The 144179-nt window shown below is 37.3% G+C and overlaps 6 protein-coding genes across 17 annotated transcripts in view; 1 reads left to right on the top strand and 5 right to left on the bottom strand.

The window, feature by feature from the left end:
- Positions 1-779, bottom strand: part of tpst1 (tyrosylprotein sulfotransferase 1) — a 72960-nt gene extending 72181 nt beyond the window's left edge. For both annotated transcript variants that reach the window (XM_051129233.1, XM_051129234.1), the window contains exon 1: positions 372-779. The gene's annotated coding sequence lies outside the window, so the exon portion shown is untranslated. The remainder of the gene's footprint in view (positions 1-371) is intronic.
- A 28009-nt stretch (positions 780-28788) lies between these two features.
- Positions 28789-49980, bottom strand: aldh3a1 (aldehyde dehydrogenase 3 family, member A1). Of its 2 annotated transcripts, XM_051129501.1 has the most exons (11): positions 49776-49980; positions 40381-40546; positions 40029-40260; positions 37747-37832; positions 37459-37667; positions 36949-37066; positions 36724-36865; positions 36466-36632; positions 36277-36376; positions 33905-34164; positions 28789-29761 (listed from the first exon to the last, which is right to left on the bottom strand). In XM_051129501.1, exons 2-10 carry the CDS (start codon positions 40534-40536, stop codon positions 33905-33907), a joined length of 1470 nt encoding a protein of 489 aa, XP_050985458.1. In that variant the 5' UTR covers positions 40537-40546; positions 49776-49980; the 3' UTR covers positions 28789-29761. The 2 variants fall into 2 exon arrangements, with proteins under 2 accessions (XP_050985458.1, XP_050985459.1); XM_051129502.1 differs by lacking the exons at positions 40381-40546; positions 49776-49980 and adding an exon at positions 37943-38103 and having other exon boundaries at positions 40029-40092.
- A 43-nt stretch (positions 49981-50023) lies between these two features.
- On the bottom strand, positions 50024-58390 carry aldh3a2a (aldehyde dehydrogenase 3 family, member A2a). Its single transcript, XM_051129500.1, has 12 exons — positions 58293-58390; positions 57690-57912; positions 57053-57241; positions 56744-56975; positions 56421-56503; positions 55644-55852; positions 53702-53819; positions 53481-53622; positions 53239-53405; positions 53074-53173; positions 52751-52989; positions 50024-50403 (listed from the first exon to the last, which is right to left on the bottom strand). The coding sequence occupies exons 3-12, from the start codon at positions 57212-57214 to the stop codon at positions 50386-50388; spliced, it is 1470 nt and encodes a 489-aa protein (XP_050985457.1). The 5' UTR covers positions 57215-57241; positions 57690-57912; positions 58293-58390; the 3' UTR covers positions 50024-50385.
- A 12001-nt stretch (positions 58391-70391) lies between these two features.
- Positions 70392-113934, top strand: ulk2 (unc-51 like autophagy activating kinase 2). 3 transcript variants are annotated; one of them, XM_051128512.1, is made up of 27 exons: positions 70392-71398; positions 75276-75368; positions 76406-76447; positions 86858-86890; positions 88145-88181; positions 92359-92532; positions 94035-94108; positions 94221-94322; positions 94422-94480; positions 94691-94773; positions 94857-94907; positions 94987-95075; positions 95235-95403; positions 98070-98130; positions 101576-101725; positions 103422-103567; positions 103684-103767; positions 105734-106005; positions 106085-106281; positions 107915-108024; positions 108198-108332; positions 108510-108718; positions 108795-108973; positions 109062-109180; positions 110670-110827; positions 110915-111050; positions 112085-113934. In XM_051128512.1, the coding sequence occupies exons 1-27, from the start codon at positions 71309-71311 to the stop codon at positions 112147-112149; spliced, it is 3117 nt and encodes a 1038-aa protein (XP_050984469.1). In that variant the 5' UTR covers positions 70392-71308; the 3' UTR covers positions 112150-113934. The 3 variants fall into 3 exon arrangements, with proteins under 3 accessions (XP_050984469.1, XP_050984468.1, XP_050984470.1); XM_051128511.1 differs by having other exon boundaries at positions 108507-108718; XM_051128513.1 differs by lacking the exon at positions 108198-108332 and having other exon boundaries at positions 108507-108718.
- Positions 113935-117033: 3099 nt separating this feature from the next.
- LOC127176749 (GTPase IMAP family member 8) lies at positions 117034-117993 on the bottom strand. The gene is made up of 2 exons (XM_051128528.1): positions 117829-117993; positions 117034-117706 (listed from the first exon to the last, which is right to left on the bottom strand). Exons 1-2 carry the CDS (start codon positions 117854-117856, stop codon positions 117144-117146), a joined length of 591 nt encoding a protein of 196 aa, XP_050984485.1. The 5' UTR covers positions 117857-117993; the 3' UTR covers positions 117034-117143.
- A 4600-nt stretch (positions 117994-122593) lies between these two features.
- The window catches only part of usp2a (ubiquitin specific peptidase 2a), a 34260-nt gene continuing 12674 nt past the window's right edge, over positions 122594-144179 (bottom strand). For 5 of the 8 annotated variants that reach the window (XM_051128521.1, XM_051128519.1, XM_051128522.1 and 2 more), the window contains exons 4-14: positions 133277-133327; positions 131404-131527; positions 131183-131294; positions 130807-130917; positions 130659-130723; positions 129684-129787; positions 129509-129589; positions 129341-129419; positions 129028-129135; positions 126473-126593; positions 122594-123676 (exon numbers count right to left, since the gene is read on the bottom strand). In XM_051128521.1, the coding sequence (XP_050984478.1) occupies positions 123601-123676; positions 126473-126593; positions 129028-129135; positions 129341-129419; positions 129509-129589; positions 129684-129787; positions 130659-130723; positions 130807-130917; positions 131183-131294; positions 131404-131527; positions 133277-133327 (1032 nt within the window). In that variant the 3' untranslated portion in view covers positions 122594-123600. Of the gene's footprint in view, positions 123677-126472; positions 126594-129027; positions 129136-129340; positions 129420-129508; positions 129590-129683; positions 129788-130658; positions 130724-130806; positions 130918-131182; positions 131295-131403; positions 131528-133276; positions 133328-138469; positions 138961-144179 lie in introns of those variants that run through there. The other 3 variants (XM_051128524.1, XM_051128525.1, XM_051128523.1) reach the window with 3 other exon arrangements.

The raw sequence follows: 144179 nt of genomic DNA, 5'->3' as shown, positions 1-144179 counted from the left end.
TATGGCTTAAAATCAAACAATTATAAAGGTGCTGACTAACCATATATTTTTCTTCTTATCTAACTTGACATGTACCCGTCAGGGTTTGACAGACAAAGCAGATTGGTGTCAGTGACAGCTCGGCTGTAGTCCTGTACAGTTCAATTCAAATGTTGGCATGTGCCAAGTCCGCATCATTTTTTCCCCAGTCAAAACACACGAGCCGTAAGACCAGTTTTTAAAGAGCCAAAAACTTAAGGTGGACTAGAATAGGGTTGTTTTGGTTCTCGGTGAAAGAATGTAGACTGAGATGCGGTTATAACGGATGGTAATGCAAATACATTGTAACGCTGCAACACTTTTAGATTAACGTTATGTGTGAAGAAACGCACCTGGTTTGGTAGATCCGTCACGACAGACGATGAGTGGGTTACACAAGAACTCTTTGTAGTCGAACACTAACGCACGGACGTGCCATTCGCTCAAGCCGTTCCATTCACCGCTTTAAAATGCGACACTCTGAACGTCTCGACGCTGTGCTCGCCACAACTGTATCACATACAAGCGCGTCACCTCCACTAGGTTGCCAGATGCCCGTTAAATCACCACAACTTCACATAGAGGTTTTTACTAGCCGTCTCAAACAAGCCCCTCCTGATTTTGGTGGATTGTGAAGCTGCGCAATCGCATTAGACGGTTACTTTAAATATGTTATTGTAAATATACGTAACTGAGCGGAAATCTTCTGTGATCGATTCACAAACAACAGTCTTTCGTGAGGAGCTTTTATCTAGCACAGGCAACACGATTACTGGTTAACTGTCTGAAGAAGAATTTTAATAGCAACACTCTGGTTGGTCCAGACGCTATTTGACGTGTTTGTTTCGACCTATGCTATTGGCTAAAAGGCGCAGTTAGCTTTAACCCCGCCCACTGAGGTTGTGTTTTGCAAGGGAGCACCGTGGTTCTACGGGGTTCTTAAAGGCAAAGCGCATCATACTGTTGGCTGAGAAACTACTTTTTTTACGTTTTCTGAAACAGATATCTCTGATGTGAACATAGGAGAATATTAAAAAGTAGTTATATTAAAAAGGGTGTAGTTTAAAAAAAAAACTTTTTATTTTAGAATTAGAATCATTGAGCTTTCAGTATTTTTACATTTTTTCCACATGGACAAATATATATATTTAAAGTGAATGTTAGAGATTTGACTCGTTTTATCTGAGTAATTTATGTTCATTGTTAACAGTGATCTTCCTAAGCAAATTGCATCAACTGTGATCTGATGTCTTAAAAGTAAGTCAGCTTTAAAAGTCATCATTATTTAAATTCAGTTACATTAGTTCTGAATGCAAAAAATAAGACTGATTACCCTTTGGCTAACCGCTAGTTGGTCAAACTAGTTCTTAAGACACTGTCTTAACATAGAGGCTAAGTTTATGCAACTGGCCCCTGATGTTTCTGAGCAAGTTTCCAAGTTCCAAGGATGTCCAGCTTCCAGTGACATTCTGTTTCTTGTAGAAATTTGGAAAATTCCGACATCCCGAGTTGGAACGCATGCAGTGTTACTGGCAAAATAAGCCTCGTGCAGAATAAGTTGAATTTGACAGCCATTACTGCACTAATAGACCATAACATGAAAACAGAGCACTCAGCTGCTCAAGAGCCAAGATATTTTGAAGCCCTAAAAGCTCCCATCACTAGTTTCTCAGCCCCTATTTCTTACTAATGCTGTGGTCAAATGCACTGGAGCTGTGGAGCTGACATTTTTCAAATAACAGATTTATTCAGCACACCTTTGCGCAACTAGTCTTGAATACAGAATTTTTGAGGGCATGTAGTAAAATAGCTACAACATTATTATATTATATTATAATATTATATTATATTATATTATATTATATTATATTATATTATATTATATGACCCTGAACTACAAAACCATAAGTGTCAGTTTTTCTGAAATTGAGATTTATACATAAAATACTGAAAATTATACTGAAAAAAGCTTAATAAATAAGCTTTCCATTAATGTATGATCTGATAGGATATGGCAATATTTGGCTGAGATAAAACTATTTGAAAATCTGGAATATGAGGGTGCAAAAGAAAATCAAAATATTGAGAAAATCACCTTTAAAGTTGTCCAGTTCTTAGCAATGCATATTACTTATCAAAAATTAGGTTTTTATATATTTATGGTAGAAAATGTGCAAAATATCTTCATGGACCTTGATCTTTTCTTGATATCCTAATGATTTTTGACATAAATAAATAAAGATAATTTTGGATATTGCTACAAATATACCCATACTTGATTTTGTGATCGAGGGTCACGTATTATAGCACAGAGAGCACTTCAGAAATCAGTGCAACTGAGCCTTTTTTTCTTTTCTTTAAATACTGATCATACGTTATGGTCAGATCTCTTTAAATGGAGATTTAATTATGATTTGTCCATATGTTCACTTCAGTAGGAAGCTCTTAATAGTTCAGTAGTTCATGCAGAATTATTCTCACCATACATTTCAATGAGCTGACAATCAAACAAAAGTCACATTCCCTCTGGGGGGCTGTTTTTCCTGGCCCGTAGCTCCGGCTATTCAAATATCATCTGTGAAATATGACAAAAATATGACCGACTATGTAATGACTAACAAGCAGGTGGGTCAGACATGGCATCCTTAACAATATGTCCCCGGAGAGTGAAATGGATGGTGCTGAGAAAGCACACTAAAGTGTGGGAACAGATGGGTCCTGAGAGAATGGCAGGAAATCACAGCCTGTGTGGTGCAACATGGTGTGTCGCCGTATGGGCCTGTTCAAATCGGCAGTGGGACAGTAACCCCCAAGTGTGCACTTTTCCTATATGCGCTCTGTGCAATTTGCTTTATGTGGCTGCTTGAATATACACATACTGCATGTACATATATAGTAATGACTGACTTCAGAAAGACCTTTCAGAACGTTTTCATAACTTTAAGTCCATGTAATGCAGCATTAAATATGTTTGAATTTGTCACACCACAGAAAAACCTTTATTAACCACCCAGCCAAATTTGAATGATTTAAAACAAACAAACAAACAAAAAAACACGGCAAGTAAATAAAATAAGTTATCAAAATCAGTAACCTCTGCTCTGAAATGCTGGGGGTGTGTCCACTGTGTCTGAAACCACGCCCACTCTCGGGAAAGCTGCCGCCTCTTTCAGCTGTTAAAGGAGAAGTCCACTTCCAGACAAAGATTCACATATAATGTACTCACACCGTTGTCATCCAAGATGCTCGTGTCTTTCCTTCTTCAGTTGTAAAGAAATTATGCTTTTTGAGGAAAACATTTCAGCATTTTTTTATATATAATGGACTGATATGTTGCCCCGATTTTGAACTTCCAAAATGCAGTTTAAATGCGGCTTCAAACAATCCCACATGCGGCTGTAAATGATCCCAGCCGAGAAAGAAGGGTCTTATCGAGTGTTTGGGATTAAAAAGTATTTAAATTGTATTTTTTAATGAAAATAACCAATCGTTTCACTAGATAAGACCCTTCTTCCTAATCTGTGATTGTTTACAAACCCAATTGGGATCGTTTGAGGCTGCATTTAAACTGCATTTTGGAAGTTCAAAATCGGGGCACCATAGCAGTCCATTATATGGAGAAAAATGCTGAAATGCTTTCCTGAAATGGAAAAAGATCACGTGGGTGTTTAAATCTCGATCTCGGTTTTTTAAGGATTAATCATGCAGCTCTACTGTAAACACTGCAAAATGTGAGAAGATCTCGACTGGTCTCGAGATCTTCTCACATCACTACTAGCTAGCAAACATTAGGCTGTAGCTAACTAAACTAAAGGTAATGACAGTAACTCGCGATTGAACGGCGAACTGATGCTAATATACTCTATAGAGTGTTTTCAGATGTGTCATCATATTGGCAGCACTGAACGTAAACAATGCTACTGAATCGAATGAAACTTGCATATTTTGCTGATTATTGCTGCTGAAAATGGTCACTTATTGTCATGTTTTGGGTTGTACTAATCGGTCGGACCAGGAAAACCATTAAAACAGAGTGCAAAAGACTGTCTGAGGAACAAAAGGCATTTGTGGTTGGCCAAACTGAATCAGGATTTCCAGGGCAAGAATCTTGACAACATTCATGTCTGTTCTCATAATTTCTGGTCAGGTAGGTGAAATATTAGGCTAATATCTTAATTATTACTGCTCACACATATCTCTAACACCTGTTAACTTCAGTTTGTCAAAATATTGCCCCTTTCCTGCTCACTAAGTCGTCCCTATATGATTTAGCAGCTTTCACATGTTTATTTTCCTGTGGCGTAGACAGCATAAATTAGCAGAACAACAATTTCAGTAGTACATTAACCGTGCAATCCATGCTGTTGTTTACGTCCAAGTATCTCCAATATGGCTGTGCATCCGGGTAACTGCCCAAACTGTGACAAAAGTGCAAACCCTCTATTTGGAGTAGACATCACAGTTACACCATCTGCAGCTGCGTATGCATTGTGGTGGCACTTAATTAAAACCAGACAGGCTCCGCCCACAAACAAAAAAACATCATCACTGCTTGCAAACGGCAAACTGGTCTATTGTAGTGTTAGGGCGGGGGCCATGCTCAGTGACTCCAGTGTGTCATCGAAACATGATTTCAGTCGCACCCAAAAATCCTGAACCCAAAAACTGGTGAAAAATATTGGTTTAACTGTCTAACTCCACAATTCAGTAGTGCAAAGTTCACAGTCAATACATTCTTAACATTTATCATGTGTTTAGAAACAATTCTATGACACAGACTTTAATGGGAACGTCAGCAAAATATTTTTAGAACATATTTTTGTTAGCTTCACTTCCACAACCTCAAAATATCCCTTAAAAAGTTTTTGAGTTCTATTTAAATTTTCCGACTTTTCCGACCATAAAATCTAAATTACCATGCTAACTGTTGTCAGAGAAACAAAAACACTGACTGCGGCTTAAGAAGATGAATCATATCACCGCACAGCTCTTTTGTCAAGGTATGATCTTACGAGCAGTGGTTGGAATCCACAGTGCCATGGAGATCCTCAGTCACTCCAGTGAACATGTTTAAAAACACAAGCGCACAACCTCATTCTTAATTAAAACCATTCAGTTGTTTATTGAGGTCTCCAAAGAAGGTTTGATGTAATAATGAAGTTGGTTGGCTTTCATTTACCAAGAACCATTGACAGAGATGGATCATGTGTCTGCAGACAGTTTGCTTCAGGTTAGCGTCGATAGTTTATTGGAAACACATGTTTTAAGAAACCACAAAATTCAAAGTATTTGGAACTATATAGGACACCATGTAAAAATTTTGAATGCAAAAGACTTTATTTGTGTGTCTGCGACAAAAGATGTATGTCTGGATGAATGTGTATGCGTGAGCTCTCTGTCCCCGTCCTCCTCTCCTGCAATCAAATTCTTAATCAGTCACACACTGTCTGGCCTGATTAGGTAAAAGCCTTCAAGCTCTGCCAAAACCAGAAGGCTGGGGGACAAAGGGGAGGGTGATGAAGTACTTGGCCCAGAAAACTCAAGGGTACCCACAAAAACAAAACAAAAATCAATTGTTTGATTCAACTACATTCTCACTTTGTACAAACACACGGCCAAATGCACTGGACACCTAAATGTCATACCAGTTGTGCTGGTTAGGTTGTGCATTTAATTGCAAATCCATGAGCATTAATAGAGAGTTAGTCATCCAAATGCTGCAATAACTGCTTCCACTCTTCTGTGAAGGCTTTCCAGTAGACGCTGGGTCACAAATAAATTTGCTCCCATTAAGACACAAGAGTATCACTGAGGTCAGGCTCTGATGATAGGCGATGGGGTCTGGCCGACAGTCGGCATTTCAATTAATCCCAGAAGTGTGTTACGCGGTTCGGGTTGGTGTTTTGTGAAGGCTACTTAAGTTCTTCCATGCTAGATTCAACAAACCAGGGTCTTCAACTGGTCCTGTGCTATTTATATTTTGAATGAAAATATTTGTTTATCAAAAATATTACGTTTGCTTCAACCAAAGATGGTTTGAAGATGGCTATACTAAATTTTCATTATCCCTGCCAATTTAAAATGTATGTAGCTGAATTAAAATGTAATGTATACGTATATGAAAATATACATTAAAGGATTAGTTCACTTCCAGAATTAAAATTTCTTGATAATTCACTCACTCCCATGCCTTCCAAGATGTTCATGTCTTTCTTTCTTCAGTCAAAATGAAATTAAGGTTTTTTTAAGGGAAACATTCCAGGATTTTTCTCCATATAGTGGACTTAAATGGGAATCGACACCTTTTTACTCCCAACTCGTCACATACTGATGCTTGGTCAGGACCACTTGGTGTCACTTTTTGACACACAGGGTATCCTTTAGCATAATTTTTCGACATGCAGGGTCCTCCATTGCTTTACATAAAAAAAAAAACGTTGGCGTCAATATGCTGACACGAAAGGCATTAGGAATTTTATCGTCATGATTAAATTATATACTGGATAATAATTTTGCCATTATTGTATATATGTTGGGGTGTGTTTTTTTCAATGTAAACAGTCCAATTTTTTTTTTTTACATTACTATTTACACATTTGTGAGCATGTAACCCAACCCCTGCCCCTAAACCTAACAATTTGTCAATATAAAACACAGGATATAACAGCCAGATACAACTATAGTCACAATTTATTAATTACTTTTAATTACACAAAGTATTAATATCCCAAATCTTCTGAGGCAATACAATTGAGTCCAGGGTTGCCAGGTTTTCACAACAAAACCTGCCCAATTGCTACACAAAACTATCCCAAAAGTAGCCCAATTGCATTTTGAGGGGGACTAAATATTACATTATTAGGGTCACTTCAACCTGCGGACATGAAGTCATCGGATGCAAAGTTCACTTTAACATGTTGTTTGAACATTAATGTGTGTTGGCAGTGTATGTACAAATCTACCCTATAATGATAAAAATCCAAGCAGTGGTTTTTAATTAATCTGTAAAAATAATATCCACTTTTTCAAATAGAGCCGTTCTCAGATGCCTGACGGTGTGCGTCACACCGACAGAGGCCGCTCCCACAATAGTTGATTGACATGAGCGTTTTACCTCAGATCAGCTGTAACAGTCCGACCTCCATTGTTTCGATGCCGAAGCAGAGATGTAAGTTAGACAAGAATATCTCTGATTGAGCGATTGAGGTGTTGTGTTGCTGGATGTAATAATGAACATAGTGGTCGTCATTTACTCCCGACATCTGAGCCACTGAAGATGCAGTGAATTACATTTGTTTGTGAAAGGAATGCGCCTCCCAATCTACATAAATGTGTCTATGTTTGCGCAAATCATTTGTGATCCAGCTTCACCTATACAGCAAAAGTGAGTATAAGGTTTTTTTTATGAATTTCCTAATAATGTGCTAGTTAGCATGTTTCGTGGCTAAACACGGGTAAATGTGGGTAAATGCGGCTAAAGTAAACAGGCTCGTCACTCCACAGAGAGAAGAAAGGGGCGGGACGAGCAGAGCTCATTTACATTTAAAGGAACAATCCCTCAGAATGGGATGATTTTTGCAGAGCTCATTTTGACAAGGTAAAAAGGGTGTTGTTTTTATGATCTGATCACAGAACTAGTGCAAGATTAGCATTTGTGGTTAAAAGTATAGACTTTTTTTTTTTTTTTTTTTTTTTAGAAAATGACCGATCGTTTTACTAGATAAGAACCTTATTCCTCGGCTGGGATTGTGTAGAGCCCTTTGAAGCTGGATTGAAACTGCAATTTGTTCCTTCAACTCACTGATCCTTATTGAAGTCCACTATATGGAGAAACAATCCTGGAATGTTTTCCTCAAAAACCTTAACTTCTTTTAGACTTTTCAAACTTCTCAGGAAATTTTTATTCTGGAAGTGAACTAACCCTTTAAAATACAACACATGTAACTGAAAAGGGTGTCCACGTACTTTTGGCCATGTAGCGTTGCACTTACTGTAGAAGCCGCAGAAAGATTAATGTGCAGCCTTGCTGCTAGATCCATAACTGTTTTTAAAGTACTACTCTAGTTTATTAAAAAATGGCTGCATCTAGCACTCTAACACAATTTAGCAATGGCGTCCAGCTGGCCCGACCATAAACAAGTCTGCAGTTTGTGTACAACTCCATGGCGAATGTTATATGCACTGAATTAGCAGGCTTGTCCCCACAGTTTAACTGAGGTGAATCAGGCTTGGCAGGCTGCCTGGTCTGATTTTTGACTAAGCTGATTTTCATTGTCCACTGTTTAGGGTTATGATCCTCAGGCAGATGGTACATCTACTGAGATTTAGGCAAAGCAACATCCGTAATTTAGAATACAAACAGGCTTATGTTGCACATGCCCTAAGTGAGCGCTCCTAACTGCAGGAGCGGTATAGAGTTTCTTAAGTAAAAGATACTGCTTACATGCTGTGTTACAATCAGGGTTTACTTACATGCTTTCACAGCTGGAATGATTTAGTCAGGGTCATTAGGTGGGATTGCACTGTAAAAGAGAGAAAAAAAGAAGTTGTTGAGAAAAAGTTAGTTAAAAAAACTTCCAAGGATCTAAGTAAAAGTATACTACCAATATTAAACAGCACAACTGTTTCAATATTGCTAATTAAATATTTCTTAAACACAGTGTTGCCAAGTCCGCGGTTTTCCACCAGAATTGGGCTACATTCATACTGTTGCTACGGGTTGTTTTCATGTCACATTGGAATTCGTCTTTTAGCACGGAGACCCCCCTCAAAACACAGTTGGGCTACTTTTGGGCTAGTTTTGAGTAGCAGTTTGGTGGGTTTTCTTGTGAAAACCTGGCAACCCTGCTTGAACAGCATATCATTGGAATGATTTCTAAAGGATCATGTGACACTGAAGACTGAAGTAATGATGGTGAAAATTCAGATTTGCATCACAGGAATAAATTATATTTTAAAACATATTAGGATAAAAAATAGCTATTTTAAATGGTAATTATATTTCAAAATATTACTGTGTTTTTGATCTAATATATGCAGCCTAGTGAGAATAAGATTTCCAAAAAATATTTGTAAAAATCTTAGCAGACATTTGTTAGTTAGACTGCACCCTAAAAATAAATTTTGCAGATGTTTCAAATAATAATAATAAATTGTCCCACTGACAGCAACTGTATAATTTACACACACACATATTAAAACCAATAGCTCAACACAGAGACAAATAGTGCTCAATACTTAACACAAACGTCAATGACAAGCACAAACACAGCGAGCAAAAACATGAGCTCTTAACATCCCTATACAACAAAGTAACAATGATGACAAAGCAGCAGCATAAATCAGCAAACAACAAACCAAGATTTGTGCTACAATGCATGCTTGAAGCTCACAAATCTTCAGTGTTTGCTTGGATAACTGTTAAGCTAGTTGGAACAACAAATAGGGCAAAGATTGTTAGTCTCTTTTTTACAGGGTGTAAAAAAAGTCTTATGAACAGGCGGATTGTCCTTCCTAATTTTTCGCTCTACAGCACCTAGCTTTCCCATGCCTTCAAGGGTTTTAGTCTTTAACAGGGTCAGCAGCAGAGACTGGGCTCTCAATGTGGGGGGTTAAAGGGACAGCGCATGCCGGACACGTCTGCAGGAAACGGCCGTATCCGGCCCATACGGTCAACTATGTGTGCAAAGGAGAAGAAAATTGGTCCTTCATTTGTTTAACATTCAGTCAGGCAGAAAAGTGAACAAACAGCCCAGCGAGGTCACTTCCACTGCATACATACTGTGTTTTATTGTTTAGCAAGAGCTAATTGGGCTGAAATAAGTTGTCTGACAAAATTATGACCATGAAAAATGACATTTTAGGCAGTAACTACATTGTTCTTTTTCACTTCGAGTCTTGCAGGATAATGCCAGAAAGGAAGACGTTGAAGAATGTTGCATTATTCAGCTTGTGTGGTAACTCTACCTCACTGCATGACCATATATCTTAACCAGGGGGCGGAGGAACATATCTGAGGGTCACGAGACCCGTGGCCTTACCGCTGCATTGTGCATTCCACTGGGTCCTTCTGAAACTGAGAGGGCGTCCTTTCAAGAGACATTCAGATATGGGACCTCTGACCCGCTACGTCTGCAGGGTTAAGAGCAGAGAAAATTTCAAAGGCAATTAGATTTACAGGAGAAAGGTTTCATGTTTCCAAAATGATGAAAGATTTGCATCACACCAGTTTCCTGATAGTTTTCAGAAGCACTTCTATGCAAATAAGGCAAATAAGCTCAGTTTCTGAGTCACAGGCTAATTATTTTCAGTTACACGGTGTCCTGTGTGTGTTTATTAGGTGCTAGCTATTACTCAGCAAACACAGAGCATTCCCGTAATGTTCCCATATGGTTTTCTGTTTGGGCTTTTTTTTTTGTAACCTTCCCGAAGGTTTTGGGAACCAATTATTGATAGATGGGTAGTTATACTTAATGCTAATTATATACAGTTAATACAGTTACAATGCTGAAACTGAAAGTCAGCTATGTGTAGCTATGGTAATGTCATCATACGTCATTAGCTAAGTAGCCACTGTTCATGAGATGTCATATCTTTGAAATGAACAGGGGTACCGCAAAACTTTTGGAGCCAATTATATGAGCTGTAATGTCTCAGGAGCAGCACAGAGACACACAATCCCAAAATGAATGGCTATGCTGAATTTTGATGTGAAAGGCTGCAGACATAGAGGTGCAGGTCCTCCATTGCTTTAAATAAGAAGCCTTTGGCATCAATTTGTTGATGCGAAAGGCATTGGGAATTTTATCAGCATAATTAAATAACATATCCGGTAATAATTTTGCCATTATTGCATATATGTTGGGGTGTGGGTTTTTCTCAGTGTAAACAGTCAAAAAAACTTTTTTACATTTCACTATTTACATATTTATGAGCATGTAACCTAACCCCTGCCCCTAAACCTAACCATTTGTCAATGTGAAACACAGGATATAACAGGCAGATACAACTACAGTCACAATTTATTTTAAAAAAGTGATGATTTTTAAGAGGAACAGACGCTCTATCCACAGTAAAACTCATCCTGTGTGCAGTCTGTGCACAAATTTAAAGAGGTCATTAGATGCCTATTTTCCACAAGGTGATATGATTCTTTAGGGTCTTAATAAAAAAAGTCTATAATATACTTTGGTTAAAAATTCTCAATGGAAGTGTAAAACAACACCCTTTTTACCTTGACAAAATCAGCTCTGCAAAAATCATCCCATTCTGGTCAAGGCTGCTTTAAATGTTAATGAGCTCTACTCGCCCCGCCCCTCTCTTCTCTCTGTGGAGTGACGAGCCTGACGTCACAACGACAGGCATCTGGGAATGGCTCGATTTGAAAAAGGGAATATTATTTTTACAGATTAATTAAAAACCACTGCATGGATTTTTATCATTATAGGGTAGATTTGCACACACACTGCCAACACACATTAATGTTCAAACAACATGTAAAAGTGCACTTAGCATCCGATGACCCCTTTAAAAATTGCTGAAGCGTTACGTCAGCTTTGATTGTTAAATGCCATTGGCTCTTGATTCTCATGACTGATTGCGTCATGTTAAACAAGTATTTTTTTAATGTGATATGTATTTCTATTTTTGCAAAGAGATGCAAACCATTAAATGCGACACATAATGCAAACAACTAAAAGCAATGGAGGACCCTACATGTCCAAAAGAGATGCTAAAGGGGCCCTGACCAATTGTCAATATGTGACAAATTGGAAATGAGGTTGGGAGTGAGAATGTGTTGCTCTGAAAAAAAATAATAGATTAATGACACCAAAGGCTGCCTGTTAGATTTAGCCAAAACAAATTATATTTCATATTTAACCACTATAGAGACATCATAGAGAGTCACCAGCAAATTCAAGAAGATCTGGCCAAGGTAAGGCTGCTCTCTGTGGGTTCATAAGCACTGAAAGGCTGCTGACGCCCTGGAGCTCACATCTCCAAAAACACTAAAGCATTATTTTTATTGACAAACTGGGTATTTGAAGTCTAAACAACCACATTCTCACCTAAAAAAAACTCTTTAAACTACATTCCGAGACACAAAATCAATATTATTTATAAAATTATAGTAGATTGGGTGTCTGTCATGACACTTGCCGTGAGAAATACTGCAAGCGGAGTGATACAAACGGTGAAATGGTTGGAGTGCCGTTATCACTAGAATGTTGCACCGCTGGAAAATGCTCTTCTTAGCCAATCAGATTCGAGGACCAGAAAGAACTGTTGTAAAAACATTAATAAAATTGTACAGAACCTATATATTTAATGGCATTTCATTATTTTTTATGTTTACATTTAATAGATACTCTTTCGTGAAAACAATTGCAGTTGGTTTGCAAAAGGGTCATAAATATTTCCAGCGTTTTTGTTGCATTTACACTGGTTTGTCCACCAGAATTAAGTCTGTCTGGGACAAAGAGTGAATAAAACAATGGAACATCCCAGCAGGACTGTATATCAGAATTCAGTGAATCAATTTTAAGGACCGTGAGTTGTATAGCTTCTATAGCAGTTGCGTTTGCCAGCAAATAACGGATACTTCTGACTGACATCAATGGAGAATAATGTTTTGAAATTGCAATAACAGGAGCATTTACTGTAAACTACATATTTCCATAAAAAGCAGCACAAGGCTGTAAGAGATGCCAGAGCAGAAATAATAAATAAGGCAGCCTGATAGAGAAACCAACAACGGATATTCTCTGAGGCTCGCAGTTCATAAAAAGATTTGGTGACCTTAGGCCTGGCAAAATAGACTCTCTGTATAGTCAAATGAAGCCTTACTTGTTATAAAGCAAATAAACGCCAAGTCAGATTCATTAAAGTGAGCAGAGCTACAGTAATTCAAAGCTTAATACCGCAGCTGGCAAGAGAGCGGCTGTCAGAGCCTCCGAGATATTCTTCATCTCCTTTCTTCTCGCTGCACAGCACACAAACAATGCGCCTCGTCATCCACCCACCATCCAGCGCTTGTTTCAACAGCCCTGGTAAGATGATAAAATATGATGGTGTAATATTTTTAAGCTATTTTATTGTCCAAAAACTCATAAGCAGCCTAATTGTAATTTTATGTTCTTCCTTTATACCAGTCGGGTCATAGTCAGGACAAGGTCTGCTAATCTGATACTTTAAGGGCACTGAGGTCAGTAAAGTTAAGCTCAGACGACAGCATTTTCTTGCCTTTCGTTGATTAGGAGAAATGAATGACCACTTGCCCTTCCTTTTCTTTAAAACAAACAAAAATAAAAGTCTGGGAAAAAAAAGCCTACCAACCTATAGGGTTAAATCCATAATTTTACAACGCTGTCAAAAACACAATCCCATAAACCTAAAAAGACTGTAAAAATCCCTAAAAGCACACGTACATCTCCGAGACGTCTATTTGACGTCTGCATTTACATCTGCAAGACGTATTTTTTAGAGTGTTTGCTCATCTGCAATACGTTAGGATAGGATGTTTCTGATCAGATGTCAAATAGACGTCTATTAGATGTCTTAAAGATGTTAATGATTTAGAATGTGTGTAAAACTGACATCTTACAGACGTCTGTTAGATGTTTGTACACAGCAGATGCTTTCCAGATCAAGTGATCTTACAGATGTACGTGTGCTATCTGGGATGTTGACATAACATATTTATTTTGAGGAACAAGTCAGGATTTTTTATGATAATGCAACATTATGCCACAAATGCTGTCAGATGAGCTGAACTTGTATGGAAACTGGAATAATTATATAAAATCCCAACTAAATATTTGCATATAAGCTTAAACTTAAACTAAACAGTCATAAACCAGGAGCTTTTTATGAGCATTATGCAACTGTATTATGGCTTAAACGTCTACTGTTATCAAACATCGTTATGGTAACTATTCCCAGTCATATGATTTTAGACACTGTCACAGATGAATAGTGTGAAGCAGCAAACAGCATGTACACACTCAAGATTTGTACTCCCACTGCTCCTTGCCTAAGCAAACAAAATGGAGGGCAAATGGGAATTTTTCTGAACTCACATGCTGCAAACTCACTATGCATTTAGCTAATGAAACAAAACAGATTTGTTCTTTAATAAGATTTGACACTTAATTGTCTTTCTTCCTCAATTTTCGAACGGCCAAAGGTTTCACGGCTACAGCCGATGCCTGTGCGGCGAAATATGAGACCAATCAAGGGGCGAGACGGTTCTGGAGACTTCGTAAATGTGCAAGGTCAGACATTCTGCCGGTCAGTATTGAGGACAATAGCACTCTCTTGTCTGGTATGTGCTATAGTATCTGCAGGGTCAGTGTCTGCTGTGTCCACAACCCACAATCCCCTGCTGTGGGACTGCAGTCCCAGGCTTTGCCACCCAGGGAAAGGGGATTTGTCACTTTGTGCAGAAGCCCATCAGTGCTCTTCTTCAGTGGGCTCTGGTTACACTGTCTCAACGCCATCTGCGCTCAGCGGCACAAAGCCAGTGGGGTCCTCCGGCTGCTGAGATGACACATGTATGAATAGAGTTACCACTGCTTAATGCATTAGCTATCATGAATTAACAATAGCCTCTTTCACAAATACAGTATTTACTGGTAAATTACCGGTAAATTACCATTAAGAGATCATGTGTGAACAGGACCTTTTCAAAAATTCACCAGTATGAAAAGTTCTAACATTACCAGTAAATTACCAGTAATGTACTCTGTGTGAACACAGAATGAGATTACTGGTATAAGCACGTACAAGTTAAGGGCCAGATGTAACATTCTGATGTAGATGACATATTTGCTCCACGCTGTTTAGTTTGGTTTGAAGATGTCTAATATAATGTCTCTGGGCCAAAAACAGCTGCATGTATGTGACCATTTGACACAAAAACGAAAACATCAACAAAACACTGACTGCGTTTACCCATCCATGTTTACAAACACCGAGAGGTGCAGCCATTTAGAGGTAATTTCTGGTTAATGATGTCACAATTAACCGGTATTTTGAAACTGATGTGTGAATGGTGCTTTACTGGTAAAAAAAGGCAGCTAATGAATAATGACTTACAGCATTTATCAATCATAGTTAATGTTAATTCCCATATAGTAATACATTTTAAATATCTAAGTATAAAAGTAGTTAATATAATATGAATTAATTTAGCATTTAGTGATCCTGGACCATGAAACCAGTTTTAAGTAGCACGGGTATATTTGTAGCAATAATCCAAAATACATTGAATGGGTCAAAACAATCTATTTTTCTTTTATGCCAAAAATCATTTGTATATTAAGTAAAGATCATGTTCCATGAAGATATTTTGTAAATTTCCTATTGTAAATAGATCAAAATTTAATTTTTGAGTAGTAATAATTGCTGCGATTTCTTAATATTTCGATTTTTTAGCACCCTCTCAGATTCCAAATTTTTAAATAGTTGTATCTTCGCCAAATATTGTCCTATCCTAACCTAACAAACCATACATCAGTTTTAAAAAACTGACCCTTATGACTGGTTTTGTGGTCCAGGGTCACATATTTCGCTAACACTTTACAATAAGGTGTCTGTTGATGTAATGTATTAACTAACATGAACGAACAATGAACAATACATTTATTACACTATTTATTAATCTTTGTTAATGTTAGTTAATAAAAACAGTTGTTCATTGTTTGTTCATGTTAGTTCAAAGTGCATTAACAAGAAGTGTTATTCATTCTAATGTATTTAACTAATGAACCTGATTGTAAAGTATTACCTCTATTTCTAAATTAAAATGATATTAGAATAACAAATGCTGTTAAAGTATTGTTCTGTGTTAGTTCACTATACTCATTGACTTATTTTAACAATCATTGCAAATTATTACCACTTTCTCTGTAGCTTAGAAAGGACTGAGTTAAGACAGTACCACAGTAACCTCACAATCTCACATGTGTTTTATTAATATTTAGAATTCTTTTAATTTTCTGAAATTATTTTTTTTTCTTACATTGTTGTATTTCCCATATTTTCCTTTTTCTAATTTGTGTCTATCTTTATTTATTTTAAGCTTTTTAGGTGAAACATCAGAGACAAAAATGAGACTTAAAGGGGTCATCGGATGCTCACTTTCCAGTTGTTATGATTCTTTAGGGTTTTAATGAAAAGTCTATAACATACATTGGTTGAAATTTCCCAGTGGTAGTGTAAATCAACACCTTTTTTACCTTGCCAAAAACAGCTCTGTTCACAGCGACCCGTTTTGGTGCATGTCCCTTCAAATGCTAATGAGTTATGCTGACCCCGGCCCTCTTTTTCATGGGGTCATGAGCCGTTGTCTGAGAAACCGTAAACTTTAGCTGATTGCAAAGATTCATAAAAAACCCGTACACTCACTTCTACTGTAGGTGAAGCTGGATCTATAATGATTCACATGAACATATCCGGATTTAGGCAGATTGGGGGCGCATTCCCTTCCAAAAGAAAAATGAATTCATCTGCATCTTCAGCGGCTCAGATATCGGGAGTAAATGACAACTGCTATGTTCATTATTACGTACAACAAAAAAGCACCTCAATTGCTTAGGAGACATTCTTGTCTTCCCCTGCTCCAGCGTCGAAACAGTGGCGGACTGTTTACAGCTCACTCAGGGCGGGTCTGTGCTAAAATGGCCGTGTCAATCAGTAGTTGTGGGAGGGGCTTGTGCAGAACTACATCATTCTGCCAGGAATCTCAGAACAGCCTGATCTGAGAAAGTGATTATTAATATTGGGGATTTTTTAAAAAAGCACTGGGTGGATTTTTATCATTATAGGGTGGTTGTTTACACACACTACCAACACACTTTTATGTTCAAACAACATGCAAATGTGATTTTTGCATCCAATGTGTTTTCTAATCACTGAAAGATCAAAATTTGTGCATTATATTTTTCCTCTAGACTAATTAAGATGTTTGAGTTGTTTGAGCTAGTCACTGAACTACTGAACTACAGTCAGCTGTAATTTGAGAGTTTCTACTCTCTAGGAAAACTATTCAATATGAAACTGCTAGCTCTATCGAGTTTCGGCTTATTCAAATTCAGAACAACCACCTCTGTTCATTACTTGAAAATTCACAATACACATCTAGGGCTGAGTTTCTTTAGTGCTGCAGCTAAACTGCTTAATTTGAAATGGAACTGGCCCAAAAACTGCGAACCACAGGGGATCTACCATCCACAAGATTCTCAAGAGAAAATAACTACAGGCCTGCAATCTGACCTCACTGAAAGAAATGTTTTCCTTCTTTCTGCCGCCTAAGGGGTCTTTGATGAAAGTTGGCATGGTTTTAATGAGTATGACTGGCAACTCGCACCGCTTTTCTCTATACACATCTCAGTGTCCGAGTCTGCATTTTTCAACACAAATCATTCAAAAAATAATGCATTTTAAATTCATTTATCTAAATTAAAGACTTTTTTGTTTATGATACACTAATAGTTATTTTGGACTTCTTGCATGAAAAAAGCTTGCTTTTGATGATCTAATATAATTAATAAATGTAGTAAGGAAAGGCGGAAAACACTCAGCTATTTATTAATAATAGAAATGAATCATTAACATTTTGATGATTCATTCACACATGTTTTTCAACATAAAAAACAACACATGAATGGGCCTACAGAGATAAAAAGAGCCAAAGGAGGACGTCTGGGGATTCAGAGGCTTACAGCAGTCATTTATGATGACAGGTTGACCTCACAAGGTTGACGATAAAGGATGAATGCGCCTCATTATTTTTACTGCAGCAGCACCTGTGACTAAGATTCGCAGGTTGAAATCTTCCACAGCAACACACAATTAACACTATGACACTTGGGAAAATCCAGGCAGTATTGCACTTTGAATGTACCCTGGCTTTTGGTCTGTGACAGACAGTGCTACGAAAAATCTATGGAAGGTAATGATATCCATTTTCAGATTGTAAGTTCAGGGAAACTACTAAGTATTTGGACAGCTGTTCCATTGAAATGCTTTTATTTCATTCTGAGAATCTCACAGTTTGCCATTAATATCATCCCTCAAGGCACCTTTCTGTTTAAACAATGGTAGAAATTGCTTTGCCGTAATGGAAACGGCATTGTTTACAGCCTATAGGAAAGGTAATTAAGCACTTAGATAAACAGAAAGCACAAATGGCACCTTCTCACATTGATATTATTACGTAAATGGACACCCTCGGTTGGAGACAGGAGATCAATACTGTCTGGAAATATCAACATGTGAGTTTGGGCATAATTGCTGTGGTGAAAGGTGCTTACTTATCTGAAATCCATATTTCCATCTCAGCATTGACGTTAAGCCTGAGATGGCACCAGAAAAAGGAAATGCTCACTGCAAACAAATGACAACACAAAGCAAATGTGGAAAGTGGGGATGCAGCAATATGTCTAAATATTTGAACGTCTGTGCCAGATCAAACTGAAGCCAGATGCCAGGCGGAAATGACAGAATGTTCGAGGTTATTCCCTGAGACGATCATATCTGCTTTTAATTTAGCACAGCCATTTTAGTATTTTTTTTAAGAATTATTTACATTCAAGCAAGTTAGACCTTAAAAAGACAATATTTTCATTTTAAAGGAGATCTCCACTTTCAGAACAACAATTCACAAATAATTTTTAAGCACAAAAGCTTGTGTAGAACAGGCTCTGGGATGTGCGTTCATGACGCTGCGTACTATTGAATCATGTTGAAAAGTCATGTGGAATGTAGGCGGAACTACAGAACCAGTGTTTACAAAGCGAACGCGCAAAGACTAAGAAAGTGCAAGGTAGTTTGTAAACGTCGTTTACAAACCCAAAGACTCGAAACAGGTGAACTAATTCCAGGACAGAACCTAATAGAATGCTGCACATGTGCGACTGAATAAATCACTCCCTGAGACGACTCCCAAATCACATTAAAGATTTGTTCAGAATGAAAGAATCATTCAAGAACGACCCATTACTAATTCGCAGCATAGTGGACACGCATCCCAGAGCCTGTGCTACACGAGCTTTTGTGCTGAAAAAGTATACAAATGTTTACTCTTATGTTATTTTTCGAAAAAAAAAAAATGACCAATCGTTTCCCTAGATAAGACCCTTTTTTCCTTGGCTGGGTTTAGAGCCCTTTGAAGCCACATTTAAACTGCATTTTGGAAATTCAAAATCGGGGCATCAATGAAGCCCATTATATGGAGAAAAATCCTGAAATGTTTTCTTTAGGGCTGAAGACAGAAAGACATGAACACCTTGGATGACAAGAGGGTATTCCTACAGGAATATCCAGCTTGAGATAGATATATGAAGAAAGATGGTAACCAATCCATTCTTTAATCATTGACTTCCATAAAAACAATAACAAAAACACTGAGACATTTCTTAAAACATTGTACAGATTTGGAATGAAACAAGTAAATGATGACAAAATTTTAATTTTTGGTTGAACTGTCCCTTTAAGGGTTTAAAGGGACAGTTCACAAAAAAATGAAAATTTGTAAGACCTTCGTTCATCTTTTTTTAACACAAATTGACATATTTTTGATCAAATCCGAGAGCTTTCTGATCCTGCATAGACAGCAGCATAACTACCACGTCCAATGCCTAGAAAGGTCTAGGGTTGGGTAACGAGAACCAGTTCCATTTTAGAATCAGTTCAAAATTTCCGAAGAACTGGGTATTCGATAAGACGTGTGCTTTTCAGTTCCACTTAATGATTCCTGTGTTCGAATTTTAATGTGATTTTGAAGTTTAAAATCAAACAATTTAAAATCAAACTGCGCACACATCTGAAGCATGAGCACAGTGAAGAACGGTCCCGGTGGGGGTTCCCGACCTGTGTCCGTTCTCTTTCACATTTACCACCCAATATGAACAAAAATACGTCAGTACATCATCATAAACACAGCTGTTTTTTGTTGAAAGTTAAAGTGAAAGTAAACAGATGAGAAAGAAAATGCATGCGTAACAGTATTATTAGATCTGTGTGTGTTCGTTGTTAAAGAGACATCAGCCTAATAGTATTGAAAAGAGGAGTGGTTAAGAATCGGAATCGATAAGCAGAATCGGAATCGGAATTGATAAAATTCAAACGATACGGAAGGACATTGATAAAATAGCCCATGTGATAATTTTTATGAAGCTATGAGAATATTTTTTGTGTGCAAAGAAAACAAACAAACAAAAAAATGTTATTCCGTAGAATTCTACGTCAAAACACTGTCTTTGGCATCAGCATGCAACATGGTACTCTCATGAACTGACGTCAAAGACTGACATTTAAGAGAAGAAATTGTTGAATGAACTCATTATTTTTCTTTTCTTTGCACACAAAAAGTATTCTGGTAGCTTTATAACATTATGGTTGAACAACTGATGTCACATGGACTGTTTTAACAACGCCCCACTCCTTACTGCCTTTTTGACCTGGGAATGTTTCAGTTGGATTACTGTCTGTGCAAGGTCAGAAAGAATAAAAAATATCTTAATTTGTGTTTCAAAGATGAATAAAAGTCTTACAGGTTTGGAACCACATGAGGGTGAGTAATTAATGTCAGAACTGTCATCTAAAGAATAAAGAATAATTGTCACTTAACTGTCCCTTTAAGTACTGGTGCCAATAAAATTGGTAGACATTACTATATTTCACTGGGACCTGTTGGACAGTTAAACAAGAAAACACATTTGACCCTGCACATGTGTATGAGCATCTGTGTTCAGTTTTGACTTAGCAAAATATGTAAAGATGAATTGTTTCGGTATGAGTGTGGAAATTGGTAACTGTGGTTTTTCTTAGGTGGCCTGTGAACAGTTTCTGAGGCGAAGAGTGCTTTGAGACAGATACTGTACAACATTCCTGTCCCGACCGCAGAACACCGCTGCTCTCTGACAGCTTCAGAATAGGGAGAACAACATACCCAGTGGGAAGAAAATGGCATGTACACACTGTGCTGGCACAGCTGAAAACACCTCAATGTATGCGCCTCAAAGCACTGCAATGTATCACGCTGTTTTTGTGCATGTCTCTTTAAATGCAAATGAGCTGCTGTACCCCGCCTCCTTTTCCAAAATAGAGCCATGCCTTTACCAAATACTCTGCTGAAAAACATCTGTTTTTTAAAATGTGTGTTTTAAACCATATTTGTTTAAACCGGGGCAGCCGTGGCCTAATGGTTAGGGAGTCAGGCTTGTAACCAAAAGGTTGTAGGTTTGAGTCCCAAGTCCGGCAGAGATTGAAGGTGGGGGGGAGTGAATAACCAACACTCTCTCCACCACTAATACCACAACTGAGGTGAGTCCCTTGAGCAAGGCACCAATCCCTCGACTGCTCCCTGGGCACTGCAGTGATAGCAATTTGGCTGCCCACTGCTCTGGGTGTGTGTGCACTTGGATGGGTTAAATGCAGAGCACAAATTCTGAGTATGGGTCACCATACTTGGCCCCATGTCCTTTCCTTTTCCTTTGATATGCACACATACTGTTTTTCACAGTACTGTTTCAAGAGAATAGCTTACCAAAACCAAGTTACTGGGTTATGCTTTTTCACGTTTTCTGTGTTGGTAGATGCACTGGGGATCCGATCATAGCACTTCAACATGAAAAATATAAGATTTTCATGATATGTCACCTTTAAACAGGGAGTGGGAGTGTTTCACTGGGAGTGTTTCACATTCATTTTTATATGAGTGATCTGTCTTACCTTCTTATGCCATCTGTACTAAAGTTGAAAAACAATATTTAATGTTCTTTTAAATATCTAAAGAATAACAGTGATTACTGAACCTATAAATAGAGGTAAAGACTGATATATCACAACAGCGACTGTCAATTCTACCAATTAGTCTGTCAATTCTACCAATTCTTTGTTTTCTTCCTAATACGTCCTCCCTGGTGAAAAAACCAGCATATGCTGGTAGGTATGTTTTGATGCTGGGATGCTGGTTAGCTATGTTTTGGTGCTGGTTTAAGCTGGTCCTTTGCTGGTTTAAGATGGTCCTTTGCTGGTTTATACTAGTCCTTGACCAGCAACATGACCAGCATAAACCAGCAAAGGACCAGCATGAACCAGCAATGGACCAACTTAAACCAGCATTTTTTCACCAGGGCTGCTGAGGCCTTCAGTGAAACAATGACTAAATGCAAATTATATGCCTGACATTTTACAATAAAGCATGGTTCATTGTCTAGAGCTTCAGTATCAAAGGCTATCTGAGGAGTGAGCTGCACATGACTCGGCCCGGCAGAGGCCTCCTGCTGAGCATCCACTCAGCTACACATTTATTTTCAGCCTTACAAAAAAATAGCTCTCCACCCAAGAAAGCTGCTCAGCACTGGGTAGATTTAGCCCCCCTCGATCACTGGGACACTGTGAAAAACTGCTGCGCCTACACCCGTCAAAACAAAGCCCTCAACAATGTGTTGAAGGCTCGAATCACGGTAAATATAGGCAGAAATCCTTGTAAACCAGAAGAAGGACAAGGGGCTCTCTTATATGCTTTACTAGCTTTTGTTAGCAGCCCTGAGAGCTCTTGGCATAGGATACTTCAATCGCTGTATGATGAAGCTCTGTTGTAGAGCAAGAAGTGAACAGCAGACATGCACAAGAGGGACTGTATCACTTTTTGACCTTCCCAAGTTGGAACATGGACTGCAATAAAAACCCTTAAAGACAGATTCAGCTGACACGGAGAGAAGGTTTATTGAATTTATTACATGTCTCTTGGGAATACTTGATTCTGATTAGTCAGTAACAGCAGTGGGCGATGATATTTTTTGTAAAATGACCATTGAACCATCCAAATTTACCATTCATTCCAGTGTTACTTCTTTCACTATCTCTTCTTCATACACAACTGTGGCAACTTCAAAACAGTTACAGTAGTAAAAATGCTTACTCACTAGTAGATATTAAAGCAACTCTGAGTCTGCAACTCTGCAGATTTCTAATAGGCCTAATATAAATATAATATTGTTGAAGTAGCTAGGCAGATTTTTGATTTTGAATGCACTACTTCAACACATTACTTAAAAGTTGGTGTGTTTATCTAATTAGTAAGCAGCTCTGTATTAAATTTGATAATGTAGCCACAGTCCCTGCTGAAAAACAACAACAACAAAAACATCACAGAAATTCTAATGGTTTCCACTACTAATACCATTACAAATATTACAAAAAATGGTTTTCTGTAGTGTTTTTTTTTTTTTTTTGGGACATATTCCATTAGGATTTAGTGAATTTAACAAGCCAACAATAGACAATTACCGGTAGAGACCTACAGGGATGCACCCCTCCCTGATAGCACACATACATCACAGAGACATCTATTTGACGTCTGCATTTACATCTGGAAGACGTATTTTTTTAGTGTTTGCTCATCTGCAATACCTCTATAGGACGTTTCCCATCAGATGTCAAATAGATGTCTTTAAGATGTTTATGATTTAGAATGAATTTAAAATGTACATCTTACAGACATCTGTCAGATGTTTGTACACAGCAGATGCTTTCCAGATCAAGTGATCTTTAGTAGACATCTCGCAGACGTACATGTGCTATTTGGGACAGGGTTCATTACAGTTTCTATTAAAACCAATACAAGTTACTTCCCTGATAGCACACATACATCACGGAGACGTCTATCTGACGTCTGCATTTACATCTGGAAGATGTATTTTTTACAGTGTTTGTTCATCTGCAATACATCTATAGGACGTTTCCTATCAGATGTTAAATAGACGTCTATTAGGTGTCTTTAAGATGTTTATGATTTAGAATGTATGTAAAACCGACATCTTACAGACGTCTGTCAGATGTTTGTACACAGCAGATGCTTTCCAGATCAAGTGATCTTTAGTAGACATCTTGCAGACGTACATGTGCTATCTGGGTTTATAACCAGTACCATTACAAATTTTATGATGGCATCTATTGTTTCTTCAGCAGAGGTAAAGACCCTTTCACACCAATAATGATAAATATAATGTCACCCTTACACTATACGGCTCTCGAAGTCGTCGCATTTGCTCTTCTTTTCACGCTACACAGCAGTCTGTCATCACCAATGTTATTTCCAGACGTTTCACTTGAAGGACCTGGATCACAGACAGGTCTAAATATTTAACCTGCTAAATATCTCTTAGGCATCAGTGCCCTGATAGCACACATACATCATGGAGACGTCTATTTGACATCTGCATTTACATCTGGAAGACATATTTTTTAGAGTGTTTGATCTGCAATACGTCTATAGGATGTTTCCTATCAGATGTCAAATAGACATTTATTAGATGTCTTTAAGATGTTTATGATTTTGAATGAATTTAAAATTGACATCTTACAGACATCTGTCAGATGTTTGTACACAGCAGATGCTTTCCAGATCAAGTGATCTTTAGTAGACATCTTGCAGACGTACGTGTGATATCTGGGCAATTACCAGTAAAGACCCACAGGGATCTACCGCTCCTTGATAGCACACATACATCATGGAGACGTCTATTTGACGTCTGCATTTACATCTGGAAAAGTCTTTGTTCATCTGCAATACGTATATAGGACATTTCCTATCAGATGTCAAATAGACATCTATTAGATGTCTTTAAAGGGGTCATTGGATGCTAAGTTCACTTTTTCATGTTGTTTGAACATTAATGTGTGTTGGCAGTGTATGTACAAATCTACCCTATAATGATAAAAATCCATGCAGTGGTTTTTAATTAATCTGTAAAAATAATATCCCCTTTTTCAAACTGAGTCGTTCTCAGATGCCTGTCGTTGTTGCGTCACACTGACAGAGGCCGCTCCCACGATAGATTGACATGAGCGTCTTACCTCAGATCAGCTGTCACAGTCCAGTAACTTTCCTTGTTTTGATGCCGAAGCAGGGATGTAAGTTAGACAAGAATATCTCTGATTGAGCGATTGAGGTGTTGTGTTGCTGGATGCAATAATGAGCATAGTTGTCGTCATTTACTCCCGACATTTGAGCCGCTGAACATGCAGTGGATTACGTTTGTTTGTGAAGGGAATGCGCCTCCCGATCTACATATATCTGTCTATGTTCGCGCGAATCATTCATGATCCAGCTTCACTTACAGCAGAAGCGTGTATAAGCGTTATTTTACGAATCTTTGCGATCGCCTTTCCTTGTAATGTGGTAGTTAGGAAGTTTAGTGGCTAAACGCGGCTAAAGTTAACAAGATCGTCATTCCACAGAGAGAAGAGAGGGGCGGGGTGAGCAGAGCTCATTTGCATTTAAAGGAACAATCCCTTAGAATGAGATGATTTTTGCAGAGCTCATTTTGACAAGGTAAAAAGGGTGTTGTTTTACAAAACGATTGAGAATTTTTAATCAAAGTATATTAGAGACTAATAAAGAAACATATCAACTTGTGGAAAATGGGTATCCGATGACCCCTTTAAGATGTTTATGATTTAGAATGTATGTAAAACTGACATTGCAGACGTCTGTCAGATGTTTGTACACAGCAGATGCTTTCCAGATCAAGTGATCTTTAACAGACATCTCGCAGATGTACGTGTGCTGTGCTATCTGGGTGTTTTCCTCAGATCCAGTCTTTGAAAATTCATTCAGACACGAACAAGCACTGGGTTGCCTCATATTTTAGGTTTGCTGGCCAAAACACAGTTTTTTTTAATAAAAACTACTATAATAATAACAACAGCACAGGAACGATATCACTTTCGGAGTGTTTCTTCCAGCTGACAAAAGATTAATAGCCAATCAAAATTCTAATTGGGTTGGGGAGGGAACGCCTATGGATACAACTCATAGTATGCATTAAATTGCTGCTTGTTTACAGGAAAACCCGATCCTTGATTCTTCTTAATAAAGCTCTGCTTACAGATCATAGCGGGACAGTATGAGAAAGCAGCTCACAGCAGGAAGAGGACGTGAGGCGGAAGTAACCTGGACCAGCTGGGCCTTCACAGCCGTCTAAATATATATATCATGTGATTCCTCACAATAATGATCAAAGTAAGATTAAGATTAGGAAATTCTTCAGTCTGTCAACAAAGGCATTTTAATTGAGGGAAACGGTATTTGTACATACACAAAAGAGCAGTGGTTTCCAATTGGTGGGTCATACCAAGAAATAGGCCATACAAAAATTAAAATGTACCCACACTCATGACAATCTAGATGTAGATGCGTTTGTTTCTCTGTCGGAACAGATTTGGAGTGCAGTAGATGGGTGCCGTCAGAATTAGAGTCCAAACAGCTGATTAAAACATCACAATAATCCACAAGTAATTCACACGACTCCAGTCAATCAGTTAACCTTGAGGCAAAAAATAAAAAACCTCAAACACAATCTTTTCCAATAAAAAACAAACTCATCTACAGCTTGGATGGCCTGAGGTGAACTATGCAAGCATAGTTTTCTCATTTGCATGTTCAGATTAGATGTACATTATGGCCAATGCAAAATCTGTCTACCTGAAAGACAACCTGTTGAGCAACTGCAGTATCTGGGATGTCAAAGTTCAGCTGAGCTTGTGTGATGATATACAAGAGATTACATTTAGGGCCAGTCGATTAGTCATATGGCTCCCAACAATCTGTTAGCGAAGACAAGAAAGCAAACACAGAGGGTAAAAGTGTGTTTGTACGGCGTCGTGAATGGAAAAAGCGGGCATGGCGTGGGAGGAAGCAGTCACTTAGCGCTCACATTCATAGCCACCTAACATGCCAAGGTTAGGGGTTAATGTGTTTCCATGGAAACTGAAACACTGGAGCCGTGAGACTGAGGAGAGATTTGCCTTCGATTTCTTTCTTTCTATCTTTTTTTTTTTTTACACAGACTAGATGAGAGCACAGATGACAGAAAGCGATACATATCCAGAGGAACACATGATTGCTAAATCATAGAAGAGAATTTTTTCATTGCAAAGCTTCAAAACCAAGATCATAATGCAGTTATGATATATACATAAAAACATGTATTCATGCTGGTCTAGTAACAGTATCATTCATGCGTCTTTCCCCATTCAAGTAAATACAAAGTGTGGCATTAGTACATTTTTTAATGATTTTAAAGCTACCAAAGCTGCATTTATTTGATCAAAAATATAGTAAACATGTAATATTATTACTATTTAAAATAGCTGTTTTATATTTGAAAGTGTTTTAAAATATGATTTATTCCTATGATGCAAAGCTGAATTTTCAGCATCATTACTCAAGTTTTCAGTGTCACATGACCCTTCAGAACTCATTCTAATGTGCTGATTTAAAGCATCTGAAACATTACTCATGTTGTAAACTGGAAACAGTTATGCATTATTTTCCAGGATTCTTTGATAAATAGAACGTTCAACAAATAGGGCCTTCATAATTCAAGTTGAAGTTTATGTGAATGCGCGGTAATGAGATTCTGTGACTCCCAACGGGAATGCACACACATTGCTGCTGGATACAGCAGTCAGGCAGGAATGCATACTAGCAGTACAGCGAGTTGATGACCTCTAACAATTAAATGGCTGTCTGTGTGAACGCCCCTTCAGGCAGTAATGCATGGAACGTGGTGAACCCTGCTAAATACTGTAAATCCCACTGTCACGCTATTATCATTTCAGTGGCATTTTGTTGATCTTTACATTCCTAAACGGCAATAACAGTTTTATTTACTTAGAAATACTTGGCATTTTTGTCAATTCTGATGAGTTATCCATCACATATCAGCATTTCGCCTGTCTGACTAATGTATTGAGTTTGACAAATTACAGCAGATGTGTATATTTGCCGTCAGCTATGTTCATAAAATATATAGCTTTTTGACAGATAGATGCCTGAGGAGGAATGTCACACCAAACCCAAAGGAAATAAAGACTTGGGCTTGCAATATTGTGTTAAAATATACAATTAAATTAAACCAGTTTTAGCTCATTTATTCAAAGAAGAAAAAAACTAATTTCATAGACAGTTTAATCTACTTTATTGGTTGAGGAGTGTTTGACACTATGATTATATTTAAAGGAGTAGTTCACTTCCAGAACAAGAAATTTACAGATAATGTACTCTAATGTATCCAAGATGTTCATGTCTGTCTTTCTGTAATCGTAAAGAAATTACGTTTTTTTTTCAGGAATTATCTCCATGTAGTGGACTTCTCTGGTGCTTGCGAGTTTGAACTTCCAAAATGCAGTTTCAATGCAGCTTCAAAGGGCTCTAAATGATCCCAGTCGAGGAATAAGGGTCTTATCTAACGAAACGGTTGGTCATTTTCTAAAAAAAAAATAAAAATGTATATACTTTTTAACCTCAAATGTTTGTCTTGTTTAGCTCTGCGTGAACTCTTGTATATTTCGGTGGTACATCGGTTAGGGTACATCAAAACGCTCCCATCCCATTTCCTCTCCAACTTCAACATCGTCCTACATCGCTGCAGAAGTACTGAACCAGTGTTTATAAAGTGAACGTGCAAAGAAGATCAAACACCCCTTTTACAAAAAAAGCAATATAGGACGGTTTTGAAGTTGGTGGAGAAAATGAGATGGGAGTTTTGAACGAGATGGCAGAGTATACATGCGCATGGCAAAGCTAGACAAGACGAGCATTTGAGGTTCAAAAGTATATAAATTGTAATTTTTTTTTAGAAAATGACCGTCTGTTTCGCTATATAAGACCCTTATACCTTGGCTAGGATCGTTTTGAGCCCTTTGAAACTGCATTGAAACTACATTTTGGAAGTTCAAACTCATGGGCACCATTTAAGTCCATTATATGGAGATAATTCCTAAAATGTTTTCCTTAAAAAACATAATTTCTTTACAACTTTAAGAAAGACAGGCATCAACATCTTGGATGACAATGGGGTGAGTACATTATCTGTACATTTTTGCTCTGGAAGTGAACTACTTCTTGAAGGAGAAAATGCATGGAGCAGCAGTAGGCCTAATAATCACAAATGAATCACAAATAAAGCCAACATCCTACTGATGAAGGCGCACACAGGTCCAGGTTTTATAAGAGATGTTAAATTATAAGAGAGCGCCATCTGCTGGATATTGAGGGCAGTTGTAGATATGAATTGAAAACAGGATCAGGTCAGGCTTTTGTAATCTGTACAATTATACTGAAATGGTTACGTATTAAACTAAATCAACATCAAATACAAAATTATACAAATTAGTAACAAATTATAAAAATTCTATATTATACAGAGATTTCTGCTGTCTAATACTATAATAGATTTGATCATCATCGTATTAGACTAGACAGGACTAATATATCAAATGTTAGATAACAACTACAAAAGAAGTATAAATAGTAATTAGTAAACATTTGTTAAAATGTAGATGAAAGCTCATGTGCCAAAGCTCTGTAAAGTCCACCGCATAAAGAAGATAAGCTGGATAACAATGGAAAACAATAGCTACATTGTACTGCTACATAACAGAAATAATGCTAACTTGCCATTTAGATCTAAATGTGCAGATTCTGCACAATTTAGCAGCTTGAATTCTCTACATGAATAGAAAAACCCATGTATAAGCTTTAGTGTTTTGAAAAAGTTAAAAGAAGGAACCTTAAACACTGTTTTATATCAGAATGAGATGAATATTCAACACTTGTACAAATGATTCAAGCATTCTATATGATTTTAAAATTATTCTAAGTAGTGAAAAACTTGATGAAGAGCAGTGCAGGCTTAGGGATCTGTTGCTTCAAACTGGCATCTTCCTGTGGAAGTGGGAAGGAACACTGATTATGAACAATCATGCATTGTTTAATTACTGAAGGCTTTCCATTCCTCTAACTTGATCCAAAAGGCAGTCTGCTGGGAAATACTCATTAACCAAGCAGACAAACCGTGACAGGAAGTTCAATCGCACGCTATTCATGTATAAATCCATGACATAAAATTCATGGAATAGTATGGAATAAATGACAATGGAACATTACTTAGAATCGAATACACACCCAAAGTGGTAATGCATTTTTAAGGTTTTCTTTCCTAAAGTTGGGTGTACTCTTGGGTGTAATAACCTCCACTGAGTAAATATCTTTGAATCAACTGCCTCTGGAAGAGTGTCAGCAAATCAGAATTAAAGGAGAAGTCCACTTCCAGAACAACAATTTACAAAGAATTTACTCGATCATCCAAGATTTTAATGTTTTTCTGTCTTCAGTCATAAAGAAATTATGTTTTTTGAGGAAAACATTTCAGGATTTTTCTTCATATAATGGACTTGATTGGTGCCCCGATTTTGAACTTCCAAAATGTAGTTTAAATGCAGCTTCAAAAGGCTCTAAACAATCCCAGCTGAGGAAGAAGGGTCTTATCTAGCAAAACGATCTGTCATTTTTTTTCGAAAAATAAAAATTTGTATACTTTTACAAAAACTTGTGTAGCACAGGCTCTGGGATGTGCGTTCACAATGTTACGAATTAGTGATGGGTGAATCGTTCAAGAACGATTCGTTCATTTTAAACAAATCTTTAATGTGACTCGGGAAGAACGTGTCGTCTCGTGGAGTCTCGTTCAGTCACACATGCACAACATCCTATTAAGTTCTGGAATTAGTTCACCTGTTTCGAGTCGTTTGTTCATTTTATGAGGCTGTCACGTGATGAACAAACGACTCGAACCGGAAGATTCGAGAAATGAACTAATCAATTATTTTTCCGGCTCACACTGTATTGGTTGAACTTATAGGGCTGTCACGTGATGAATGAACGACTCAGATTAGAGGTGAGATGAGCTAATCATAGACTAAAGACAATTAACAATCAATTAATCTTGTCTGTTTCTTATAGCTGTCACGGTACGTGCTGGATAGATGAGTCGAGAGACGAGATACGATACAAATAACAATTTAATATAACTCTTAGTAGGAACAGGCAGGAACAGGCAGGAACAGAACGATAATCCACACACATCCAAATAACGTCAAGGACCGACAGCAAACTCAAATCACAAGCAGACTTATAAAGGGTGGTGATTAAGACACAGACAGGTGTAGTAAATAAACTAATCAGGACAAAATGAGGACAGGAAGAACCAAATATGGGCACAATGGGAAAAACAAACATAAACAGTCCAAATGGCACACAGAACTCTGACATTACTCCCCCCTCCCGGAAGGCGCGACCTCGCGGCGTGGAAAGGGAGTGAAAATAATAAAGTCATTGTGGGAGGAGGCTCTGGTGGCGGACGGTCTTCCGGGAGGAGGACAATAAACAAAGTCCAGGGTGGTGACGACGGAGGGAGGAGCCAGGGAGAACTCAGGAGGGACCCGGAGCAGGAGGAGCCATGCGAGACCCAGACCACAGCCATCATGACGACCCACGGTGGAGCCGACGGAGGGAGGAGCCATGGTGGAGAAAAGGCTGACGACTCCAGGGGGCGACCGACGGAGGCGGAGCCGCTGGCGGAGGAGCTGGCGGAGGAGCCCGAGGCGGAGACGGAGAGCCGAAGATCCAGGGCGACACCGAGGATCCGGAGGGCCAAGGCGGAGCCCTAGGCTCTGGCGACCGAGGCGTAGGCGGAGATCCGAAGGTCCGCGGCGGAGCCGGAGCGACAGAGGATGGAGGCTGTGCCAGAGGGAGGAAGGAGGTCCACAGAGCCGGTGGGACGGAGTGACGAGGCGCAGCCGTAGGAACAGAGTCCTGAGGTGATGAAGGGCCGACGACCGACCAGGGCGGAGCCGGAAAGACGAGGGAGCCCGGTGGAGCTGGTGGACCGATGGGCGACGATGGAGACGAGGGCGCTGAGAGCCGTGGTGAAGCCGCAGGGTCGGAGGGCTGAGGCGGAGTTCTGGACTCTGAGGCTGGAGGCGGAGATGAGGGATCCTCCAGCCCTGACGCCGATGGAAGCTGGCAGACCCGCGGCGCACCCACTGCACAGGTGGTGGGCTGAGGGTGAGCAGAGGGGCTGTCAGGGGACAGCGGTGAGCAGACAGATGTTGACATAGGCAGAAGAGGGAGGGTGGGTGGGAATTCCATACAGGCAGGCATAACGAGACAGGTAGATACTTCTGTAAAGAAGTCTATTAAATCCCCAGAGTTATTCTCTAGATCTTCCGTAGAAAAGTCAATCAAGTCCCCAGAGTTATCCTCTAGATCTTCCGTAGAAAAGTCAATCAAGTCCCCAGAGTTATCATCCAGCTCACCCCCAGCAGTGGTGCAGTGGGCAGGGCTCTCCATAGCCCTCACTTGCTCCATCTTGCACTCCCCGTCATGGTAGATGTAGCCGGCTCTCGCACCTGATCGGATGTGTAGGGCTCTGGCTCTGTGGCGATCTTTAGCTCTGTCGCTCGTGGCTCTGGCTCGTCATCCGCGGTGGGCTCGGGCTCAAACTCCGCGTGTCGGGGTGCTGGTTGGCTGGGCTCTGGGTCTTGAGTGGGGCTGGTGTCATCCTCCGCGGTCAACGAAGATCTACAGGACACCAGCACCCACTCCATGTAGTCGGCGAAGCTCTCTCGTGGACCCTCCCCGGACAGCTGCGCTTTCGTGGCGATGTTCAGTCCTGCACGGTAAAATGTGCAAAGGCTGCTGTCCGGGAAGTGTGTGAGTGGTACGAGGTGGACAAAGTCTCTAGTGTGGTCCACGAGAGAGCGATTCCCCTGCTCCAGGAGAAGGAGGAGGACAGCAGGGTTATCCATAACGAAAAACAAAAAAAACAAACACTGAGAAAAAAAAACGGAAAAAATAAAGCAGAGAAACGCCGGGGATAAACTGTAGGGTCGGTCCTTCTGTCACGGTACGTGCTGGATAGATGAGTCGAGAGACGAGATACGATACAAATAACAATTTAATATAACTCTTAGTAGGAACAGGCAGGAACAGGCAGGAACAGGCAGGAACAGAACGATAATCCACACACATCCAAATAACGTCAAGGACCGACAGCAAACTCAAATCACAAGCAGACTTATAAAGGGTGGTGATTAAGACACAGACAGGTGTAGTAAATAAACTAATCAGGACAAAATGAGGACAGGAAGAACCAAATATGGGCACAATGGGAAAAACAAACATAAACAGTCCAAATGGCACACAGAACTCTGACAATAGCATGATAGTTTTGTCTTGTTTGTAGTGTGATCAACGTTTGTGTAAGCAGTAGATGTGTTAGGGAAGTAACGCGTAACATTTTAATTATATTTTGCTAAAATGAAAAAAATGACTCAAAAAAAGATTAGTTCATTTTGCTGAACGAGACTCAAAGGTCCGAGTCGGTAAAATGATCCGAACTTCCCATCACTATTACGAATCACATATAAGTTCATCGTCTGTGTACTGAGTATGGCGAAAAACTCCATCTTATTTTCTCCTACAACTTGGTTGTAGGTTTTCTCTTACAACTTCAGAATCACCCAACATCATTGTACCTTTCTGTTTGTCAACAGTGCACTTTCTTAGTCTTTGTGCGTTCGCTTTGTAAACACTGGGTCTGTAGTTCCACCTACATTCGGCGTGACCTTTTGACATGATTCAATAGTATGTGGATGCGCATCCCAGAGCCTGTGCTACACAAGCTTTTGTGCTTAAAAAGTATATAAAAAGGCAGATAGTTTCGGTAGATAAGATCCTTCTTCCTCGGCTGGGATCGTTTAGAGCCCTTTGAAGCTGCATGTAAACTACATTTTGGAAGTTCAAAATCGGGGCACCAATCAAGTCCATTATATAAAGAAAAATAAATGAAATAAATGAAATGCTTTCCTCAAAAACCATAATTTCTTTACGACTGAGGACAGAAAGACATGAACATCTTGGATGACAAGGGGGTGAGTAAATTCTTTGTAAATTGTTGTTCTGGAAGTGAACTTCTCCTTTAAGAATTCAACAATGCCATGGTAGAAGCTGTAAAATGTTTCTTACCTATATCAGCACAACTATTAAGGCAACAAGCAGACCGACTGCCAATATGGTTGCGATGACGGCCCACACACATATGCCACTGCAGCTGCACCAGCGATGCTGCATGAAAAATTTGGCTTTGCGCAGTCGGGCTGCCGTTAGTGGAGGGTAACGGGCATCATTTAAACCTTCCATAGCAAAAGACTTGATGAGACAGGCACGATGGTGACTCAGCTGGTTGAACGTGTGTCTCCCATGATATCTGCCCATCCCACTGTTTCCTTACAGAGAAAGAGAAAAAAAAATGAGCGATTAAGACAAATGTATAATCAATATACTGTATAATTCAATATAGTTGTTTCTTCTGAGAAGGCAAGGCAGGTAGTGTCATTGGTTGAGAAAAAAATCGTAGTACAAAAATAAAACAATGGCAGATTATAAAATATAACATTAGAAAGTGGGGGAAGAGGCAATGCCTCGATTGCAGTATGACTGGATATGACTGGTTATGTTCAGCTGTGATTGGTTCGTGCGATAAATCGAGAAGAAAATCGATAAATGGGAAGACTAATAAACAACAACAAAAAAAAGTATATAACCACTTTGTTACATCAAAAGACAAAAGTCCACTTCCAGAACAAAAATTTACAGATAAAGTACTCACCTCCCTGTCATCCAAAATATTAATGTCTTTCTTTCTTCCGTCGTAAAGAAATTATGTTTTTTGAGGAAAATATTTCAGGATTTCTCTCCATGTAATAGACTTCTATGGTGCCCCCAAATTTGAACTTCCAAAATGCAGTTTAAAAGCTTCAAAGGGCTCTAAATGATCCCAGTCGAGGAATAAGGGTCTTATCTAGCAAAATGATCTGTTTTTTTTAACCTCAAACGCTAGTCTTGTCTCTGTGTGAACAGTTTTTTTTCCGGTCATGACAGTTAGAGTACGTCTAAATACTCCCATCTCATTTTCTCCTCCAACTTCAAAATCGTCCTACATCGCTGCAGGAGTATGAACCCAGAGTTGAACATGCAAAGAAGATCAAACACCCTTTACAAAAAATGTAAATGTAAAACAGCGATGTAGGACAACTTTGATGTTGGAGGAGAAAATGGGACGGGAGTTTTTAGACGTACCCTAAGTGTTGTGAACTGAAAAAAAAAAAAAAACCAAGACAAGACGAGCGTTTGAGGTTAAGAAGTATATAAATTGTAATTTTTTTCTAAAAATATAACCGATCATTTCACTAGATAAGACCCTTATTCCTCAGCTGGGATCATTTGAGCCCTTTGAAGCTGCATTTAAACTGCATTTTGGAAGATCAAATTTGGGGGCACCATAGAAGTCCACTATATGGAGAGAAATCCTGAAATGTTTTCCTCGAAAAACATAATTTCTTTATGACTGAAGGAAGAAAGACATGAACATCTTGGATGACAAAGGGGTGAGTACATTATATGTAAATTTTTGTTCTGGGAGTGAACTAATTAAAAATGAACCTTTAAAATGGCATGAAAACATGATCTGTGGGAGTTTTTAGTGAGTGATCAGCTTGATGAAATTGAATTGGATGACTTCTGATGACCCGAAAAATTCAATAATAGTTAAAAGTGAACTACTAATAAGAATAGCTGAACATAAGTTCACAAATAAAATCTGTGACCTTGGACCACAAAACTAGTCATATGGGTCAATTTTTTGAAAATGATATTTATACATCATCTGAAAGCTGAATAAATCATTTTTAAATAAATTATTTGAATAAAATTGAATAAATAAACTTTCCATTGATGTATGGTTTGTTAGGATAGGACAATATTTGGCCTGGAATCTGAAATGTGCGGTTGCAAAAATATCAAAATAAAAAATAAATAAAAAATTAAGTCTTGATATATTTACAGTAGGAAATTTACAAAATATCTCCATGGAACATGATGTTTACCAAATATGACTTTTGTCATTTAAAAAAAATCGATTTTCACCCATACAATGCATTTTTGGCTATTGCTACAAATATACCCATGCTACCTATGACTGGTTTTGTGGTCCAGGGTAACATATACTGTTTAAATTGTTACTGCCTTGAGTTATTATTTTGGAATAAATAAAATCTCAGCTGTATAGCGCAAACTTAAAGATTTATTTTTTAGCATTTTGCCTTTACTACGGACAAGACAGATCAGAAAGGACAGGAAGCGAAGCGGAGAGAGATGGGGGGTGAGATCTGGAAAGGTCCTCGAGTCGGGATTCGAACACGGGACGTCCAGAGCACAACAACGCTATAGTCGGCGCATTGCCCACAAGGCTATCGGTGCCGACTTAGTGCAAATTTAACCGTACAATTATTTTACCATTACTTGTCTTGATTGTCTTTGAATGTTATTGGTTGGCTTACCCACACCTCCAAAAGGTAAAGTATCGACAGTGTAGTGCATCAAAACATCATTTACAGTCACTCCTCCACTGGTGGTTTCAGTTAACATTCGCTTTATCACCTAAATTGAACAAAAGTTCAATTATACATATTGAAGTTTAATTAAGATTTTAATTTCTACCTTAGAAACACAGATAATCAAAAGAATACCGTTTTATCAGAGGAAAACACATAGAGCGCCAATGGCTTTTCTCTTGCGTTGATAAAGTTTATAGCCTCACTCAAATCATTAACAGTGATGATAGGCAACAGCGGTCCAAAGATTTCTTCTTGCATGATTTTGAAGTGGGGTAAAACATCTTTCAGAACCGTAGGAGCTGGAGGGGGAAAAAAAATGATATTTTTGACTTCCTAAACTCAACTGATTAAACTCAGGCCTTTATTATTGGCAATAAAAGTCGTCCCTACCTATGTAACACTGTGAGCGATCACTTTCTCCTCCAAGGGCAATAGTGCATTCATTCATTAGAGCCAATACTCTGTCAAAGTGACGTGTGTTAATGATTCGGCAATAATCCGGAGAGCTTTTAGGATCCTTTTGGTAGAACTCCTGAAATTAGTTAAGATTCGACGTCATGTCTTACTACCAATGTGAACATGGACTACAATTAAAAAAATAAATAAAGTACATACCAGTAGCGTTTTTTGAATCTCTTCAATTATCCTGTCCTGGATGCTTGGCTCACACAGAATGTAGTCAGGTGCAATGCATGTCTGGCCACAATTTGCAAACTTCCCCCAGGTTATTCGTCTGATATAACGACATTAGGAAATCGGTTATTTCATCTGATAAGTTTCCCAAACTTTAAATTATTTTAAGAGACTCAAAAGGGTTTTAAGTCCTAAAGTCTGAAGATGAAAATTCTGTCATCATTTACTCAGTTTCATGAAGAGATTCATGTGGATTAATTGATTGGGTCTTTCATGTGGATTATTTTTCATTCAGTTAAAGTCAGTGGGGTCCAAAATTATACTGAATCCCATTGATTTATTTTGCATAGACAAAATCAACCTTGAGACATCCTACAAAAAATCAAATCTTCTTTTGTTTTGCACTGAATTAGAAAACCAAACAGGTTTAAAGTAAATAATGCATTTTCAGTTTTGCCTGAATTAACCCTTTAACATAAAACTGTATACTACCTGCATGCCACAGCAATGTCACAGTTCTTGTCAATATAACAGGGGCTTTTCCCACCCAGTTCTAAAGTCACCGGCGTGAGATGACGAGCAGCTGCCTCCATAACCAGTTTCCCCACCGTGCTGCTCCCGGTGTAGAAGATGTGGTCGAAACGTTGCTTCAGCAGCTCCTGGGTCTCTGGAATCCCTCCTGTCACCACTTGATACATCTCCTAAAATGATCCAAAAGTTTGGCAAGCTGTTTTCAAAAACGCTGAGACTGAATTATAGAAACAAAATAAGTTTATGCACCTTATCCAGATACAGAGGAAGCAGTTCTTTCATAAGCCTAGCAGAGTGCTCACTCAGCTCTGATGGTTTCACCACAGCTGCATTGCCTAAATAACAAAAGGAAGTGTGAAAACAGTGTAGCTAAAATCTAATTTTCTGTTGGTGATGCTCCTTATGGATTAGTTTACTCCTGAATTCAATTTCCTGATTTACTCACCCCCATTTCATCCAAGATGGTCATGTCTTTTCTTCTTCAGTCAAAAAGAAATTACGTTTTTTGAGGAAAACATTTCAGGATTTTTCTCCATATAGTGGACTTCAATGGGGATCAGTGGGTTGAAGGTCCAAATTGCAGTTTCAATGCAGCTTCAAAGGGCTCTACACAATCACAGCCAAGAAATATGATTCTTAGTAGCAAACGGTTGGTCATTTTCTCCAAAAAATGTACATATACTTTTTAACCACAAATGCTTGCCTAGCACTAGCTCTGCAATACACATCTACGAAGTTGGAAAGGTCACACGTGGTTAGTTCCGGTTCAAAAAGGGATGGACTTCAAATCATCCGACATCGTTTTACCTATTTTTGTAAAGGGTGTTTGACTTTCTTTGCATGCTTGCTTTGTAAACACTGAGTCGGTACTTCTGCCTACGTCAAGTGTGACCTTTCCAACGTGAGTATGTAATGGTGAACATGATGTGCACAAGAAGAGCATTTGTGGTTAAAAAATATATAATTTTTTTTTCTTTTTTAGAAATTGACAGATTGTTTCGCTAGATAAGACCTGTATTCCTCAGGATCATGCAGAGCTCTTTGAAGCTGCATTTAAACTGAAATTTGGGCTTTCAACCCACTCAGGCCATTCCGTGTCAAATCAACCAAATTTCAAAAACTTCCGCGGCTCAAATTTTTGATTTTGCAAATATTTTTAGAAATATTTCAAAGAAAGATAGACATGTATAGTGATGAAAGCCAAAATATTAAATGTCATGGATGGATATTTGCTGAGCAATCCACTATTTTGTAGAGGGGCGGGGGGTCAAAATGGCAATTTTCACCTGAGATTCAGAGCCAAATTACAAGGGGGTAAAAATGACTTCAGAAAGATGGCAGCATCATGTTATTTTTACACAGAGATTGGTAGGCTTGTTGGTAAAATCTGTTAATGTTTTCATTCTTTGTTGCATTATGTGCCAATGGTGACCATTCAAAAATGGGGAAACAGCACTTTTAAAGTTTTTTCTCTAAAGTTTGCATGCCTATAACTCAAGAAGAAAGATATCTTAATGCCCTTTTAGATATTGGGTCTTATAAACTTTAGACATTTGGTTTTCAAACACTGAAAGTGGGTCATATTTAACAATGTGAATATGGAGCCTCATCGAGATCCCCATATCTCTGGGACTGAACAATGTAGGGCCTTGAAAATGAAGATTCTGTAAGAAAAGTTTATGAAGAGCTAGAATCTAAAATCATATTGCGATATCTTTAATACTGTTTGAGTTATAGGCAAGCAAACTTTAGAAAAAGAATATTTATGGCACTCAGGTATGTTCAATACAGTTGTTATGACAGAAGGAATTTAGATAAATCTCTAGTTTCAACATTATTTGTGCTTCTTCAAAACAAAAGAAATATCATATTTTTCCAAAGTGACCCACATCTGGTTTTTGACCACTGAAAACTATTTTCTCCTGGAGCCATATTGAAATTTCAATATCTCTAGAACCGAACCATGTAGGACCTTAAAAATGAAGATGCCAAAAGGAAAGTTTGTTAAGACCCAATATCTAAAAGGGCATTAAAATATCTTTCATACTTCTTGAGTTACTGGCATGAAAACTTTAGAGAAAAAACTTGAAAAGTGCTGTTCCCCCATTTGTAAATGGTCACCATTGGCACATAATGCAAGAAAGATCGCTAAAGTTAACAGATTTACTAACAGGCCTACCAATCTCTGTGTAAAAATAACATTATGATGCTGCCAGCTTTCTGAAGTCCCTTGCAATTTGGCTCTGAATTTCAGGTGAAAATAGTGGATTACTCAGTAAATATTCATCCATGACATTTAATATTTTGGCTTTCATCAGTATACATGTTTATCTTTCTTCAGATAAAATATTAGCAAAATCAGAAATTTGAGCCAGGGACCTCTGGCTGAGTTGACACAGAATGACCCATTAGATAAAATCAAATCCTGCTCAACATTTTCCTCTTGTTGTAAGTAGTTTACACTGTGGAAGTAGCATGGCTGAACACAAGTTTTTATGTTTGCTGTAATTAGTAAAAAAAAATCCCACTACCAGCTGCAATAGCGCCAACCAGGGGCTGCAGGATCATGGCCCAAGGGTAGTTCCAGGTTCCTATTATCAGCACGACACCCAGAGGTTCAGGCTTTATGTAAACATCATCAAGTGCGCTGTTGAGATTCTTCTTCACAGGCTGAGGAGCTGCCCAGTCCACCATGTCCCTCTCTGCCACCTTGATGTCATTCTCGATGCTGATCAGCTCAAAGAGTGAAGTGTTATACATACTCTGTTGGATGATGGTGACAATAACGATTTAGTGACTTCAATGACTTCATAGACAATAAATAAAACATTCAGTGGCAATAGCTGTTCAGGAAAACATTGATCCATCAAAATGCTGCCGTACCCTGTTGAGGTCTTGTTTTAGAGCTTGTTCAATGTCCCCTTGCCGTTCGGTGATGAGGCGGAGCAGGGCTCTGAGCTGCTGTTTTCTGTACTGCAGGGGTCTGGATCTGCCTGACTGGAAGACCTCCCTCAACCCATCCACAACCTGTTTCTCCATCTGTACAGGCCTGAATTATATATTTCCAGAAGGTTCAAACACTCACTGATGCTCCAGAAAGAAAAACCATGCATTAGAGCCGGGGGGTGAAAACTTTTGGAATTTGAAGATCAGGGTAAATTTAACTTATTTTGTCTTCTGGGAAACATGTAAGTATCTTCTGTAGCCTCTGAAGGGCGATACTAAATGGAAGAAATATGATATTTAGGCAAAATAAGAAAAACGTACACATCTCCATTCTGTTCAAAAGTTTTCACCCCTTGGTTCTTAATGCCCCGTTTTCCCTTAAGTGATCATTTGAAACTTCTGTAATAGTTGCAAATGAGTCCCTCAGTTGTCCTCGGTGTGAAAATATGGATCTCAAAATCATACAGTCATTGTTGGAAAGGGTTCAAATACACAAAAATGCTAGAAAACCAAAGATTTGCTGTGTGGAAGACTGCAAAGAACTGAAAGACAAGGGTTTGTGGTTTCAAGAGGATTTTTTCAAGAAGTGACCAAAGCTGAGGGCATTTCAATACTGATACTATGTTGCGTGTTCTATACATCTAAATAAAAATATGGACAGTTGTTGATCAATTATTTAATTTTTCTAGAAAAAAAATTGTATATTATATTCATGAATATGTGGTCATTAACTCATATAAAAATGGTGACCTTTATTTATTTATTTATTTATACTCTGACTAATACTATAAAATTTATTGATAAAAATACTTCATGAAAAATCTTTGCTCATGGTGAACTTTATTTCTGATTTTATCTCTTACCAGCTTGGCCTTTCTTTCCTATTAATGTGTGACTAACAGATAAGCTACTTGTGAATCGTTCTGCCATTCATTATCAAGCTTTGTGGGTACAGAAATGTTGTAGTTGAGATACCATAAGATAAATCATTTAGATTTTGGCCATTCATTCTGGTGCTGTGCTTTCTTTTACTTAACCCAGTCAATAGTATGTAGGGTAAAGTTCGAAAAAATAAAGCTATTTGCTTGTGTTTCAAAATGAGACAACCACCAAATTATAAACTGGACCAGGTTTGTTGGTGCTCCCAGCTTAGATCACTCAATTGGTGATCTAAATTTTGTTACAAATAAAAAAAAGAAATTTGCATAATATTGAGATGACACATACATTGTATGTTGTTAAATGCTTTCTTTATAAATGTAAAAATGTATACAAATTTGTTCTTTGCAAATGGAAACTGCACAGTACGCACCATCTTTTTTGCCATTGTAGCTTTGGAAAAGTTTGCGAAAGGATGTGTTTATAATTGACAAAATTGTTCCGATGTTGATGAAAATCTCTGGTTAAAAATGACAACCATATTACAAATGAGACATACTGAATGTCTCATTTGTAATATTCTATTAATTGATTGTAGTATTCTATTACAATTCTATTAAATTTTAAATGCACAAATGTATATTTTTCAACAAAATACCATATTTTATATAGCTTTCAAAGAAAACTATCTGTTATTCAGCTTTGTATTAATAGGAAAACTATAAAGTATATTCATGTATGGTCTATTGTTGTAAGGCATTTGTATAATGAGCAACAAGGCTAAGTGAATATTTTTATAGTTATGTATTCTTAATATAAAAAATTACTGGCCAGTGGTTCACGATGGATACTATTTGGTCGCCTAGTATGGAATTTGGTAGGATATGCCAGTGATTCACTCACATGCCCAATGAAATGAAATACATGTTTTTTCTGAAATACTTTGAAATTGAAATATTAAAAGATTACTCCAGTTCCAGAATAAAAATTTCCTGATAATTTACTCATCCCCTTGTCATCCAAGATATTCATGTCTTTCTTTCTTCAGTCACAAAGAAATTGAGTTTTTTGAGGAAAACATTCTAGGATTTTTCTCCATATAGTGGACAAATTGAAGGTTAAAAGTACAATTTCAATGCAGCTTCAAAGGGCTCTAAATAATCTTAGCTGAGAAATATAGGTCTTATCTAGCTAAATGATCTGTAATTTTCTTAAAAAATAATACTTTTGAACCACAAATGCTAGTCTTGTGTAGCTCTGTGGTGCGCATGCGTACTCTGTGCACTCCGGTTCAAGACAGTTAGGGTATGTCGAAAAACTCCCATATTCTCCAACTTCAAAATCATGACATGCATTTTATGCTGTTAAATGCTTTCTTTATAAATGTAAAAATGTATAAATTTGTTCTTTGCAAATGGAAACACAGTACGCACCATCTTTTTTGTCATTGTAGCTTTGGAAAAGTTTGTGAAAGGATGTGTTTATGATTGACAAAACTCCCATCTTCTCCGACTTCAAAATCGTCCTACATCGCAGTTTTACCTTTTATTGTAAATGGCGTTTAACCTTCTTTGTACGCTCACTCTGTAAACACTGGGGCGTTACTTCTGCAGTGATGTAGGATGATTTTGAAGTTGGAGGAGAAAATGAAATAAGAGTTTTTTGACATACTCTAACTGTATTGAACCGGAGTGCACAGAGTACGCATGTGCATCACAGAGCTAGAAAGACGAGCATTTGAGGTTAAAAAGTATATAAATTGTAGTTTTTTTTGACTAAATAACCAATCGTTTCTCTAGATAACACCCTTATTTCTCGGCTGGGAAACTGCATTTTTAACCTTTAATCCATTGAGCACCACGTAAGTCCACCATATGGAGAAAAATCCTGAAATGTTTTTCTCAAAAAAAAAAAAAAAAAAAACATAATTTTTTTGTGATAGAAGAAAGAAAAACATGAACATCTTGGATGACATGGGGGTGAGTAAATTATCAGGATTTTTTTTTTTTATTATACATATTTTTTTATTGTATTGTATTTTTTTTACTCTTGGTCACCACAATTGTATTACTTTATAAGACCTGGCAGAAACACTACACAATAAAGTAAGTTAAATTTTAATTAACTTATCTAACCATTGGCAACTAACAAAAATGACAACTGACATGTTTACATTAATTGCCTTCATATGAAACAGAGTAAGTTAAACCTGATCAATAAAAGAGCATTTAAATATGATATGCATCAAATATTGTGGTTGTATGTGTATTATGACATGTTTCATGGCGTTTTTACACTGACATTATCAAGGAAAGATCAACAGCTGTGGTCATGTGACCGTTTACCACTCAGTTTGTTGTTGTTTTTTTTTTTTTTTTGACTAAATAACCGAAACTGCATTTTTAACCTTTAATCCACTGAGCACCACTTAAGTCCACTATATGGAGAAAAATCCTGGAATGTTTTTCCTCAAAAAAACGTAATTTTTTTGTGACAGAAGAAAGAAAAAGAGTAAAATCTTTCCGTGCCATGGGCATATGCCACTCCATATGTCACCGCTACATGCGCATGGCACTGGCAGCTGCCACTCGACCTGTCACTGTTATATGCGCGTGGCACTACACGTCACCGCTAGATGCAGTGTTGGGGAGTAACTAGTTACATGTAACGGAATTACGTAATTTAATTACAAAATAAATGTAATTGTAATTAGTTACAGTTACCGAGAAAAAATATGTAATTAAATTAGTTACTTTTAAAAAATGCCAGTGATTACAAAGGGGATTACATCCGAATTTTTTCACACACCCACCCCCACTTACAGATTTAATTGACTTCTTTTAAATTGCATTGACTGCTCTAAAATGAGACACCAATGTTTCAATGTTTTTAGGACACAGAACAGGACACATGCTTATTCGATAACTGTTTTATTTCCTATTTGGGTTTATGCATAAACTTTATTTTTTAAGATTTTTTTTTCCAAGGCATTGTTAGATGCTAGTGTTTTCTGTCATAACTATGCAAACATTTGATTTCAAATCCAGTATCATAGCTATTTCTTGTTATAATGTTATTTATATTATGATCTTGTTATGACATATAGCACAACTGGGCTCATGGTGACCCGAGTTCGATTCCCCTCTTGGTTAGCCTTTGCCGATCCCGCTCCCGTCTCTCCTCCCAGCTCTTTCCTGTTATCTCTCTACTGTCCTATCACAATAAAAGGCATAAAAAGCCCAAAAATATAAGTTAAAAAAAAAAAGTCAGTGCTATATGCTTGATAAATTTTCTTGGCGGAAGCTTTGCGTTTTGTTAGCTAATAAAATATTAAAGCTTAATTCATTATTATGTGGACAATTTCTTAATTCTGTCATCCTGGTATCGTGGACTTGCTCTATTGTTTCATACAAACACAGCTGCTGCCATTTTTTTTTTTTTTTTTTTTTTTTTGTACATTGTAATGGATTATAAGATAACTAACAAACTAGTACTACTACTTAATTATTTATGTGGTGAAATGTTGTGTAAGAAAACTGGTATGACTGCACTGTATCCCTAAAATGTCTAGTTTGAACTTGCCGTTTGCTAGCAACTGATTTCTTCATGGAAGCTTTGCGTTCAAATATTTCAACTCAGATCAGTGTTTCGTGTCTAATAATTTTGACACAAAACATCTAATAATCTATCAAGCAGCTGTGTAATAAGAGGGATAATGTACATTCAGTCAGTTGCTATCGCAAAATAAAGATGTATATTATCCCTTAGTTATAATATGTGATTCTTAATTGAAGTGATAAAGGATTTTGAAGGTCTGACAGTAATCGGTGTTGAACGCTACTGTAAGGCTAACTCTGCCTGGTTTAAATGTTTCAAAATGATTAACAGTTGAAAAAATTAGAAATTTAGAAAAGTAATCAAAAAGTAATTAAAAGTAGTAAGATACATTACTTTAATAATGTAATTGAAAAGTTACACTACTTATTACATTTTAAATCAAGTAACTTGTAATCTGTAACCTATTACATTTCCAAAGTAACCTTCCCAACACTGGCTAGATGCACATGGCACTGGCAGCTGCCACTCGACATTTTACCGCTACATGAGCATGGCACTCAACTCGCACGGCCATAGGCGCATGGCACGTTTTGAAACTTTGATTTCACGTTCAAATTTTATTTTAATTTTGTATAAATAAAAAAAATAAAAATAAATAAAAACAACTTAACTCTTCACAGATAAAGTCAAATATCAAATATACAGACTAAAAAATATGTGTGACTGACACCACTCGGAAGGGGACATGTTTGGTTCACTTAATTTTGTCATGGCCACGAAATATTAATTCGTGGGTACGTCATATTACGACAAGATCACCTACGTCTCAGATACACCTAACCCTACCTGATACTTTATTCAAACTTTTGGATTATTTCCTTCATTTTTTATTTTTCGAGTCGTTCGAGTCAAAAACACTAGTTGTTCGCTTACCACTTACGCCACTAGAAAAGAGCTTAAACAGCCGTCTTTTGCAATGTTGTCACATTAGTAGGTAATATACATACATAATAAAAAGCACCAGACTACAGAAAATGACATATACTTAATTAATTTTTTGGGGGGGAGGACCCACCCACATTTATTTTGCTTCCGACGCCGCTGTATTAACAACATATTATCACGCTGAGTTAATATGACATTCCCACGAGTTAATATCTCATGGCCACGAGAAAGCTAAGTGAACAGAACATGTCACCTCGCGGTCAACTACGTTTAGATTAAGAGGCGTCAGTCACACATATTTTTAGTCTGTATGTTTTCTTTATCTGTGAAGAGTTTTGCTTTTTATGTCTAGTATGTCACTGATAACATGCAAAGCAAAATTAAAATAAAACTTGAACGTAAAATTAAAGTTTCATAAAGTGAGCCGAGTCGAGTGCCATGCGTATTAAAACGGTGACATGTCGAGTGGGAGCTGCCAGTACCTTGCGCATGTAGCGGTGACGTCGAGTGGGAGCTGCCAGTACCTTGCGCATGTAGCGGTGACATGTTGAGTGGCATGCACACATGGCCGTGCCGGGTCCAGTGCCATGCACATAATAACAGTGACAGGTCGAGTGGCAGCTGCCAGTGCCATGCGCATGTAGCGGTGACATGTCGAGTGGGAGCTGCCAGTATCTTGCACATGTAGCGGTGACATATTGAATGGCATGTGCACATGGCCGTGCCGGGTCCAGTGCCATGCACATAATAACAGTGACATGTCGAGTGGGAGCTGCCAGTACCTTGCGCATGTAGCGGTGACATGTCGAGTGGGAGCTGCCAGTATCTTGCACATGTAGCGGTGACATGTCGAGTGGGAGCTGCCAGTACCTTGCGCATGTAGCGGTGACGTCGAGTGGGAGCTGCCAGTACCTTGCGCATGTAGCAGTGACATGTCGAGTGGGAGCTGCCAGTACCTTGTGCATGTAGCGGTGACATGTTGAGTGGGAGCTGCCAGTACCTTGCGCATGTAGCGGTGACATGTCGAGTGGGAGCTGCCAGTACCTTGCGCATGTAGCGGTGACATGTTGAATGGCATGTGCACATGGCCGTGCCGGGTCCAGTGCCATGCACATAATAACAGTGACATGTTGAGTGGGAGCTGCCAGTACCTTGCGCATGTAGCGGTGACATGTCGAGTGGGAGCTGCCAGTATCTTGCACATGTAGCGGTGACATGTTGAATGGCATGTGCACATGGCCGTGCCGGGTCCAGTGCCATGCACATAATAACAGTGACATGTCGAGTGGGAGCTGCCAGTACCTTGCGCATGTAGCGGTGACATGTCGAGTGGGAGCTGCCAGTATCTTGCGCATGTAGCGGTGACATGTCGAGTGGGAGCTGCCAGTACCTTGCGCATGTAGCGGTGACGTCGAGTGGGAGCTGCCAGTACCTTGCGCATGTAGCGGTGACATGTTGAGTGGGAGCTGCCAGTACCTTGCGCATGTAGCGGTGACATGTTGAGTGGGAGCTGCCAGTACCTTGCGCATGTAGCGGTGACATGTTGAGTGGGAGCTGCCAGTACCTTGCGCATGTAGCGGTGACGTCGAGTGGGAGCTGCCAGTACCTTGCGCATGTAGCGGTGACATGTTGAGTGGGAGCTGCCAGTACCTTGCGCATGTAGCGGTGACATGTTGAGTGGGAGCTGCCAGTACCTTGCGCATGTAGCGGTGACATGTTGAGTGGGAGCTGCCAGTACCTTGCGCATGTAGCGGTGACATGTTGAGTGGGAGCTGCCAGTACCTTGCGCATGTAGCGGTGACGTCGAGTGGGAGCTGCCAGTACCTTGCGCATGTAGCGGTGACATGTTGAGTGGGAGCTGCTAGTACCTTGCGCATGTAGCGGTGACATGTCGAGTGGGAGCTGCCAGTACCTTGCGCATGTAGCGGTGACATGTTGAGTGGGAGCTGCCAGTACCTTGCGCATGTAGCGGTGACATGTCGAGAGGGAGCTGCCAGTATCTTGCGCATGTAGCGGTGACATGTCGAGTGGGAGCTGCCAGTACCTTGCGCATGTAGCGGTGACGTCGAGTGGGAGCTGCCAGTACCTTGCGCATGTAGCGGTGACATGTTGAGTGGGAGCTGCCAGTACCTTGCGCATGTAGCGGTGACATGTCGAGTGGGAGCTGCCAGTACCTTGCGCATGTAGCGGTGACATGTCGAGTGGGAGCTGCCAGTACCTTGCGCATGTAGCGGTGACATGTTGAGTGGCATGCACACATGGCCGTGCCGGGTCCAGTGCCATGCACATAACAACAGTGACAGGTCGAGTGGCAGCTGCCAGTGCCATGCGCATGTAGCGGTGACATGTCGAGTGGGAGCTGCCAGTACCTTGCGCATGTAGCGGTGACGTCGAGTGGGAGCTGCCAGTACCTTGCGCATGTAGCGGTGACGTCGAGTGGGAGCTGCCAGTACCTTGCGCATGTAGCGGTGACATGTCGAGTGGGAGCTGCCAGTACCTTGCGCATGTAGCGGTGACGTCGAGTGGGAGCTGCCAGTACCTTGCGCATGTAGCGGTGACATGTCGAGTGGCAGCTGCCAGTACCTTGCGCATGTAGCGGTGACATGTTGAGTGGCATGCGCACATGGCCATGCCAGGTCCAGTGCCATGCACATAATAACAGTGACAGGTCGAGTGGCAGCTGCCAGTGCCATGCACATGTAGCAGTGACATGTCGAGTGGGAGCTGCCAGTACCTTGCGCATGTAGCGGTGACATGTCGAGTGGCATGCGCACATGGCCGTGCCGGGTCCAGTGCCATGCACATAATAACAGTGACAGGTCGAGTGACAGCTGCCAGTGCCATGCACATGTAGCAGTGACATGTCGAGTGGGAGCTGCCAGTACCTTGCGCATGTAGCGGTGACATGTCGAGTGGCATGCGCACATGGCCATGCCGGGTCCAGTGCCATGCACATAATAACAGTGACAGGTCGAGTGACAGCTGCCAGTGCCATGCACATGTAGCAGTGACATGTCGAGTGGGAGCTGCCAGTACCTTGCGCATGTAGCGGTGACATGTCGAGTGGCATGCGCACATGGCCGTGCCGGGTCCAGTGCCATGCACATAATAACAGTGACAGGTCGAGTGGGAGCTGCCAGTACCTTGTGCATGTAGCGGTGACATGTCGAGTGGCATGCCCGTGGCACGGAAAGATTTTACTCTTGTTGGAAAAACATGAACATCTTGGATGACAATGGGGTGAGCAAATTATCAGGAAGTTTTTTATTATTATTATTATTTTTTTTTATTACTCCTGGTCACCACAATTGTATTACTTTATAAGACCTGGCAGAAACACTACACAATAAAGTAAGTTACATTTTAATTAACTAAGCATTGGCAACTAAAAAAAAAGACAACCGACGTGTTTACATTAATTGCGTTCATGATTTATATGAAACAGAGTCTAATCCATAAAAGAGCGTTTAAATATATGCATCAAATATTGTAGTTGTATGTGTATTATGACATGTTTCATGGCGTTTTTACAGACATTATTAGGGAACTATCGACAGATGTGGTCATGTGACCGTTTAGCACTCACGAACAAACCTTCACCCAAAAAAAAAAAAAAAAAATCAAAACAATGTGCACTTTAATTCACAATTGACAGCTCGGCTTAATACACCAATACGTCTTTTAGACTCTTCAAACTTAAAAGTTGGTCACAAGTGTTACCGCTGGCAATAAATGAGTTTAAAACTAGCTGCACGTTTATGGAGATTACAACAACAACAACAACAACATCATCTTCTTTTCACCAGACTAAAAGCACCGTTTGTTCATGGTTAGACACAGTCGACCGCCTCACACAGCAAATGTATATAACATTCGAAAATCTGTTTGTAAAAGCCATGGAAACATTCGGGAATTATATGAACGCAGTTCACATCTTGTCTAATACTTACGCGAAATCGTTTGTGAAGGTTTAGAATAGCGGAACGCTTCGCAGCTCCAGTGCCGTGACGTCGCGGAACATCAGAACCAAACAACCGCGTTTATCATAACGTTCATCAGAGGGCGGCGCATCGGTACGGCTAAACCTACAGGACATACGTCCATTTACCATGAAACATCTGCTCTATAAAGTAGAGCTACAAAAGTGGGTGTAACACAGGCGATGGTGTTTATTCTGAATGATGCACAAAACACTTCATAGTAGAACATAGGGTTATTTATTGTAACTTTCTTTAATAAAAAAATAATTCAGATTAGACTCCTATTTTATGTTTGCACTTCATTTTTTAATGGTTGCTAATGAATAATTAACTGAAGTGATTAAAAAACAGTAAGTTACCAAGAGTTCTACTGCCCCTATCAGACCAAATGATTTTACACCTTGTGATTATTACTTGTTAACAGAAGTAACAATAAAGACATGAATCTATATCATATAAATTAACATGATAAGAGACTCATATGTCTAAATAATGAGTGCTGGACATCTTCAATATGCAAGGAACCACATCAACCGCCCTTCTAAGATGATGGGTCAAAGAAACAATCTTCAGGTTGTCCTCATCGTCGGAAAAACCTCTGCAAAGCACAAAACACAAATAATTTCATGAGAAATGCTTTACAATAGGAAGACAATCCAAGGCACATCATTTGTGACCCCGGACCACAAATTGCGATTTATACATCTGAAAGATGAATAAATAAGCCTTCCACTGATGTATATTTTTTAGGACAATATTTGGCCGAGATACAACTATTTTAAAATCAGGAATCTGAGGGTGCAAAAACATCAAAATATTGAGAAAATCAGCTTTACAGTTTTTAGCATTGCACATAAACAAATATTTTTTTAGTTTTTATATATGTACAGTAGGAAATTTACAAAAAATATCCTCATGGAACAATCGTTACTTAATATGCTAATGATTTGTGGCATAAAAGAAAAATAGATTATTTTGACCCATACAATGTATTGTTGGCTACTGCTACAAATGTACCAATAGTACCTCTGCTACTTACGACTGGTTTTGTGGTCCAGGGTCACATTTATGACTAAATCAGACAGTGGATTATTGTAAGTAATCGTTATAAAATACAACAAAATACAGTATAATGGTCAAATGCTTCCATTTTACAATCTACATGGGAACAATAATACAGATATTTAAAAGGCATATGAACAGTAACAGATTTTCCCCAGCTATTAAGGGAGAAACTACTTAACCATATGCTGCAATTTTCTTGCTGCTTAGCTTAATTTGTTATGAAAGGGGAGAACAAATCTCAAGCCGAGTGACTATTTAACAAGGATACACTAAATTAATCAAAAGTGACTGCTCTTTTCAACTTTCTGTTCATCAAAGGATCCTGAAAATGTATCATGGTTCCCACAAAATATTAATCAGTAGAACTGTTTTCAACATTGATTATAAAGCATTTATAAATCACATGAATAAATTACATTTTAAAATGTTTTTAAATAGAAAAGTCATTTTAATTAATATTTCAGAATATTACTGTTTTTAGCTTTGGTGAGCATAAAAGGCACATTTCAAAACAAAAACATAAAGAAAAAGAAAATCAACAGCCCCAAACTTCCGAATGGTAGATATTTAATGTCTTTTTATAGAAATTTCTTATGCTCATCAAGGCTGCATTTATTTGACAGAAAATCCAGAAAAACAGTAATATTGTTAAATATTATTTCAGTGTAAAATAACTGTTTTCTATGTGAATATATTTTAAAATGTAATGGTAACACTTTATAATAATGTTCAGTTGTAAGTCATTTTATAAGTGATTAGTTGATGAAATAATCATTTACAAAACATTGACATAAAAGTGATATGCTAACAATCTGTGTATGTTTTGTTAATTCATTTACCAGTCAATTACAAGTTCATTTACAAGTAATTAGTTAATGATGAACTAATAATTAACAAAACATGACTGTGTTTATAAATTATTAATAAGTGATATGAATGCATAGTCATGTTTTGTAAATTATTAGTTCATCATTAACTAATTACTTGTAAATTACTTGTAAATGAATTAACAAAACATACACAAATTATTAGCAAATCACTTAGTACTCTTTTATGAATGTTTTGTAAATTATTATTTCATCATTAACTAATTGCTTATAATTGAACGTTATTATAAAGTGTTACCAATGTAATTTATTCATGTAATGCAAAGCTGAATTTTCATCAGCTATTACTCCAGTCTTCAGTGTCACATGATCCTTCAGAAATCATTCTAATATGCTGAATTATCAATGTTGAAAACAGTTCTGCTGCTTAATATTTTATTGGAACCCATGATAAATAAAAGTTAATAAATAAAAGAACAGCATTCTTTAGTTCAAGTTAGTGGTCAGTACATTTTTATTCTCTCTCTCTCTTTTTTTAAGAAATTAATACTTTTATTCACCAAGTATGTGTTAAATTGATAAAAAGTCTCCTATTGTAAGAAAATATTCCTGTTTTGAATAAATGCTGTTCTTTTTAACTTTTTATTCAGAATCCTGAAAAAGAATTACAGGTTCCAAAATATTAAGCAGTATAACTGTTTACAACATAATAATAAAAGTAATAAATCAGCATATTAGAATGATTTCCGAAGGATCATGTGACACTAAAGACTGGAGTAATAGCTAATGAAAATTCAGCTTTGCATCACCTGAATAAATTACATTTTTAAATATATTAAAATAGAAAACCATTATTTTACACTGTAATAATATTTCATAATATTACAGTTTTTTTCTGGAATTTTGATCAAGTAAATGCAGCCTTGATGAACATTAAAAAAAAACTCACTGATCCCAAACATTTTGAGTGGCTTACTATTAAATACACCCTAGTAAACATATTTAGCACTTATTTACCACATTTACCCAAGTCATTTGGAGGAAACATCTCACCTGCCCCACAAAGGCCGCCAGTGCGGCAAGCATAGCAACCTGTGCCACCTGACGCCAGCGAGCCAGATTTACTTGCTTCAAGAGTAAAATACGGGCCCAGCGCAACTTCTTTGTTGTATGGGGTGGGTAGCGCATCTGATTCACACCTTCCATGTTCAGCTTCTTAATAAGACAGCTGCGAAGGTGACTTAGCTGATCGAAACTGTATTTGCCATGGTAACAACCAGTTCCACTATTCCCTGTTACAATTACATAATAAATCAATTACCTGGGACAGTTGTTTTCCGATTTAGAAAGTTATGAAAATGAATAAAGACACTCACCAATCCCACCAAAAGGCAAATCACTTATGGTGAAATGCACCAGGCAATCATTGGCTACAATCGCTCCACTAGACGTCTCTGATATCATCTGTTTAATGACCTGCGAGAAAATACAAATTGTTCAATTGCTGTTTTACTGCTGGTGGCAATAATGCATCACTCTACCTTTTTACTGGGAGAGAACACGTAGAGTGCCAGAGGCTTTTCTCGTTCATTGATGAACTGTATTGCTTCGTTTAAGCCGTTAACAGTGATGATGGGTAAAATTGGCCCGAAGATCTCTTCCTGCATCACTTTGGATCCTGAAGTCACATCCCTCAAAACAGTAGGAGCTGAAGCACACAGGAAACTTCTGAAATCATGGCAGCATTACATATTTCCCTGACTTTTGCTAAATGACTACATACCAATATAACACTCCGATTCATCACTGTCTCCTCCAATAGCCACTGTGCTATCCTCCAAAAGTGCCATTATCCTCTTAAAATGCCGCTGGTTAATTATCCGTCCGTAGTCTGCAAAGCTCTTGGGGTCATTTGTATAAAACTCCTGTAAGTGCATAAAGAAGAGAATGAGGACAAAAAGTCACACTGTCAAAAAAAGCAACAGCATTTACATATAAACAAACCTGAATGCATTTCTGGATCTCATTAATCACTTTGTCTTGGATGCTGGATTCACAGAGGACGTAATCAGGTGCAATGCAGGTCTGGCCGCAGTTCATATACTTGCCCCAGGTGATCCGGCTAAGGATGGAAGAAGCATTATTTAATTAAAAATATATTAATTTGTGACCCTGGACCACAAAACCAGTCTTAAGTCCCTGGGGTATATTTGTAGCAATAGCCAAAAATACATTGTATGGGTCAAAATTATTGATTTTTCTTTTATGGCAAAAATCATTAGGAAATTAAGTAACGATCATGTTCCATGAAGATATTTTGTAAAATTCCTACTTTAAATGTATGAAAACTTAATTTTTGATTAGTCATATACATTGTTAAGAGCATTATTTGAAGAACTTTAAAGACAATTTTCTCAATATTTATATATAATATTTATAAATTTATTATTATTTATTGATTTTTTTTGCACCCTCAGATTCCTGATTTGTAAATAGTTGTATCTCGGCCAAATATTGTCCTATCTATACATCTATGAAAAGCTTATTTATCCAGCTTTCATATGATGTATAAATCTCAATTTTGAAAAAATGACCCTCATGACTGGTTTTGTGATCCAGGGTCACATTTGTGCTCTGAAGATGAATGAAGGTCTTACGGGTTTATAACGACATGAGGGTGAGTAATTAATGACAGAATTTCTATTTTTGCGTGAACTAACCCTTTAGAAAAAAGCTAATATCTGGTTCATGTTGTGACCGCATTACCAACATGGGTGTACATTATTTTTCGAATAATTCAATGGCCAGTCATCAGTTATTGCCTACATACAGTGCCTTGCACAAGTATTCACACCCCTTTATATTTTTTTTCCTCATTTTATGTTGCTGCCTTATGGTAACTGATTCCATTGCATAAGTGTTCATACCCCTTTCTGGCATACCTGAAATTTAGCTTAGTTCAGAAAAAACTCTGCTGCACTGAAGGTTCATAGAAGCATGTAGACTCCATTATCCATAATACGACTCCATTATCTCCATTATCGCTTGGAACAACTAAGAGCCAACTGATGGAGAAGGGGCTTGGTGGTGACCAAGCTGATAGTCACTCTAGTTGAACTCCACAATCATATATGCAGATGGGAGAAACCTACAGAAGGACAAACATCACTGCAACACTTTAGGCCACACGGCTTTATGGCCAAATTCCAAGCATCATGTTTGAAGGAAACCAGGCACTGCTCATCACCTGCAGAGTAGCATCGCAAAACTAAAGTGTGCTGGTAGCAGCCTCATGCTGTGGGGCTGTTTTTCAGCAGCAGGGAATGAGGGACTCGTCAGAGTAGAAGGAAAGCTCAACACAGCAAAATATAGATATGGCCTTAATGAAAACCCAGTCTAGAGCATTGAGAACCTCAGACTGGGCAGAAGGTTCACCTTCCAACAGGACAATGACCCTAAGCACACAGCAAGAGTAACTTATGGACAACTCTGTGAATGTCCTTGAGTGGCACAGCCACAGCCTTGGCTTGAACCAAATCAAATATTTATGGAGAGACCTAAAAATGTCTGCCAGCCCCCATCCAAGCTGACAGAGCTTGAGAGGTGAGGAGAAGAATGGCAAATGCCAAATGCAAATGCACAAAGGTTGATGCATCATACCCAAAAAGAGTTGAGAGTTGAATACTTATGCAAAGTTTTTTTTTTAATAAATGTATGAAGTTGTGACAATTCTGTTTTTGCTTTGTCATTATTGTGCATGGAGTGTAGACTGATGTGGGGAAAAAAAGCAATTAAAAACAGTTGAACATATGGCAGCAACATAACAAAACGACATACATAACAAATCTTTCAAAGACACTGAATATTATTATACTATTATATATGAAATTATTTACTATGTTTAATAAGTTTTAGGTTTCTATACGGTAACTCATAGCAGACTCACCGGCAGGCAATTCTGATGTCACAATTTTTGTCAATGTAACAGGGGCTTTTTCCACCCAGTTCTAAAGTCACTGGCGTGAGATGACGAGCTGCCGCTTCCATAACCAGTTTCCCAACCGTGCTGTTTCCAGTGTAGAAGATGTGGTCGAAACGCTGCTTCAGCAGCTCCTGAGTCTCTGGAACCCCTCCTGTCACCACTTGATACATCTCCTGAACACATTAATGGAGATGGATTAATGGAGAATTCCAAAAATGAAAATTCTGTCATTAATTACTCACTCTCATGTTGTTCCAAACCCGTAAGACCTACATTCATCTTTGGAACACAAATTAAGATATTTTTGATGAAATCCAAGAGCTTTCTGACCCTGCATAGACAACAATGTAACTACCATGCTCAAAAAAAACTTAATATACTTATTATATAATAACAACTTAATAACTTTTTGTTATTTTTGTTTTCTCTGCACAAAAAAGTATTCTCATAGCTTCATAAAAGCACGGTTAAACTAGTAATGTCACATGGACTATTTTAACAATGTCCTTACTACCTTTTTGGGCCTTGAACGTGGTAGTTGTGTTGGAATTCATCAAAAATATCTTGTGTTCCAAAGATGAATGAAGGTCTTACAGATTTGGAACGACATGAGGGTGAGTAATTAATGACAGAATTTTCATTTTGCTTGAACTATCCCATGGATCCCTTTAAGCTTAAAATTAAGCAAGTACAATGAAAACGAGATTTTAAAAACGACAATGTTATTGAATGAAGGATTACCGGGTCCAGGTAGAGAGGGAGGAGCTCCATAACTTTGGCTGTATGAGAGCTCACTTCTGATGGTTTCACAACTGCAGCATTACCTACAGAAACAAAAAGATCAAAAGCAGCTTTAAGATACGATGATAAAGAAAATATTAGTGAATAGTTGCATCTGTTCCTCAAATAAATTAATTGTATGGCTTCAGAAGATTTAAAAATATAGTGCACAACTAAGCTGTATGGACAACCTTTGTGATATTTTATGGTGTTTTCACCTTCAAACATAGTAATATTTACACGCCATACTGGCAGTCTCAACAAACGGTAGATTTGTGCTTTACCTGCAGCAATGGCTCCCACAAGGGGTTGCAGGGTGACTGCTATTGGATAGTTCCACGCCCCAATGATAAGCACCACACCAAGAGGCTCTGGCTGTATGTACACATCATCTGCAATGGTGAGAAGGTTTTTATTCACAGGACGGGGAGCTGCCCACTCAGTCAGCTTGCTGACAGCCAGATTGATTTCACCCTCCAAGCCAAGGATCTCAAACAGCTGTGTTGCATTTGCAGTCTGTGAAAACACAGCTATTATGTTCAATACAAACAGACGTCTAGATAAAACATGCAGAGATTGCAATTTTGATTCACCTTATGGAGGTCATTCCTCATGGCATTATTAATGTCTGTCGTTTTTTCTTTAATGAATCGCTTTAAGTTTTGAAGTTGTTTAATTCTGTAGTCCAGGGGTTTGGATCTTCCAGTCAAGAAAGCCTTCCTGGCCTGTTGAACAGCTTGCTGCTCCCTAGACATTCTGGGAATTCAGTCCAGACTGTGAGTCTACAAGCATTAGAAGAAGAATTAATAAAACAAAGTTGACAGTTTAAGAAGAAAAACAGTAAAAAGGCCACTCTAAGAAATGCAGCATAAAGGTCATCATATTTCGCAACATGTACTATACCCTCTTGAAACGTCTGCACGTTTATGACATTAGGTATTCCCACAAAATTCACCTGGAAGATTTCTTTGTCAGGTCTCTTTAGATAGCTGACGTCCAGGGTTGTGAAGCACTTGAGTAACTGTACATCATTTATAAGTTTGGGAAAGTTTCAGTTTACTCTACTGCACTAAAATACTTTCTAGGTTATCATGATAAAAAAAAAAAAAAAAAACTTAAGTGAGCCCAAATGCATTTAGGGTAATACACTGCACAAAAGAAGCAACATGCATGAAAGCAACAGGATCTATAAGCAGAAATGTGAAAACTGTGTGATTGTTTAACACTTACATTAATGTTTCTGTTTATTTCAGCTGTAATGTTGTCTAAATCGTCTTTTTCATTTGGATTTTCTAGGGCGACCTTTCTTATGCAATTCCGGTAGGTGGAGTTTGTTCGTAGTTCCAGCGACTGGGATTTTGATTCATCTCAGTGACTCGAATCTTTTGAATCAGTTTACTAAACGATTCCTTCATTTAAATTTTACCTCAGTTGTGTCAAATGCTGAGAACAACTTCAGTCCAGGAAGAAAAGGGAAAAACAGTTCAATGAACATCTAGTGTACAATTACATAATCAGCAAATTAAGAAAAGTATGATATGTTACAGCGCTTGTGCACCAAAAAGAAAATCTTTGCGTCTTGATTTCAGTGTTTTTAGTACTAAATTTTAGTAATTAAATGTGGATAAGTTTTATTTCGCTCTTGTCTCTGTGGGAAAATACGTTTAAATCTTTAAGTCTTGCACACTTTAAATGAGGTGCAATTTCTGTGTACATTTTACAACCGCGTAGTCTGGCGAAAACTTCAATAATGATAACTTGTAAGATTGTGATGTGTAAAGCTGCTGAATAAAAGGCAACTTTCAGACGTCTGAAATAGACACATTACAGTACCTCTGAAATCAAAGATATCAACATAACTCGCATCATCAGTCTGCGCCGGGATATTTGTTGATCGTGTTCTTCTTCTTCTGTGTTTCATGGCGGAGACTACAGTGATGTACACCACCACCTACTGGACTAGTGTCATCAGCACGAGGAAACACCAACCTAATACATTTTGACTTTTGACCCTTTTCGAATTAAGGTTAACTTTAAATACAGATACATCTATATATAAAATATAAAATCAAATTACAGCACAATCAAATTCTGAAAAATGTTGATTAACGCTGAAGAATAAAAATTAATATTCTCAGTAGACAACTATTAATACCGTCTGTTTGTCTTACATTAACATATACAAATACTCATATACAGAGATACTAAGAGTAAATCTCAAATGGTGAACAACCCTTTTATCTGCTTCAAATTGCTAAATGTGGATTTTAAGACATTAAGACATTATAAACATTAACATTGTGAATTTCCGTAAAACTGCACTGAAACAGTGTGTATTGTAAAAAATGCTAGCCAAATAAAATTAATTAAAAGACAGTATTAGTTTTATTAATCTCCGATTTATGAAGTTCAGATTACTGTGATTAGTGTTTACCATGTAAAATGTAATTATTGTATTTTAATCATTTTCACTGCTTGTCTGTTCACATGATCATTTACCTGAGTTTATATTAGTAACACATTTACTTTCCTTATTATGTTCAAACGGTTGCTTCTATAAATCCATCAATGACTTCCACATATACAATCGTTTGAAGTTTTTTCTATTCAGATAATTCTGATGTTGCACGCATCATTATAAGACAATGATCTTCTATAAGGAACATCAGGCCAATCTCCTAAAGTCCAGAATCAGGTGGTTTGTCTTTGTCTGGCATCTCAGCTGAGACCTGTCCACTATGGGTGACCCTACCAGTAGTTGTGAACTACCAGTGGCATAGCTCTCAGCATCACTGATGCACACAAGCCCTCACAGCACGTCAAGCTGCAAACCATGTGAGGGACCCTAACCTAACCTAACCTAACCTAACCTAACCCAACTGATTAAAACAACCACATGTCAACCAACCACTCAAAATATCTGAACATCCATGTAACGACGCATGAGAAACGAGACCAGCGACCACAGCACAATAACAACCACGCAGAAAACCTTGACAAACGCATATCAATGCATATGAAACCACCAAAACATCCTGACAAAACCATGTAGCAATGTGAAAAACCTGCTTGGAACAACCTAGGAGCCGCATACCAACACAATCACCAAAAACACCACCATACAGCAATGTGCTCAAAACATACACTACAAAATAAAACTTACTCTACAAACTTAAAACTGAAACTTACTCTATAAAGATCTAGAACTATATACAGTATTTACATACGTGATCCATGTGACACTGTGATGACTCAGTGTCTGGCCTTCTTTCTTCGGGGTTCCTCGGGCAGGGGCTCTTCACTGATGTCCACGTGGATCCGTGGAGCGATGCTTCTGCTGGTTTTGGAGAAGCGTTCAGTGATGAGAACACGTCCTGCAGGCTGCTCGGTCTCCAGCAGTGATGGGCAGTTGAGTTTCTCCCACAGGCGCTGTTTTATCTTCAGTCCCAGCTCGAGGCTGTAGGGACGGCGCCGACCACAGCGTGTCTGTATCATTGGCTCGGCTACAGAGCGGTAAACGTCCTGGTAGGCCTGCACACTGTGGCCGTGGATGGAGATGGGCTCTTCCTGCTGACACAGAGGAGCCTGACACACGTCCACTGAAGAGACTGCTGGTTGGATGTCGGGAATGACAGCAGCGTTCTTCACATAGCGCTTTTCCAAACCTTTGGTTCTTCCAGCTTTGTCAGAGGTGCGGCTGTAATTGTGCTCTAACCTGATCAAAACTGCCAGCCGTGAAAGTTCACAGGTGCCTTGAACGGAAGAGGCGGCCTCCACTATGAATCCCCTCAGGTGTGTCGGAAGAGCCCTGGTTCTTCTCAGGTGGTGCTGCTCCATGAAGAGGAATCAAGAAAGACTTCACAAATTGACAAATTGATAAAACTCACCAAACTGTAGAGTTGTGAAGAGCTTAAAGTGTGAGCAATCAGGCTTCAAAACTTTAAGGACAGTTGTGTTGATATTTTACATAGCAACTAAAGCTGCTGTACTGACATAGAATGTTGAGGCTCATTTAAATGTAAACAACGACATCATCAGCAATAAGTCAATTAGAGCAGCATAAACTATATGTTACATGTAATATATGCTCCTCTATTGCCATTTAATGTTCATTTAATGCACATATATGTCTCTCATCTGTGTGTGTGCATGTAGAGGTGTCTGTTAAGGCCACATTCACTATTAGGAACCACTCTATGTTAGTGGTTCATGAATGAATCTGTGTGTTGAATGAATCTTTTAAGTGAATAAATCATTCTTCCATTGACTTATAATTTTCATTCACTAAAGTCTCTTCCTTTTAAAGTGCACACCTGCTTTAGTGGCTTGTTCTGCTTCCATAGACTGACTTTAGCACAAACTGGTAGCATTTGCTTATGAAGGAGCAGTTCATTGGTTGTGAATCTACTGAACGAATCTGTGTCTAAAATCTGAATGAATCATGTTTGTTAAGGAATGTACATATACACATCCACATCCACATACAATTGTTATTTACATTTTTATTTTTATCCTTTTGTACTTTTTTTATCTTGGTAAATGTCCAGTAGCAGACTTAATAAAGCAAAACCAACAGATATGCTCATATTATTTAATTCATTCTGTTTTTAAACTGTGTCTTGAATAATAAAAAGAAACTTGAGGTTGTGGACAAGAAATATAAAGGGGCTAAAAAGAAAAAAGAAAAGACAAAATTCTGGTAGGTTCTGGAAAGATTTACTTAGTGATCTTCAATCATTAATGGCTTTTCACTGCTCACTTAATTAGATTTTTCTCCCATTTTAATCTCTAATTTTATCTCATTCCTGCCGTTTCCATTATGTACAGGTGCATCTCAAAAAATAAGAATATCATGAAAAAGTTCATTTTTTTGTAACTTATTTTAAAAACTGAAACTTTCATATATTCTAGATTCATTACATGTAAAGTAAAATATTTCTAAAGTTTTTTTTTTTTTTTTTTTTTTTTTTTTTTTAATTTTACTGGATACTGGATTTTTGACTTTCATGAGCTGTATGCTTTAATCATCAAAATTAAAACAAACAAACAAAAAAATACTTTTGAAATGTTTTACTGTATGTGTAATGAATCTAGAATATATGAAAGTTAAATTTTTTTAAGTTACAATAAAAAAAAAAAAAATAAAAAAAACTTTTTCATGATATTCAGATTTTTTGAGATGCACCTGTACAGTCATATTGCCCAGCTGGCCAGCTTACCTTATATTTGATGCATATATTATTGTATATATCATGGTACATGAATATGTTAATCATTTAGTTCTGTGGCACATATTAAAGTATCATGCATTTTCATGGTATCAGCATAGTATTCATTGTAAGGAGCAGTGTTACCAAGTCTGAGTTTTTCCCACAGAACTGGGCTACTTCAACACTGTTGGTTCGGGTTGTTTTTCATGTCCGCTGGTTGAAGCAGCCCCAATAATGTAATATTTAGGCCCTGGAATGCAAATTTTACTAGGGGAACCTAAAAAATGTGTATTTAATTCCCCTTGTAACGCGATTTTTAATGGGGTACCCCCCTTAAAATGCGATTGGGCTACTTTTGAGTAGCAATTAGGTTGGTTTTATAACAATACATTTACTTGAGAAGCAAAATAACTAAATATATTAAGATATTACTTCTGAAACAGGTGAGTTTATGCCTAAAATAAGAAAAAATAACTGTCAATGGTGTAAAAAAAAAAGAAAGAAAGAAAAACAATTTAAAGGGAAAACAAAACAAGAGACTCTGACTGTATGTACACATCACCTGCAATGGTGAGAAGGTTTTTATTTACAGGTCTGTTGTTTTTTCTTTAATTGATCACTTTAAGTTTTGAAGTTGTTTAATTCTGTAGGCCAGAGGTTTAGATCTTCACGTCAAGAAAGTCTTTCTGGCCTGTTGAAAAGCCTGCTGCTCCCGAGACATTCTGGAAAGTCAGGCCAGACTGTGAGTCTACAAGCATCAGAAGAAGAATTAATAAAATAAAGTTTAGTAGGTAATATTCTTTCCTAAAAAAAAAAAAAAAAAAATAATAATAATAAATGGACAGTTTAAGAAGAAAAACATTAAAAATGCCACTCTAATAAGTGCAGCATGCATATTTCGCAACATGTACTATACTACTACCACACTAAAGTACATACTTTGTAGGTTATCATGATAAAAAGCATTTATTATCAACTTGAGTGAACCTAAATGCATTTAAGGCAATACACTGACAATAGAAGCAACAGGCATGAAAGCAATCCACCTTTTTCTTCCCGTGAGAGTGGCCATTTGTACATTTTATGGGTCTGGTTTCTGGCCTTCTCCATGTCCAGCTATTTTTAGCTGTACAAAACAGCTCGTTTTGCTGCTTGATACTGCAAATTGGTGTGTTTTACCATGTTATTTTAATGTATTATCTTAATTATGACTCAAATCTTTTGAATCAGTTTACTGATTTTGATTCGCTCATATAATTTTACCTCAGTTTTGTCAAATACTGGGAATAACTTCAGTCAAGCAAGAAAAAAAAGTTAAATTAACATCTAGTGTACAGTCCTACATAATAGGCAAATTAAGAAAATTATGATTTGACATGTTGCAGAGATTTGTGTATCAGAAAAAAAACCCTTTGCGTCTTGAGTTCGGTCTTTTTCTGAAGCGAGGAAAACCTTAGTACAAAATTCTAGCAATTAAATGTGGATATGTTTTACTTCACTCTAGTCTACATGGGAAAATATGTTGAAGTTTTTAATTAAGTATTAACACAGTAACCACACTTGAAATTTCTATGTACATTTTACATCTGTAACCTCTGGAGAAAACTTAACTTCTGTACAATAATGATAATTTATAAGATTGTGATGTGCAAAGCTGCTGAATAAAAGGCCACTTTCAGACGTCAGAAACAGACACTGTTACAGTACCTCTAAAATTAAAGATTTCAACTCAACTCACCTCATCAATCTGCGTCGGGGTCGTTTGTCTTATTCTTCTGTGTTTCATGGCAGATAGACAACAGTGATGTACACCACCACCTCCTGGACTAATTAGTGTAATCAGCATGAGGAAACATCCTTTTGAAAACCAATCTAATACATTTTGACCTTTGACCTTTTACGGGTTGAAGGTTAACTGTATAATATAAATAAAACTATATATAAAATACAGAGTCACATTTAAAAATGTTAATAATACTAATTAACTTTAAATAATCATGCAATTAATTATGAATAAATAATTGAATCGACTAATTATAAATTTAAACCAAAACTTTACAAATTTTATAATCCTCAGTGTCACAGTAAAATTAATTACTCACCTCAATTTTCACTGCTTGTCTGTATTCACCATTCATCCATTTAGATAATTCTGATGTTGCTCCCGTCATTATAAGACTATGATCTTCTACAAGGAACATCAGGCCAATCTCCTAAAGTCCAGAATCAGGTGGTTTGTCTTTGTCTGGCATCTCAGCTGAGACCTGTCCACTATGGGTGACCCTACCAGTAGTTGTGAACTACCAGTGGCATAGCTCTCAGCATCACTGATGCACACAAGCCCTCACAGCACGTCAAGCTGCAAACCATGTGAGGGACTAACCTAACCTAACCTAACCTAACCTAACCCAACTGATTAAAACAACCACATGTCAACCAACCACTCAAAATATCTGAACATCCACATAACAAGACCATAAGAAACCAAACACGAGTCCAGTGACCACAACGCAACACGATAACAATCGAGCAGAAAACCTTAGCAAACGCATGTCAATACACAAGAAACCTCCAAAACATCTGACAAAACCATGTAGCAATGTGCCAAAAACCTGCTTGGAACAACCTAGGAGCCGCATACCAACACAATCATCAAAGACACCACCATACAGCAATGTGATAAAAACATACACTACAAAATAAAACTTACAAACTTAAAACTGAAACTTACTCTATAAAGATGTAGAACTATATACAGTATTTACATACATAATCCATGTGACACTGTGATGACTCAGTGTCTGGCCTTTTTTCTTCGGGGTTCCTCGGGCAGGGGCTCTTCACTGATGTCCACGTGGATCCGTGGAGCGATGCTTCTGCTGGTTTTGGAGAAGCGTTCAGTGATGAGAACACGTCCTGCAGGCTGCTCGGTCTCCAGCAGTGATGGGCAGTTGAGTTTCTCCCACAGGCGCTGTTTTATCTTCAGTCCCAGCTCGAGGCTGTAGGGACGGCGCCGACCACAGCGTGTCTGTATCATTGGCTCGGCTACAGAGCAGTAAATGTCCTGGTAGCCTTGCACACTGTGGCCGTGGATGGAGATGGGCTCTTCCTGCTGACACAGAGGAGCCTGACACACATCCACTGAAGAGACTGCTGGTTGGATGTCGGGAATGACAGCAGCGTTCTTCACATAGCGCTTTTCCAAACCTTTGGGTCTTCCAGCTTTGTCAGAGGTGCGGCTGTAATTGTGCTCTAACCTGATCAAAGCTGCCAGCCGTGAAAGTTCACAGGTGCCTTGAACGGAAGAGGCGGCCTCCACTATGAATCCCCTCAGGTGTGTCGGAAGAGCCCTGGTTCTTCTCAGACGGCGCTGCTCCATTAAGAGGAATCAAGAAAGACTTCACAAATTGATTAATTGATAAAACTCACCAAACTGTAGATTTGTGAAGAGCTTAAAGTGTGAGCAATCAGGCTTCAAAACTTTAAGGACAGTCGTGTTGATATTTTACATAGCAACTAAAGCTGCTGTACTGACATAGAATGTTGAGGCTCATTTAAATGTAAACAACGACATCATCAGCAATAAGTCAATTACAGCAGCATAAACTATATGTTACATGTAATATATGCGTCTCTATTGCCATTTAATGTTCATTTAATGCACATATCCCTCATCATGTCCCTCATCTGTGTGTGTGCATGTAGAGGTGTCTGTTAAGGCCTGAATCACTATTAGGAACCACTCTATGTTAGTGGTTCATGAATGAATCTGTGTGTTGAATGAATCTTTTAAGTGAATAAATCATACATTCCCTAAAGTCTCTTCCTTTTAAAGTGCACACCTGCTTTAGTGGCTTGTTCTGCTTCCATAGACTGACTTTAGCACAAACTGGCAGCATTTGAGTGTGGCTTGTGAAGGAGCAGTTCATTGGTTGTGAATCTACTGAACGAATCTGTCTCTAAAGTCTGAATGAATCATGTTTATGAAGGAATGTACATATACACATACACATACACATACACATACATATTCTTATTTACGTTTTTATTTTTATCCGTTTGTCCTTTTTTTATCTTGGTAAATGTCCAGTAGCAGACTAAATAGTACAAAACCAACAGATGCTTATATTATTTAATTTAAACTGTTTTTAACCCATGTCTTGAATAATGAAAAGAAATTTGAGGTTGTCAACAAGAAATATGGTAGGGGTCAATGGTAGGGTTTGATTTTTCTCCCATTTTAATCTTTTAATTCATCTCATCCCTACTATTTCCATTATGTACAGTCATATTGCCCAGCTGTCCAGCTTACCTTGTACTTGATGTATATATTATTGTATATATCATGGTACATGAATGTGGTAATCACTTAGTTCTGAGATATATATCAAAATACCATGCATTTTCATATAAGACACTATGAGCATCAGCATAGTGTTTATTGTAAGGACTTTTTTGTTAGGACTTACTAACTACCGAAAAGCACAATTTACCATTGTTTTTATACATGGTACGCAAGTAATATCGTGTTTATTATTTGATTATTACCTTTCTGCTTTCACATCTCATGATACTAACTATATTTTGATCTAAACTCTTCAGTTTACTGAATCTTTAGATATAATATACAAACTTACATGCAAACAAAAATATGGAATTTGGTGCAATTGCTGATTTTCACATTATATGGCCAAAAAGTATTACATTCTTATAACTTGTAATGTAAATCAGTGAGAGTTTAATGACAGTAAAACAGACTACTTACATAAAATGTAAGTAAATGTAAGTTGTCACTCTGTATCTCCCTAATATAATTTTGTTAGGGGAGACCGGTGAGTGTTGTAACACGGGGTTAGTTGTAACACTGCCAGTTTGACAAGTCAGAAAGGAGCCGTGTTGATGTCATCAATACATCATACACTCCATTCACATTTTTAATGTTACAGGAGAAGTGGCATGTGAATGTGAGCAAATTAGTAGATTTTATGACCAAAAAACTGATTTTCAAGAAAGAAAGTAATTTTTTTCACTAAGATTTTTTGCCTAGCAGTCACTGTGTTGTAGATACAATTATTTGACTTAACCTAAAGTAGCTGTTTCTCTAGTTTAATTTGATATTTTGCATTCATGCTCATTTAAAACCCACATGCTAAAACAGTTTGCTATGTTATGGCTGTTTGGGGTGGGGATAGTTGTAACAGTTTATTAAAAATGTAACAACCAACTCCTTATGATGATTCCAATGAGTCCAATTATTTAGTCACATCCTCTACTGAAGCAAAGTCATATGAGGTTTTTGTTGCACATCAAGGGATTTATGTAAAATGCGTTTCCATCTTCTTATTGGATAAAAACACCTCAAATGAGCACATACGGTTTTTTTTGTGCACATGTTTAGAATTTATTTGCATCTTGATATTTCCATCCACCATTTTTAATGTGACATTCCAAAATTCACATAACAGTAGATGGTAATACTTTACAATACAGGTGCAGAAATATGCATTAATTCATTCTTAACTAATGCAGAGATAATCATAAGTTAATGTATAACTTATGAAGAACTAAACCATTTATTAATAATTACTTCATCAGCAACAAATGAACATTTTATATGATTCATAGATTAAATAATCAATAAATTGTTATTAGCGAAATGTGTCATAATGTATTAATTCCTTAATAACTTATTTTATTAACTAATAGTTTAAATGTATGTGTTAATTACCACAATGGGTTGAAGCCATGCATTTCATTTTCCAGTTGTCTGCTTTAATTAATCATTAGCTAATGATTTGCAAAGATGTCATTATGTTATGACTTTACTTGTTGAGGCACAGAACTATTAACTAATTGTTAAGTAATATGTCATTGTTGTTATGGATTTATAATTAGTTAGTCATGTGCCTCAACAAGTAAAGTCATAACATAATAATATCTTTGCAAATCATTTGGTAATGATTCATTAAAGCAGACAACTGGAAGTTGAAATGCATGGCTCCAACTCATTGAGGCACATGACTAATGAACTAATTCTATATCCATAACCACAATGACATATTACTTAACAATTAGTTAATAGTTCTGTGCCTCAACAAGTAAAGTCACAACATAATGATACATTTGCAAATCATTAGCTAATGAGTATTTAAAGCAGACAACTGGACGTTGAAGTACATAACTTTGATCACTCTGGTAATTAATATATGAATTAATTAATTAATTAATTAATACATTATTAATTAATAAAGTAAGTTATTAGGGAATTGATACATTATGACACATTAATAACAATTTATTGATTACTTAATCTATGAATCATATAGAATGTTCATTAGTTGCTGATGTTGTAATCATTAATAAATGGTTGAGTTCTTCATGAATTATACATTAACTCGTGATTATCTGTGCATTAATTAAGCATGAATTAATGCATATTTGTACACACATATTGTAAAGTGTTACCAAATAGATTGATGGCAACACAGCTAGGGACTGAATACAGTACACACACACACACACACACACCAATTGTTTTTGTCCTAAAATGAATACAGCATAATGTTTTTGACACTTTAAATGGTTCATTTTATTAAAAAGAACTGATTATTCTTTGTCCTTCAATCAAGTTTTATTTGTAGTAGACAAATGTGGCTACCATATATCAAAGTTTGAGAGATCTAGCACAAACATCCAAGAGTTACTGATACTCAAACAAAAAGTGTTACTCTCTCCCCTGTAGATATATATATATTATTGTGTGGGTAACATAACATATAATACAATACAATGATATGAAATTAAACATGCAAAATTCCCTCAAAGCCTAATGTATCATATTTGATACTCTTTACTTTTAACATGATTTTTCTAAAATTAAAAATAAAAAATAAACCCAAAATACTGTTTACTTAATAAAAAAATAGTAAAGATTTCACAGCAAAAAGACATGTATTTAGAATTGTGAGTATTAAATATGAAACAACTGAATTTACAGGGTTAATGAGAAACTTGTTTATGAATTATTGCATTTCAGAGGTGAGCCAGAATTCCAGAGTTCTTGACCTTAACCAATGGAAACTGACAATCATGCTGTTCTCCAACACTACGTGACCATATAGTGACACTGGAGAAGGACCCACCCATGTCTGTTGTCTCACCCTATAAATCTTTTAGTCTGATGCTTCACATGGACATGTGAAAGGCATGTTGAGACATGAGTCACTCAGCATGTGACTTTTTAGTAATAATAGCAGTCACGTACTGTATGTTAAAACTTACTATTTATGGCAATACCCCATATATACGTTGCAATCAAAACTTCTAGGGATGCTACACTGTAAAAATTATTTACTTATACTTCTTTCTTACATATTTATGTCTTGCTTTCCTGTATAAATATCTAATAATTCTTTAAAAAGATACATTTACTTGAGAAGCAAAATGACTAAAGATATTACGTCTGAAACAAGTGAGTGTATGCTTAAAATAAGAAAAAAAATAACTGTCAATGGTGCAGAAAAATAAGCTTAAATTAAAGGGAAAACAAAACAATTGTTCTTACACAACTGGTAGACATTTTCTCAGTTTAGGCATAAGTTGACCTTTGTTTTGTTTTTTTTTAAAAAAACTAATTAAAAAAGAGTTTAGATATTAGATATAATCCTAAACGAATGTTACGATCTTCTAGTGCTAGATTTTTAGCATATTACACAGTAAATCTTAAGTGATCTGCTGGTACCTCTTTTAGTCACTATGCTCCAAAAATTTGGAATTGTCTTCCAAATGAAGTGAGAGAGTCCACTAGTATTCATATTTTTAAAAAACGTGTGAAAACATACCTTTTTAAAGTTGCCTATGTGCATAATAGTGTGTGAGGTGTGTGTATTCTTATTTATTTATTTATTTATTTCTCTTTTTCTTTGTTGTCTTTAATTTTTTATATATATAATTTTCTATTATTTCTATTATGTTTTGTTTATATTTGTTGAATTTTTTGTACCATGCTGATGTTTTTTTTGGCTTGTGAAGCACTTTGAGTTGCATTCTATGTATGAAAAGTGCTATACAAATAAATAATTATTATTATTATTATTTGCAAAGGAAAACAACAAAAATTATATAAAATTTTGTATATATATATATATATATATATATATATATATATATGTATATATGTATATATGTGTATATATATATATATATATATATATATATATATATATATATATATACATAAATCAGTTTGCAGTCTGTTTTACCACCAGAGGATGCCAGTGAGCTCTTCATTGACAAAAATAAACAATTTTATTTACATTTTCGTGTTCATACAGGCAGCCGCCGTCAGGGGGAGCACCAAGTGCTGTCATATTGTTTTTGTGTTATTAAAAATAAATCAGCACTGGAGTCTAGCACTCTGTGCAATTATGACTTTTACGTTTTTGTTATTATGAGAATTTAAAATGCATGTTTTTCTTGTGTATATTAGGCATAATCCCCTCTTAATCCCCTCTTTCTTTATTCTTTCTTTTCTCGTAATCGCTTATAAAAACTGCATTCTGGTGGAAAATTTAAAAAAAGCTTCGCTTTTTCGCAGTTCAAGTTCCTTTCCTTTGTATACTCTGTTTCTTGGTCAGGCTTTGTGATGCGAGTGGGACTATCTCTCGCGGCGGAGGGCGACACACTCCCGTACGCGGAAGAACACGTTATGATGGTCTTCTCCTGTAAGAGCTCTGTCATTGTAATGCAGCAAGCTGCGATCATGGTCAACTTCTCCGAGCGAACTGAAGATAAACGTTAAATCCCCTTCACGTAACGGATAGTGCTTTTAACGTCTTCCCCTCGTTTCCCAAAAGCGAACCATTGCTTGTTTTCCTGCATCGTCCCGCGGGATGGAAAGCAGGACAGAGGGGTGAACTGAAGAAATGGTGTACTCAGCTATCATATGGATTTGAGGGAGAGTACCATATCGTTGCAGAAGGACAGATGACTTTTGCATCAAACGCATCGGAACGGTGCTGGACCTCGTTGTTTTGTAAACCGACGTGTTATTATATAAGCGACACTGTTTATCCCAATGTAAAATAGATGTCGGAACACTTCTAGATAGTATTTATTGCTATTCATCTGCTGTGTTGGAATTGTAAATATTGTTGGATTTCCTCAGGCTGTCATTTTAGCCAGTTCGCGATGGGAAACTCAGTGACCCGCCGCGCCGTTGTTGAGTTAACGAGGCACTGTAATAACAGTAAGAGAGAGAGGGCGTTTGCAAGCTCTTTCTTTCCTTTTAAACTGAACTGACATCATGTAGCTTGGAAACTGTATAGGTTTGAGATTGATTTATAGCTATTTCATCTAGCTGTTTTGCGAAATGTCTTGTTAACTGGGTCAGAAAGCGACAGCGGAACTAGTTAGGTGCATCCTGCGCATCTAGCTAGTAAACTTCACATTTAGCTATTCCTTTGTTTCGATTCAGACTTCGTCTTTACGTCTATTTGGAAACCCTCAAGCGCACCGAATCGCCTTCAGCACTGATAATTTGGGGATGACAGGGTTCTCGGACAGAGGTTAACTAGAGTTTGAAGAACTTGTCCCTGACAGCCTCTCCATCACAAGCTGTTGTGTGACACCTGCCAAAAAATGGAGACGGTGGGAGACTTTGAATACAGCCGAAAAGACCTCGTCGGACACGGAGCCTTTGCGGTCGTCTTCAAGGGAAGACATAAAAAGGTAAATAATCACATGACTGGCTCGATCCCCTGCGGCTCAGCATCATTATTCACTGTAAATCTGGGCCATGCTCTTTAGATGCGTCTGGTTTATCCTTTTTGCATCCAAGTGAGGCGTTTAATGTCAGATTTACATGGAGTAAATGCATTGCAGTAGAGTAATATAAATTCGTGTATCAATATGTGAGATCTCGGTCATTGCAGCTCTTGATTAGAAACCGTGGGTTGTTTTTATGTAACGTGTGCTAGAATAGGTCACATACTGCTGGAGTCATTCATTCATAAAACAGCCTCCGTGAATAAGCCGTCTGACGTCAATAGGACTGACCGGTCTACTTGTACGTTTGGGCGGAGGGACAGGACGCACATTTTGTTGTGATTTTTCTGCTTGATTTTGACATTACCTAACACACAAAACATACTGACCGGATGTTATGAGAAAATGGCAAGCCGCTTAAACATCATTGCATAAAACTAACTAGTATCTGTGTTTACTGTTAAATGACTAGTCCAATATTGATGTAAATCTTGTCATTATTTTCAGTACTAGCATCTATTCATTAGCAGTATGTGATCTAAATCTAAAAGAGTGAAATTTACCTGAAACACTTAGGGTAAATAAATAAGCATCTTAAATAAATAAGCTGGAATAGATATTAGTAAATCTTGGAACTGAAGTGTTTGGCACAAATCCAAGCAAACTTGGAGGCCTCATTGAGATCTCATCTGAATCTGAAAGGAGACGTGAGATCACTGGGTTCTTTTCTTGGGAGAAACATCTGCGAAGCATGCAACATCTCCGGTTTCGCTCTATGTAATCTCATTGGCGTCGAGGAGAAACCACTGATATATAAAAAAGCTAATTTGTGAATTTCTCATTCTGATTAGTGGGAAAACATTGATATTAGGGATGTAATGATATTATCAATATCGTGATATGGCGATAGCAAAACGGTCTTGATGTTATCGTTGATACATGATGATATGAAACGATATAGGTCTTCTGTGCAAAAAGTGTATTATATCTCCTAGTTTGGATTTTATAACTCAACAATAGTGAGTTTGTCAATTCTCAAGGGAAAAAAAGCCAGAGCTGAGGGGAAAAGAGAGAATGATGAGTTGTTTTTTCTTAGCAGAATTCTTGGAATTGTGAGAATAAAGTCGGAATTTTGAAATCTAAACTCAAATTTACCATTTTCCATAGCTCCATAGACTGCTACTTGAAAACCGTTATTTTCTGCAACCAGATAAGCTCCACTCACAAAAAAACCATCATCACTGTTTGTAAACACTGAATTGGTCTATTCTAACATTAAAAAGTCTTTGAAGTTGTGTTTCGGGCCACGACGTTTTGGCACAGTATCTGTCAGACAAACTAAAACCGAAAGCACAATATGGCTTAATCCCTTCATCAAGTCTGTTTTCACTGAAGCTGGAGTTTTCCTTCAAATTAAAAGCTCTGCTGGCGTTTCCGTCAAAATAAAAGCTTCAAGGAGAAGTTCACTTCCAGAACAAAAATTTACGGATCATTTACTTTCCCCCTTGTCATCCAAGATGTTCATGTCTTTCTTTCTTCAGTCGTAAAGAAATTGTTTTTTTGAGGAAGACGTTTCAGGATTCTCTCCATATGCTGGACTTCAATGGTGTCCACGAGTTTGAACTTCCAAGATGCAGTTTAAATGCAGCTTCAAAGGCAAAACGTTTCTAGCAAAACGTTTCTAGCAAAACGATCAGTTATTTTCTAAAAAAATTGACAGTTTATACAGTTTTTAACCTCAAATGCTCATATTGTCTAGCTCTGCGTGTACTCGGTGTATTCCAGTTCAAGACAGTTAGGGTATGTCGAAAAACTCCCATCTCTTTTTTTTAATCCAACTTCAAAATCGTCCTACATCGTTGTTTTACCTTTTGTTTGTAAAGGGCCTGCTTTGCACCTGCTTTGCACGTTCACTTTGTAAACACTAGGTCAGTACTTCTGCAGTGTTGTGGGGTGATTTTGAAGTTGGAGAAGAAATGGGGGAGTTTTTCAACATACCCTAACTGTCTTTAACTGGAATACACAGAGCTCACGCAGAGGTAGACAAGACAAGCATTTTGAGATTAAAAAGTATATAAATTGTAAATTTTTTGATTGTTTTGCTAGATAAGACCCTTTTTCAAAAGTTCAAACCCTGCACAGACAGCAACGCAGCTACCATGTTCAAGGGCCAGAAAGGTGGTAAGGACATCATTATAGTCCATGTGACATCTGTGGTTCACCCGTAATTTTATGAAGCTATGAGAATACTTTTTGAGTGCAAAGAAAACAAAAATAATGTCAGAAAGGCTCCTGCATCAGTGTCGAAGACTGACACTGAAGAGCAGAAATTGTTGAATAAAATTAAGATTGAACTTCTGATGTCACATGGACTGTTTTAACAATGTCCTTACTACCTTTCTGGGACTTGAATATGCCAGTCGCTGTCTCTGCAGGGTCAGAAAGCTCTTGGATTTCATCAAATTATCTTAATTTGTGTTTAGAATATGAACGAAGGTCTTACGGGTTTGGAGCGACAGAATTTTCATTTTTTGGTGAATGATCTCTTTAAGTCACGATGTAACAGTTGTGACAGATCTTTTCTTTTGTGTTGTGACATACATCTGAGTCAAACAAATGAACAAAAAAGAAAAAAAAATGTAGGCCAGGGTATTGTTTCAGTCCAGCGGTCACTGATTGGATGAAGACTGATCTGAATGGGATTGGTGAAGTCCACCATATGTCACCATAGAGAAGCCTGTTGTTTCACCACAAGATCAAGTTGTGATATTTCTATTAAACATGAGAAGGTCAAAAAATGTAAAAACTGTAACATAGTGTATGCATAGATATATTCACAAAAACCCAGCGTTTTGTTGAAACATGGTCTAATCGGATCAAATGCTAATATTCATCCATACCTCTGTGGTCAGTGGGTTTATTGTGCATCTGTAGATCATTACAGTTGGATATGTCTACATGCTGCTTATATGTTTGTGTGTGGAAATGCTTAGTATATGCACAGCATCTAGTACAACAACAGCCTATATATAGCAGTAATCTGATGCATATTTATGATCACCTACCTCATCCAAAGCAGCTGACTCAATACTATCAGTTCATCCTACAAACATATTCATATACCACATATACACATGCTTATGAACACTGATTGATGAATTCTAGCATGGCATCAAACATGCAGACTGACACAAGAAAAAAAATATCTGCATTTATGTTGTACATTCAGTCTCTCGTTCCTAGATTAGATGTGATATTAAAAGCAGAGACTTTGAATGCTCATCTACTGAATAGGGTCAGTATAGAAGCCAGCAGCGTTTTCTCTGGGTTGCCTTCACCACGCTTGGCTGAGTTGGTTCTCAACGAGGCAAGATGAACGCAGCCGCTCTCGCATGCTGCCAGCACTTGGCTACGGCACAGTGGGCCGCAGGAACATCTCCTATTAACCTACATTTACTTGAAAAGCGTTGTTCTATTCATGGATTTCCACTCTGCGTTGGGGACACAGTTTCTTTAAGCGGGTGTGTGGCTCTATGGAATCCCACCTTACACAGTTGCCTCTCCCAAAGGCTAAAATCCCAATTATATTCTCCGCTTTATGTTGTACCGGGTCACACGTTGAGAAATAGATGCAGAATGGAAGCATCATGCGAAAAAGGAATGGCCTTTTAAAATGTTAGTTGTGTCCTCAACCAAAGACTTCCACATATAGGGTTAAACAGTTAATATTTCAACTATAATGCTCAAAATGTAAAGATTTATAGTTGTGTAATTAGGTACATGTAACCCCCCTCTGCCATCCTGCCTAATGATAATTGCTCTCTTTGTATAATATTTGCAGAAGACTGATTGGGAGGTCGCCATCAAGAGTATTAACAAAAAGAATCTCTCCAAATCTCAGATTCTGCTTGGTAAAGAAATAAAAATATTAAAGGTGAGTTTTTTTATTAAGCTGTTAAACTGTTCATATATTGAAAATGATAAATGTTACTTGAGCACCAAATGAGCATATTAGAATGATTTCTGAAGGATCATGTGACAGACTGGAGTAATGATGCTGAAAATGTAGCTTTGCATTACAAGAATGAATGACATTTTAAATTATTTTACACGTTAATAATATTTCATTATGCTACTTTCTTACGTGATCCAAAATATTATTTGTATGTTATTTGTTATTTATTATATTACAGTTTTTAAATAATAATTTATATTATGTACACTACCAGTCAAAAGTTTTTGAACAGTAAGATTTTTAATGTTTTTTTTTAATGTCTCTTCAGCTCACCAATTCTGCATTTATTTGATACAAAGTACAGCAAAAGCAGTATATTTTAAAAAATATTTTTTACTGTTTAAAATAACTGTTTTCTGTTTAAATATATTTTAAAATGTAATTTATTCCTGTGATTTCAAAGCTGAATTTTTAGCATCATTGCTCCAGTCACATGATCCTTTGGAAATCATTCTATTATTCTGATTTGCTGCTCAAAAAACGTTTATTATTATTATTATGATGTTGAAAACAGCTGAGTAGATTTTTTTCAGATTTCTTTGATAAATAGAAAGTTCAGAAGAACAGCATTTATCTAAAACAGAAATGTCTTTATCATCACTTTCGATCAATTTAAAGCATCCTTGCTAAATGAAAGTAAGAATTTCTATCATTTCTGACCGCGTAATGATGCTGAAAATTTAGATTTGATCACAGGAATAAATTACATTTTAAAATATGTTCAAACAGAAAGCAGTTATGTTAAATACTAAAAATATTTCACAGTATTATGGCTTTTGCTGCATTATGGATCAAATAAAAGCTAGTTTGGTGAGCAGAAGAGACTTCTTTAAAAAACGTTAAAAGCGTTTGACTGATAGTGTATATATCAATTCTATTATTATATTATTTGTTATATTGATTTTATTATTTATCATCATTTGTATTTACAAACAGCGTTTATTTTTTGTTTACAGGAACTCCAGCATGAGAACATTGTGGCGCTCTATGATGTCCAGGTAATGGCGCTTTTACTATATATTACTATCTCTGAATGCTTTCTGAACAGAGATGCCTAGAGCTGTTAGTGCTGTGCTACTATCCACTAAGAGCTGTGAGGGCCTGCGGGACTGGCCCAGTTCTTGTATAACACCACCATTCACATGCTAGTCACATGACCTATCCTAGACTAAGCCTCGCTGTACATTGCATGAGACCACTTTAAGAACATCACACACATTTTTCTCTAAAGCTAATAAAGTCATTAGAGCGGACATTAATTGCAAATACATCATGTGCAGCCCTTTGTAAGTCTCACAGTGCATATGAGAAAATAATGTTACTGGCTAGAAGGAAATAAGAATATTTCTCAGCATCCTGAGCTGAATGCTGCATACCATGCAGAAAATGTCAGAAGTCAGCCCGTTTTATTAGCAAGCTTATTCATCCATCAATACCCAGCCTTCCTCCTTTCTGCATCCCACCAGCAGGCTCATATAGGGGGAGGGTTTGCCTCCACTGGAATGGTGTGGGCTGTTTAAGCGCCATTTGATTGGTCCAAACCCTCGGCTGACAGAGCAGGCACTGTTCTGAAAGGACGTTGACGTCTACGGCAGGATCAAGGGCGAAAAGCTGTGGGTTTAATTATGGCTGTTATGATTCAGTCACCTATACACCTTTGACACGTATTGCTTCCCAGTATAGCGAAGAGAGTCGTTAAATATCCTGCTCTTCCCACGCGGAATGCTTATATAACACTCCCACCCCGACACAGACCTGCAGGACCCCTCATCCTTCAGTTAAGCATGCTTTTCTGAATCAGTTTTTGTGCTGAACGCGGCAAGATTTTTGGTCTACTCCAGGAAGACACTCGAGAAGAAGAGTGATTTCATGTGTAATCTATCTCTCCTGCAAGGGCAGAGAGTGCACTACAAGCTGTTGACACTCATCTCACTGATCATGCTTGAAGATACACTGTTTATCTCCATCACAAGACTTTTTTTAGTCAGTGTGAGAAGTTATAGCATCTTGTCTCGACTGTGACAGGTAATACCAAACTCTGTCACGAGGTGTGTTTTTCCTCCCGGTGTTGAAATGGAGAAGTAGGAATCATTGGTGACGTACTGTAGCTGTTCATCAGCTGTTTTTGGAGTCTCACATGCTGCTTCGCTCATGCAGTCAGGCAACTTTAAATACATTTGTGCAATGCTGAGATCTGCATCCTGCTAGCTCCTGCCTTCTAAATCACATGGTCAGTCTGACCGAGGTGGAAGTTCATCCTAATTTACCCTGGAAAATTTAAGTCATTCCACCCCACCATATTTCAGCTGTTCTTCTGCCAGGAAAAGACACAGATATCTGAATCATGTTGAAAACTCACATGGGCTTGTGGTGGGAGGGCATTTGAATAGCTTTTAGATCAGAAACGATATGTGGTCATAACATACACTCCGTACTATATGTGAACACATATTCTGAAATGTGCATGCAATCCATAAGGCAATACAAGCAAAATAAAATAAAAAAATAGATCAGGAACTACTTCCTTCCACCACAGATTTAGATCTCAGTTTGACAGTTTGACAACTGTTCCCAAGCCTCCGTTACTAATTTGAAAACGTCATTTGAATTATGGCTGCCTCTTAATAGTCGACTAACCATTAGTTGTCAAAAAGAGGCTCGGTCAATCAAAAAAGTCACACAGTTCATGACGGACAGGTTGTTAACAGCTGGTCTATGTGGTAATACATCAGACAGGTAGCCTATCATTCATCAACCTCAAATATAGCTTTTCATTTGAAAGATGTATGTAGTAGCAACTTTACATGGCAGCTAAATCTAATGTTAATCTAGAAAAATGTGCGCTATTCAAGTGTCTGAGCGGAGTGTGGAAGCTGAACTGGAAAGCGCTCACTGCATGACAGATGGAGGTGCCGGTGCAGTCATTTTTGGTGATACAGATAAAAGTATTACAACTTTCGAATCTGTAAAGACTCTACGTTTATTTGTGTACACTCAGAATAACAACAAAACATTGCGCTTTTGTAAAATAATGAAAGCAAACAGGATGCGCTTTCTGCCATCTTGCTTTCTGTGAACTTGACCGTGAAATTCAGAAACTCTGTGTGCACTTGCCTTACAGACATGATAAATATATCTATAGAGAGTGAAATGTCTACTTTTAAATGAACCAATTCAAATAAAAAAACAATATTCTCAGATTATGAAATCTGTGAGAAACACGCATGGCACATTACTACTGCCATTGATGAGTCAGTGTCACTGACTTCATCTCGTAAGTCGAAAACAAAGAAAGCAGTAGTAAACAATAAATTATTAAAATGTTATGCAGTCTCCTTGCTGTTTTTCCCTGACACATTCATATGATTACTTGCTATGGCAAGCTTTTTTTGCGTTGACTAATGCTTAAAATAAACGACTACTAGTTGACCAGAAAAATCTTTAGTCGAGGGCATCCCAAGTTTAAATTTCTGCTGAGGACAGCGATATCTTTGTCGTACTATCCTTGCAGCTGTTATGGGTGATTTTTGATGACTGCGCTGCTCAGTGCTTTTTTGGCTGTGTTTTACAAGGTGTTGTTGAAAGTAAAAATAACCTCCTTGTTTACAACCCTATTTCAGTCTCTTTCAATATAAAAGTCTTTACTGATGACTCGTTCATAAAAACACTGTAACACTCGTTGCCATCTAATGGCGGAACACTAACTAAAATCACCATCACAAACACACACACTATCTTTTAATACTACGTACTATTATTAAATACTACTATTATTTATATAAAATATTATTAATGACAACAACAGCCATCATAAAAGTTGCTAGGCAATTCAGTCAAAAGCACAAAGGCAGTGCTCTTATATACAGCTTTAAAGTTATATTGTTCTATTGAGACATCAAAGTCAGCGGGAAATTCCAGAGCATCTGGCCGAGGTGAGGCTGCTCTTGGCGGGTTCATGAGCGCTGAACACCGCTAACACCCTGGAGCTCACATCTCCGAAAACGTCAAAGCAAAGTTTTAAAGGCCACGTACACACTGTGGCTAAGTTTGGTTGTCAATTAGGTTTACTCCTTAATTGCATTCTGTACACACTTAATTCACCAAAATATGGGACAACCCCATTAACTCTTGAACAATACAGGTAGTGACAGCCGCATTTACAGAAATTCTATGCAGTGTGTACAGAACCAAACTAAACAACTAGTTAATGACATGTTTAAACGCGTATCAGAAATGTGTCTTTGTCCATGAAAGAAGTGAAAGAAGTCTAACCTTAGCACATTTTGACATGGGGCTGGTTGTGCTTATGAGCCCTGCAGTAAAGTGTAAGTGTTGCCAGATCTTTATAGAAAAAAAACAAGGACAAGCAGAAAAAAACAGTGAAACACCTAAATGCTTTATAGTTTATAAACAAAAAAAAAAAAAAAAAAAATCAAATATCTCATATCCAAAGCAGACCACTTTATTAAGTCCATAAAGTGCCTAGCTTTACACTGTAAGACAGCGCTCTCTAAAGCAGCCTCCTGAGCATAAACAAAACACAGCACGTCTATCAGCGGTAATTTAGTTAAAATTGATGGACAAAAAGAGTCTTTAGCCAAAAAATGGCAGATACCAGATGGCTAAATTCTTATTCACTCCCACAAGATGCCAAAATGTTGCTGTAAATGTTTTTTTGCTGTAAAAAAACGAATACAGAGTGACTGCTGTTCCGTACATACATGGAATGATACACACTTGAAGTGTGTATGTGGCCAAATAGACATGATCTTTATTAACTTGTCTAAACAAGTAAATTCTTGTCTAAAAAACTTCAAAACTACATTCCGTGATGCAAAAACATTATTTATAAATTATAGTGAATTTGGGCATCCGCCATGACACTCGCTGTGAGAAATACCATACATATACATATACATATATAAATATATATTTATATATTTATATATTTATATATTTATATATGTATATGTATATGTATATATATATATATATATATATATATATATATGGCTTCAGTCTACCACTTTGAGTCAGTGCAAAGGAAAACAGAATCAGTTTATACCTTATGTTGTTATAACATTTTATTTATTTTTTTGTATAATAGCTGCAATTATACTAAATACTTCTCTAATTATACTAAAGCACTTCATTCCCCAGTGGCACTAGCGTTCTTTATGGTGGGCTTGTTTAGTGTTTAGGATGTCTGTATTTAATATAGCCCTTCCTTCGATTTAATAAACTCACTATCACTTTGCAAATCTGTCATTCTTACTATCTTAAAATACAAAGCAAGTGGATACCTGCTTGATTGCTTCTCCGATGAAATAAATGGCCATTTAACTCAGTGGGCACCAATAGGTGTATACAACAGGAAAAAGGTGACCTTTCTCCAGCACACTTCTCCTGATGGCAGCATGGAGCCTTGGGGAATATTGACGGTGCTCCCTTCAGAGCCCAATTACGCTATCGTGGACTGTTTACAATCCACTGTCATTAAAGATGTTAGGAGGATTGACTTTTTTGTACCCAGCCAGGGGTGTCTAGTTAAAGCATAGCAACAGGGAGCACTTGCCCTTTCACATTTAAGCTGTACTGAGAGAGGCGGCCCCTTCAGATCCCACTACGCCACATGGAGCATATGTAGTGCGGCAGCGCTCCGGGCCAGACCTGCAGCCCCGATAACGATCTCATCCCACATGATGATGAAGTGTGAATGGAGGCTGCATGTGATTAATGCCAACGTCAGTGCCAGTTCACACGTGCGTGCTTGCTTAGAACGCATACACATAGAGATGTTGAAGCGTTATTGAGCTTTTCCTCAATGGGGATCTGTACCGATGGAGCTGAAGATATCTCAGCAGCCGTTTTAATTACAGGCTTTTAGTGCTCCAGTCAAACGCTATTCAGCGATGTCCCTGCTCTGACAGAGGGAGGCTGGAGACCTGCTGTAATAACAGGGTGGTGATTCTTCTTCTGCCTGACACGGGTGTACTTGTGCTCTGCCTTTAAAGCGATAGTTCACCCAACAACTCACCCTTAGGCCTACACAGTTAGTCAAAAGATCCACACAAGCTTATCTCTGTATGCACTATAAGTTTATCTCATTTATATTGAATTGGGGAATGCAACATTCACTAACCAGTACTTTTAAACTGACTGTTGTCAGCAAAAGGGAAAGTTTATGGCATGCCATTATTTTGGCATTGCCAAAATAAAACAATAAAACCGTGATGGTTCACCTTTTAAAAATGAATTAAAACAGCCATAAATATTATTGTTATTATAATTATAATATTTAATCAAAATATTTAAGAATGTTTTACTTAATAATATATTATAGAAATATTACATTGTTATTATTACTGTTGTAAATGTACAGTTGAGCTGTAAAATCAAATTGTTTTAGTTTACGTGAACTAAGAATGAACAATACTTTTACAGCATTTTTAATCTTAGTTAATGTTAATTTCAACATTTACTAATGCATTATTAAAATCAAAAGTTGTGCTTGTTAACATTAGTTAATGCACGGTGAATTAACAAACAAACAATGAATGACTGTATTTTAACTAACATTAACAAAGATAAATAAATATTATATTTTTTTTTCTTAAAAAACTGTTTTTATTATTTTTTTTACAATAGTTTTTTTTTTTTTAATTTTATAATAGTAATATTTCTTATGTTGTTTAATTCAATTTAATTACATTTTATATTAATTTATTTTATTTTATTTTAACTCCAGGTTTGTTGTGCTTGTTTGTAGGGCTGCACAATGATTTGATTATATATCAATATAAAATAAATAATAATAATAATAAATAAATAAATACTGTTGTTATTATTTCATAGTCATATTAATATGTAGAAAATATTAATTAAAAAAAAGGCTAAATTCTGCAACCCAGAAACAAACTCAGCAAATCTAGAGCTTTAGAGAATGCATTATAAATCGCATTTGCAATTTTTATAAGAAAAGTTACAATTTTTTTTTATTTTCCCCCAAATCATGCAGTCCTACCCTCATTACATTCTGAACCTTTATATTTTCTATGGAGTAGAGTTTTTTTGTTTGTTTGTTTTAATGCAATTGAAGTCATTTGGGTCCATTGTTGTTTTGGAAACCACTTATTTTCATTGCATTTACAAAATCAGTTGAAACATCCTTCAAACTATCCTTTGAAGAAACAGAGAAGTGCTGTTCAGATGTCCAAAAAGCATGTAAATTTGTAAGGAAAGGGAAATTTGTTAGGAATAAATGGGATGGATCAATTCTGGCTACTTGGAAACACAGTGGTAGGAAACAGGGTGGGAGGAGTCAGACTTGTTTATGAGTCACATATGCATAAGACTGTCGTATGTGTCAAAACAAAGCTTGAACTTCCTGTTAGAGAACAGCGTGTCCCAGTGGAGAACGAATTGACTTGTTGTCTTCAGCTTTCTGAGAAGGAGGGGAGGGATGAATTCAAATGAAGACAATGAGCAGTGAGTGTTGTGTGGAAGGAAACAAAGAAATACAGCCAGGGAACATCTGGAACCTGTTAATGTTTTCCTCGAGAGCTGCCTACAAGAACTAATCACTGTTTTAGATCATCAGTTGTGTTCATAATGTAGGATAATACTTTTTGCCATTTCTTGATTAATCTATTAATTCGTCATTTCTTTCCACCAACATGTCATGAAATGGTTGTGTGTTTATTTACCAGACCTCCGTGGGCTGTAGATCCAAGAAAATATGTTTATTTGTGTCTTTATCTCTTTCTTTATCTTAAAACTGTAAGGTTCATGGCCTTGCCACCTGGCTGTTCTTCACTACCTGTTCCTGCTGATAATCATCCTCAAGTGTGTCATTCAGAGCTTCTGGGACATTGCTTTAGAAACATTCCCATCTAAAAGGACAATCTGTTTCTATAGGCTCACAACACCTCAAGTATTCAGCCCTAGAATGTTGTGTTCCCTTATCGTTGAGATTACTAGAAACCGGCTGAGTTTCTAAGAAGTACACATCCATCTCTCACAGTTGGTCGCACATGTGGTGTTTCTCAAACATTCCTAGAATTTAAAGCCATGCTTTGGCTGGTTTCCACCTTATGCAACTCAGCAAGTCTAGTTATGATGCAATACTCTCACTGCCTGGCTGGACTGTGCTGGGTTTTGACTTCATGTCATGCCTGTGTTTTCCAGTGTTTTGAAGCTTGTGTTAGAGCTGGAGATATGATTGGAACGCAGCTCTGGAATTTCATAGTTTGAGTTTGTTTTTAGTCAAAATGCCAAAACACATGGTAGTTATGCTTCCCAGCTTCCTAATATGCGAAACTCTAAGCACGCAGCAGCTAATGTTACCTGCTTCACTGATTTATGCCGAGTAGCCATTCAGAGTCCAGTGTTTGGTAACTGACCTATTTTTTAATTCTTGTTTACATATTAAAAATAATTGACATAACCACTGCTCTTAAATCATGGTGCATATTGTTATGCAAGAGACCAAGTGCAATCTCATCTCTTGGCCAAGGAGCCAAGAAAAAATTGGCAGGAGGAGACCAGGGTGGCACTTGTGTGTTTGGACATGTGGTTCTGGACCCATAGCTGTTTGTTTTTCTTTTCCTGCCCACACTTGGTCAACGGTTTCTCTTGGCACCTCGCATCAAATGGCCTGTGTTTGTTTGTGCATATCATGCTCAGGATCATTTGACTTCAGATGAGGAGGTCAAGTTCAAGAAATGACTGAAATGCAACGTTAATGACGTCCTCGAGTTGATCAAGACCTAGCCGAAGCTGCTCCATTTCCTTTCTCCTTCCCGTCCCCTACCACTGCTAGCTCAAGTCAGCCCATTATGCAATCAGACTGACAACTAGTGGCAGTGCCCCTTCTAGGCCCCGGGACTACATTGATCCCAGATCCCATAAACAGATCTACAGCGGAAATGGGGAGGTGGGCTTTCCTGGGATCAGATTACGAAGAAAAGGAAGTATCTGCTTGCAGAATGCAGATTCAGTCAAGTCATGAGCGCATGAGGGGCTCATAAATAGTGTTTTCATTTTACAAAGCCAAATGCTGTTTTCTTGGGAATAACATGGTGTAGAGATGCACCAATATTAAAATCATGGCTGATACTGATAAGCCCTTAATCATTTTTGCTAAGCAGATATTAAAAGTCTTGAAAATATATAAAATATTTTGTCTAAATCAAAATTAAACACTAAAAACTAAAATCAATTATAATGCTACAGGTGAATTCAGGCATAACAACTTTACAGTGTTCAGTATGACAATGGATATTCATTTTGAGATTTGCAAGATAAGTTTAGCTGTGTTTATAATAATTACAATTATTAGTATTATTGTTAATGGTGATGGCACCAAAATAATTTTTAACAAAATATTGAAACCAAATTCAAGTTTTTATTTAACCAAGACGTTTATGTAATTAAATTTGAGTAGATGAGCTTGTATAGTGTTCAATGTATGTGCTCACGTGATACTTCAAAACTAGTAAAAACAATTAAACAAGCTGCCTCTTGATAGTTCAGCCAAAGAATAATAATTTTTGGATGTAGCTAATCTATGTTGTGTGTAGGAAATAAACACTGATTCGTCATTGCAGAAGCGCTGATTAAATGTCCGTTTTTTTTCTCTCCAAAACTATTTTGGCCAAATTCAAACTTTTTTTTTTTGTTTCATTTTACTGTTTTGGCCGTATGTTTTCGATTGGCGAAATTTCAGTGTATCACAGTTACTAAAAAATATCTTTGAATTAGTCTTAGGTTTGGGTTTTGACACAGATTTCACAGTTTGATTCTGATTCACAAGCTTGCAATTTGATTTGATTTCCAATTCAATTTGATTCCATATAGGTTAATTTGTATATATTTTGGGTATAGTACATAGCCATTTTTCCAAGGAAAAAAAAAACCTCTCAACTAATGCTGTAAAAATTTATATGAGAGTCTGTTGGTACTACATTACTATAATATTGAAGGTTAAAAATTAACCGACCTGTATACAAACGCTTAAATTACACATAATAAAGTTTTTATGATAATAAAGTTACAGTTCCATGGTGGCTGTCATAAAAAACTTATTCAAAGATAAACATTGAAGAAAAGTACAAATTAATGAATGTGTTATATGGTGCATATATTTGGAAAAATGCTCCTCTTTACAGTTCATTTTTCTAGCTGACTAACAAGTTTATGATCACTGAAAAGTTTTTTTTTTTTTAGAGGTAAAAGTGAAGTTACATGACTTGTTTATAAGCATATTGACGTCTTTGTGCAGTTGAAACACTGATTGAGCGATTACATGGATACGGATTTCATTATTAACTGTAGTCTTTCTATTAATATACCTTTGGATGTTTATTCATGTTTATTTTGTGCTGTAACTGGTAGTAAAGTGGAGATGATCACTTCTTTTGATCTGAGGCGCTACACCAACCTGTCACGCTAAGCAGCGCCAAAACGGCATTTATAGTTTGAATATTGTAATAAAATGGACAGAATGTGAAATCTAAGACTTTGTTTCACATCAAAAGCATCAAAGCACAAAGGTTATCGTGATTAACTGGATGTACGCTACAATGTTCAGTTTTTCTGGTTATCCAAAAGGTAACCTAAATGTAAAAATAAAGGAAATTAGCGAAAAAATGGTTAAAATGTACAGTACTGATCTATAATCGATAATATACCTCACATCCCTAACATGTATCAAATAATAGTTCACAAGAAATGTGCATTAATGAAGTATATAGAGTTGATTTTGCCTTAATTTGGACTTAAAGGATCCTGAGTAGTAGAGATTCTGAATATTCAGTCATCTAGAATGGGTGAGGTAATAAGATACAGTGACAAGGAATGAGAGGTAATGTGGGCAAATGGAGTGTTGACCGCTATGACCAACTCTTCCCACACACACTCTCCACAGGCAACCACTTATGAGCAGCACATAAAATGGCGGCTCTTTCCTTGTTAATGGACCAGTCCATCACAACTGCATTAATGGGGTGCCAACATCAATGCACTGAAAGTTTCAATGAATCATAAAACTTTGGAGGAAGCTCTCTAGATTGGTGGTTTGTCTTGTTTACTGTAACAGCCAGCTTCATAGATAAAACCAAGGGCCTCGTGCTTTTTATTTGGCCAGCATTCGGCGTCTAATTCCTTAAGTATTGACACAGCAGCCCTAATAGCTGTTACGAGGCTAGTGTGTCTAAACGGTTTCAACAACATGTTTGCATGCCAGGATTTGAAACGTGAGTCGTCTTTACTTACTCACGTGCCTGGATTTCCACAACCACCTGCTTGCTGAAGGATATGAACCTGTGTGCAAACAAATCAGTGCCGTTGATGGATGTTTGCTGATATGGGCCGTTTCTAAGTAAAATTCTGTCTTTTATTTCTTTCAGGAAACGCCAAGTTCTGTATTCCTGGTTATGGAGGTGAGTACAAAGCATTCACAAGCTCTTGTTTTTGTCATAAGGCCACAGTGCGCCTAATGTTTCATGGTTGTGCTTTCTAGTATTGCCCAACACTGCAGTCTCTGAAGGAGAAACAAACACATGAAGAGCCCGAACTAAAAATATCCATTCAGGGAAAGCAGCTCTCAAAAGAGTTTCAAGAGCTATACAACTATCTTTAGTGTGTAATATCAGTCCAACACTTCTGATTTATATATCTTCTGATAATGTAATGTGCTGCCTTTCTGAGTATTGTTTTTTGGCAACTGTCTGTGTGACCTGAGAGGTTGTTTGCAGCTAGAGTCTGGCGCAAACAGGTCTGCTTCTGAAACACTCAAAGTCCTCAACACAAGAGCCAGTCATACTTAGTACACACTGATGCAATTTGCTCTTTGTGCATGCTCAGGTATCCAAGTTCTTGGTTTTCCTGTAAATGAAACAGTAAAGCATAGTGCTAGCATGGTCATGGGTTCATTTCCAAAGGAACTGCATGCAATCTTAAAGGGTTAGTTCACCCAAAAAATGAAAATTCTGTCATTAATTAATCACCCTCATTGTTCCAATGTCTTTCCAAACCCGTAAGACCATCATGCACCTTCAGAACACAAATTAAGATATTTTTGATAAAATCCGAGAGCTTTCTGACACATTCAAGGCCCAGAAAGGAAGTAAGCACGTCGTTAAAATAGCCCATGTGACATCACTGGTTCAACCGTAATGTTACAAAGCTATATTTCAATAATTTCTTCTCTTCCATGTCAGTCTTCGATGGTACCACAGCACATGCATTGTGATACTCTCCTGAAGAGAAGGAATTGTCGAATATCATTATTTTTGTTTTCTTTGCACGCAAAATGTATCCTCATAGCTTTATAACATTACAGTTACCAGAAGCAAAATTTATCCAGCTTTTTTAAAGCCTTAAATCAGGTCCTGGTGTTCATTCAGAGGCTTAAAGATGTTATGTCATGTTAAATGTAGTGTATTATCTCTATCCACCCAGTAGGCCCAGGGATGTTTCTCTCCCTCCATCAATGATGTGGAAATTTACTAGCCGCCAATACACGCTGAGAGTCCCATAATACAGCATCACTTCATCAGATTCATTGATGTGTGTCACCACCCCATCCTCTTCCTGCGGCCCATGAAAAATCCAGTCCTCTAGCCTCGACATAGTTTTTCTATTGTTTTGTATTGATTTTAAAGTTGAGTTTTATTTTCTGTTTCCTCTTCAAGTACTGCAATGGAGGAGACCTGGCAGACTATTTGCAAGGTAAGCAGCTTGTGAGGTAAACACATCATTTCAGGAGCCTCAAATAAATAAAACACTGTCTGTTTAAGGAAGTTCACCAATAAATGAGTTTCTTTGCACATTAATGAGGATAGGAAACAGTTTTTTATGTCTTTCTCAGTGAATAAGAGTGGAAGTGTTTGTCTCCAGGGCTCAATCTTAAAACTTACTGCTTCCATTATCATATATATTTAAAGCTTTGCCCACATACCCATTGTGAATAAACTGTGAAGTCTGTTGTTTTTGTGTTTACGAACAGTCTTTGTTCTGCCAGAGGAATCTGATTGGTCTATAAACCATGTTTTCACTGAATGTGTGACGCAGAGGGCATAATAGAGATGACTCAGGTGCCATTTACTTAGTGTGTATGATGTTGGCTGGACTGTTAGCTCTTGTTATGTTCAGATGGAGTGTTATCTTTGTTTAACCATGACGGGTGACAGAGTACAGCAGGTCTCGGCCTCTCACACTTCTCCCCCTGTATAATTATGCAACCGTTCCTTAGTTATACAACCTCACTGCTACGCCAAACGCTGATCCGTACGAGGTTCATTGTGATCATAATTGCTTTGTTTACAGAGCAGATTGGGTGAAGGGAATCCTCTTAACTGCTCAGTGGATTACACCAGTTTTGCTCTAACGGGGGACCTGGAGTGAAATCACTCCATGTAAAATCCCTGAGCAGCTTCTGATTTTAACATTTATACCAATCAGGGGCAGAGAGAACATGATGGTCTTGGATTAGCTCAGCATAGTGGACGTTCTCATTTAAAGGGGTAGTTTATTCAAAACTAATTCTGATATTATTACTTAGGGGTCTTGTATCATGATATGAGTCATTTTATTTCACAGTAACAATATATGTGTCACAATATAGTTATTTTTGCTTTAAATAAGGACTTTATGCTATCAACATTTTTGATACCATAATTCTCGTCAATCAGGAACTAATTACAAGCAATAGGACAAAAAACTTGCTACATACATTGTATAAAGTAATCAAATGTATAAGAACACTGCATATTCTTTGCAGTGTAAATTAAATATATATTTCTTCTTATTAAAGTTACAAAAGTGATTTAGTCAAGAGCAGTGAGAGATTTTCTCTCTTTTGTTGTTTGATTAAAGGGATGCTATTATGCTTTTTCACTTTTTGAATTTTAGTCAGTGTGTGGTGTGTATCTTTGGGGAATAAAAAACCTACAAAGTTACAAATCTCAAAGTCCACTCCAAAGGGAGAATATTCGTTTCTAAAACATCCCTTATCAAGAACTACAACAGCGTATATTTTCCACATGCAATGATGTCATAGCGCTGCCCATTAGAATATCATTAAAATAAATTCCGCCTACTGAAATTCGAATTGTTGGGGGGTGGGTACGGACTAGGTGGGGGATTAGACTAACTTTAGCGATGCAGCGCAGAGAACCACTTCAACGAGCCACAACGCGGCGGGTATAAACACAAGCAACGTTAGGTTGCTTTTAGCCTTATGCTGGAGCTGGTTTCAGGCAATGAAACTAAGTATGTAAAATAATTAAATAAATTAGCATGATAATATCATGTATTGGTGATCTGGAAGGCTTAGGATAGGACCCTGCACTACTGTAGCATATTATGTACTCACCCTCCATGCATCCTAGGTGTGTATGACTTCCTGCTTTCAGACGAATGCAATCAGAGTTACATTACAAATTATCCTGGCACCAAGCTTTAAAATGGCATAGACGGGTGTTTCTATTCATCAGTCCAAAACAAGTCAATAAAGTACATCCGTCCATAATAAAAAGTGCCTCACACGGCTCAGGGGGGAGGGGTCAATAAAGGCCTCCTGTAGTGAATCGATGTGTTTTTGTAAGAAAAATATCCATATTTAAAATGTAAGAATCACTTTAATCTAGCTTGTACTAACTGCTTTGACAAGGGGCGTAGCAGGACGAAAACACATTCTAAGCTGTTCGCTAATCATAACACACTGGCGCAGCTAACCAATCACAACACATTTTGTTTTTCGGAAGGCTGGCCATCATTAAAGTCTATGTAAAAGAGAATAATAGGACCCCTTTAACATGAATGACAGACAGCAGTAATATTAGACTGCTGTCACTTTAAGAGCTATCTGGATTTAATATACTGTTACACGTGTGTTTTCTTTCTCAGCTTCTTTCAAAATCCAAATTACTGTGTTTACAAGGATACTTGCAAAGACAGGCATTTTGACACACACAAGTGTGTGCATTAACCGTTCAAGGCCTATAAAGCAGCAAAAAATATCTCGAACGCCGTCTTCACATGTGTGCGTCTCTCTGACAGTGCTCAGAAACAGCTTCTCAGACAGCACGTGCAAAAATGCATGCAAACAGTATGTTTTTGACCACTTTTAAGCCGGTCAGGCTGGTCTTAGCTGGCCAACCTGGGAGACCTGCTAAAAGACCATTTAAGGTTAAACCAGCTATTTTCAGCTTAAACCAGCTAAGACTAAACAACCAGCCTAGGCTGGTTTTTGCTGGTTTTTACCGACCCTGGTGAAAAAACCAGCATATGCTGGTAGTTATGTTTTGATGCTGGAATGCTGGTTAGGTAGGTTTTGATGCTGGTCCTTAGCTGGTTTATGCTGGTCATGTTGCTGGTCAAGGACCAGCATGAACCAGCAAAGGACCAGCATAAACCTGCAAAGGACCAGCTTAAACCAGCAAAGGACCAGCATAAACCAGCATTAAAACCTACCTACCAGCATATGCTGGTTTTTTCACCAGGGGAATCAACTGGTTTTAGCTGGTTTAAACATGCTAATCATGCTAGAAACATGCTAACAAAATGCTAATCATGCTAGAAACATGCTAGCAACCGGCTAATCATGTTACCAACATGCTAGCAACTTGCTAATCATGCTAGCAACATTTTAGTAACTTGATAATCATGTTAACAACATGTTAATCATGCTGGCAACATTCTAGTAATGATAATCATTCTAACAACATGTTAGTAACATTCTAATCATGCTAGTAGCTTGCAAATCATGTTAGAAACATGATAGTAACATGCTAATCATGCTAGAAACATGCTAGTAACGTGCTAATCATGCTAAGAACATGCTACTAACATTCTAACAGCATGCTAATCATGCTAACAACATTGTAATTAGCCTATAAAAATGCAAGCAACAAGCTAATCATGCTATAACATGCTAACAATGTTAAGTCATGTAAGCAATATGTTAAATCATGATAGCAACATCAACTTTCATACTTTTACAACTGCTTCAAACTTTCAGGCTAGGCTTTCTCAAGCCAAACTTTACTCATTTACTGTAGTTATGCATTATAAGCTTGGAAAATTAATTATAAACTTGGAAATTATAAATTTGTAATTCTGCTTGTCAACTAATTAAACTTTTATCTATGAGTAAGAATGGGTTTAAAACTAGTCAGTAATGGCATATTCTAGTTTATTGGAGTTTTCTGCTTGTTATAATAACTGTGTGAGTTAGCTGTGTGAGGACGTTTTCTGTCGGGCCACTGAAAATGCTGGGTGTGGTGAAAAATCATGGAAATTAAAATCCAGGTCAGGACTTTTTAATAGTCAGTCTACATTTCTAGTTGTGCTTAGTTATACAATATTATTATAATAATTATTTGACTACAAATGACTCATTGGCTATAATGAATCATCTGTGTTATCTGTGTAAAGGTGTGGTCACCTTAGCAAAATTTCAGCCGTTTCAGCAGAAAAGTTCCATTGCGTATAATAAATTGTCTAGTGATGTATTAAGCACAGCTCACACAGAGGTCACTTTCAAACCAAGGTGCTCTCTTTTGGTCATCACACCAAATTTGTAACCAACTTCTTGGGGAAATCTTTCACCCTCACAGAACTGGCAGTCACGTGGATTCCTTTTGTAATGACTGGACTTCGAAGAAGTAAATGTGAAAATGTTTTGAATCTAAAATCTGTTTTGAAAGCTTCAAAACTAGTGAATCTGAGGTTTCTTGATGCCATTTGATTTTCAGGAAATGTCCTGTTTAGAAGCATTGTGTGATGTGAGCGGTCATACCATCTGCAAGTGTGTCTTTGTAAATGAGGTTTTTATAGAATGTCTTAATGGATTTTATAGCCATTACTAAACATACTCAGCAGTATGATGTCTTTGCTCTTCCAGCCAAGGGCACTTTGCGAGAGGACACACTGAGGGTCTTTCTACAGCAGATTGCAGCCGCCATGCGCATCCTCAACAGCAAGGGGATCATTCACAGAGACCTCAAACCTCAGAACATCCTGCTGTCCTACACGGGCCGCAAGAAGTCCAGCATCAACGGCATACGCATCAAGATTGGTAACACTCTCCCCAACAATTGATGTGCTATACAGCATAATATATCTACTGTAAAAATAAAATGTCTAAAACCACATTACAAAATTGAACATAAAACTAGAAATAAATATCTCAAGATGTTTGTAGTCCACTGTATACAGATGAGGTCAAAAGTTTGCATCCCCCTTTCAGAATCATTAAAATGATTAATTATGTTACCATAATAAGACGGATCATACAAAATGCATTTTATTGTTTATTTAGTACTGACCTGATTAAGATATTTCCCATAAAATATGTTTACATATAGTACACCAGAGAAAATAATAGCTAAATTTATAAAAACGTTCAAAAGTTTAAATTCCCATTGAATTCTTAATACTGAGTTGTTACCTGAATGATCCACAGCTGTGTTTTTTTTGTTTTTTTTTAGTGATAGATGTTCATGTTTGTCCTGAACAGTTAAACTGCCCACTGTTCTTCAGAAAAATCCTTCAGGTCCCACAAATTCTTTGGTTTTCCAGCATTTTTGTGTATTTGAACCCTTTCCAACAGTGACTGTATGATTTTGGGATCCATCTTTTCACACTGAGGACATCTGAGGGACTCATATGAAACTATTACAGAAGGTTCAAACACTCACTGATGCTCCAGAAAGAAACATGATGCATTAAGATCTGGGGGATGAAAACTTTTTGAATTTGAAGATCAGGGTAAATTTAACCTATTTTGTCTTTTGGGAAACATGTAACTATCTTCTGTAGCCTCTGAAGGTCACCACTAAATGAAAAAATATGATATTTAGGCAAAATAGTAAAAATGTACACACGTCCATTCTGTTCAAAAGTTTTCACCCCCAGCTCTTAATGCATGTTTTTTCCTTCTGGAGCACCAGTGAGCTTTTGAACCTCCTGTAATAGTTGCATATGAGTCCCTCGGTTGTCCTTAGTGTAAAAAGATGGATCTCAAAATCATACAGTCATTGTTGGAAAGGGTTCAAACACAAAAAAATGCTGGGACCTGAAGGATTTTTCTGAAGAACGGCAGGCAGTTTAACTGTCCTGGACAAACAATGGACTCTTGAACAACTATCACTAAACAAAAACACAGCTGTGGAACATTCAGGCAACAACACAGTATTAAGATTCAAACCAGGTCATTTTTATAAATCCAACTATTTTCTCTTGTGGACTATACGTAAACATTCTTTATGTAAAATATCTTGTTCAGGTCAGTACTAAATAAACAATAACATGCATTTTGTATGATCCCTCTTATTTTGGAAAAATAATTAACATTTGTAATGATTCTGAAAGGGGGATGTAAACTGTTGATCTCGTAAACAGTTTATATGTACCCAATCTTTCATACTTAACAGTCTATTCAATACGTCATACACTTTCCGCCCTCTGATCTCTCACACAGCCGGTTCTTTGTTTTCATTGTCTGTGCAGTTATAAGTCGTGACTCTCAGACAGCAGTATGTTGCTATTAATAACACCCGCACTCTCTTTGTTTTACAGCTGACTTCGGTTTTGCACGATATCTCCAGAGCAACATGATGGCAGCCACATTATGTGGATCCCCAATGTACATGGTCAGTAGCCACAGGCTCGATTCTGTCTCACGGTCTCAGATTTGTCAAATACAGCAGTGGCGTGAGAAATTGGCGGCATCATGTTTTTAAAATCTGACACCTCCGTCCGCAGGCTCCGGAGGTGATCATGTCCCAGAACTATGATGCCAAAGCTGACCTATGGAGCATTGGGACTGTCATTTATCAGTGCCTCGTGGGAAAGCCACCTTTCCAGGTGAGTTTCATGACATTGAAGTTAAACTATATATATATATATGCTATTTTATGTACATTCTTTTATGTTTTTAAATGGTGTTTGTGTTTATGTGAGCAGGCTAACAGTCCACAGGACTTGAGGATGTTCTATGAGAAGAACAAGACTTTGGTGCCAAAGTAAGAGTTCTGATTATTTTAGTTTTTCTTTCGTCCCATTACTTGTCATAATACTTAAAGGGATAGTTCACCCAAAAATAAAAATTCTGTCATTAATTCTTCTTCAAAACACAAATTAAGATATTTTTAATGAATTCCAAGAACTTTCTGACCCTGCATGGCCAGTCACTGGGTTATATTTACAAAATAACTAATGCGTTTGGTTCACAGCATCCCGAGAGAGACGTCTCCTCAACTGGAAGATCTTCTGCTAGGGCTGCTCCAGAGGAACCAGAAGGATCGTATGGATTTCGGTCAGTTTATTTCTAATGTTTCAGTGCATTGTGGGAGGATTTGCACATTGGTATTCCCTTATTGTATACTCTTCTGTCTGCAGATACTTTTTTCAGTCATCCTTTTTTGGAGCCGACATCAACTATTAAAAAATGTAAGTGAGAGAGCATTTGATGAGTAATTTTGATGAGTAAGATGTGTCTGGACACTAAACCAGCTTTTGTTTTACCCAGCATGCCCTGTGCCAGTGCCCACGTGCTCTGGCTTGGTCACAGACAGCACGTGTGGCAGCTCTCCTTCCTGTCGCTATGTCTCTCCGCCGGTAAGCCCCTTACTTTGTCATTGCTGAATGCACTGTCACACCACCACAGGTGTCAGCATATTCCTGGGTATTGTGTGAGATGATTACAGTCTTCAGATGTGTCATAGTACTGACTCAGCTGAAGGTAATCCAGTGTTTACCTTCACCTCTGTGTCGCAGTCCCTGCCAGACATGCAGACTCTCCCCGAGGATGTGTTGTCCTCTCCACCTCTAGGCCCTCCCAACTACCTGCAGCTGTCCAAAGAGTCGGGCGGCAGCACCAGCAGTAAGAACTCCTCCTGTGACACTGATGACTTTGTGCTGGTGCCCCATCTCTCTGGAGAACACTGTGAGTCACAATGTCACTGAACACATGCCACATGCCTAGACAGAGCACAGCTGATGTCTACATTGCTAAAATCACTTAATAATTAGTATTTTTTGTTTGCTTTCCAGTTAAATTATTAAAACATCCTTAAAACGAGATACATTTATTTGAGAAAAAAGTGTAAGATAAGGTTTTCATTTATTTTTTTGTGCTCTATTGACCATTAATGTAAGATAATGTAACTAAAGATAGTTTTTTGGTTTACACTTTTTCTTTTTCTTTCATGAGCTAGATTCTAGATCTAGATTTGTTTATGCTGAAAACAAGAAAAAAAATCCAATTGTGTTTGAAGAAACACTTAATTCAACTTATATTTTCTGTCTTAGTATATTAAGCAATTTTGTTAAATTTTATTATTATTCTGTTCTAGAAAATAAATCTTGAATTAATTTGAATTTTTTTTACGTAAGCCCTGAAAGCCCCAATAATGTAAGCCTTTTTAGGAATCTAGTTTAATATAACAGTATTGAAAAATACATGTAATTCAAGATATATCTTCTCAGTTTTGTAAGGTTTTAAGTTTTTATTCTAAGTATGTTTAGATATTTTGTTTATAGATGATAAATCTTGAATTATTTTTTTCCCTTACTACATTGGCTAATAATTTAAGTTTATAATTAAGAAAATAATTCAATTTTAAGCTTTTTATAACTATCAAAATAAAAAAGCAATATTGAAAAATACTTCTCAATTTTGTAAGGTTTTAAGTTTATATTTTAAATGTATTTAGATATTTTTACTAAGAAACTTGTTTTCAGATGGTAAATCTTGAATTTTTCTCATACCACATTGGCTAATAATTTAAGCTTATAATTTTGTAAAAGATTTTTTTTTTAAACTTTTATAACTGTAACAAAATATATATATATATATATATATATATATATACACACACTACCGTTCAAAAGTTTGGGGTCAGTTTTTTTTTTTTTTTTTTTTTTAAGAAATTAATACTTTTATTCACCAAGGATGTATTAAGTTAATAATTAAAAGTTTATTAAAAGTTAATAATAAATAATTTACATTGTTATAAAATATTTATATTTTGAATAAACACTGTACTTTTTAAACTTGTTATTCATGAAAGAATCCTGAAAAAAAAAAATCACAGGTTCCAAAAAATATTTGGCAGCACAACTGTTGATATTATCCAACATTGATCATTCTAATAATAAATCCGCATATTAGAATGATTTCTGAAGGATCATGTGACACTTAAGACTGGAGTAACAGCTGATAAAAAATCAGCTTTTCATCACAGGAATAAATTCTATTTTAAAGTATGTTAAAATAAAAAACATCATTTTATATTGTAAAAACATTTTGCAATATTACTGTTTTTCTTTGTATATTTTTAATCAAATAAATGAAGCCTTGATGAGCATAAGAGACTACTTTAAAGACTATTACAAGTCTTACTGACCCCACACTTTTGAACGGTAGTGTATATATATAAGAAAATATTAAAAATACATGTAATTCAAGATATATCCTCTCAGTTTTGTAAGGTTTTAAATTTATATTCTAAGTATATTTAGATATGAATATACTCTTGAATTATTTTTTTTCCCTTACTACATTGGCTAATAATTTAAGTTTATAATTAAGAAAATAAAATAATTTATAACTAGAAAAACTATATTGGGGGAAGAAAAAAAACAAAACAAAACAAAAAAACTTGTAATTTAAGATATATCTTCTCAATTTTGTAAAATTTTAAGTTTATATTCTAAGTATGTTTAGATATTTTTACTGGAAAACTTGTTATCAGATGATAAATATTAAATTGGCGCTTACCACTTAGGCTAACAATTTAAGTTTATAATTAAGAAAATAATTTAATTTAAAGTCTTTTATAACTAACAAAATAAAAAAAAAATAATATTGAAAAATACTTGTAATTCAAGATATATCTTCTCAGTTTTGTAAGGTTTTAAGTTTATATAAAGTATGTTTAGATATTTTTACTGGAAAACTTGTTTTCAGATAGTAAATCTTGAATTTATTTTTCCCTTATTACATTAACTAATAATTTAAGCTTATAATTTAAGAAAATGATTTAATTTTAAGGCCTTTTTTTAACTAACAAAATATTTCAATAAATAAATAAATACTCAAAAATACATTTAATTTAAGATATATCCTCTCATATCATTTTAAGATTATATTCGAATTATGTTCATATATTTTTACTGGAAAGCTTGTTCATTTCTTCAGTCTTCATTTTTTTTCAGTTACTACATTGGTTAATAATTTAAGCTTGATTTTAAGATTTTTGTAACTGTAACAAAATATATTACAAAATTATACATGATGTAAATTCTCTCAGTTTTGTAAGATATTACATTTAAAAGTATATTTAGATATTTTACTGGAAACCAAGACAAAAAATACAGAGCAAGAAAATGAATATTTGCAGTATACTGTTTTTACACACACACTAAGCACTATATTTAAGCAGCTGCTGGAGTGGTTTGTGTGTTTTTTAGAGTATAGAGAGGCGTCAGCTGAGTCAGCGCTACGAAAGCCTTCGAGCGCTGATTACACTCTCACACGCTGTGATTTGTTGGTGCATGTGAGACTACGTATTTGTGTAGTTCTCACGGCTTTCTTTCTCTTCTCTTCAGATGACCTTCCAGTGGGGGCAGTGGGCCGCAGGCCATCCAGTGAATTCCTTCTGTGTGGAGGGTGAGTGTGACATCGCTCACTTGCTTAACTCAAGATACGTTACGATGCTTCAAAAGCTCAAACTTTCACTTGTGCATGTTTACTTCCGTCGAGCTGTGCAAATGTTAGTCAAGGACTTTAGTAGGTTGACATTTATTAGGTCAAAGATACACAGTTCACAGTCAAGTCTGACATGCAGACAGGAATATTAACTCTGGGTAAATCGTCTTGATGTTTTGTTTGTTTGCATCATGGAACTACGGATTAGTACACTGATCCGTTGGCTTTGTGGATGTCATTGGAGATACTTCCACTCGCGAGCTGTTTGTGAGTCTGGGTGGTGTGTTATTGCTGGAGAAAGCTGGTGTGGCTCAGCGAGAGGTGAATCACACGACTGGTGAACGAGTCCTCTGGGAACGAATGTGTTTGTGCTCGTGGCCTAAGAATAGACACCCTGCTGTCATTTCTTCCCATCTGCATGTGATCTAAATCTGTTTCCATACCCTTCACTTGTGGGCCGGCCTCTATTTTTGTCCAGAGGTGCAGAATTAAATGTCTGTTGGGTGTTTTGTGACTAGACGGTTTGATTGATGGTGCAGTTATGCAATGGATCTGACATGAATTTTGCCAGAGCTGACAGAGTGACAGTTAAAACATTCATATGCCGTGCATCTTTTGTCTGTTACTTGTGTTATACAGAAACTGTTTTGTTTTTGTGAGACTCTGTGCACTTCCTTCTGCTCTGTGGCTTTTCTGTTTCCCTCTCTTGTTCAAGCAAGACATACTCCACCTTCTCCGTCTCCGTTATTGTCTGTGTATTCTTTTTCACACATACATGCTGAAGACCACAAGGTTGGACACACTTGACTAATTTGCTGAAAATGAAAGTAAACAGTGTTATTAAATATTAACCTTTTTAAAGGTTAACTTCAAGTGAGCGTTAAATGACGGAAAAGTTCATCCAAATTTAAAAACAGAGGAAATTAAGAAAATAAATTGTATTTTATAATTACAATGTAATATGAAATCTATAGACCTCTGTTTTAGAGGTTTCATGTCATTTTTTAATATTTATATTCATTTAAAAACGAAAATCCTGTCATTAATTATTCATCCTCAGTTCTTTCCAAACCCGTGAGACCTTCGGTTATCCTCGGAACACAAATTAAGATATTTTTGATGAAATCAAGAAAACACAACTGACACATTCAAGGCCCAGAAAGCTCTTAACAGGGTTTGTACAAGGTGCTTAAAAGTGCTTGAAGTACTTCAATTTGACTTTTTGAAATTTAAAGGCTGAAAAACCCTTGAGAATAACAATATTCCTAAATAGGTATTTGAAAAGTGCTTGAATTATTGAAAGACAATGTATCTATGAAGTAAGTGTTACATTTTGTTTCAATAAACACGTATATTTCATGCAAAATTCACGCAATTTTAAAAAAGCATCATTGCTTTTTCACTTATTTCAGTTAATTTCAGAAAACTAGAGAGCTAAGCCAAAAGTAGTACTGACAATGTCGCATAAACATGGCTGCAAAAAGAGGAACAGATGAACCAAATCAGTTGAGTCATTTATGCTAGCCTCTCTGATTCATTCATACTCGTGACTTTGATTGTTCTTTTCAAGCGATTCACTAGCAAAAACCAGACCAAATTAAAAGAGCCATTCATTTTTGAATTTCAACATCGCTTGTTATGATTTTAAAAAGCACAAGCTTTTCGAAACACTGAATCAGTTAAACGACTGAATCACAAAATGACTGTTTCAAAGCGCTCCATTCAGATTGCGTATCGTTAAGCATTTGTTTCAGATCGGGACTTCACATGGCATAGCGTTAATCATTAGAAGTATATCGGAACTTCGGAGTGGGCTTGTGAATCTTTTGCTTTAGATTGAAACTTCGGTGCGCGGAGAACAAATCGTTTGATTCAGATCGAGACTTTGGTGCGGGTTTGCGAATCATTTGATTCAATTCAGGATTTCTGAGACATTTGGTGAATCGTTTGTTTCAGACCAGGATTTCAGAGTGATTTCCCAAATCTTTTTTTTCAGGTGTTTTTTCTTAAACATTAAGGCAGCACAAAACAAAGAAAAAGGGAAGGAAGTATACACAAATCCCTTTAGAAAATTAACTGGTTTTACTATAGTTAAAGTGTAGTATACTTTGTAATACTTTAGTAGTGATACTTCGTATGAGCTTCACTTTATTTTTGCCTTTTTTTAAAAAATCTATTTATCTTTTTTTAGAATTTGAAAACATTAGAAGTTACATTTTAGATTGAAGACCTTGAAAATCTAAAAAGTAGTGCTTGAAAAGTCCTTGAAAGTACTGGAATTTAATTTTACAGTATCTGTATGTACCCTGCAATAATGACATTGTTAAAATAGTCCATGTGACGTTAGTGGTGCAATCTTAATTTTAGGAAGCTTCAAGAATACCTTTTCTCTGTACTCTCATAAACACAGGGTGAAGACTGACATACAAGAGAAGAAATTGTTAAATAAAGTAATGTTTTTTGTTTTCTTTGCGCTCAAAAAGTATTCTCGTAGCGTCATAATATTACGGTTGAACTACTGATGTCACATGGACTATTTTAACAATGTCCCTACTACTTTTTTTGGCCTTGAACATTTAAGTTGCATTGCTGTTCATGCAAGTACAGAAAGCTGTGAGATTTCATCAAAAATATCTTAATTTGTGTTCAAAAGATGAATAAAGGTCTTAGGGGCTTGGAATGACACGAGGGTGAGTAATTAATGACAGATTTTTCATTTTAGGGTGAACTATCTTTTTAAGTTCGAGGTCAGATTAAAAATTCAGATCAGAAGTGACAGTAAAGTATTAATTTCTTTCACTAAAAGAAAAGTCATTCAGAAGAAAACTTTTAGCCTCGTCAGTTGTGTCCAGTTTGTTTTGTTGTGCCGTGTTGAACTGACTCTGGGTCAAACAAAGAAACTCTCTTTGTGTGCAGTTGTCGTGCAGCCTGGTGCTCACGTGTAGCCAACACTCACACTCCTCCCTCACTCACTGCATGATCCAGCAGTATGGAGCTCAAACTATAATGTCCTGCTTCCTTTTTTCATGTTTAGCTCCTTTTCCTTCTTATCTTACATGACCCAGTCATGACACCTGTGAAAAAACACTGCGTTCCTGATAGAATAAGAATGAGCTGTTTTGTTTCCTTTGTCTGAGACTGGTGAATGTATGTGGACCCAGCACGTGCCATTGCCTGAAAGTACTGCCCATTTCTCCTCCTTCCGCATTTTTGATTGGCCAGGGCTTCATGTTTACACTGTAGCTCCACCCCATGTGGTTCGGCCATGCCCTTTGACAAAGTTAGAAGCTTCTTGCACTTTAGTGATCGCTTGTTGAATCATGAGGGGTTTTTAAGGTTGTATAGCATAAATGGGTTTGGAAAAGCATTCTGACTGGATTGCAATCTTATTTCCTGGGTTTCTCAGGCCACCACAGCCATCCACCGGACAGACCCCGATGGTATCACCACGAAGCGAGACTACGCCGATACCTGTGCCAACACAGGTACGAAATTACCAGCGTATCAAACAGAACCTGTCCAGCAGCCCAACCACAACACTTTATGGCTCTCCGAGGTAAGACATCCAACTATGGGAATAGATAACTCTGCTTTTAGTAGCGCGTACATGTCTTTATGATGAAAACATCTGTGACATAACTTAGTCTGACTCATTGCTTGTCAGTCTCAAGATTGCATCAGTTTTGTAAACTCGTCCCACTTTTGTTTATCTAACGGGGAGAATTTAAGTGATTCAGTGGATTGTTTTTGAGAACAGGCGAGTTTTGGGTCTTCAGGCAGGTGACTAGCAGACTCTGGAGATTATGACTGTTGCACGGTCCCTTATTAGTCACGCCAGACCTTAGCAGCTGCTTGTCCTACTTCACTCTGACCTGCCCTGTGTCTCAAAAAGTGATTAAGTTCATCATGGCAGCCTTGCTGTCAGTGTGCCTATTATCTCACCCTGTTAGTCACTTCGGTCACCATGCTGGTGAAGTAGCCTGATTTATGAACTGCTTCTGACCTGATTTATGAGTCATGAATGTCATCCAGGTGTCATTCACTGGAAGACGGGCAAGATTTTTGTGGGCAAGATTTTTGAGGATTTTTTTTTTGACTTTTTACGCATTAGACAGTTTTCTAAGGTTGCATGATATATTAAACCCATTTAAAAATGATAATAAAGCATAATGCTATTTGTAAATTCACAAATGCTACAATTACATTAAATATATATGATGTAGGTTTAATATATCCGCTTTAATTATTTACATCCGTTTAGGTTACGTATGTGCGTCTCACAGTAAATGCTGCTCCACACAAACTGTTATCATTTACATGTGTGGAGCATCTCAAACTCCATCTTTGTATTTGCTGTGAGTTTGGGTTTAATGTAAAGTCCATCTGGGAACTCAACTTGCACCTTTTCATCAGATTTGTAAGGTAAATAATTTACAAACCTATGCAAACACAGGAGAATACATCAGTATCTTTCTAAATATGCTGACTGTTTATTGTGATTTTGAAATAAAAGCTCAAACCCTCGCTCTGAGTTTACACGTTTTGATGTCCACACATTCAAGAAATTACAGTGGTAGCAGCATTTCTGTCACAAAGAAATGGCCAAATATTAAAGATTAAGTGGAAATTTGAATTAAATGTTGTTTAGGCAATATTAAACAAGAATAAGATTGCGCAGTAAAGTGTAAAAACAATCGTCAGGCCGTTGGCGCCCTCTGCAGGCGTTTGTTATAATACATAGTGTACATTAGCTCTATTGTTTGTAATACATTATGTATTTTGACAGTTTTGTTCAATAAAATCATGATTACTTGCTTTTGATGGTTTATTTGAATTAATTATTATTGCTCGTTGCTATTTTATATGTATTGTAAGTAATTTTAAAGGCTATTGTTCACTTAGGTCTATTTTTATTACAACAACAACAACAAAAATGATCTGATTACTTGATTAATCATCAGAATAATTGACAGATTATTGATTACTAAAATAATCATTAGTGACAGCAGTATTATTGCGTAATTGTTCACTAAGGTCTATTTTTATTACAACAAAAAAATAAGTAACCGATTACTCGATTAATCGTCAGAATAATCGGCAGATTACTCTATTACCAAAATAATCGTTAGTGACAGCCCTAAACATAATTGTGTCATTTTTGGTTAAGAAAATAAAATAAATTGAATAAAAATCACTGTAAAGTTGTGCAAATACTACAGTTATATGATTTTTGGTTGTTTTTGTGGTCAAAGGTCAGGCACAGTGCGGCGCTCCAACACAAGCCCTATGGGCTTCCCTAAAATGGTGTCCGGGTCGCCTAACCCTGCAGATGCAGTCCAAACTGTAGGGCGACGTCTCTCTACGGGCAGTTCCCGGCCCTACTCCCCCTCTCCACTGGGTAAGCTCTCTGCTCTCATTCTTTTACTGAGAAGTTTACTGGAAAACTGTATTTTTAAAGACTGACTTGTCCTGACATGCCCATTTTATTTGTGTCTGTCTGTATTTGTTCCCCAGTGGGCACTATTCCTGAGCAGCTCGGCCACTGCTGCTGCGGACATCCCCAGAGCCATGAGGCACGCAGTCGCAGCTCCTCAGGCGGTGAGTTTATATGTGAGAAATTGACATGAAAAACCACAGCACTGCTGTTTCCTCTTCAAAGTGGGACCATTAACAGTCTCACAAGCGGTAGCCGCAGTCACTTCCTCCCGGTGGGTCACAGCATGTCTGTGTTATTTAGGTCTCCATGGATACAGCTGCTCGTTATGGCTGAGAGCTCAACAAGCGATCAGGAACAATGCATGCTGTTATAATAACAAACCATGCAGCCTGTGAGCTTTCGTGCAGAACCTCTTCAAACCCATAAACCTTCAAACCTGTGAACTCAATAATCATGTCTAAACAGGAGACAAACTCGATGACCCTGTTGTTGTAGGCTTTCAGTTCACTGAAGTTTTATGGTACAGAGCTTATTTATATACTGCAGTGCCACCTAGTGGTTGAATGATGTAGCATGTGGTGTGCCATATCAATAATATGTTATGCGAAAGGAATGGTTCACCCAAAATAAAATGTCATCATTTACTGACCGTCATGTAGTTCTAAACCCATAACATGGTTTTAATGGTTTATCTTCAAAACACATTTGTACCAAATGTGATGTGCTCTATGAATGTGTGTTTATCATTGTTTAGATGTAAATAAAAGCCTGTATTACATTTTTTCATTACGTAAAATGATTGTAAAATGTAAAAATGCTTGATTTAATATGATTTGTTTTACAACACCTTAATAGCCATTTTTGCATACTTTAAGGCAATAGTGAAAAATAAATATACTAAAATGTATTTAAAATACATTTATTTTATGCTAAGTACACTAGAAATACATTTACATATTATGCACTTAATAAAAAACCTTAAATTGTACTTTTAATATACTGAACTGCTTACTTAAATTGGAACAACTAATTTTATACTTTAATTGTTTGGAAGTAGTGCTGAAGTCCAACTAAAGATATACTGAAGTATATTTGATAGTGCTAAAGTGGAACAATTTCAAGTATACTTTAGGTACACTTTAAATATCTTGCTTTTAAAGACTGATATTATTTAAAGATCATACAATCCTCATCTGTAGTGCCTAAAAAATGTTTACCCAAAAAATGTTAATGTAAACGCCAAAAATGTACTCATCCTTAGGCCGTTTCAAATGTAAATGAGTTTGTTTCTTCATTGAAACAGATTTGGAGAAATTTAGCATTACATTACTTTCTGTCCAATGGATCCAGTGAATGGGTGTCGTCAAAACAGCTGATATGTGTTTCATCGATTAACCAAAATCGTATGAGTTTGGAATGACATCAGAGTGAGTTTTAAAGTATTGCATCAGAAACGAGTTTAGAAATGCCAAATTTCAGAAAAACAACAGCAGAAAAAAAATCCCTTAATTCGCAAAAATTTTTATGCTCGCTTAAGGTGTTTTTTCACTTGTGCGAAAAAGAGCTAATGTGAATAATGAGAGATGGAAATGCATTTACTGAATAAATTCCTCCATGCGCATCAAAAAAGTCACGACTTTGCGTGATGGGACGGGATAACCTGCCTAACAAGCGGATCGATCTTGTTGCGCATTAGCTGAAATATTATGATCATTCTGAAATTTGTCGTCAAAGTATTTCTGTATAATTGCCTCTCTCAGAACTGTCTTACACGACTGCGTTTCCAAACAGCAGGCATCCACCTCTGAAAGTAATGACCACATTTATTGCATTTCGTCTGCTCGCTCTGAAGCACAAGTAATTTATTATCTATGAAAATTATTATATTCAGTGGATTCTCCTACTTTTCTTAGGGATATTTAGTGCCAGTTTATCAGGAAGTGTCAATTTTGTTCTCTTTTGGATGGAGATGGTGCTTATTTGCAAATGTTCTATGGAATATTCCAATTTTGCACACAAGTAAAATTCGCAGCTTAGAATGGAAACAGCTAATGAGAACAGAATTTTCATTTTTGGGTGTACTATCCTTGGAATCACTAACAAGATGGACACTTTTTTATGTTTTAGGTTCCCCTGTGCCGTCCTCTCAATTACTGGGTGCTCGTCTTCAGAGTGTGCCCACGCTGACTGACATTTACCAGAACAAGCAGAAGCTACACAAGCAACTGTCTGACCCCATTCACCCCACTGCCTCAGCCTACCCAACTAGCCACTCCCCTCAGCTTGGCCGCCCCGGCAACCTAGGCACCTCCCCAACCAAGCACCTCGGCTCCTCCCCTCGCACCTCTGACTGGTTAACAAAGTCACCGCTGCCCACCATCATTGGCTCACCCACTAAGGTAAGCTGTAGGAGCTGTCAAAGTTTTTCAGGTCTAGACCAGGAGCTTTTGGCATTAATAATGTAATTTCTTCTCACAGGCAACCGCTCCATTCAAAATCCCTAAAACTCAAGCCTCATGCAATCTCATGGCCCTGGCCTCTCAGCAGGGTATGGCCGACAGCCCCACTCCAGTCAGGATGCTGATGGATGGCCGTGACCTCTGTGCACATCACTGCTCGGCATATCCCAGCAGCCGACAGTCTGCACCAGAGGCCAGCAAGACGTCCTTTGGCAGGTTGGCAAACAACATTGCAATAAATATGCAATAAAGTTTTAAAGGAAAACTCCACTTCCAGAACAACAATGTACAAATAATTTACTCACCCCCTTGTCATCCAAGATGTTCATGTCTTACTTTCTTCAGTTGTAAAGAAATTATGTTTTTGGAGGAAAACATTTCAGGATTTTGTCCATAATGTGGACTTCTGTGGTGCCCCTGAGTTTTAACTTCCAAAATAAAGTTTAAATGCAGCTTCAGAGGTCTCTAAACCAGTGGTTCTCAACTCCAGTCCTAGAGGCCCACTGCTCTGCATGTTTTGTATGTTTCTGAATCTGAGACACTCAGTTTAATTCATGGATCTTTCTCCTAACGAGATGATGATCTGAATCAGGTGTGTTAAATGAGGAAGACAAAAAAAATGTGCAGTTTACAATTACAATTTATATACTTTTTAACCCCAAACGCTCGTCTTGTCTAGGTTTGCCTGAACACTGTTTTTTTCCGGTTCATGACAGTTGAAAAAAAACTGTTGAAAAACCCATCTCATTTTCTCCTCCAACTTCAAAATTTTGTTTTGAAAAGGCCATTTGACTTTCTTTGCACGTTCACTTTGTGAACACTGGGTCACTTCTGCAGCAATGTAGGACGATTTTGAAGTTGAGGGAGAAATTGAGATGGGAGTTTTTCGACCTACGCTAACAGTCTTGAACCGGAATTCACAGAGTTCACGCAGAGCTAGACAAGACAAGAATTTGAAGTTAAAAAGTATATAAATTGTGCATTTTTTTCGAAAATAACTGATCGTTTCCCTAGATAAAATCCTTCTTCCTCGGCTGGGATTGTTTAGAGCTTTCTGAAGCTGCATTTAGGAAGTTCAAACTCACGGGCACCATAGAAGCCCACTGTATGGAGAACATTCCTCAAACGTTTTCCTCAAAAAAACATAATTTCTTTAGGACTGAAGAAAGAAAGACATGAACATCTTGGATGAACCAGGGGGTGAGTTAATTATCTGTGAATTTTTGTTCTGGAAGTGAACTTCTCCTTTAATTGGGGGTGTCGGGATATAGCAATATTGATGATAATCGTGATATTTAAATAATGAAATATTATCACGTTACTTGTGGGTGTTGGAATATATGAGTATTGACGATGATGGTGATATTTAAATAAAGAAATATCGTTATCTTGTTACTTGAGGGTGTCTGGATTTACCGGTATTGGTAATTGTTTGAAAATGAATAGTACACATATGATAATATGACACATAATAATCCAGCGTCAGCACTATTATGAAGTGTTAAACTCTCACGTGTGATTAGTTTCATTCATACGCAACACCTGAGGGCGCCCTCACGCAGAAAGTCCACAAGCGAGACTCATAGGAGTAATAAAACAAATGACGTTCCAGGAAGTCCCTTATACAGACAAAGGCATTCAGCTGCCGCAGTAGCTGAAGAAAATGCAGAAATAAATGTTTTGTATGATCAAAAATGATGAAAATCAGACCCAGATTATAACAGTATTTATCGTTATTGTGAATCTTAATAATCTGATATCATGACAGCCCTAATTTGAACAAAAAAAAAGTTCTAATTCTAAATTCTAAATGCATTTAATACCAAGCTGAACCTGTATATTTTGCCAGGTCTGTAAGTGCTGGTAGACTGTCTGAACAGCCGGTACGGATCACTTTAGGAGGACAGCCGTACCAGGGCAGCACAGACAGCCTCAACACAGAGAGACCCATGGACACAGGTAGCCCCATTATAGCTTTTTGTAAAGTCCAAAGTCTTATTTTATTTCTACTATATGTAACTCCATTGAGCTTCTCCTGAAAGCTTCTGTCTTGCATGAAGTGTTCTGATTGGCTGCCAGTGTTTGTATGTGTTTTGAGACCCCTCTGTGTGTGTGTGTGCGTCCCTCCCCAGCCCCGGCAGGGACTTGCGGTTTGGCGGCAGGCGGGGCAAGTCCCCGCACCGTTGTGTTCACGGTGGGCTCGCCCCCCAACAGCAGCACCCCTCCCACCTGCAGTCATCTCGCCTCCCGCCCGCGCACCACCTCAGGTGAGGGGCTCTGTCTCATAAACCTGCCCCACCTGTCACTGCTTCAGCTGCCGCACTACATGTTTAATACATGTGCCACTGTTTTGAATACAATTTGATGCACTATGGTCGAGATCTCAAGCTAATAGACTCTTAAAGGACTATGTGGCTGATTGTGTGCATCTGTGTGTGCAGTAGGCTCCAACAGCTCGGCTGGCTCGCTGTGCTCCACCAGCGGGAAGGTGTACATGGGCTCTCCTCCGGGCATGACCATCGGCAGCTCGCCACCAGGAGCGGAAGCGGCTCCCAGCAGCCTGCGCTACGTCCCTTATGGCACCTCCCCGCCCAGCTTGGATGGATTCATCACCTTTGAAGCTCCAGAACTGCCAGAGGAGACATTGATGGAGGTGAGAGCGCTAACATAGTAGGAAATTAGTAGCTTTTCTTGCAAAACACTAACGTGCGTGCATTTCTGTTTGGTAGCGTGAACACACGGACACTCTAATGCACCTGCGGATGATGCTGTCCTTTACGGACTGTGTGCTGGAGATCGCTTCTCTACGGGCCGGAGGACCTGATCTGGGTGCATCTGCCGCCTCTCTTTACCCACCCCAGGACAGTGTGGTGGTGGATCAGATCAGTCAGCTCAGTAAAGAGTGGGGGTAAGAACAGAGCACACTAACAAATGATCCTTAACAATGAGAGTGCTTAGTATGCAGTATGTAATGCTTTGGTCATTGTCTCACACAGGCAGGTGGAGCAGCTGGTGTTGTACATGAAAGCCGCACAGCTGTTGGCCTCCTCGCTGCATCTGGCCAAAGCTCAGATCAAGTCTGCCAAACTCAATCCATCCACAGCTGTCAAACAAGGTGAGCTGATATATTAAACAGTGTGGTCGGTTTGTTACGGATTCCCCTATAGGGATGTGCCCGAATAGTGAATCCGTATTCGGAAAGGCATGGAAATGTTTAAAATCATGCATGCTTGTTTAAAATCACCTGTCGCATGTGATCAGCAGGTTTCGTGAAGTTTTGAGGATTCTTTTAGGCTTTATAGGATTTCGGGTAAATTCGGACAAGGCCCCTTTTCTAAACGACCCCATTATAGCTTCCCAAAGGGTGAATTTCGGCATCTTTTTGATAATTATTGGCCTAGAGAGTCCAGAAAATTGTACTGCAGTGTTTTTTTCCCAGATTGAGTAAAAAAAAAAAAACCCAGGACGAGTTCGCAAAAGTACTAGTTCGCAAAAGTTGTCTTCTTAATCATTTAACAAACGATTTGATTGACAGCAGTGGTTCTAGAAGCAAAGTTGTCCGGAATGAGGAGTTTTATCATATGATACGAATATCGCATGTATGTGCGAAAAACTGCATGACGTACAATCGTTTGCGTCCTTGAAAAATACAGTGTCGCCCACCCAGTGGCCGATTTCTTTCAAATTTCTCGCGGACCTTTGGGGCCCACCGAGTTTTGTTCCGTTTGACCTCCGTTATCCCTGTCTAACAGGCGCTCAAAATTCGTCTGCCAATCTCCTAATCTGCCAAGCTCCTAATCTGCCAAGCTCCTTGATTTTTTTTCCTGTGACCTCAGATTGAGCTCTGACACAAGTGTTCTGAGTTTGACAGAGAAATCTCATTCTGTTCAAGGAGTTACAGGCATTTTACTAAAAGTGGCCCTGCCCCTTTCGAACGTTTTGGTGTCACTTTGCGACAAGTTTTTTGATAATTATTGATATCCACTCTCCAGAGAATATTTCTGCACTGGTTTGGTTCCGATGGGGTGAAAAACATAGGAGGAGTATGCAAAAGTAAGTTTTTCAAAAAATGCGAAATACCCTAAAATTTCATCAGGTTTATGATTGAATCTGAGGTGTGCGCTTTGTCTGGCATGAGCCAAGGATTCCAACGACATAAGACACTTTATGAGCGATTTGTAGTTTTGATCGCTGTAGCGCCCCCGTCAGGCCGATTGGGGTGAGCTTTGGTCATGTTGTAGATAGTGTGAGTACTACCATCCCTCCAAGTTTCAAGTCTCTACGACTTACGGTTTGGTCTGCACAATCAGTTTTATGTGGAGATTGCTGATTCTTGTCCATTCAAACAGTACAATAAGGTTTCAGTGCTACATGCTTGGACCCCTAATAAATAAAAATAAAAAATAATCGCTCACTAATTGTAACTGAGGTAAAACATTCAATTAATCAAGATTTTTATTTTAGGTGATATCATCGAATATCACAAATCACGATGCATCGATTTATCATTGTAGCCCTATTTGTCATTACAGAAGGGGCTTCAACTGTTACCGTGGAGTCAAAAACGTTAAGGACCTAACAAATATCTCGTCTCTGAATTTCAGTGGTGAAGAGTCTGAACGAGCGCTACAAGAGCTGCATTTCGCTGTGTCGCCGGCTCACGGACAAGCTTAACCACTTCTTCTCTGACAAGCAGCGATTTGTAGACGAGATCAACAGTGTAACAGCTGAGAAGCTCATTTATAACCATGCCGTAGAGATGGTGAGTGAGATGGTCATGGCGGCCTCACTTGAGCTTTGTTGCGTGATTTAATGAGTGGTTAACATTGGCGTCATGTTTGTGTAACAGGTGCAGTCGGCTGCACTAGACGAGATGTTTCAACAGACAGAGGACATCGCATATCGCTACAACAAAGCCTCCATGCTGCTGGAAGGCCTGTCTAAGATCCTCCAAGACCCAGCTGACATAGAAAACGTCACCAAATGTGAGTGAACTTCTTTCATTTCGATTGTTACTAAACAAAGCTGAACAGGGCTCTACGTTTACTTTTCTTTTTAGGAGCACTTGTGCTCCTAACCTAAAAAATTTAGGAGCACAGTCAAAATTTTGGGAGCACCTTCTAATCAATAATCCAAAAATCTGATCAAAAATTAGCCTTCCCATTACGAGGTGATATTTGACTCCTTAAAGTGATTTACAGGGGAATTTTGTTTTTACCTTTATAATAGTAGTAGAAAAAGAATAATTTACCAATCAAATGAAATCAGTATTAACAAAATTAATTTGTACTACAGAGGTGGCATAGAAGAACACAGAAGTGGCTTGTATGTGTATTTTCATATGTTTAATGAGGCTCAGAGGTGGCATGAGTGCAATCACATTCATAAATTTATGTTGAGATTAAAGTTTTAAATATAACATTTATTAAATGTTATACAGAAATATTAAATGATTAAAAATAACTGAAAAGATAAAACTGAAACTAAATCTACCAGTAGGTGGCAGCAAGTCACTGATTTAATTACTGAATCATTCATTCATTTGATTCCTTCAAACGGCTAATTCATTTAGGAATAAAGCAAGTGACTGTCTTTATGAATGGGAAATTGAATCACTGGCTCACTAGATTTGTTTAAAAACGCACGTTTATTCATAAACGAAACGCCATTGTGTTTGAATGGAGAAGCACAGCAGCACAGTTGTGACTTGTTTCAAACTATTTTTGATGAAAAAATAGAGCAAAATCAGGCAATAGTGTTACAGTCAGACAATGGAAGTCACTGAAGGGGGTCATTGTTGTTTGAACATTAATATGTGTTGGCAGTGTATGTACAAATCTACCCTATAATGGTAAAAATCCATGCAGTGTTTTTTAACCTTTAAAGCTCCCCTCAGCGCAAACACAAATATCCTGATTGGTCAGTTGCACTGGTGCTCCTAAATATTTTTTCATAGTCTGTAGAGCCCTGCTAAAATAAAATGCTTGTAACATCTTCTCTTTGTGTTTCTTTTGTACAGACAAGGCAAGTGTGGACCGGAGGATCTCAGCTTTGTGTTACTGCACCGTTACCCTGTACGAATAAAGAGCGTGATCTGTAAAATGTTAGCCAGTGCTCTCACTCCAGGGACCATCATCTTCTCAAAGCACAGAGAAGACCAAACAAATCCCTCGTTTTTGTTTTGTAGCAAAGCACTTTGAGTTCCTTTTGATTCCTTTCAATCACAAGCAACAGACCAAGTATTACATTTCTTGCAGATGACATTATGAAAAGGACGTGCACAAGTTCACTACCAAAGATGAAAACTAAACACAGACTTTAAAGTATGGACCTGCATTTGGATCCATCTTCTGTTTCTACAAGTCTCTTTCCTTTTTTTTTTTTTTTTTACATGAACTGAAGGGATTTTGGACTGGGAATCCGTGGAGGCCCAGCAAATGAACGTCAATGCGAATCAGTTCATCTTATTCTTTTATACCGCACTCTATTGCTCTGATTATTTATTGGTTTCAGAAAGATATGCTAGTGTTATTGATGATAGTGTTGAAAGACGACATGGGGCGGATGTGAAGCCCAAAGTTGGACTGTAATTTCTGGTACCACATGCATACGCAGTCACATGGTTGAACTTAGGAGGAATCTGTAGTAGTATTTACAAAATCAGCTTTGAAGCAAATGCACTTTATTGAGGCAGATGTGGAAGACGCTTGTCCTAGAACATCTGGCAGGTGAAGATCCTTCTCCAAGATGAGCATAAGGCTCTGGTTTCTTCCCATCTCCATATCTGAAATCCACTGAGAACGAGTGTCCGGAAGGCCCGCGAGCTTCAGGTTGGCGCCACAAAAGAGCCTCGTGGTGAATCATCCATAATGGTTAAAATACTTGAGTAGTTACTTACATTTTGATTCAGCTGTACTGAAACATTTTTATGTTCATATTAATACTGTAGCTTTTTTTAACCGACGTGCGTGAGCTGTAAATACTTGTACATTCTGCATGTGTGTTTTTATTTCGGAGTGAATGCAAACGAGCGCTGCGTGATTGAAGAAGGTGGATGCTGCCGCCGCCGTCCCCGCCTCTCAACTTTAAGAGCACAAGATCTTGTTTTTAGGGGTTTTGTTTCTTAATAGAGACAACAGACAACTTCCACAGATTCTTCAAGGCCTCACGGAAAGCTCAAGACCTCACTTTGCATGGCAGCTCTTGATAAACACCCATGAATATCTTGTGTACGATGAAACATTGACTTTGGGGATGACTGTGGATGTCGCAGGTAATCGGGAAAAGAGCCAGCGCCAGGCTCTGCTTTTCCCCGTTCGTCCACTGTGCTCATGACAGTGTTTGTAACTGCACTTCCCAAGTGCTGCAGTGGCCAGTTTCAGGATACTGATGAACTGAAAGCATACGTGTATGTTTTGAACACCTCGCTCCCTTTTTATTTTTAAAACAGCCCCTTGTGAGCCTACAAAGCCTTTACTGTACAGAACGAGAAGGCTGATGTCCTTTCTGCCACAAATCCATGCATATCTGTAGTTGTAGGACTTCCTAATCCAGGTCTGGGGAGAACCGTGTACAGATGATCCATTAGAGAAGACTAGTACCGAGCACACGTACCTGTGGAACGTTAGAATGTATTTGCCCTTCGTTTAGCACCTTTCCTGTTTGAATAAACGCTTAAACGACCAGCCTATCACAGCCTGACTCTACATGACCACGGCCGATGCAGCCTGAAAACCCTGCTCCCATGATTTTCAGTGACAAATGTTGATGTTTTAAATGTTTTAATCAATATGTGTGTTTTACCAAGGGCATCTGTGTTGTCTGAAACTGTATAAATGCAGTTTTTGTTTATTAAACAGATCAATTTTATCCTGTTATCCGAGTCTTAGATTGTGTTTCACAGATGTGTTGGATGCTGTATTTGCAGGGGTTAAAGCTAAAAAAAAAAAAAAAAAAAAAATCTTTTGACTGAAAATTTTTCCTCGATCAAACCTATGGCTTTTTCACAGCCATACCTGTCACACAACCAGTTTAAAGGAGAAGTCCACTTCCAAGACAAAGATTCACATATAATGTACTCACCCCCTTGTCATCCAAGATGTTCATGTCTTTCTTTGTTCAGTCGTAAAGGAATTATGTTTTTTGAGGAAAACATTTGCATTTTTCTCTATATAATGACTGCTATGGTGCCCCAATTTTGAACAAAAACAGTCCAAGCAGAGTAAGACAAGACGAGCGTTTGGCATTAAAAAGTATATAAACTGTATTTTTTTAATGAAAATAACCAATCGTTTCACTAGATAAGACCCTTTTTCCTTGGCTGGGATCGTTTACAACTGCATTTGGGATCGTTTGAAGCGCATTTAAACTGCATTCTGGAAGTTAAAAAGACATGAACATCTTGGATGACAAGGGGGTAAGTAAATTATTTGTAAATTGTTGTTCTGGAAGTGGAGTTCTCATTTAAGAGCAGTTTTTTTACTTCCTGTAATTAGGAGCGCTTGTCCTTATAATTAAAAAAATAAATAAAAAATAGGAGCACCTTGATCAATAATAAAAAATATTCTGATCAAAAATTAGCCTTTCTAATACAAAACCGAGATGATAAAGAAATAAAACTTGAAACTTGAAAACCTATTGACATTTTCATCTGCGAATGAAAACAAGACGAAAATGTTAGAGAGGGACGGAGAGATCAGTGTTGCCAAGTCCACAATTTTCCCGCGGAATTGGGCTACTACACTGTAAAAAACAATTTTTTGAGTCAACTTAAAATAATTTGTAACCTGGCTGCCTCAAAATTTTAAGTTCAGTCAACTCAAAAAAAGTTTATTTGAAATGTTAAATTATACTAAGTGACAACTTAAATATTTGAGTTGAATCAATTTAAAATTTTAAGGCAGCTGGGTTACTTACCCATCTGTGAAGTTTAGCAAACACAAACATCTAAGTTGTTACTTAGTACAACTTAACATTTCAAGTTGACTAAACTTATTTTAGTTGACTGAACTTAAAATTTTAAGGCAGCAGGATAACAAATTATTTTAAGCTGACTCAACAAATTGTGTGTTTTATTTTTTACAGTGTAATGCCATTACAGAGCTTGGAAGAGCCAGGACAATGTTTAATATAACTACGATTAGATTTGTCTAAAAGTAGAAAGTCATATACACCCAGGATGCCATGAGGGTGAGTAAATCATGGGCTAATATTCATTTTTGGATGAACTAACCCTTTAAATATACTTTGGAGGTCTTCCGAAACCTTTTCCTGGAGTTGGATCTACTAAAACTTTCAACAAAAGTTCAAAAACGAAAATAAAAACCTTATTATATATATTATTTTCCATCGTCCATGTGTTGTATAATTGTAAAAATGCATTTTGGTTGGGTGTTGTTGTTTTTAATGTCAGGTTTTAATTGTATTCAGCCTCAGGCCGTTTAATTTTTGTAAGGTCAGGTAATTTTTGATGATTTTTTTTTCTTTGCAAGTCTGCATATCCACAGTTCAGTGGCTAAAATTTCAATTTATTTAACATGTTGTCATTTGCAAAGTATACCAGGTTCAACTATAGTTATAGAGATAGAGTTCACCCAAAAATGAAAATTATATCAATTACTCACCGTCATGTCGTTCCAAACCACTAAGACCTTTATTCATCTTCAGAACACAAATAAAGAGATTTTTGATTGAATTCGAAATCTCTCTGGCCCTCGATAGACAGCAAGGGAACTGAAAAGTTCAAGGCCCAGAAATGCAGTAAAGACATCAATAAAATGGTCGATTTAACATCAGTGGTTCAATTATATTTGTTAAATAAAGTTATTTTACTTTTCTTTGCGCACAAAAAAGTATTCTCGTAGCTTCATATAATTACGGTTGAACCACTGATGTCACATGGACTATTTTAATGATGTCCTTACTACATTTCTGTGACTTGATAGTGGTAGGACCCTTGCTGTCTATGGGGAACAGAGAGCTCTTGGATTTCATCAGAAATACATTTGTGTTCTGAAGATGAACCAGAGGTCTTACGGGTTTGGAACAACATGAGTAAGTAATGGGTAAGTAATTCATGACAAAATTTTAATTTTTTTTGGTCTAATTTGGCAAGCAACAGTTCCCAGCAGGCACTGGACGTCTATATAAGGTTGACGTTGGACATGATGTCGGACAGACGTTGCATTTTGGTTGAGAATGAAAATCGTGTTGACGTCAGTATTTGACGTCAATTTGACGCTGACTTAATGTTGGATTTTGGTTACACAACCTAAAAACAACAAAATATCAACGTCAGCTGACATTGGTATTGGACATCAATTTAACGTTGACATTAAACGTTGAATTTACATTGAATTTTGGTCAGGCGATGTCGCAACCGAAATTTAACCAAATATCAGCGTCTTATGACGTTGTGTGCCTGCTGGGTTAATGCCTAAAATTTTCAATGTTATTTTTGATTGATTTTGTATGTTTGTAAGTGTCCACAGTTCAGTGGCTAAAATTTATATAAGAAGTTGTCATTTGCAGAGTATGGTTGAATTGAAGTTATGGTCAAATATGACAAATAAAAGTTTAATTAAAATACTGTGTTTTGTTTGTCATTTAATTTTGTTATATTTATTGTAAAGTACTCAGAGTAAACGGTAAATACAATTAAAAATATATAAGTAAAAAGTAAATATAGGATATTTGTATATACAAAATATAAATTAAATCTACTCAATTTTTTGGTTTCGGATTTACTATTGAATTACTATTGCATTGCATAAAGATTTTAGTTATATTTACACAATTTTATTTAAAAGATTATTCCAATTATTTGAATCTACTTAATTGTTTTAGTTACATTTACTTGATTCTTAAAGTATATTTCAACGATTTCACAACTTTAAAATTTACTTTATTTTTCAGTGTAAAAATGTTTCACCAAAAAAAAAAATTGAGTAGATCATAGTAAAAGTTTTTACAGTGCTGTCAACATATTTTTAGCATCATGTAAAAGGCAGCTGAAAGAATGAACAGCAATGAACCTTCAAATATTATATTACATAAACACATATTTTAATTCTCTATGTTCAACCAGTCCTGGCACACATTTGCTTTAAAATGTTAAGCAGTTCTGTGACCTGAGTAAAGTCTTCTGTACATTTACTGTTGACAACATGGTACCTGTGTCCACACTTCCTCAGGATCCCCTGCAAAGCTTCGCCGGTCTTTTGAATGTGCTTTTCAATACTCCTGCCTATTAATTCATCACCCCACGTGAAGAGCACCAAAGTGTGTGACCACACCATGTCCCCAAGAACACCCAGATATTTCTCTATAATGCGTCCATCCCGCTTGCTGAAAGAGTCCACTGGGATAACAAGGAGAAATAGGTTACATCCAAAAGGGGTCAACATCACACTGCGCAAGATCTCCTGTTTCACCAGTCTGGCATCAGCCAAACCAAAGCGACTCCAGCCCGGAGTGTCCACTAAAGCAAGCCTTACGCCGTCCACCCAGCCGAATCTCTTCACACAGCGAGTCGTCTTCTTTCCACGCTCAAACTCACTGCGTCCGAGGATGAGGTCTCCCAAGGAGCTCTTACCAGCACGTCTTCGACCCAGCAGCACGAGTCCCATCAGAGAACCACCCTCTGGATATACAACCAAGTCAAAGGTACATTCAGATGCTCACAATTTTTAATTTTTAACCACAGCTGCCTCATACTGTATTACACACTGATTGAGTTCAGATATACAGTATCTATCAACTTACCATATGCTGTCTCAGTGCTCACTGCCATTCTTCAATCCTCCTCCACGGTAAGCCACACTTCATTTTTTGTCACATATATCTGCTGAACAGTTTGTTTAACTGTTCAATTAACACACAATAAACTCTGTTTTCAAAGTTTCAAAGTTCACTTCTGAGTTCTGTGGAAGTCATTTAGAGTATGACGCACATGTTTTGACAAGGAATGGGTCAGTCAGGTCAGTTTAGCTATAAAGCATTAGCCTAATTAGGATTCAGAAGGTTGTGTGGTAATTTCCACAGGGGTACAAACTTGGGTCCCATCATTTTTTTGGAAATCAAAAATGGCACAAATCCTGTGTTCTTTAGAGGTATAGTTATTAGATAAGTTATATAAGCTTTTATGTAATATAAAAGTAACTTAGCATGGTAAGTTAATAGTTTTCCCTCACATACCTTAAAAATATTGATTTTTGTCTGCCCCAAAAAATGCACACTGGTGCATTTCACCCTTCAGCTTTTCTCAGAGTGTGTCAGGTATCAAATGAATGAAGGTACTTAATACTCGTAAAATACTCGTAATCACACTGCAGTTACTTTTTAATGGATTACATGAATACATATGTGACCCTGGACCACAAAACCATAAGTGTAAAATTCTCAAAATTGAGATTTATACATCATCTGAAAGCTGAATAAATAAGCTTTCTGTTGATGTATGGTTTGTTAGGAAAGGATGGTGCAAAAAAAAAAAATCAAAATACTGAGAAAACCACCGTTAAAGTTCATAGCAAAGCATATTACTAATCAAAACTTAAGTTTTTATATATTTATGGTGGGAAATTTACAAAATATCTTCATGGAACATGATCTTTACTTAATATCCTAATGATTTTTGGCTTAAAAGAAAAAAATCGATAAGTTTGACCCATCTAGTGTATTTTTGGCTATTGCTACAAATATACCTGTGCAACATAAGACTGGTTTTGTGGTCCAGGGTCACATATTATTTACACAGTAGCAATATATTATTCATACTTTACTCATTCTCTCTAATTTCTCTTTTTCATCTTTTAAATTTTCCTTTCTATTATGTGGGCCATTCTACAGAATTGGTCCAAATTCAGAGCTGGAAATGTCTTTTTCCATAAAAGTTGTATGTATGCAAATTGTATAATATCAAAGGTACACTGTTCTAGTAATTGTGCAGTTAATTCTCATGTTGTATTTTAAGAAAGTTTGTAATATTTGTCCTCTCCCTAAATTTGTCACTACCAAAACACAGTAATAATACTTTATTTAGGAGGATTATATTGACCTGTTAAGATTTTGCTTACATCTCCATTGAAAATTTTTTCAGAGGTAAATCTATAACATTTTTAGCAATATTTCAAGTGCAATTTATGAGATTTGTTGTATTTTGAATCCAATTTTTCTTTGTAAAAGGCAAAAAGTTGATACTGATTTCAAAGTGAAGGATTCATTAATTTGAATATACACTGAACCAAAAACTCATAACATTTTAGTTGATAATTCAGTATACTTTATTTTTGACAAAACATCCCATGTTTCGGTAGTGACAGTAATGCTTTGATAGCGACCACATTACAGAATTTTAGCCCACATAAACATCTAATTTTAAATTTGCTAATCAAATTTGATTAGCATCTGAATTTGACTGATTTTAAACTAATTTATTGTAATGTAACATTTTTTATGGTTTAATGGATTATTAGTTTTTAACTTATAAACCCCCTGCAGTTCCTTTACAAACACCAGTTTAGGAAACCTTGACGTAATATGATGTTTAATGCACTTCATGTTGTTAATAATAACAAATGGATCTTTGTATTTTTATGTCAATATGGTCCAGTATTATTCTATTCAAATCAATGTGATAAACAAGTTAGGACAAAAGTAATCTAAAAGTAGTCTGATAATATTACCTAAAATGTGTAATGTAACGGATTATGTTACTAACCAACTACCAATTTTTGTCATGTAATTTGGAATCAGTAACAGATTACAATTTGTAAGTAACCTACCTAGCTTTGTTTGTTAGCCATTACACAGTATGATAGATAAATAAATATTTCTATAATACATATTAGAGCTGCACAATTCTGGATAAATTGAGAATCACATTTTTTTTGTTTGTTTCAAATAGAGATCACAATTCTGCTAAGATTCGGAACTAAGCAAAATAACATGTAATTTACTAGAGGGTGTGACAAAATATTAATTGCTGCAGTCTGTTCAAAAATGTTTCATTAATTTAAATGAACCAGCATAATGAATCTCTTGAAATTTAAGAATAAACATGGCTGACGTTGGGAAGAAACTGTGATAAAGGGTTTGGGTAAAGTCATGGAGACGGCGGGAAAATGGTCTTTTAAAGCTTCCTTTCTGATTGAATGTGTTTAGTTTCATGTGATAATCTTCAGATTGTACGAGCATTTGTCTTTGGAGTTCCCCCCACGCATCAAGATTTCTGATCTTAAATATTCAACATATTTATGATTCGAGATCGGGGTGCCGCCGACGTCCATCTGAGCAGATTCAGATTCAACACACCTCACACCACAGGAAAATCTGATAAGATGATCTTTAGAACCACCAAAATAATCGGGACATTACCTAGGATTGTCAGAAAAGGAGAAATCGGACCAAAATCAGCCCAATTATCTTGTAGTGTGTACTACCCAGCATTAGAAATAAGATCGTATGGGTGTTTGAAATGAGATCGTACCTGACACACGGAAGGCTGAAGGCCGAAAATACATCAGTATGGATTTTTGGACCAGAAGAAGTGCCCTGGATTCCTTTCTTTTAATAATTTCTTCTACAACGATTTGAACATCATTTGATTAGATTAGGTTGAAATGATGATACTGCAGTAATTGTTGAATACAGTCAATAAGGTCAAGACCTCTGAGGCGGGGCAGAGCAAAAATCAATATTTTTAAGGTATGTGAGGAAAAACGATTAACGTACCATGCAAAGTTACTTTTATAGTAGATAAAGCTTATATAACTTACCTAATAACTCTAAAGAAAACTTGATTTGTGCATTTATTGCTTTACAAAAAAATGATGGGACCCAAGTTTGTATCCCATATGTGGACATTACCACACAACCTTCTGAATTAGGCTGTTTTTATAATTAAACCAACCTGACTGACCCTTCCCTGTCCAAACACGTGCATCATACTTTAAATGACTTCCACAGAACTGTGAAGTGAACTTTGAAACTTTATTTTTTTTTTTTTTTTAAATTGATCTCAAGCTGAAATAAAATATAAATGTTAGATGGAAAAACTTACAAATGAGAACTGTTACCTTGGCAAGTTACTGAAACTTAAAAATAATAAAGATAAATTCTAAATATTAATAAATACTTAACATGTATTTGCATAAATTGGACTGTATTTGTCTGCAACCATTCAATGTGGTTACCCAAATTATTTCAAGGAAAAAAAAACTGAATTATGAGAAATATACACTACCGTTCAAAAGTTTGGGGTCGGTAAGACTTGTAATAGTCTTTAAAGAAGTCTCTTATGCTCATCAAGGCTGCATTTATTTGATTAAAAATATAGAAAAAAAAACAGTAATATTGCAAAATGTTTTTACAATATAAAATAATGTTTTTTATTTTAACATACTTTAAAATAGAATTTATTCCTGTGATGAAAAGCTGAATTTTTATCAGCTGTTACTCCAGTCTTAAGTGTCACATGATCCTTCAGAAATCATTCTAATATGCGGATTTATTATTAGAATGATCAATGTTGGATAATATCAACAGTTGTGCTGCCAAATATTTTTTGGAACCTGTGATTTTTTTTTTTTTTTTTTTTTTTTTTTCAGGATTCTTTCATGAATAACAAGTTTAAAAAGTACAGTGTATTTTATAACAATGTAAATTATTTATTATTAACTTTTAATAAACTTTTAATTATTAAATTAATACATCCTTGGTGAATAAAAGTATTCATTTCTTAAAAAAAAGAAACAATAAAAATGTACTGACCCCAAACTTTTGAATGGTAGTGTATGTTTAACAGTAAATGCAAACCAACATTTACTCTCAAACTAGCCAACCCGTATTGAGAGACAGTATAATTTAAGCTAAATTTGCAACCCTGTTACCCATTTTGCCGTTATATATATTTATACAACAGTTCTGTCTGGTTCTCGAATCTGATATTACTGCTATTACTGTTTCTCTGTCACGGAATGTACTTTTAAGAGGTTTTCAGGTGAAATGTACTTGTTTATAGTTCAAATATGCAGTTTGTTAATAAAGATAACGTCTATTTGAAAATTTGCATCTACATTTTTGAACACTAGTTCGCACAAAAGAGGGCTTTTAAAGACACTCCGTTATTTTATGTACACATGCCAGCGAACTGTTGTATAAACGCAATATCACACTCGTAGATTTGAGATATGTTTCATATATATTAATCTTAGGTAATGGTGATTCCAGCATTTACCTGTACATAATTACAATCAAAAGTTGTATCTACTAGTGTTATTTAATGGACGTTGTTAGTTGATGCATTAAATATAGTTAACAAATGGACTTTATTAGCTTATTGTAAAGTGTTACCTATAAACACACACACACACTTAATCCAAGTTTTGGTAACAAGGTTATAAATATGGCAAATAAAATAGATTTCACATAATATTTAACAGCAAATAAACACTAAATTCTCAAGCCCTATTTTGTAATCTTTTCATTCATGTGACAGCTGACAAACCACAAACTCATGAGAGGATCGTAACAGTTCATTCTTCTAAAATTTATTCATACATATATATATATATTTTCACTTTGACTGCCATCGTGTGACTCGTATCACATCGTCTCCTGACCTGTAAGCATAAATAGATGCCGTTCTCTTACCTCTGTTAAATTAACTGACGACAGTAATGGGTCATTTTCAGCACCACTGTATATAGTACATTCTCTATATTGCATCATATATAAAAATATACAGATTTTCTTTTGCAAAACATTCTTTCCATGTTGTTCAATGGCATGAGATCAAGGATCCATATACTGTCAGCATCATCTCTCCTCCCGTCCTCTTATCCTTTCGACCACATTTCCATTCACAGCATTTCAAAGATCAGTAGCAGCCACACTGAATAAAAGTCACGCCACACGCCGTTCTCTCACCACCACGGACTTTCACAACAAACTCCCGTGAGAAGAAAGTGGAGGAGAGAACAAAGCATACACAGAAAAGATGACGGGTGGGGGTGAACGGGACGAAAGATGGTGCAAGAGGTGATGAAAACAACAAGGTGTACTGTAACAGTGCACTTCTGTAACTCCTCAACGGCCCGCTAGGGGGCGCCTCGAACCGCTTCATCTCCCAGGATATCTGGAAGGGCATACACTTAAAAAAAAAATCAAGAAAATCCAAAACTTAAATCAAAGTTTTTAATATTGAGGCGTTCTTGATCAAGAGGAAGGCGCATTGGGATGAGAGTTTGGTTGCAGTGCATAGAGAGAGACGTCTGAGTCGGAGCCACTTGGGTTATTGCCTGATGACGAGCTGCCCTGACACACACACACACACACACACGTACACACAGAGGCCCGAGAACCTCTTTAACACAGTGCTGGAGTGTGAGAGGGCATTGTGTGTGCTTCTCCCGGTGGCCAGCAGAGAGCGATGTTCATTCTGCATGATGGCCCAGAGGAAGCAGCATAGTGTGTAATGTGTCTTCAGCCCAAAGGCTTCGAGTCCTGCACTTTATCTCCGTCCACAGTTCGTCTTCAGAGTCCCGCCCGCTCGTAGAACAACACGTAGGCGTCACTACTGCGAACTTGGCTGGCGGACATTGGCGTGACTCTGGAAGTAGAAATCCACACTCGTTGTTTGTTGACAGTCAAATTTGTATTCAAAATCTGGTATTAAAAATCTCATTTATGACTGGAAATAAAGATGCATAACAAGAGGCAAAATGAATAAGAAAAACTCAAGAACCTGCATTCTAAGTGCAGATGGTCAGGTGTTTGTAAAGCTCAAGGTGCTCATTGGTAGGAGTGCGTGATATAACCAAAATCTTATATCATGATATATAGCGGACAGAATTGCGGAATCCAGTCTTAAAAACGTAATTTACAGTTTAACGCGGAATTTGTCTGTTTGGATGAATTCATCAAAAGTAGGTCATTACACTTAAATCAAATCGTGATATGGACTCAAATTTGTAAATATTAAGCCTCGGTGTTAATGAATGGCACAGACGTGCAGTTTTGTTTATGCGCGCATAACACTTGCGGTGATATGAGCGTCTGCCGTCTCACTGAATGAGGACATAAATACACAAACAACATCTCCAGAACTGATCTGAGAATCACTTCATGAGCATTTTAACATTTCATTTGTGTAAAACTATCGTCATATCATATACACACAGAAATTTGAAGGTATTCACGGCAACACGTCAAAATAAAAGTTAGATTTAACGAAGACGTTGCGGCAGAACTATGTTACTATTGTTTAGCAAAATGTACGTACATACCACACTACTACTAAAATGTTTAAAAACTTATTTTTAAGGAATAATCATATATTTCTTCAATGTTTTAACTGTGTTTAATTCAATGGTTTAATAGTAAATCCCCTTTATTTGCCAAAAAATTACATTTGTTTAATTTTCATTAATTAAAACAAATTAAATCAATGCTTTGTGCCTTCCTCTGATAACCAGAAAAATGCAAACAAAACAGAAACAGAAAAATACACATTTCATAAGAAGAAATTAAACTTGTTTTTATGCATTCAAATAATTACACATGCTAGGACAGAGAATTTGGTAACAATAAAACATAAGGTAGGCAAAAATAAAACATTTCATAGGGTCCCAAACGTAATTTTTGTTAAACTTTTAATAAACTGATTTTTAATAAATTGCTTTTTGATTAATACAATTTAATTTAACCTTTAAAAAGGAGTCCAGAAAAATGGGAAAAACAAAACAAAACGGAATCCAGGAAAATTACAACAGAAAAACGGAATTTGGAAAAAAATAAAAATAAAACGGAATTTGGGAAAAAATAAAACAAATTTCATAGGGCCCTAGATATGGTTATTTTGGCTTAAAACAAGGCCTTTATGAAATCCAAATTTTTTATACCATAGATTTTTCATAATTCTTGTAACCAGTGTCAACATCTCAAAAAAATAACACTAGCCTAAAAAAACAAAAACTCAAGCTCATTGAAGAGAACTAAACAGTCAGCAATTAAATAATAATAAGAAACTACAAGCAATAGGACAAAAAAACTACAGTAGAACAAATAAATAAGAAAAGCTACATACATTGTATAAAGTAATCAAATGTATAAAAACACTGCACATTCTTCACTGTGTAAATTAAACATGTATTTATTTTTATTAAAGTTACAAAGGAGAAGTGAGATTTTCTCACTTTTATTTAAAATAATATAGACAGCAGGAATATTAGACTGCTGTCACTTTAAGAGCCGCCCGTATCCAATATACTGTAACATGTTTTCATTCTCAGCTGTTTGCTTTTACTTAAGACCTAAATTACTGTTTATGAGGATACTTGCAAAGACAGGCATTTTAAGGGCATAAACACAAATGTGACCCTGGACCACAAAACCAGTCTTAAGTTGCTGGGGTTTATTTGTAGCAATAGCCAAAAATGTTCCATGAAGATATTTTGTAAAATTCCTACTGTAAATGTACTTAATTTCTGATTAGTCATATACATTGTTAAGAACATTATTTGAAGAACTTTAAAGGCAATTTTCTCAATATTTAGATTTTTTGCACCCTCAGATTCCTGATTTTTAAATAGTTGTATCTCAGCCAAATATTGTCCTAATTGTCCTAAAGCTTATTTATTCAGCTTTCATATGATGTATAAATCTCAATTTTGAAAAAATGACCCTTATGACTGGTTTTGTGATCATGGGTCACAAATGTGTTTATTTAATCGTTAATAGTCTCTTTTGCGGTTTATTGCGCTTCAACGGGTTAAAATAACTTGTTTTTATACTGCAATGCTTAAAAACACATGCAAACGCTAAATTTTTGTGACTATGTAGCACAACAATGTCATGTGAGCATATAACCGCGATCATATAACCGCAAATTATGTCTACCGGTATATCGCCCACCCCTACTCATTGTTGGATCATTCTCAAATGCTTGAAAACATTATCATCAAGTGAGGTTCATGCAGGTCAATACCAAGAAATTCCCATACTTTTCAGTTCATCTTAAATTGTGATGCTTTTAAATAACATTTGTAATAAATTAAATATCATATAGCATTGGAATTTCCTATTTTGGCCAATTATTATTCAGCCAATTTAGTAGAAAGCAGAATATATGCGTGAGAGATTAACAGTGTTGAAGACTGGAAGCATTTTTAAGGGAGCGTGAGTGGGAGGGAGGTGAAGGAGCAGGAGTGAGGGAGGAGGTGGAGGATGATGGGATACAGGAAATTCACAGCAGCTAGCAGGTGGAATGGAGCTCTGCTGGCATGCTAACCGTCAGAATCACTTCCCAGAAAGCTAATGTATGCTATATACCTTTGGGAAATCTACTGGAACTCTACTCAGTCATGCAAAAGGAAAGAAAGAGCAGGAGGGGAAGTAAAGCAATTACCTGGAGTCGTTATACGTGTACCATTCCCCGTTTTCAGGATTGCAACAGTACGCTGTGTAGTGGCCTCCCATAGTCGTGCCTGAGTGATTGGACACTGCATACAAGTTATATACTGCACTACCTGAAACAGAAAGAAGCATTGATAGTCAGACTGGAACTAAATGCAAGATACACTGTTTAATCAAAATACCAATAATACCCAGAAAAAAATGCATGAATGCGGTACTTTTAATTATAACCAGGGCTCAAATACATCATCACGTTTGTTTTACATTTAGTGTTTTATTACTTGTAGCTGGTCATTCAAAAAGACGAGGGAGATAAAATATGTACTTTTACGACATCAGCACCCATTACAATGTAAACAGCATGAAGTAAACATTTTCATAATTCATTACCAGCAGATAACTAAGCAATCACTCTGTATAATGTATGGTATTATATGACTGAATAGCCTGGAACAGCCTTCCTGATAACGTTCGGAGTTCGGACACACTCTCTCTGTTTAAATCTAGATTAAAGACACATGTCTTTAGCCAAGCATTCAAATAGTGCATCTCATAATCTTGTACTGCAGTTATATCTGAATCAAATGCATATTATTATTCTTAAGCTTGGGTTAAACAAATAATTTTTGCTTGGTTGGAACAGCAGCTACGCTAATTATGTCCCTATTTGTTCCTCTGTTTCTGTAACTAGGAATTACACAAGCTTCGGTCTGGATCCAAAACACCTAAAAAGAGATGATGCCAACCCCTCAGAGGACCTCAGATTATACCAACCCTGAAACAACATTGGTTTTGCTACAAGTTTGACTTTATTACTGTTAAGTGTTCATTCTCTGTTTGATTACGTCATTAACTGATTTTTGATTTATGTACGTCAACTTGACACCACTAGTAAGCTACTACTAAATATATTGTAGAAACTTGAATTGAACTATGAATTGAATTGAACTGTAAATTGCTCTGAAACTGCAAGCATGTAGAACGTGAAAAAGCACCACATTTTGACGTTCAATAATCATATGGAGCCACTTTTCCACAATTAGGGATGTGTGCTATCACATTTTTCACTACATGATTATCGTAGCCTCAGAAATTCACAGTAAGGATATATCGTGATATCTATAGAAGTCTTGAAAATTTAAAAAATAATAATAATAATGCTATCAGTTAGATTAATCTTTTTTCACACCACTGCAAACAGAAGGGACAATTACACTAAACAGAAAAGACTAAAATGCTAATCGTTTTTAGCTTAACACAGTGTCAAAGTAAAACAATTGAGAGAATAAATACAGATTTTTACCCCAAACTTGCAGTGTACTTGTAATGACACCACTAACTAACACTATAATAAATTTTCATGAATTTAAATACGACGATTATCATCAATACCGGTATATCGTGACATTCCTAATTAACTCGATAATGATATTTCATGATTTAAATATCACGATCATCGTCAATACCGGTATATCGCGATACCCCAGATTAACACAATAATAGTATTTCATGATTTAAATATGACAATTACCGTCATTACTGGTCTATTGCGACACCCCTAATTAACACGATAACGATATTTCATGATTTAAATATCACGATTACGTCAATACCTGTATATCGTGACACCCCCAAATACATGATAACGTAATTTCATTATTTAAATATGATGATTATTGTCATTACTGGTATATCGAGGCACCCCTAATCAACACAATAACGACATTTCATTATTTAAATATAACGATTATCGTCAATACTGATATATCATGACACCCCCAAATACATAACAACATTTCATTATTTAAATATCACGATATTATGTATATCACAACACCCTTAATTAACTCGATAACAATATTTCATGATTTAAATATCATGATTACGTCAATACCAGTATATTGCGACACCACTAATTAACTCGAAAATTATATTTTATGATTTAAATATGACGATTATCATCAATAGCACTATATCACAACATCCCTAATTAACACGATAACGATATTTAATGATTTAAATATGACGATTATCGTCAATACCAGTATATCGCGACACCACTAATTAACTCGATATATCGTGATACCCCAGATTAACACAATAATAGTATTTCATGATTTAAATATGACAATTACCGGTCAATTACTGGTCTATTGCGACACCCCATATATCGTGACACCCATAATTACTTCTCCCTCCCCGAATTTAAGATCCCCTAAAATTACATTTAAAACAGCCGCTGTACAGTAGCGAAATATATTTTTTTTCTGTATTGTGACATACTTGTTGACTGGATGAAGCCAGATCTGAATGTAAGAAAGGGGCAGGGTTTAAATGGACTAAGTCTGGCATACACCAGAGAGACATTTACTGGAAGATCCAGTTATGATATTATAAATAAAAATCTTAAGGTCAAACATTGTTTAAAAAAAAATAAAAAGGCATAGATGAATCATTCACAATAAGATCTGTAACATTTCATGGAGAGTGCAGCTGCACATTTACTCTAGGACTGAAATGGCAGATTCTTGGTCTGTTTTTACTCACTGCTTCTGTCAGAGGCGAACTCCCTGAGGTCCAGGTCTTTCATTGGGAAGTTGACAAAAGTGGACAGTTTGCTGGTTCTGACGCGGGCTTCTGAGAAGCGCTTCAGATCTGAACAAGTGAAGCAGTTAAGGAAAAGAGACTCGGCACACTGCTGACCTCAGAGAGACCTGTCACTATGTACTTCAACCTAACCCATCAGCAGATTCCTGCACACACAAACAGCGTCCCAGTCTTATCTGTGCTTACTGTCAACAAACGCACCGCTGCTCCCAGTGACATCACGAAGAGCTCAGACAGCATTAGAAAAGGATACGAAGAACTAGTATTTTAGGAAACTTCTGAACTGTGAATTTCTTCGTACATCGTCTCCTGGCTTTGCACCTGTAACATGTCTGGATGAAAAAAGAAAAGCAATTCGATGTTTTGCTACATATACATTTTCCACATTATTAACATCCTAGGAATTAATTAAACAAAGTACCGGCTTCTCGTCACCATCCAGCACGTCTTCTTTAGTAAACAGCCGCATGCAGTCCATTAGGCTCACCTCTCCATAGCCCTTCTAGGCAGAGGAACACCATTAACACCTACTCATTTCTCCAAAAGTCAAAAGTGTTATAAAGCCTGCATGCACATGCACATGTCTATAAACTGACCTTGGCGATAGGTAAGGATAGATCCCAGAAGGGATCGAACACAGTGGAACAATAGCCACATTCACTGCACGTCAAAGAGCTCTTCAGCTGCCCTACAAACAGATCTGAGGACAGACAGAGACACATGGCAGAATTATGCTTAGTAATGGAGCACAACAATAACCCAAAGCTCTTTGATCTGTGTACATTGAGGTGTACATTGTTAACTGAAACTATTAAAGGGATAGTTCACCCAAAAATGAAAATTCTGTCATTGATTACTCACTCTCATGTTGTTCCAAACCCACAAGACCTTCGTTCATCCTCAGAACAGAAATTAAGATATTTATGAAATCCAAGAACATTTGACCCTGCACAGACAGCAACGCAACTGAGAAGTTCAAGCCCCAGAAAGGTAGTAAGGACATAGTTAAAATAGTCCATGTGACATCAGTGGTCCAACCTTAATTTTATGAAGCTACGAGAATACTTTTTATGCACAAAGAAAACAAAAATAACGACTCCATTCAACAATTTCTTCTCTTCTTTGTCAGTCTGTGTTACACGGACTATTTTAACAATGTCCTTACTACCTTTCTGGGCCTTAAACGAGTCAGTTGCGTTGCTGTCTATGCAGGATCAGAAAGCTCACAGATTTTTTCAAAAGTATTTGTGTTTTGAAGATGAACAAAGGTCTTACATGTTTGGAATGACATTAGGGTGAGTAATTAATGACAGAATTTTCATTTCTGGGTGAACTATCCCTTTAAAAATCATTTTTGTTATTCTAAATAATGCTGAAATACAATAAAATATAAATATTGCATGAAAAAAAACATGAAATTTAGAAATACTTCCTTGGTTAACAAGATAAAACGACTAAAACGTTACTTAAAATAAAAACTAAATCTAAATGTTAAAAAATATTATATAAATTATATATAATACTATAGTTATATAAGTAACACTAATAACACTGGTGTAGTGCATACTTACCTACGATTTTGCTGTCTTCCCTCTCTAAGTACTTAGCCCACATCTTTTTCCCTTTTTCCTCATCACTAAAGAAAATTAACAATATATAAAAATCATGAAATCACACTCACAACCCATACTGAGGAAAAAAAAAGAGCAGCACGCTTACGGCAAGTGATCAAAGTCTTCCATGTTTCCCCGCGGCCGGATCGTGACCCTGTTCACTTCGTTGTGCAGGCCGTCTAGCAGGAAACGCAGAAACTCCTGAGCATCCTGTTGACTTGAGAGATAATATAAACATCTTAATACATAACACAACCACAGCCAGCTACTGATAATCAGTCAATTATATTCACATACTGACTGATAACCTGATAAATATTCAATTAAAATTTCACACTGTTTAATATTTTCAGAATTTGAAAAATTCAACGTACATGGTGTTTGTCTGTGTAAAACCTGCTGCTATGATACTAAGATGGCCACTTTGAACAGAATGTGTGCACTAGGTGTGTAGGATGAATTGTGTGTAGGATGAGACTTACTTGTAGCCCACAAATCTGGGGGCGTATCTCTGAATCTGTGTTTTGAACTCAGAGGGGCTGACGGCTTCACTGCTTGAAGAAGTCCACATTGTCTGGATAAGCTTGGCAAACTCTGAAGGCATGACAAAGAGAGGCTTTGAGTAAGGTTTGCGGTTTATCAGAGAGAAGCAGTGACCACTGTGAAAAACCTGTGAGAACTGTGTGGTGCCGAGCGCACTCACCTTCCATGAGAGCAGTGTTTGTGCGGCTGTTGTTGTTGAGGTCTCGGCGGTGGGAGTTGTGAAGACAGTAGTCTCGCAGGCTCTGTGTGTTGCTAAGACACTGGAGGATGGAGTTCATAAAACACTAGCGAGGGAAACAGAGAGACAAACGAGGAGAAATACTTCGATTTACAAAGGGCTGGTAATTGATTAAAAATGTTACAAATGAAATGTATTTATTTATTTTGATTGAAATGAGTGAATCACATGACATACTGATTATTTAATAAAAAATTAATCTTTATTTTTTAAGATCCCAAACTGAACACTAAATAGACAAAAAAAAGGCAATGACCATGATACAACCATTAACATGATTAAAATGTAATTTTTTGACCAAATGTATCAAATACATTTAATTCATGTTCATGTACTCACCCCCTTGTCATCCAAGATGTTCATGTCTTTCTTTCTTCAGTCATAAAGAAATTATGTTTTTTCATGAAAAAAAAAAATCTGGATTTTTCTCCATATAATGGAATTCTATGGTGCCCCGAGTTTGAACTTCAAACGATCCCAACTGTGGTTGTAAACGATCCCGGCCGAGGAAGAAGGGTCTTATACAGCGAAACGATCGGCTATTTTCAAAAAAAATACAATTTAAATACTTTTTAATCTCAAACGCTTGTCTTGCTCTGCCTCAACTCTGTGTATTCTGACTTAAGACAGTTAGGGTATGTCGAAAAACTCCAATCGTATTTTCTCCCTCAACTTCAAAAATCATTTTTAAAATCATCCTACATCGTTGCAGAAGTACTGACCCAGTCTTTGCAAAGTAAACATGCAAAGAAGATCAAACACCCTTAACAAAAAAGGTAAAACAGTGATATAGGATGATTTTGAAGTTGAGGGAGAACATGAGATGGGAGTTTTTGCGCCATACCCTAACGGTTATGAACCGGAAAAAAGAGCAAGACAAGACGAGCGTTTGACATCAGAAAGTATATAAATTGTATTATTTTCATGAAAATAACCCTTCTTCCTCGCCTGGGATCGATAACCATATTTGTGATCACTTAAAGCTGCATTTAAACTACATTTTGAAAGTTCAAACTCGGGCACCATACAAGTCCATTATATGGAGAAAAATCCTGAAATGTTTTCCTCAAAAAACAATTTCTTTACAGCTGAAGAAAGAAAGAAACGAACATCTTTCTTTTTTGTTCTAGAAGTGGACTTCAGTATTTATCTACAAATATGACAACGTGTACATGCTCACTAAGCAGAAATCCGAAAAGCAAAGGTAGCCACAAAACAAGTGACACATTGGTCTAGAGTTTCACAGCAGCAGACTTGACTGCACTGTGTAAGAGTTTATTTTTGGACTGTACACATACTGTTGCTTGGCAAAAGCAAGGTAAGTGAGTGCGAGAGCGAAGAGGGATCATGAAAATAATCTTGCCAAATGGAAATAGACAGAGGAATGTGAAAGCGATACGAAAACATTTCTGCTGCTTGCCGCTTAGGTGTGTTAACCAGATATTGTGAGATTTGACAGTTTTGATCTATTTTTAGCATGCTGGATGTGTTGTATGTGATCTGTATATATGTGTGAATGACGCCACTGTTCAACAGCGAAGACCTTTAACACTTCATTGGAGATATGTTGTATGATTTTTAATTGATTTGCCTGGTATGTGTGAACATGGGAATTACAGATATCACATTCTAGAGGTGAAGTGTCACAAGCAGCATCATCACATCTCCCACTGATGGAAAACAGGTAGTCCAGCTTTGGCACAAATTTGTGCCAAAAATGGACAAAAAAAACTACTGAATACAAGTACACACTTCACCTATAAGAGCAGCTAATCATCCCATTAAAAACACTTACTGTATTTCCCAGATTACGAAGCCCCACCAGGCCCTGGGCACTCTTAGAGTTCTGGAAAACAAAGAGGAGATGAAATGTTAGTAGGCTAAACATCAGTGACTAGTCAAACATTTCAAGTAAGCTGTCAAATGGACTGAAATGTTGTTCTCTTAAGGGAACCCCAGGTGTCAAGACTTGTATGGCTTAATATAACAAATGATGTATCTTACTAAAATATGTACACTGAAAAAATTGTTTTTATAAATATGTTGGACTATGGGGAGTGCTATTATTTCAGTGACGTCAAATGGACGTCAACTGGCGCTACTTGTTGCTATTTTTACCGCAACACAACTCAAAAATAAAATACTGATATGAGGACCACATACAATCACTGATATAAGCGTAGACTTAAACAAAATACCGTACCATTGATTTTTCCCCACAATCATTTTCTCACCCTGTTATCGTCCAAGATGATCATGCCTTTCTTTCTTCAGTCGTAAAGAAATTATGTTTTTTAAAGAAAAAATGTCAGGAATTATCTCCATATAGTGGACTTCAGTGATGCCTGTGAGTTTGAACGTCCAAAATGCAGTTAAAATGCCGCTTCAAAGGGCTCTAAATGATCCCAGCTGGGGAAGAAGGGTCTTATCTAGCAAAACGATCGTTTTCTAAAAAATAAAAAAAATAAAAATGTATATACTTTTTAACCTCAAATGCTTGTCTTGTCTAGCTCTGCCATGCGCATGCGTACTTCGTGCAATCCGGGTCAATACAGTTAGGGTAGGTCGAAAAACTCATCTCATTTTCTCCCTTTTTTTGTAAAGGGCATTTGACCTTCTTTGCGGTACTTCTGCAGCGATTTAGGATGATTTTAAAGTTGGAGGAGAAAATGAGATGTGAGTTTTTCGACATACCCTAACTGTCTTGAAACGGAATACACAGAGTTCACACAAAGCTAGATAAAATGAGCATTTGAGATTAAAGTAGATTAAAGATTGAAGTATATAAGTTTTTATTTATTTATTTATTTTTTTAGAAAATGACAAATCGTTTCACTAGATGAGACCCTTATTCCTCGGCTGGGATCTTTAAGAGCCCTTTGAAGCTGCATTTAAACTGCATTTTGGACTTTCAAACTCGCAAGCACCATAGAAGTCCACTATATGGAGATAATTCCTGAAATGTTTTCCTCAAAAAACATAATTTCTTTACGACTAAAGAAAGAAAGGCATAAACATCTTGGATGACAATGGAGTGAGTACCTGTGAGTATCTGTAAATTTTTGTTCTAGAAGTGAACTACTACGAAATCTCTGTGAGAAATTTTTTGCTTTTAGACAAAACTAAAATAAGCATTTCAAAATTCCGGCAAGCATCTTCAAGGCAGGTTTTTCAGTCGTTCCAGGAAAATCTAGATCTGTGTTTCTATATAATCTGCGTGTAGGTACAGGTGCTAAAGCGGACTGGCCAGTAATCTGACACTATGTTGTTTTCTGTCTTGCCAAAGCACGGGAGGGGAAACGTGATCCGCCCTGTGTTGGAACTCTGACGAACCTACCTGGTGCTGACCAGGATGTTCACACTGACCACATTTGTCCTGACTGCCTCAGTGGCACAGCAGTCAATATTTGTGGAACAAACAGTTCGTGGCAGTATATATCACACCAGAAAAGTTTAACAAACTCATTAAATGGGTATTATCTAAATCCATGCTTCCATGGAAAATGCTTGCTGAACACCCTTTTCACAGGAACAGGCTCTCCAGGCCAGTTTGTCATACTCTGCTGAGTAATATCAACGCTGCCAAAAATAGCATCCTTTCACATGGGATGTCCGCTCATTGGCTGATTTTTTATCGTCACGGCAACACTGATCTCGGCAGCCATCTCTGATGGCGATATCTTCTCACAGGCACCAAACAAAAATACTAAAACTGAGAAATAAACATTAACGTCAGATGAAGATCCTGCTTCTTGACATCCTGCTGCATGTCAGGAAAGCGTAGGTCTATTTTAGGTTGTTGTGATTCACTCCGAAGCAGACGTCCACTGCTGTGTGAAATGAGACGATGCTGTTGTTGTTGCCAAAGCAGCGTGTGGCTGTTTCTCAATATAGTGGTACATGTACCCAGCAGCTAATAACCTTCTCATAAGTTTGCATCATTTGGTCTCAGGGTGAAAAGCGCTTTCAGAAAACCTGGAGGAACGTGTTAAAGGGTTAAGAACACCTGCCCAAATGATATGAGAGACAGTTGAGCATTATGAAAGTCCCTGTTGAAATTACTCTAGCAAGGCTAAGCTGTAAACTCTGGGTGAAGAACCTCAATGCATGTATTTGTTTAATAACTTTGCAAGTTTTTGATACAGACTGATTTTATGTGTCAAATCCTCCACTTTTTCTCTGGTGACCGGAGAATGTGGAAGTGGGTCACCGTGTTCTGTTCAGCGTTCTCCCCATTACAGAGGTGAGGGAAGACTAATCCTGCTTTTATAACAGCTTGCTGCGAGAGGAAAATGTGGAGCAAATATCCAGATAAAACATCCAGACTGGCAGCCTTCAGTCATCATACACTGACCCACATTAACATTAGTTAAACAGCTCTGGTAGCTGGTTTAAACTGTGAGATGTAGCCGTCAGGTAATGTTTAGACTTTATACCATCTCTGTTTTATGTCAACTTTGTCTCCTACACTCCCAGACAAATAATTCCACACATGTCTTAGCTGTCTGCTGGTTGAGATATTCCTTGCAACTTTCTTCTGTTTAAAAAAAGACTTTTGTACTTTGACACAGACCTGAATTTCCCAGGAGTACTCAGGCTCCTCTGCCAATTTTTTGTTTCCTGCTATGGTACAGAGGACAGAATCATGACTTTAACAAGTGCATTTTGTCCCCTGTACCAATGTGTTAAACTAGCTAGTACACTTCGTTTGGACCGTCCTTTTCAACAAACTAAGATAAAGACACTGCTGGTACTCCCTGTCCTTCACAATTACATTATACTTGTCACACCTCCAGCTAAAAAAGGGGTGACCAGGGAAGTGACTCACAAAAAGCGCATGGAAAGAATCCTGTTTACCCACACTAAATATATGGTGCTCAATATATGGGTCGTTTAATATATAAGTGTCCCGATGAACATCAAAGCACATTCCGTGACGCTGAATCTAATCATGAGGCAGATAATGCAGGCTCAGTGGCAAAGCTGGTACACCCGGCCTAGTCCTGACCCCGGTGGCATGGGGCGGGACTGAGCATGCTGCCGGATGCAAGAGTGAGCTCTAATGGGATTTCTGCTCATTACGTAACAATGCACAGCCACTCTGAACTGCCTCATGCGTCATTCATCAGCTGCATGCAGGTTGCTGCTGATTTATGTTGCTTTACTTCAAAGAAAAAATGAAATGTGCTTTCTGTTAAACTTAAAAGGGTCATCGGATGCCCATTTTCAAGTTGATTTGATTCTTTAGGGTCTTAATGAAAAGTCTATAATATACTTTGGTTAAACATTCTTGATGGTTGTGTAAAACAACACCCTTTTTACCTTGTCAAAATGAGCTCTGCAAAAATGATCCCATTCTGAGGGGTTGTTTCTTTAAATGCAAATGAGCTCTGCTCGCCCTGCCCCTCTCTACTCTCTGTGGAGTGATGTGCTGCTCTGAGAGATTGTTTACTTTAGCCGCATTTAGCGTGTTTACCCGTGAAACTTGCGAACTAGCACATTATTAAAAAAGGTGTGCGGAGATTCATAAAAAAAACCCTTAAACTCACTTCTGCTGTAAGTCAAGCTGGATCATGAATGGTTTGCGTAAACATAGACGCATTTATGTAAATCAAGAGGTGCATTTCCTTCACAAACAAACGTAATCCACTGCATCTTCAGCGGCTCAGATGTCGGGAGTAAATGACGACCACTATGTTCATTATTACATCCAGAAACCTCAATCGCTCAATCAGAGATATTCTTGTCTAATTACATCCCTGCTTCGGCATTGAAACAATGCAGGTCGGACTGTTACAGCTGAGCTTATGTAAGACGGTCATGTCAATCAACTATCGTGGGAGCGGGTGTGACGCCACACTGACAGGCATCTGAGAAGAAATTATTTTTACAGATTAATTAAAAACCACTACATGGATTTTTATAATTATAGGGTAGATTTCTACATACACTGCCAACACACATTAATGTTCAAACAACATGTACAAGTGAAGTTTGCATCCGATGACCCCTTTAATGTAAGGTGCTCTCAAATTTTTATTATAGGATCAATAAGACTGATTCATAAGTTTATCCCAATGTGCCACACTGGCATAAACATACACCAGTCGGTGGCTAAAATAAGTAAATGCACTAAAACAGAAAATGCAAATGCGAGAAAGATTAATTTGCATTATATAAGCAGTGACCTGTCAGAATACTGATCCCTTACAAAGACTTAGAGAGAGCTTACTGATGGTGCTAAGTGCAATATTAATGACATCACAGCATGAACTACTTTTTAAGGCTCATTCAGTGGGCTTCAATAAGCCATTCATGCTTTAACATTTATCCCTTGAAATTAACTATCATCTATTTTATGTTACCAGTACTTATTTTTTTTATTGATAGTAATCCAATATTTTCACTAGTTAGACACTACTCCAGTAGTAATTCCAGGGGACAGCTGCACAGAAGGTTTAGACTAGTCTTAGTTAATTAGTTAGTCATCCATTAGTTAGTCATCAATTTTTTTTTCTAGTCAGACTGGTCATACATTTTAAAATTTGGTTACATGGAAACGTTAATTAGTCTAAGTTGACTCCAAAAAGTAAGACTGATTATCCCTTGGCTAACTAATAGTTGGTCAAACTAGTGCTACTGTTTGATATCCCATTAGTCTTAAGTAAGTATTCCACTGGTATTGGTAAGATGTGGTTTAGGTATAAACCGACTAGTGTCTATTCCGATCGTTACTGTTATCTTCTGTTTACGGTATACAAATACTAGTCAAACTGGAATAGACCAATATGCTGGTAAGAAGTGAATAATATATCAACTACAAAGCCGTATTCAGTGACTAAAAAAGCGACTTTGATTGTAATAATAAAATTGTTACTTGTATATAATAAACGAGTAGTAGTGAAAATAGTAAAATAAGAAAAGACTAAAGTATGTTTAAATGAATAAATGTTAATTGCCGTAATACGCCTATAAAGCATGTTCATACCTTGGCATGATTTATCAGAAGTCCAACGAATGTGGAGACCAGCATAGAGCCGGACATAGAGTTTTTCCTCCGCATGTCCTGTTTTAGAAGAGGGAACGCAGTCGCAGGTGGCTCCTCTGGTATTGTAACTGTATATGAATGTCGCATGATGGGCAGAGTCAATAAAAACCTTCTGTGGTGTATAAACACCAACTATGGATTTTTTGCATCAAATATTCCAAGGTCCTTCAGGTAAGCAACTTGATCAGGAAACGACCTCTACAGCGGTGCGAGGCAGCCCCGGGGACGAATAAACCATCGCTCGCTGACCGACTCACTATAATTAAAACACTTTTCACAAAACAAAAGACGAATAAAGTTGTTCGCTAATGCAAAGAACAATTCATTCACGTGTCGAAGCAGACAGAGTAGAGTTCTCAAAGAAAAGTGACGGAAGCGAGCTGAAGCTGTCAGGTTGCAAGCTGGAGGCAGTGCGCGGATCCATGTCTTTTCACTACTGCCAGTCCCGCCCACACGAGCCTAGTGCGCGGGCACTGATGCGCGCATCCGACGTCACTGAGGGCAGCGGGTTAAACACGCCACAATGACAGAGATTTACACTAATCGTGAAGCCGTCAATGACTTGTTACTCATTTTAAATGGACCACTTTCAAACAACCTCTAACAACTCTAAAACCGGCACACCCTAAATCAGTTTCAACTTTGCTTATATCATAAAGACACCTTAAAGTGTCAGCTGGGTTCTGAATTACCACCCCCACTCCCTTAATTAAACCTAAGAGGTCTTTAAAAAAGTGGATATTCTTTTCAGATAAACATATACACGTTTAATTAAGGTTTTAAAATGTTTTGTGACAAGTATACATTAAGCTCGCTCGCCAACAGACGCTCGTCCACATAGCGTTCGCCTGAGGAAGTAGGTTGCTCCAACACTTTACATCAGTATCATGACAAAATATAAACAGGCCTGTCATTATTTGTCAGTGTTTGTGATAGTAATGTTTATGATCTTTAATTATAGATTTAACTTAGATTGCAATACTCAAAAGGATAGTTCAACCAAAAATGAAAATTCTGTTATTAATTGCTCACCCTCATGTTGTTCCTAACACCCTAAGACCTTAAATCTGAGAGCTTTGTGACCCTGCATAGACAGCAAGACAAACTGACATGTTCAAGGCACAGAAAGGTAGTAAGAACATTGTTAAAATAGTCATGGTACTCTTTTGAATGCGTGGTGCATTCAAGTCTGACACGGAACAGAAAAACATATTTTTTAGAGTGTTTGTTTATCTGCAATAGGATGTTTTCTTATAAGATGTCAAATAGACGTCTATTAGATGTCTTTAAAATGTTTATGTCTTTAAAACTGACATCTTACAGACATCTGTCAGATGTTTGTACACAGCAGATGCTTTCCAGATCAAATGATCTTTAACAGACATCTTGTAGATGTATGTGTGCTATCTGGGTTCCTTTAAACTTCCGTACAACTTACCAACAAGGTACATGGATAAACACAAATAGCTGTGAATATATGAAGAGTTCAGATGCAAAACCAGCTAAAAGCCAACTCGGTCAAAAATGAGATAATGATACTGAGTGAATGCTCCTGACACATATTATACGTCCATCAAATACTTTTACTTGAAACTTGCTAAATTCCAGCCTCAGCCCAAACAGAAGTACCAGTACTTACACAGAAACCTAAAGTAGCCAGAAAGAAATGCTAATTTTACAGAAATAGGTCAGATGGATTTAGGGGCTTTTGCATCTGAACAAAATGTAAAAAGTTGTATGAAATATCTCCAACTTTATCCACATATATACAGTGCATTCATGACAAAGAGATATATACTATATAGCAAACTTAGCTACATGATAGTTTTTATCACTGCAAAAATGTAAACTACCCCAGATAGCACATACGTCTGCAAAATGTCTGTTAAAGATCTCTTGATCTGGAAAGCATCTGCTGTGTACAAACATCTGACAGACATCTGTAAGATGTCAGTTTTACATACATTCTAAATCATAAACTTCTTTAAGACATCTTATAGACATCTATTTGACATCTGATATAGACGTATTGCAGATGAGCAAACTACATAAAAAAACGTCTTTCAGATGTAAATGCAGATGTCAAATAGACGTCTCTCTGATGTATATAAATAATAATTTTCCACAAAGCTGCTTTGAAATAATGTGTACAAATACATTTGGCTTAACTTATAGCTACAGTTCTTTGAGATAAAAAAGAGCTTATAATCATATTGAAAACAGAACAACTGTTAACAATGGTAAAAGCAACAAAAAGTGGGACAATATGTCTAGTTTTTTGGGCTGAGCTCTATGTTCAACTAAGCTCAGCTGTTGTCCCCACTACAGCATTAGAGAGAAGCATTAAACTTTGCCTGTGAAAGTGGCAGAGAAATTAGAACAGGCTATGAAACACACTAAACCCCAAAAGAGAACAGCAGAGGCCATTATGCTCTTATGAGATGGTGGGTCAAATATCATCAGCCACAACCCAGTTCTGGATATACTGGAAACACCTAATGTAGCATGAAAGTTACCTATATGAGAACAAAGTCACTTTTGAAGGCCACTCTCTGCATGTATTCATCTTTACCATGAATACAATCAATCTGGTTCTTTCTTTCACTGAAGTTGATTTAATGGTAAAGAAAATCACAGAATGCTGAGCAATGCTAATCCATGTTTATATATAAACAGGAAGTTGGGTGACCTGTTATTGAAGTGGCATTTCAGAGAGGGAGACGGATCACTCTGACCCTTCCAGTCTTATGACTAAGTCTATGTACACAGTAAACAGCAAATGAAAACACTTCTCCGACATGCTACGGAACACAACAAGGGTGAAAAGGTAAAGGAAACAGGATGGATTAATGCGTTTCTTGAAAAGTGTAATTAGACACTTTGAATGAGTGCCAGAGATCCTTTCAGCTTTCAGCCAAATGACTTGTGCATCAGGGCACCACCATAGTTGAATTTGTAAAAAGCTCTTTAAAAAACAAAAAACAAAACAGATGACTTGTTATGAAATACTATGTAAACAGCAGCACAAATTTTGGATGTTCTAATAATAAATGAACATGTGATGACTGAGTGAAATTTAACGCTGCAAATCTCAGTTGCCAACATCCCCACATAACTTTAAACACAGGAAAACACCAGAGGGACACTTTGTACTCAGAAGAAGAATTCAGTCTTCACTGGGTTTCCTGGACCTCATGTGAAGAGAATAAGAAGTCCTGAGCTCTCTGCGGTCTCTGAGATACACTGCCAAGTGCCAAAAAGAGCCCAAAAAAGGAGTTGTATCCAATAGGTTTGAGCCTCATCAAAACAGAAGTTTTCAAGACACAATAAGCTTAAAAAAAGAGGGTGCTTAGGTTAATGTTGTGGCACAGCCTACATACTAACAGACCTGTTATATAAAAAATCTTGGCGCAATAAGTATGTAGTATAAAACGTGATGGGAATTGTTTACTCTCCTGGGCTGCGGAAGTGCAAAGTCTCCCTGTTTGAGACAGACTGGCATCATTAATAAAACCGCTGAATGGAAAGAGTCAGACTGTGGCAGGGAAACTGTGTTAATGCTGGCCCAGCAATGCAAAGACTCTCAGTAACTCTAACCTACCATCGGCTGGGAAACCGCAAAATAGTTTAATGGTAGTCGGAGACGTGCCCAATTGTATGTCTGTTGCAGCCTGCGTTCTTCCTTACACTGATTTGGTCAGCAAAAATACTTTGGATAAACTAGAATAAGGACAGAAATATTAGGCAAGTACGCAAAGACACTGCAAGTGAGAATCCCACACACCTAATGTGCGTTCTTGCATTACTGTTGTGGTAACAAACGTCAGTACTCATGGGGCCAGTGAAGTTACCTTCAAATGCACCTGTGCCACTGCTGGAGATGCTGGAGTAAATTATCTGTAAATTTTTGTTCTGGAAGTGAACTAATTCTTTAAATTCAAGATCTGAAAACTGAGCATAGAAAAAGTGAGTTTGCACTAACAACATAAATGCACTGCTTTCCTATATTCTGTAATTCTGCTCCATTACAACAGTAAAACCTCCAATCTGGCTGTCTTGAACCCTTTAGGGTAGCACTAAAAAATTACAGTGCATATCCTCTAATTCTTCCAGTCGTCCACAGAAGCCTGGTTTAGCACAGCATAAATGGCCTGGATATCTGGAGCATTAGTGTGATAATTAAAGGAGAAGTCCACAACAAAAATTGACAGATAATGTACTCACCCCTTGTCATCCAAGATGTTCATGTCTTTCTTTCTTCATCCATAAAGAAATGATGTTTTTTGAGGAAAACATTTCAGGATTTTTCTCCATATAATGGACTATGGTGCCCCGATTTTTCAAAATGCAGTTTAAATGCGGCTTCAAACGATCCCAGCTGAGGAAGGTCTTATCCAGCAAAACGATTGGTTATTTTCATAAAAAATAATACAATTTATATACTTTTTTAATGTCAAATGCTCGTCTTGTCTTGCTCTCCCTGAACTGTTTTTTTCCAGTTCATGACAGTTAGGGTATGTCGAAAAACTCCCATCTCATGTTCTCCCTCAACTTTAAAATCGCCCTTTATCGCTGTTTTACCTTTTTTGTTAAGGGTGTTTGAACTTCTTTGCATTTTCACTTTGCAAAGACTGGGTTGGTACTTCTGCAGTGATGTAGGATGATTTTGAAATGACTTTTGAAGTTGAGGGAGAAAATACGGGTTTTTTAACATACCCTAACTGTATAACGGCAGAATACACAGAGTTCAGGCAAAGCAAGACAAGACGAGCGCTTGAAATTAAAAAGTATTTAAATTGTATTTTTTTAATGAAAATAACCAATCGTTTCGCTAGATAAGACCCTTCTTCCTCGGCTGGGATCTACAACTGCATTTGGGATCGTTTGAAGCCGCATTTAAATTTGGAAGTTCAAAATCGAGGCACCATATCAGTCCATCATATGGAGAAAAATCCTAAAATGTTTAAGTCAAAAAACAATTTCTTTACGACTGAAGAAAAAAAGACATGAACATCTTGGATGACAAGGGGGTGAGTACTTTATCTGTAAACTGTTGTTCTGGAAGTGGACTTCTCCTTTAAATTGAGTTGACAAAGGCACTCAGACTTACACTCGCTGAGCTGATTAGTCTTCTGAAATTCTCAGGTGTAAACAAATGTAGTATAGACTCATCATTTTAAAGTCAGACAGATCTTACTGCTCAGTGCTGCTTATTTATCCTGGGCCCTCTTGTTGAGAAGTACCTTAATTAATAACATAAACAGCAATTCATTTAAAAGAATAGCCACAGACTGTTTTTTTTAACGCAGCAGAGCATAGCATAATGTAAGCAGACATGCCCATTTATCATTAGAAGCACTATGAATCCATCACAGCTTGACATGCACATTATACACATAATGTAATAATGTAGAATAATTTCAATAGCAAAACTCTATGTAGGATATGTTTATAATAACATACAAGCATACTAAATACCTCATAGAATACCCTGTAATGTATACTGATAGTTATATATAAAAAGTACTGATATAAAAGACCTCCTAAAATATATTATTTTGCCTACACTATATTATTTTGCACTTTGTATGCATTTTTGAGTAAAAATGTCAGAAATAAAGGACAGGTTATCACAGCTGATACTATGTTT

This window comes from Labeo rohita, chromosome 15 (assembly GCF_022985175.1).
Source record: "Labeo rohita strain BAU-BD-2019 chromosome 15, IGBB_LRoh.1.0, whole genome shotgun sequence".
In the NCBI taxonomy this organism is placed as follows: Eukaryota; Metazoa; Chordata; class Actinopteri; order Cypriniformes; family Cyprinidae; genus Labeo; species Labeo rohita.
Note: the sequence above shows the minus strand (reverse complement) of the source record. Positions and strands in the feature narration are given on the sequence as shown.

Bases quoted from the DNA above. Each gene is read 5' to 3' on its own strand.
- aldh3a1 (XM_051129501.1), bottom strand. From the start codon at position 40,536: ATGGAGAAACAGGTTGTGGATGGGTTGAGGGAGGTCTTCCAGTCAGGC. The intron at 40,261-40,380 runs GTACGGCAGCAT...ATCATCCAACAG, and splicing joins TAAAACAAGACCTCAACAGG to AGTATGTATAACACTTCACT. The intron at 36,377-36,465 runs GTATTCTTTTGA...TGTTCAATTTAG, and splicing joins TGTTTTCCTCTGATAAAACG to GTGATAAAGCGAATGTTAAC.
- aldh3a2a (XM_051129500.1), bottom strand. From the start codon at position 57,214: ATGTCTAGGGAGCAGCAAGCTGTTCAACAGGCCAGGAAGGCTTTCTTG. The intron at 56,504-56,743 runs GTAAAGCACAAA...TTGTTTCTGTAG, and splicing joins TGTGGGAGCCATTGCTGCAG to GTAATGCTGCAGTTGTGAAA. The intron at 52,990-53,073 runs GTGAGTGTCTTT...TAATTGTAACAG, and splicing joins TTTGCCTTTTGGTGGGATTG to GGAATAGTGGAACTGGTTGT.
- ulk2 (XM_051128511.1), top strand. From the start codon at position 71,309: ATGGAGACGGTGGGAGACTTTGAATACAGCCGAAAAGACCTCGTCGGA. The intron at 71,399-75,275 runs GTAAATAATCAC...TAATATTTGCAG, and splicing joins TCAAGGGAAGACATAAAAAG to AAGACTGATTGGGAGGTCGC. The intron at 95,076-95,234 runs GTAAGCCCCTTA...TCTGTGTCGCAG, and splicing joins GTCGCTATGTCTCTCCGCCG to TCCCTGCCAGACATGCAGAC.
- LOC127176749 (XM_051128528.1), bottom strand. From the start codon at position 117,856: ATGGCAGTGAGCACTGAGACAGCATATG. The intron at 117,707-117,828 runs GTAAGTTGATAG...TTGTATATCCAG, and splicing joins GAGCACTGAGACAGCATATG to AGGGTGGTTCTCTGATGGGA.